The sequence below is a fragment of the Mesoplodon bidens genome (assembly GCF_964165515.1).
Source record: "Mesoplodon bidens genome assembly, chromosome: 12".
Lineage (NCBI taxonomy): Eukaryota > Metazoa > Chordata > Mammalia > Artiodactyla > Ziphiidae > Mesoplodon > Mesoplodon bidens.
This window is the reverse complement of record NC_138168.1, coordinates 65,634,394-65,778,572: the sequence shown is the minus strand read 5'-3', so window position 1 is coordinate 65,778,572 and position 144,179 is coordinate 65,634,394. Positions and strand designations below refer to the sequence as shown.

The following is a 144,179-nucleotide window of genomic DNA, read 5'->3' as shown; positions in this document are numbered from 1 at the left end:
GGTTTACATTTAATCATTGACACGTTTGTAGAGTACCTTTGTGTACAGTGTAAAAGATTAATCCAATTTAATATTTTTCTATATCCTACCCACTTTTCACAACACCATATATTGGAAAAGCCCATCTTTTCCACACTGAATTGAGAAGTAACCTTTATCGTGTAATAAATTCTTGAATATATTTGGTTCCAGTAGTATATGAAAAAAAATTAAAATCTCATAAACCAGTAGGATGTGTTCCAGCAATGCAGGAATCACTTAATATTAGACAATGTATTTATGTAACTTATTAGATTAGGAGATGTTCCACCCACCATGGTGATAAATGTCAATAGTAAGATCAAATTGACTGAGGAACCAGACAGAGACACCTCCTGATAAATCAAGAAAATTTAGTTATCTGGAAGCTACAGAAGGAAGTCATTGCAATCAGTATACACAGCAAAGAGGCCAGCAGCATTCTCCAATAACAGACAGAGGACACTGGCAGATGTACAATTGCAGATAGTAAGTCCAAAAGAGTTAGAGCCCCATGAGAACTCCTAGAAGTTCAACTGACACCCTCCATGTCCAGCCTCATATTCCTGTGGCTACAACAATTTTCCTGCAGACCAGAGTGGATATTTGTGAGGAACCATGTCATCAGCATCGGGTATATCATCAGTCTTGGTGGAACCTAATACATACTAGACTACCTGGCACAGTATAAGACAGTGTGCTTTATTCAGTATATTTATCCACCTCGGCCTCTTCAAGATACACATCCTATTCCAATTATTTTTCTAAACTTAGAGCTGCGGAAAAGAAAAAGCATCAGTTATAAATTTCTTTGGTAGTAATGTTAACAGCCCCTTAGCTGTAAGACCTAACCTATAAAGAGAAAACACATATAATTATCTCAACAGATGTAAAAAAGCAATTTGCTGGTAAAGAAAAACTCACAAGAATAGAAATCTTAATAAACTAGGACTTTACCAAGAACTTATAGCCAACATTCTTATGGTGAAATATTAGGAGAATTCTTTTTTTTTTTTTTTTTTTTTTCGGTACGCAGGCCTCTCACTGTTGTGGCCTCTCCCGTTGCGGCGCACAGGCTCCGGACGCGCAGGCTCAGCGGCCATGGCTCACGGGCCCAGCCGCTCCGCAGCATGTGGGATATTCCCAGACGGGGCACGAACCCGTGTCCTCTGCATCGGCAGGCGGACTCTCAACCACTGCGCCACCAGGGAAGCCCGAGAATTCTTACAAAGACAAGAATTTCTGCTAAACTACTACCATTTAGTATGTATTGAAGGCCCTTAAAAATACACCAAGAAAAAGAAATTGAATATATAAATATAAAAAGGGAAAAGGTAAAATTGCCACTTATGGGAAATATGATACCTATACAGGAAATTAAAAAAGAAGCAATAGATAAACTGTAATATCTAATATGAGTCCATTAAGGTGTCCAGATACAAAATTAAGATACAAAAATAGTATTCTATATAATAACAATAACTGATAAAATAATGTAAAAGGAAAAAAAGTCTTACAATATCAACAATAATAAAAAATTGTTAAGATAATAATAATAACAATAATAATAACAATAATAATAATAGATGAGTGAGATCCATATGAAGAATGCAATCAAACTTTTCTTAAGGTTGTCAAAGAAGACTTGAAAAAAATGGAGAGATAAGCCTTGTTCTTCAATGGGAAAACAATATTATAAAAAATCCCTTTAATTCTAAACCAATTAATTTGTAAGTTTAATGCAATCCCAAATACAATATTACCAGAATTTTAGATGAAGTTTAATTTTTAAATTTCTCTGGAAGATAATTCTAAAATTCAAAGAGAAAAATATGCAAAAATGTTTAATAAAAGATTAGGGGAAAATCACAGTCACTGGAACTTCTATTACTACATATGAAAACCTAAAGCTTTACTAATGAAAATAGTATGATATTAGTGTTAAAGTGGACATAAAGATCAATAGAGCAGAATAGCCCAGAAGTCAACTCTATTTGTATATAGATATTATGTGGTAATTTGAATCTAAAGGGGAAGGTTAATAAACATTATTGGAAAATTTAGCAAATGATTCGGAAAAAATAAGGCTAGACACCCTACCTCAATTCATATTCAAAAACATATTCAAATTTCAGATGGAAGAGGAGCTATACATAAACAAAAACTAGGAAGTAGAATTTAGATGATTTCCACCTTGCCTACTTAATAAATTAAAATGGGATATATTAAGAACTGGGCACATAATAGGCCCTCAATAAATAGAGACTCTTTACCTTCTTCTTCTTGTAATGCCCAGCACGTGGTAATATTGTCTATATAAATATGTTCAGAAAAGATGATACCCTTTGCTCATCACTTAAGTCATCTTTTACTGTCTCTAGCCTTCGGTCTAAGCAGGAGCATCTCCTTATGGTAGGTTCTCTAATACATTGGTTGCCTTGTAAAATATAGCTATCGCTTAGAGTCACAGCACATCATGGATCAAGAATGCTCCTTTAGGATCTAATTCCTCGGATATACTTTGATTTTTTGTGCATTCTCGTATAGCTAGAGTGCCCATGGCTAGCACACAAATGGTCTGCTCCATTTCCAAACAGCTTGAGTGTTTTCTGAGAAACAGAGATGAGTAAATGTTTGTTGTAGTTAAACCAATAGTCAGTCCCAGACTGCTCTCCTACTGGGACATTAAAATATTCAGAATGATTGTCTGTCTTATTCAGAGTAAAGATAAAATGGACTAACCATTGGGAGAAGATAGGCATAATAAAAATAAAGCATTCATTTGACTAAATGCTACAGGCTCTTTCCCATAGCCCACATAATTTTAGCAGTTTTGTGTCGTATTTTAAGTATATTTTTTTGATGATAAAGTTTCAATGCAAAGAGCTTTCAATGGCTAAGTCTTGAAATTTTTCACAATTCAGTCCGTATGCACCAACTCCCATAAACTAGTACACGTTCTGTATCAATGTGTGCTTATTTACTCCATATTTGCTTATTGTTGTTTGTAAATCTAATAGACATTTATTGAGAACATAAAAGGGGTTTTCTTTTCATATTTTTGGTATCTGACCCTCCAAAGCAAGGAGTGTTGCCTAAGGATGCTGAAGTTGTCAAAACCTAGTATATTCTCTATGGACACCTGCTCCCCTTAAATCAGCATAAAGCTACATCACATCAACATTTTTGGTGGTACGTTTCTTAATCACTATGTGGATGTTGTAAATATCTAATAGGATAAATCAAATACAATGCATGTTGATTATGAAGTGAAATTGGAAATCATACAATAAAGTAAATAAAATCAGTGAAATGATGGAAAACTTCTGATTTATAGACAAAGCTATTGACAAATGAGGACCTGGTAGAATTGGATCAATTAATAACCAAAGAAGAAATAATTGACAAGAATGATAACATAATAGGCATTTCAAAGAAACTTATTTGCATATCAATGTACTAAGAGAGCATTTTGGGAAATTAAAACTCTCGAATAATTTTCAATGACTCTTACTATGATCTTTTTGCAAATATGCCAGATTGTACACCTTGTTAGCCTGTATCTTTGTCAGAAAAATTACCTTAAAAAGAATCAACTCAATTCATTCTTTGTTCTAATAATTACTGCACAGCTACAATTTTAACATGTATACTGCTAAATAGAGATGAAATAGTTTTATAAGTTTGGGTTTTATTTGGGTTTTATTTTTCAAAATAGGATAACTAAATCTTTCATTTACTCTAGACAAAATGACATTTTATTTCCTATTTTATGTAGATTCACTTTAAATGAGCTTTTTCCAGGACAAATTATCCCGTGATAATGAAGACTTGCTATCTGGTAAACCATTAACTCTACCCTGGAAGAAACTATAAGGAACAAATTGAATAGGACAGGATCACTATGCTAAAGATGCATACAATTGGGTCAATATATATAACATTTCCTAGTTTTCTTATTCTTTCAGGTCATGCACACTATTTTTTTTAAAGAATCTTTTTTTAAAAAATTTATTTATTTTTGGCTGCGTTGGGTCTTTGTTGCTGCACGCAGACTTTCTCTAGTTGCGAGGAGCGGGGGCTACTCTTCGTTGTGGTGCGTGGGCTTCTTATTGCAGTGGCTTCTCTTGTTGTGGAGCATGGGCTCTAAGGGTGCAGGCTTCAGTAGTTGTGGCACCCGGGCTCAGTAGTTGTGGCTCGTGGGATCCAGAGCGCAGGTTCAGTAGTTGTGGTGCACGGGCTTAGTTGCTCCGCGACATGTGGGATCCTCCCGGACCAGGGCGCGAACCTGTGTCCCCTGCATTGGCAGGTGGATTCCCAACCACTGCGCCACCAGGGAAGTCCCCATGCACACTATTTTGAGGGGGGAATCAGTGATTTTTTCCCCCTAATCCCTTTTCCTTATTCCCAGTAAAACTAGTAGTTCCAAGATGGTGAAGACAATGATCAAAATGACTACAAATTCAAGGTGAATGTTCAGCCCTTTATTAAACAAATGCTGCTTAGGTTTTCTTGTTTGCATTTGTATAAAGATCTTATTTATTGTTCCTGCTATTTGATGGAAGGAAAATATTTTATAGCTATCTGAGATCCTTTACAAATAATGATATAAACTCAGAGGGAAGTTGGCTTTCATGAGGAAGTTTTATTATGTTTGAATATGAAGAGTGCATTTGAAGATTTTCCCCTCTATGTTTCTTTGCTGAGTTCCTGTTTTTACTTTAGAACTTGATGGGAGAAAGAAACAGAGGACTTTATTAAAGCATTAAAATAATTTAGCTTTTCATCCATAACAATGAAAATAAAAGGGAAAATTCTAAACGTCTATGATATAAATGAGTTGTTATTTATACACACAGCTTAGCCAGGGCAGTTTCAGAAATGATCTTCCTATATTAAATGATGATCAGTACCCTTTTAAAATGTATTGCTAACCAGGACTTTATTGATACTAGTAGAAATTCTACTCTCTACAAAGGTTGTCAAAGCAATATTTATTTTATTTCTCTCTCTACTTCTACCTCCACCTTAATATCTAAGAAAATAGAGGTAGATAGTTGTGTAGGTAAAGAATATTCATAATCTCTGTGTGCTATAACTGCAATTTCTAAATAAGAAATTATGCTTGCAGTCTTGCTCAAAGAATGACCTTGATCTTGATCTTCAATTAGGATCTCAATCTGAGGACTAGATATGCAGGACTGCTTTCTGTAGAGCAAAGTTTGCTAAAGTCAGTGAAACCAGATAGATTACAACCCAGGAAAAATGCACCAAGTGTGCAGTTTCTGAATGAGACTAAGAAAAATAAATTAAAAAAAAAAGAGAAGACGGGCTTCCCTGGTGGCGCAGTGGTTGAGAGTCCGCCTGCCGATGCAGGGGACACAGGTTCGTGCCCTGGCCTGGGAAGATCCCACATGCCACGGAGAGGCTGGGCCTGTGAGCCATGGCTGCTGAGCCTGCACGTCCGGAGCCTGTGCTCCGCAACGGGAGAGGCCACAACAGTGAGAGGCCTGCGTACCGCAAAAAAAAAAAATTAATTAATTAATTAATTAAAAAAATAAATAATAAATAAAAAAAGAGACGCTTCTATTGATTAAATATTTTTTCACGACAAGGCTGTGTCTTTGCACCTTTTAGTGGTGAAAGAAGATTCTAGGGAGGTTCAAAGGGAGCTTCACTGCTCCTTCTGTTAATTTGGTGACAAGTTGGGTCCTAAATTCAAAAGAATTGTTCTCTTTCCTGGCTTTTGAGGCTTGATATTCACTTCAATTGTGACTCCTTAGTTATTCTGGGCAGAGGGCAATCTTCTCTAAAGCCCACATTTTGCAGGCTACTTGGGGAGAGTGCTATCCCCCAAATAGCTCCCTCTGTGAATCCTAAACAATCAACAGCCAAGGTCTCCTTCTCTCTCACTGCTGTTGTCCTGGCTGTTCAAGTGCCACGTTGCTCCCTTCAACCTAAGTTTTGACAGGGAACCTGAGGTCCTCCAGTCCTGTTTCCAGACCCCAGCCATGGCAGCTGCCCAGCATCGTAGACACGGTGCTGCCACGAAGCTCTCTGGAGCATCTCTTTTCTCCTTTGCCAAAAGTGCAGCCCTCAGTGCCCATCTTTACTATGGACAAAACTGCCCTTTGTTACTGCCACAATGGATGATTTCCTTCGGTGACATAGAGAGGACTCTTCTGCTTTTCTGCCTTTACTAGAATGATAAAGAAAAGGAAAAAAATCTGTCTCAAGGGCACACACTTTAAACTTATCTGCTGTCTTCTCACAGATAGAACAGAGGACTGGAGTCAGTTTTTCCATCTCTCCCATTCTGTCCCATGGAAATCCGAACTTGCCAGGATGTGGATATTTAGCTTGCCAGGATGTGGATCTTCTGGCCCAGGTGCTTCTTGTTCTTTCTGATCTACTGCTTGTTCAGTTGGAAGGAACAACAGGAGGAGCCTCCATTCTCTCTCCTGATTCCCCACCATCATTTTCAACAATCACAGAAGACTAAAGGATAAATCAACTTACTCACTGTGGTGACCTGGGCCTCTGGTCTCAGCCTCCCAGGGTGCAAGCAAATCCCTTGTGTGATTTTTGGGCCAACTTGTACTTATGCTAATGTGCGTTTAATGTAATTACTGCTTCCACCCCCCTCCCCCATATTAACGTCGATTTTTGTAATCCATCAGTGTTTGTTGAATGTTTCTATGTGTCAGGAACTGTGGTGTGTTATATTGGCGCGCTTTATGGTAAATATTCAAAGAAAAGATAAGGAAAAGGAAAGAAAAGAAAAAGGGAAAAAAAGGAAAAGAAAAATGGAAAGCAGCAGTGATGAGGTTGGAAAACATCTTTGTCTTTCTCATTTTGCCTTATGTTCCTTCATACGTGCTCTCTCCCGGTTGCCACGCCTCGGCAGCAGCTTGTCCCAGATGGCAGGGGGGCCGGGGAGTAAGAGCTACTCAAGTCTGAAATGCTTCCTCAATGTATGGATGAATGGATGGGTGACCATGTGCTTACTTTACTATTTTTAGTGTTGTGTTTCTGAAGTTAGATTATAGGTAGCCAAGAACCTAGCTTTTTTTTCCCGCCCTCTCCGCACCGCCGTTACCACCCTCAGTCCTATTCCTTTCCCTAAAATTTGCTTTCCTTCTCAGGCTCAGGACAGTTCTTTCCATGGTGTGTTCTCTCTACCTCCAGTACAGTGATATAGTCTGTCTTATTCCCTCCTTGGCTGTGTCTATTCTCCAGGGACGATTCATTCTAAAGAGTGTTTTATGCTTTATGTTCAGCCTTCCTGTGCTCTTTAAGGTATGTCTTGTGTGTGTGTGTACACATATACATATGTGTGTATTTCTATACCTATTAACTTGATCAATAATTGGTATATTTAGTCCACTTACATTTAACATAATTATTTGTATATTTGGGTTTTTAGCTACCATCTATTTGTTATGTATGTTATATTCTCCCAAGAATCTAGCCAGCAACATTGGTCTCCTTGCTCTTTCCTGGACATGCTGTTATATGCTTATCTCAGAGTCTTTCTACTTATGCTTCCTGCTGCCTGGATCTCCCTTCTCCTAGATACCCACTAGGCTTTCTCCTTCACTTACTAAGATCGCTGCTCAGACATCACTTTACAGAGAGACTTTCCCCAGCCATCCTTTCTAAACTAGTTCCCCTTTCCTACTCCCACAACCAGTTTTATTTATTTTTTATAGCACTTACCATCTTTTGTTATATGGTTGTTTATGGGTCTGTGTCCCCAGTTCAAGTACAAACTTCATGAGCTTGGAGTTTGTTTATGGCCCATATTCTTAGCACTTAGAATGGTACCTGGGACAAAGTAGGCATTCAAACCAAAGAGACACCACCATCACTGCTCCTTCTTTGGATTGTACCATTTGAGTGTGCTCTGGCCAAATTCCAGCTGCCAATATCTGCATCTCCAAACTTGAGGATGCTTTCCAGAAACTAGGCCATTTCGTCCACCTATGCATCTGACTTGAGGATTTATAACTCCCTCCCCTCCACTGCCAAAGAGCCACCTTCAATTTATGATTTTCAACATTTGCTGCATAAATACTACAGCTCTCTTGTCCTTGAGTGGAGGGGGGTGGGAGTAAGGAGATGGGGGAAGTACTTCTGAGACTGAGGTCACTGTCTTTACAATACCCTGTTCAGCTACCATCCCTTCCCTTCCCAGTATCAATTCTCTGGTCCCCTACCAAGTTGCACCTCTCAAGTAAAGATTTTGCCTCAAATTCTCATCTCAGCATCTGTTTGGAGCAACCCAAACCAAGATAATAAATACTTGCTTTCGTTGAAGGAACTACTCAGTTCAGTGGATTCTGGATACATGTTTAGAAAAAAGGCTGAAGAGGAGACAAGGCAGCGTAGTTTCATGGAAGGTGGAAAGTTAGTTCAGCAACAAAGAGAAGGGGCTTCCACATCCGAGGGAGGAGACAAGATGGTTACAATATGAAAAAAATGAATATGAACTCTTGGCAGCAACTGAGAATCAGTATCTGGAATTGAGCCCTCAGAAATCTATAAGGCTGAACACAGAAACAGGGACACATAACACTGACTTCTCATGTGAAACCTGGGCAGTTGCACAGAACCCCATGCTCAGAATGACCCTGGACTTGGCTTAATGCTCTGCTGTTGCCGTCCTGAAATTCTTAACGTATCTTTTTTATCAAGGAGTCTTGCATTTTCATTTTGTACTGGGTCCCACAAATAATGTAGCCAACCCAAGACACGTCATCATTTCTCATTACAGTTGAGGAAAATGAATAGAATATCAAGGATTTGGAACAAAAGAAATAGATTATATAGAGCTAGATGGTAGGTCACTAAAAAATCCTTATGTTCTTCCTATAGTCTACTTCAATGAAGAGTGCTTGTTTCTTTTTCTTTTTATTTTAATTTTTATTTTATACATCTCTATTAGAGTATAACTGCTTTACAGTGTTGTGTTAGTTTCTGCTGTACAACAAAGTGAATCACTTATATGTATACATATACCCCCATATCCCCTCCCTCTTGAGCCTCGGTCCCACCCTCCCTATCCCATCCCTCTAGGTGGACATAAAGCACCGAGCTGATCTCCCTGTGCTATGTGGCTGCTTCCCACTAGCTATCTATTTTACATTTGGTAATGTATATATGTCAATGCTACTCTCTTACTTCGTCCCAGCTTGCCCTTCCCCCACTGTGTCCTCAAGCCCATTCTCTACATCTGCGTCTTTATTCCTGCCCTGCCACTAGGTTCATCAGTACCATTTTTCTAGACTCCATATATATGCGTTACAGTATGGTATTTTTTCTCTTTCTGCCTTACTTCAGAGTGCTTGTTTCTTATTTCAGATAGTTATACTTGTTTTAGTAGCAGAAATAAGTGATCTAGCAATATTTCATGACATTAATTACTTGGTATAAGTCATTAAGACACTTTTGGACAGATGTGATATGTATTCTTAGTTTATAGTTTGATTTGTTCAGAGAAAATAATACATTTGATACTAACTAGAAAAACTATGATGGAATACTTACAAAAAAGGCACACTTGTCATCTTCATTAACCTGTAATAGTCTGTTCTTGCGGCATGTGCCCTATTTGCTGCTGGTGCCTTTTTAATTAATCATTCATTTAACTTTCCAGTTCTGCCAGAATTTTTTATATTTCCAGTCTGACAACTGGCATGTAAGATGCTATTTTTAAAAATATACCATTTTGTTTGCAAGGCAGAATAGAGACACAGATGTAGAGAACAAACATATGGGCACCAAGGGGGGGAAGTGGGTGGGGGAACAGTGGTGGTGGGATGAATTGGGAGATTGGGATTGACATATATACACTAATATGTATAAAATAGATAACTGATAAAAACCTCCTGTATAAAAAATAAATAAATAAAATTAAATAAAAATTTAAAATATATACCATTTTGTTTATTTCCATTTAAAATAGTGGAGATTTTAAATGGTACATTTAAATACTAAAAATGTCTTTTGATATGAAAAAGAAAAAAAATTGAGAAAAAAACAATTATCCTTTATAGGAAATTTTGGTTTGTGGATTTTCAAGCAGGGTGGCAAGAAGTAATATATTGCAGCATTTTCCACTAACTAAAAACAGATGTCATGTGATGATGGGTGTTACATTTGCAGCTGACACCCACTTCAAAGAACAGGTGCCTCTAGATGTTTCAAAAAGAAAAAGCAGCTCTTGTACCAGTCTATAGCAGCCTTCAGGAAGTGATGAGTGGGAGCAATGGGAAGACTAGCTCAGCGGCAGCTCTGGGTCACTATGTCAGGAAGGTACATCAGGGCACTTGGGTTCTCATTGTACTTTCTCCTGAGTGAGCTTTCAAAGTCAGAAGCTAAATTGCTGGATGATAACATTTATTAAAAAGTAATGACCTTTGCACTTTTTTAAAAGTGCAAAATAATGAAGTTGAACTCTTACCTTACATTGTACACAAAAACTAGCTCAAAATAGATGAAAGACCTAAACGTAAGAGATAAAACTATAAAACTCTTAGAAGAGAATGAGGAAAAACTTCATGACATCGGCCTTGGCAATGATTCTTAGATAAGACACCAAAAACATAGGCTACAAAGGAAAAAATAAATAAATAGGACTTCATCAAAATTGAAAAGTTTTATCCATCAAAGGACACAACAGAGAGAAAAGGCAACCCACAAATTAGAGAAAGCATTTGCAAACTACATATCTGATAAGGGATTAATAACCAAAATATATAAAGAACTCCAACTCAACAGCAACAACAACAACAAAAACTCAAAAAAAATGGGCAAAGGACTTGAACGGATATTTCTCCAAAGAAGTTGTATAAATGGCCAATAAACACATGGAAAGGTAGTCAAAATAATGATCATTAGGGAAATGCAAGTCAAAACCACAAGGAGATCTCCCTTCATACCCACTGGGATGGCTGTTATCAAAAAAGCCAAAAAATAACATGTGTTGGCAAGGGACGGGACAAATTGGAATGGTTGTGTATTCTTGGTGGCAATGTAACATGGTGTAGCCAACTGTGGAAAACATTATGGCGGCTCCTCAAAAAATTATCATGTAATCCAGCAATTCTACTTCTGAGGATATGCTCAGAAGAATTGAAAACAGGGACTCTAACAGATATTTGTACACCAATGTTCATATATATATACATATGTACAGTGGAGTATTATATTCAGCCTTAAAAAGGAATGAAGCTGACATATGCTACACATGGATGAACTTTTTTAAAAAATTTGTTTATTTTTTATTTATTTGTTTTAGGCTGCCTTGGGTCTTCGTTGCTCCACATAGGCTTTCTCTAGTTGTGGCGAGGGCGGCTCCTCTTCATTGCGGTGTGTGGGCTTCTCATTACGGTGACTTCTCTTGTTGGGGAGTATGCGCTCTAGGTACACAGGCTTCAATAGTTGTGGCACACGGGCTCAGTAGTTGTGGCTCGCAGGCTCTAGAGCTCAGGCTCAGTAGTTGTGGCGCATGCTTCTCTGTGGCATGTGGGATCTTCCCGGACCAGGGCTTGAATCTGTGTCCCCTGCACTGGCAGGCAGATTCTTAACCACTGCGCCACCAGGTAAGTCCCCACATGGATGAACTTTAAAAATATTATGCTAATCGAAATAAGCCAGATATAAAAGGACAAATACTGTATGATTCCCCTTAAAGAAAGGACCTAGAATGGGCAAATTCATAGAGACAGAAAGGAAAACAGTGGTTACTATGGGCTGGAGGAGTGGGGAATGGGGAGTTATTGTTTAACGGGCACAAAGTTTCCATTTGGAATGATGAAAAAATTCTGGGGATGGATAATATTGATGGTTGCACAACATTGTGAATATACTTAATGCCACAAAGCTGTACACTTAAGCATGGTTAAAATGGTGAATTTTGTGTTGTGTATATTTTACCACACTTAAAAAAAAAAAGAAAAGAAACCATTTAAGCAGAAAAAGGTAATGACTTTATTAGGCTTTTAAAAAATGATAAGATAGGCATATGAATTTTAGGCAAAAGAGAAAAGTACCAAGTGTAAAGCAACGAGTCTCATAATTGCTTCACATCATGGTGAACATCATTTTAGACATGTCTCTGCATTTATTTAAGATGTTTGGGGCTTCCCTGGTGGCACAGTGGTTGAGAGTCCGCCTGCCGATGCAGGAGACACGGGTTCATACCCTGGTCCGGGAAGATCCCACATGCCGCGGAGCGGCTGGGCCCGTGAGCCATGGCCGCTGAGCCTGCGCGTCCGGAGCCTGTGCTCCGCAACGGGAGGGGCCACAACAGTGAGAGGCCCGCGTACAGCAAAAAAAAAAAAAAAAAAAAAGATGTTTGAATGAATGGATAAATGGATTGGCAGTTGTTTGGACTAAAATGTAGAACATAAATAAATAATTTAATAAGAATGATATCATACTATACACAGTACTTTTTTTTTTTTTTTTTTCGGTACATGGGCCTCTCACTGCTGTGGCCTCTCCCGTTGTGGAGCACAGGCTCCAGATGCGCAGGCTCAGCAGCCATGGCTCACGGGCCTAGCCGCTCCGCGGCATGTGGGATCTTCCCGGATCAGGGCACGAACCCACGTCCCCTGCATCGGCAGGCAGACTCTCAACCACTGCGCCACCAGGGAGGCCCTGCATACTACTTTTAAAATAGAAATGTTATATTTAATTTGACCTAAATATAACACAAGAAAAAAATGAAAATGAAACTGAAGGAATTATTGAAATTCAGAGAAATATTTCTCTTTACCACAATAAGACACACTGGTTAAGAAAAGAGGTTGGAATTTTTTTTTAAAGCTACATGTTTCAGTTTTGGATAATGTATAGATTGACTTCACGCAATGAAAGAAACGTGATCAGTACTCTTACACTTTCATCTCTGTTCCAATCTTGCAATTTTTTGTTGCTTATAATATTTTCACTTTGTTAGAATGTATAGTATTTATATACTATTCCAAAAAGATAGTCTCCAAAATTTTTTAGTCTTAATTTTGTTTAATTGGATTTAATGATCATCGGTCTTTTCTCCTACAGTCTCTTTTATTGAGTCTTTAGTTTTGATTCACCTCTAAGTTGGTTAGCTTTCATTGTTAAACATAAGTTTTTTCAAGAAGAGCTTTATTCCCTGAATGCTTTCACATTGAAGAATGCCTGTAGCTGTATATTTGAACGTAAAATTGGCAGGGAACAATATTCTTTTTTTTTTTTTTTTGCGGTACGTGGGCCTCTCACTGCTGTGGTCTCTCCCCTTGCGGAGCACAGGTTCCGGACACGCAGGCTCAGCGGCCATGGCTCACGGGCCCAGCCGCTCCGCGGCATGTGGGATCTTCCCGGACCGGGGCACGAACCCGTGTCCCCTGCATCGGCAGGCGGACTCTCAACCACTGCGCCACCAGGGAAGCCCAGGGAACAATATTCTTGAGTCATATTTTCTCTCCTTCAAAGCATTGTAAACATTGCTCTACTGTCTTATGGTATTGAACATTACTATGAAGATATGTGAGGCCTCACTGATACACCCCTACCCCCTCACCTGTAGATAACTTCATTTTTCTGTCTGCCTGGATTTCAGAAGAATTCCTTCTTTGACCGTGAAGCTCAACAACTTGACCAGTATATACCCAATGTTGGCAATCAATATCAATCTTTCCTAGTAGACAGTGTGTCCATTTGACCTGTTGAATCAGTTTTCCCTTCATTTCAGAAAAATTTTGTTGAATTACACCTTTCTTTCTTTCTCTTTCTTTCTTTCTATCACATCTTTAACTTTTTCACTAAGTTTGTTGAGATGCTATTTCAAGGACCAAATTTTCAATATGTTGGATAAATTATCTCTATCTTCTAATTACCTAATTATCTTTGTCCTCTATTTCCATAGTTTTTAAAATATCTTTATCTTTGGATTCACAATGGATATTTCAAGCTTTTTTTCATTGAATATCAGACAGTTCAGTGTTCATATGTGCATACATATATGCATATATACATTCAGATCCTTGTGACCTATAGATATTAAAATCTATAATAGTATAATTTTGTGTCTCAATTTTTTTCATTGCTCACTGAGAGCAGGGGTCAGCATGCTTTTTTTGGTAAAGGGTCAGAGAGTAAATATTTTAGGCTTTGCCAGCCATATTATGGTCTCTGTCATATATTTGTCTTTTGTTTTTGTGTTCTACAATCCTTTAAAAATGTAGAAGCCAATATTTAGTTGCAGTCACAGATCGTACAAAAAAAAGCTGTAGTGTGTGTACGCCTACTTTAGAATCACTTTATCATCTCATTCTGTTGTTTATCAGCTTGACTTTCTGTACTTTTTATTAAATCTATACACATATTAGATTATTTTATATAGAAAATACTATGGAGAAATCTGCTTCTGTTTCTTCATTTTTTTCTTTCGAACAAGGTTCTTCACCTAATTTTGCTGCTAAAATATTTTCCTCCCTCCCGCTCTCCCCACCTCTTTCTCCTTTCTCTCCTTTTACCGTTTTTCTCTCTTCCTCCCTCTTCTTCCCCCTCTTTCTTTTCTTTTCTTTTTTCCTTCCTCTCTTCCTTCTTTCCTTCCTTCCTTCCTTCCTCTCCCTCACTCCCTCCCTCCCTCTCTCCCTCCCTCTTTCTCTTCCTCCTTTCCTCTTTCTTTCTTTCTTTATCTCTCTTTCTTTCTTTCTTTCTTTCTTCTCTAGTGTGTTTGTCTAGTTGCTGTGATGTTTCTTTTCCTCTTATCCAGGTTTACTTAGACAGCTTAGTTCAAACACTCTGTCTTCTATAATAAAGTGTGGGTGTGTTCTCCCTAATTCTCTTCCCACTTATCTCTCAGACCTATTTGTTCTTTGCCTTCTGGGCTAATGTTTGAGGGTAGTTTTATTCTTTTATTTTTTTTTTTTGCGGTACGCGGGCCTCTCACTGTTGTGGCCTCTCCCGTTGCGGAGCACAGGCTCCGGACGCGCAGGTTCAGCGGCCATGGCTCACGGGCCTAGCGCTCTGCGGCACGTGGGATCTTCCCGGACCAGGGCACGAACCCGTGTCCCCTGCATCGGCAGGCGGACTCCCAACCACTGCGCCACCAGGGAAGCCCTATTCTTTCAATTTGCTTTTTCTGTAACCTAACAACAGAAAGGAAGGAAGAGAAAGAGAGTGACCTTAACTTGGGCTGGCACAGTCCATGCTGGGAAATCTTATTTTGCAGAGTCTTCCTGGGGTGTTACATGTCCTGTCCCATGGCCCACTCCAGTTAGCCAGAGGTATATCTCATCTATGGGCTTTGGCTTACCCCAAGATACCTCTGTACCTATAAGATGGTAAGTACTGCTAGCCTTCTGCTTCAGACAAGCTTCTAAGTTAATTTTAGGTGATTCTACTCTTGAAGAATTTCTCTTGACTTTTCCCACCACTAACAATAGGCTCCTTGAGCCTACTCTACAAAATGTTTAGCTCATCTTTTTTACTCCTTACTGATTATGTCTGGGGAAAGAATTGGAAACTATACAATGTCAAATTGTGCCCCATCAAAAATTTTTCCCTCCTATTCACCCCTTTTCTAATTTTATAGTCCAAGTTTATTTACTTTTCCTGGTATGCTTGGAAGGGAGATTCTGTGATCCTGCTTTATTCTACAATTTTTCCCCAGAAATCTTTAGGAAAAATATATCTCCAAAATAAAGATTCTTATATGATCTACACCAACATAATGCCAATCAGTGTTATTAATTTTGAAAGCTATGATATTTTAAATCAAATAAGTGTTATAATACTTAAATACTGGTGTGAAACTATAATAAAGTTATGATTATGATTGAATAGGTAGCATAATCTTGGGGAAATTTAAAAAAAAAGCATGGATCACAGGATTGGAAATGACCCATGAAGAACACATTTTGACTGTGTACTCTCTCTGGAGCATGGGGCTAATGGTGTGTAGAGCAATCTGCTGTAGAGAGACTGGATACATATAACACAGACACACATACAGAAACAAGAGTGTAACATGTGAACAAAGCGGCATTTCAAATCAATGGGGAAAAACAAAGTTATTCAATAAATGATATTATAAAAAATGGCTAATCATTTGAGGGAAAAATATAAATATATAGTATACATATATTTTTATGCAGGAGTCTCTAATGTATATGTGTATTCCTACCTCAAGTAATGTCCAAAAAAAGATGCCAGAGATACTGTGTTCTTAAATGTTAAAACCAAAAAAAAAAAAAAAGTTAAAACCCAAATCTTTAACTTCCAGAGAATAACTGTTGATATTTTTACAATCTCTGGGTAGAGTGAAAATTTCCAAGTTTGATGCCAAAGGTAACAGATTAAATTACATAAAAGTGAAAACCTTGAGTTTTTTTGATAACAACATCAAAGATTAAAAATCAAAAGGAAAGAGACTGATGAAAGTATTGCTACATATATAATAAAGGATTACTGCATAAAGAGTTCACAGAAATAAATAATAAAAATACCCAATATGAAAATGACAAAGAACATGAATAAGCATTTCACAAAAGAAGAATATAAAGGAGAGATAAATATATTTTTTAAGTTGGGTATTATTAGTAACCAGAGAAATACAGGGGTTTAAAAACCTAGCAAGGTATCATTTAAAGAAAAATAACAACAGATAGACAAAGATTGTTTTTAGTGATAATATTTGTTGTTGGCAAGTTTTATTCACTTCTGGAAGTACTTTGGTGAGAATTCAAAATATTTAAAATTTTGACAGGTGATTCCACTTCCAGGATTTTATCCTAATAATTGAACTATATCTGTGCATAGGAATCTTCATAGCAATAGTGCTTATAGTAGTGAAAAAATTGTAAACAACTGTATGTTCAGTTAACTAAATTATTGTGTATCCATGCAATAGAATCCCACATAGCCTTTTAAGGTGATGCTGTACAGGAATATTTAATGACATGAAAAAATATCTACTGTAGAAGTAAAATGCAAATTATAAACATTGCATACACTTCAGAACAGTTCCCTACCCCACCATACCACACACACACACACACACACACACACAGGCCTGTGCTTTTCTCAGAGATGGCATTTCTGGACATTTTTATTTTACTCTTCTTTTTTCCTTTGTACTTTCTAAATTTTCTACCATAAACTCTTATAAAGAGAAAAATGTTAAATTTTTTGATAGTAAGTGTCAGAAGTTTTTGCCAGTAAGTGTCTTCTGAGGGAACCGCCCTGATAACATTTTGTGGTTTTGATATTGTAACATCTGCTTTCTAGAGTGAATTTAATCCTGATGTAGTGTCAGTAGAACTCCTTAATCAGAAAGACCAAATTGCTTTGTTCTCCTGCAATGTCGCAAAATTATTTTCACAATCAGCCTTAAAACAGAACTTAAAAATGGTGTGCACTGAAACCATGGTGGTGGTGTTAGGTGAATGTAAAAGTTATTTAATTTGACCCTAATAACGATAGAGGAGAAGAATAACAAAAGTGTCTGGGCAGGCTGGATTAGAAATCTGAAGACCCAGCTTCTAGTTCCATTTGGTCCATCAGCTAAAAGAGTGCTTTGCAGCTAATGAGAAAAAGAATAATAATTACAGGCATTATTATTATTAACCTCTTGATTACTATATATTACTTTCTACAGCACTTTATTATATTATCACTAATTCTCACAAACTCTTTCTCAGGATATTAAGTATCCCAATTTTACTGCTGAAGAAACTGAGGTTTAGAAAGCTTGCTGACTGTTAGCTACCTTCCTAGCTTCAGAAAAAGGTGTGACAATATTTCCAGTTTGTTTCGTTCACTAAAGCCCTGATTGCCCCAATAAACACCTATTAAAGGCAGTAGCTTTAGTTTACTTTAGATGCAGTGGCTTACAAAGAAAGGCTCAGTAAATTATCCTGACCGAAAAACTTTCACTACTGTCATAATTCTATTCAACAAATACTTAATAAATGCTTCTAAATACAATGTACTGCATTCATTATGGCAGGAGCACATGATTGTTGAAAATGATCCTTGCTCTGTAGAAGTTTAAAATGCAGAGTGCTGGGTTTGGATCCCAGATCCTTCACTTACTAGCTATGTGGACCTTTGACTTCTCTGTGTCCCAGTTCTTTATCCATAAAGTGAGAATAATAATAATATCTACCTGAAACCTATTTAGGAGGATTAAAAGAGTTATATATAATGTGTTTAGAATAGTGTTTGGTACTTATTAAGGTGCTAATATGTATTTATTGTGGTAAATTTTATAATATTGATAGTGTTCATTGATAGAACTACTGGTCTACTTCTTTGAATTTGTAATTCCTTCAAACCACATCCACAGTTCTCTTGAGCAATGGCCCTGTGTGTGTGTATATATCTACGCATTGAACTAATTTATGCCTTTTTACTACGTGGTCCTCTGCTTGACTATAGTATCTGAAAAATAGAATCAGTAATATTACTAAATTCACCAGTCCATTGGCTAGGTTAAATAATACAAGATATTTGAAAAAAATTATATTCAAAATGTGTATTTATTATTGGTATGTATCAGTCAGTTGTCTTCTCAGCAGCTTTTTTTAAATACAGAGGTTTAAGAGAAGATAAAATTTCACTAAAAATCATAATTAGGGTCAAATCTAGAATGAACTCTCACAACAAGGTAGTTCCTAAGTGTTTGAGGTATTGCTTCTTTTAAATTTGTTCCAGACATGCCAGACATTGTGAATAGACGTTTTTCTAAAATTTCACAGGATTCTGTGAGTAGGTATCAGGTGTAAGTCTTGTTTTAATACTTAATAGGCTTGAACACTAGTCTTTTAATGAGTTTATGATATCATACAAAGTTCTGAGTATGCATCCTCGCCAAGGTTGGCAAGTACCAAGAATATAATATTCATACATTGATAAAGTCAGAAAAGACAGTCTTATTTCATAAATAATAAGAGAATTATTTGAACAAACATGAAGAAACAGGGGAGTAAGTGACTTGGTTAAGCACATGATTTAAATTAGTAGCAGTGCTGATTAGCTAAATAATGAAACGCTTGGCAAGGAACAGTTTTCTGTCCACTAAGTCAGATGAGACTGTTAAACTATATATACAGAAATGCACACTTTCTTTTTTAATCTGGTTTATTTTTCTATGACTTCATTGCAATTCAAAGAATAAGAAAGAACAAGGACTGACCACACTCAGGAGATGATCCGGTCTTTGGAAAATATGCTTTTGCTATTCTTTAGAGTATTTAAGGTTATTTCCTTATTCATGAATTATCATGCATTAAGAAAAAAAACTCAATTACTAAATAGAGAGTTCAACTGCGACCAATCTACCTATCAGATGAACTCACTCACTAACGAACAAATGGAGTAGTGAGAATATCTGAAGTGGTTAGTATCTCAGAAGATTCTCAGCCTCGGGCCAGGCCATTTTCACTTAAAATATAACCATAGTCATGCACATGTCAAAACTCATTTACTATGAAACTGATATTGGTTTTGAAATAGGTTAACACTTGTTTAAGTATAGCCAGTGAAATATCTCATAGACATTTCCCTACTGACCTCTCTGTCTTCCTTTGCTTATCTTGAAATGCTCACTGTTTGAAATACATTGAAATAACATCTTATAATATAGCTTTAAAAATTCTGCTTTATAGCTAACTTGCAATTTGAAAAATCTTTTTATTTTTTCAAAAAAATTCTCTAGAATAGAAGCTCAAAATACATCCTGTATTACAAAAGTATAACCAAGTCTCATGTTAGACTTGAAAGGCTCAGAGTATTTAATCTTATTTACATTAAACAATGCAATAAAAATCCAACAAATCCTCAAGTGTTTAAAAAATTGTTTTTGGAAATAAGAAGAGCTTAATTTAAGCAGTAAAGATAATTATCACGCTTAAAAAAGAATAAGTAGCAGTGAATCACCAAGGACCACTTTACTATGAGTCATAATGATACGTGATCAGAGTTTTTAGTGGGTAGACCTTTTTTTTTTTTTTAAAGAATACCCTTTGGTGGTTTTCTCCTGCCTCCGGATTTTTCATAATTTGACATTGCTTTCTGGGGTTGAGAGTTTTCATCTCTAGAAGATTCACTACACTATAAATACAGTGCTTGTGGTTCACATGGTACAACAGAGTTGATCATACAGATGAGTCCCCTTCAGTGTCACCTGCTCAGTTTTTTTCTCCACCCCACTCTGTCTCATGTGCAGACAAGTAAAATGTTCAGTTGATAAACAGGATGGTTTAAGGTGAGAGGTGAGAAGAGAAAAAGGATAATGTGAAGTTTTTTGAGGGTAGATATATTACATCTTTGTATTCGCTCCTTGTGACTAGCACGGTTACTCTGCCTGTAATAGGACATCAGTAAATATTTGTTGACAAAGAAAATGAATGGATAAATGAGTAATCATTGAGAATTGTTTGTAGCCTCTTTAAAAAATTTTTTTTATTTTTATTTTTTAAATTTTATTGAAGTATAGTTGATTTACAATGTTGTGTTTAATTTCTGCTGTACAGCAAAGTGACTCAGTTATACATATATATTCTTTTTCATATTCTTTTCCATTATGGTTTATCACAGGATATTGAATACAGTTCCCTGTGCTATACAGTAAGACCTTGCTGTTTATTCATCCTATATATAATAGTTTGCATTTTGTAGCCTCTTTTATTGTATTCGGGAAAGCAATTTGGATAAAACAAAATTGTGAATAAGAACATTGGAATAATAATGTATGTTAATAGTGCTTTATAGTACATGTAAAACACTGTCACATAATTTATCTCATTTGAACCTCACAAAACTCTTGTAAAGGAGGCAAGTGTTATTATAGGTGGAAAATATAAGGTTCAGGATCAAAAGATGACAGTGTTTTTCTTCAATATCTCACTAACAAAGCACCGACCTCCGGGAGTGTCTATCTTCTGGATAGCATATCATTAGTTGTGGTCATTGTGGTGAGCAACAAACCATCCCAAAGATTAGAGTTACACCAGTTTAGGGATGAAATAATTAGTCTAATGAGTAGCTTTATGTATATGTGGACAGAGTGACAGGGAATGGAATGGAGAAGCTTATAAATTAATATTATGCAGACAATAAACATCTAATGAGGGTTTACTATGTGCCAGGCACTTTGATAGGTCCCTTCTCATACATTTTCTCCATTTTACAAATGAGGAAATTGAGGTTTTTAGAGATTGAGTGACTTTCACGAGGCCACATGGCAAATACATGGCAGGGGTAGAATTTTAACATCCAGAAAGAGTGATAAAGGTTTCTGTCTTAAAGAGCTTGAAATTGGGTTGGAGGAAAAACCATGAGTTACATGCATCAACTGAATAAGTAGAGATACAGCGCAGAACAAACTCAGTTGTTCACATAGTGCATATGGCATGAGCTAGAAGGATGAAGTTCTTAGGAGAGGTGGAAAACTTGAGTTGACCCTTGATAGGTGGGCAGGATTTAGTTACCTGTAAGGGAAAGGTGTTTCAGACAAAGTGAAATGCATCAGTAAATTGTCAATACAGGGATGAACATAACAGAGTCAAGGGACAATAAAAAACCTGGGAGGAATTTCATGACCATTAACAGCTATCATCTTACATGATTTAGGGCATGATGCTGGATATGTCAGAAAATTCAGAGGCATCTGACATGTGATATGAGAGATCAGAGAGGGCAGTCAAGGCCTGGGTTAGTTAAGAAAGGCTTCATGGCAGAGCTGGATCTTCAGCTCAATTCTCGTAAAATCTTAGAATTTAGATATGCATAGAGGAGGAAAGAGAGACCAGGAGAATGCTCTCAGTAAAGACATGCTGGGTTTATGGTATGTTTTGGTGGAGAGCAACATTGCTATGGGCCTTGGAGTCCATGATAAAGGGTTTGTGCTTTTTCAGTCAAAATTTCAAACCATTGAAAGTTTACAATTGCCTGTCAAGAAAGACAGACAGAGATAAGACTTTGTTTTTGTAAAGCCGACTAAAGGAAAAAAGAAACAGCAGCTCGAGTTAGAACTATTAGGAGGACATTAAAATAATTAAGCATTCACATGTGGAATGGGCAGTGGAAAAGGAAAAAATAGATGGAAAGACCTCAGGACCTATTGGACATGAATTGAGGAGAAGGCAAAGAGGAAAATGAAGGAGTCTGGTCTGGTGACAAGAAGACTGAGAGCATCTTGGTCATCTGCATGCTATTCGGTAATATCCACTGTTCTTCACATTTATGATGTTATTTCACCCTTCACCCTTATGATGAACCTATGGAGTGGATATCATTTTTCCTGTCTACAAAAGAGGAAACTGAGAGGTTAAACCAGGGTCCCTAGGCCCCAGGCAAGTAATGCCTCTGAGCACAGGGAGTTGGCGGTCGAAAGCATGATCCCTATCTTCCATATTGTAGAGATTCTATTTGTTTACATTTCAACATTTTTGAAATTGGGATGCATCTTACAATGATATAGTCTTTGTCAATGGGGTGGCAGTTGTAATGTAGTTGTCCTTGCCTGAGCATGCATGAACTTGTCATAGCTGTTTATGGTCTGGTTGATTCAATTTAATTACATGCATGTTGATCCTACATGTATTGAGTTTAATTGTCATATAAGATGTCTTTTAAAAGAGTATACTATTATTTGGCATTGAAATTAAAAGTGACTGTTTACAAAAAAAAGGCATTTAAACAAGGCAGTGGGGCCTACCTTTGATATTTGCTGTATTAGTTTTCTACTACTTCCGTAACAAGTTTACACAAATTTAGTGGCCTAAAACAACAAATGTTTATTATCTTATGGTTCTATAGATCATAAGTCTGACACAGGTTTCACCAGGCTGAAATTAAGATGTTGGTTGTGCTGCATTCCTTTCTGGAGACTCTAGGGGAGAAACTGTTTCCAGCTTCCTGGGGCCGCTCCCATTCCTTGGCTCCTGGGCCTCTTCCTCCATCTTCAATGCCAGCCGCAGTGGGTTGATTCCCCAAATAACATCTCTCTAACCTTCTCTATTCACATCTCCCTCTGAGCCTGACCTTGGCTGGGAAATGTTCTCTGCTTTTAAAGACTCATGTGAGTAGGTTGGGTCTACCTACATAGGCTGGGATAATCTCCTCATCTCAAGATCCTTAACCTTAATCTTTTCACTTTTACTTCTTAATCTTTACCTCTGTAAAGTTCCCTTTGTTTCCATGTAATCTAACATAGTCATAGCTTCCAGGAATTAAGACTTGGATGTCCATGAAAATTATTATTCTGCTTACCACACTGGGGAAAGCAAAAATTTGTCTTTTGAGAAATGACCACAGCTCCATATTTCTTGCAAAGCAACAACAAATAATTTATAGCACCCCCAAAAGGAAGTTATCACAAAGCAGGTGCAACTATATTATGTTTTATTATTGGGATGTATGCAGGAGATTTTATCATGAGTCAAGCAATGCAACTAGGTGAAGGGGAAATTGTCCAGTCTGCCAGAATGGATATAAGATATTTCAATGCCGAGAGCATTTCCTGATAGAGATTTAAAATATCAGAAGGATAGGGGCTTCCCTGGTGGCGCAGGGGTTGAGAGTCTGCTTGCTAATGCAGGGGACACGGGTTCGAGCCCTGGTCTGGAAGGATCCCGCATGCCGCGGAGCGACTAGGCTCCTGAGCCACAATTACTGAGCCTGCCCATCTGGAGCCTGTGCTCCGCAACAAGAGAGGCCGCGATAGTGAGAGGCCCACGCACCACGATGAAGAGTGGCCCCTGCTTGCCACAACTAGAGAAAGCCCTCGCACAGAAACGAAGACCCAACACAGCAAAAATAAATAAATAAATAAATTTTTAAAAAAAAGGAATGATATTTAGAATATCAGAAGGATAATGATTTTCTAGACTGTGTAAAACCTGAGCCACGTGGGACTTCCCTGGTGGTCCAGTGGTAAAAGAATTCACCTTACAATGCAGGGGACTTGGGTTCGATCCCTGGTCAGGAAACTAAGATTCCACATGCCGTGGGGCAATTAAGCCCAAGCACCACACTAGTGAACTTGTGTGCCTCAACTAGAGAGCTTGAGTGCCACAAACTACAGAGCCCGCGCGCCCTGGAGCCTGCGCTGCACAACTAGAGAGAGAAAACTCCACACACCACAGTAAGAGAGAAGCCCACATACTGCAACGGAGAGCCCGTGTGACACAACGAAAGATCTTGCATGCCTCAGTGAAGATCCGGGGTGCCACACTAAGGCCTGATGCAGCCAAAAATAAATAAATAAATAAATAATCTTTTTTAAAAATTCAGCATTAAGAAAAAACATCTGAGCCACATAACTTCCCACTTTTTTAGTGTCTAACTTAGCTCAGCATTTTTTGCCCAGTTAAGTTCCAAATGTATATAAAACTGGCTTTGTTAGAACTATAAATTGTCCTCTCTTTGCTTCTTGACCTATTTCTATATAAGAGTGAAAGAACAAGACTAGCTTTATAAGTTGGAGTACATGTTATTCCTGGGCAAGAGTACGTTAGTGACAATTTCCAGTGTGGGTGGATTTGAGCTTCTGAAAGATGAATATTTTCCAGTTTGACTTTCTATCAACATCAAAGACTCTATTGTCATATCTGCCCCCATTTATGGCCTCAATCTTGTGCTTCTTATAAAATATCTTCTCAACCTTAAGATCTTTTACAGAGGTCTTGTTTCACATATTTGTTTATAGTTAATTAAATGGAGGCTTTCTGAGTACCTACCTGGGCCAAAACTGTGCTAGAGGCTTCAACATGTGTCAGCATATCACATTTAATCCTCAGAGTGTGTCCAGGAGGCATATAGCCCATTACTGGGAGCTGGGCCTTGTTTGTTTCCAACAGTGCTCCCCATGTTACCACTCACCAACATATAGCCTGGACTTGGCTCCATATGTTATTGTCGACAGTAATCATTCCTCCTCCAGTATCAAAGATTTGCGAAGGTGGAGGCTATTGAAAGCTCCAGAGGCTCTGGTAGATTTTAGAAATATTACAATACATAGGCAAGACAGCTGCTTTTAAGAAAATAATAGTTCTTTAGATAATTGGTTTCTACTACTTTTATTTAGCAAAAATCAGTGTTAATTTTCAGTCATATACGTGTGAGGGTTGCAGGTGGTTAAAACTAACAACCTTTTGGATCTAAAGCCCTAGCTCCTATAGATTTTCTCAACACACGTGATCGCTCAATAAATGTTAGCTTAAATACGTGACTTAAAAGTAAAATATTAAGCACTACCAAAACCTAAAGAGAAGTAGCTGGCTAGATAGCGCATAAATAAATAAGAAATGTGAAACAGACAACCTGTTTATGTAAATTTTCAATTCCCCTTTCAATACTTCCATCGATTGCTCCCATCTATTGAGGCCCATAGAACCTGTTTATAGAGTAAACATTATTTTCCTAGTATCAAATTAGCAACATTCTAAAATGAGAATCCGTGTTCCCAAGTCACTATTTCCCCAGAGTGCAAATGTGAATCTATGTCCCATCCCACAGCATCCTAACTATATTTTCAATCCTACGCAGATTAAAAAATTAACATGCCATTCCTAATGGCGTTGGCTTTTCCTGGTGAATCATTTGCATGTGACTGTATTTCATGAGCTCTCTAATTACATGCTACCAGAGGACAAAAGTTATTGTAGGTTGCTCTTTTGTCTATAGATATGATAAACCATAGCAACAATGCAATATTTAAGAATATCAAGAGTATCCCTGGGGCTTCCCTGGTGGTGCAGTGGTTGAGAGTCCGCCTGCTGATGCAGGGGACACGGGTTCATGCCCCGGTCCGGGAAGATCCCACATGCCGCGGAGCGGCTGGGCCCGTGAGCCATGGCCGCTGAGCCTGCGCGTCCGGAGCCTGTGCTCCATAATGGGAGAGGCCACAGCGGTGAGAGGCCCGCGTACCGCAAAAAAACCCAACAAACAAACAAACAAACAAACAAAAAAAGAGTATCCCTGGGTGTGAGGCAGCAGGAGGCTAGTGCTGGTTCAGACTGGCTCCTGAGAACTGATTGTGTACATTTCTTCCCAACTTAGCTTCAATGACTTCCTGATGGTCACCTGAAATTGGATACGGTAGGAGTCTTTCTACCATGGAAAATGGCAAACAACGCAAATCAGGTTCATTTGTTTGTGTGTTTATATATTTGTTTATTTATTGGGAACTGGCCTACCAGCTCACCACTGGTGTGGGTGATTTCTGTCTCCCAGAGAAAGAAATACACACTGTCTCAATCTTTACTCACTTTATCCCAGCTGACCCCACGCCAGGTCAGCTGAGCTATTACCTTAAGAGTATGCAAGACTGCAGGGAACAAAAAGATCCGCAATTGTTAACAAATTTATAGTGAGTGCCTGTTACACACTGTGGATATACATGGAGGTGACCAAAGTCAGGGACGGTCCCCTGCTCCCAAGGTACTTACAACTGGTGGAGGAGACTGATGTTAATCCAAGAAGAATATAAGTGTAAAACTCAGCTGTAGTAAGAGCTGTGAAGGAGAGATAAGTAATATTTCCAGCGTGTATAAAAGGAGGATTTGAACTCTTCAGGGAAGGAAGGAAAGTCCGTACTAAATGATGATTCCTTGAGATTTAAAGAAACAGCCGGATTTAAACAGACAAAGATGGGGAGGTGCAGTACAAAGAAGGTGCGCAATAAAGATAAATGGTAGGTAAATTGCCTGCTTGTGTACTGGAATCTCTGTTCAACCTTGATAGCAATTTCTCAGGAAACCTGGGTTTCTTTCGATTTCAAAAGCGTATCACTCTGAGACAACAGCTGGAGGTGTCTTTCTGACCCCTCTTTGGTCTCTTAAAAACTGGCTTTCAGGGACCGTTGACACCTGCTCACTGGATGCACTCCAGCTCTGTGTGAGATCAGATGATAGGAAAGCCATGGCCTTTAGGTACACACCAACCACACAGGTAGCTGTGGTTTGCCTAGTTACAAAAAATTTATTCTACTTTAGAAGCCCAGAAACTGCCAGCTTCTTGAATTGTTGTGACGCCGCCTGTCTTCCTGTCTGGCTGTTTGTTCCCATGTGCACTGTGACTCATGTTCTGTCTTGTCCCTTTGTCGTATGGTTTATAGGGTAAGATTCCCTCAAGGAAACACACACACACACACACACTATCATTATTAAAGTAGCGGAACTTAGGTTTGGAATGCAATTGTATGTGGAATGTCAGAATATTTTGCTGAAAGAAAGAAAACATAATCATAATATATATTTTTTGGTGGTGGAAGGGCTAGGAGGTGTGGAAGGTAGGCAGGACACAAGTATTATTTGGTGAGAGTCATTGGTAGATATGCCAACTGGGACCTGTGGGGGGAGATCTTAGTTGCCTCATGCGGGAAGGTACAAAGCTCACACAGTAGTCTAAGATTTGTGGGCTGGGAAGGGGAAGAAGATAGGTGTGCTCAACCATCAGGCACTGCATTAACTTAACCATCGCTGTCCTGACACTTAGCCCTCAACACTCCCAGCTCTTTCTTTCTCATTGAGTCTCATAAAAGGTTTAGAAAGTTCTGTCTTAATTCCTATATCCATGACATCACCACGGAACACAGTCTTTCCACATGATCATTATAAATACCCTGATCCAGCTCTTAACCACTGTCTATACCATGAGCAGAAAGAGCCCCTCCTACTACTAACAGCATCCATATATTGAGTGTATACTGAGTGCCAATTATTAGAGTTCACCTATCATGCTGTCATCCTCACAGCAATGCCATGGAGGAGGTATCATCTCCATTCCATAGATAAGGAAACTGAAGCGTAATGATATTAAATAGCATCACAAAATGCACTTACGCAGGGATTTGTGTCTATGTGTGGCTCTAAAGCCTACACTCTTTCTACTATGTTAAAACAGTATTTTTGTTTCTCTCTTTTTGTTTCCCATACTCTAGTCATTATGGGTAAGAATTTGGAATAAATTATTTAGTTGCTCTTTCTAAATCTCAGACTAATTTTTCCTAGTTTTAACAATGAAGTAACCATACTATTCAAGTGATGGGGTCCAGCGTAAATTTCCTTATCTTCTTTCAAATGCTGCTGAAGTTAAGTAAAAATAGGTGTTTTTTTTTTTAAACACATCTTTTAAATATAAAGATCTTTAAGGGTTTCTGAGAGCCTGGGGTGTTCAAGGGAAGGTTATCTGTGCTGAGTTCCTGCTGATGGAATATTTTAAACAGAGCCACTGATGTTGACTTACCGTGATTATCTTTGAGACTTTAAAGTCCAGAGTGTAGAACCACAACAGTAGTAACAGACACAAGGTGTGTAATATAGAAACACAAAGTTCAGAAACTTTGCCAAAATCATAATAAATTTAGAACCCAGCCAACCCAGAGTAAATTATTACATAAACAAAAAGAGAAAGTGCATTAAGAGAACTACCTCTGTGAAAGCAAAGTGAAAGCAGGTGAATTTGTCTCTCTACCGTATAATTGCATATGCAAAACACATTAAAACATCAGCCTGAATTAGGTGATCTTTATCAGGCCATCCTTAGAGTCAATCCGCAGCAGCATTTTTGTCTGTCTGTAGACGTGGATGTGCCAGGGATGTCAAATCAGCATGCTCCACTCCAGACACCTCTCTGCTGAGGGGCTCCCCTACAGGCCCCAAGGTAGTGTAAAGCAAATCTTCTGAAATTAAGCCCCAGCCCTAAGCTGACAGCTTAACTGGAGGTAATTTTACAGCCTACCTTATCTATTTGTAGGGGAAGAGGAGTCCCAGGTTTGACTCAAAGATGTATACCAACGTCACTGTTTTAAAAAAATGGGTTGTGGGCTTCCCTGGTGGTGCAGTGGTTAAGAATCCACCTGCCAATGCAGGGGACCCGGGTTCGAGCCCTGGTCCAGGTACATCCCACATGCCACGGAGCAACTAAGCCTGTGTGCCACAACTACTGAAGACTGCGCGCCTAGAGCCCGTGCTCCCCAACAAGAGAAGCCACCGCAATGAGAAGCCTGCGCACCACAACGAAGAGTAGTCCCTGCTCGCCACAACTAGAGAAAGGCTGCGCAGCAACAAAGACCCAACACAGCCAAAACTAAATTTAGTAAAATAAATAAATTTATTTTAAAAAATGGATTGTAATCATCATCCTCCACCTCCTATTTATCATGGATAATTTTTGCTTTGACAACCCAAAGTCTATCACATAGATTCTTCTTCTTTCTTAGGATTTTCTTGATGAAATATTTCCTACATATAATTTTTAGTAAACGGCAGCTCTAAGTTACAGTGATTTTACTGCTACTTATTTTGATGATTGCAGCATCTCCACCAAGTTTACAAGATTTTTCATTAATTTTGATTTTTTTTTTTTTTTTGGTCCATGCTTTAAATTTGCAGCATGAATTCAATTCTCAGCAGGTTGGTTAGAGTGAAGATTGAATTTCAGAAACTACTATCTGTCTGTCTGTCTATCTATCCATCCAGTTATTTATTCATTCATTTATTTTTGTCACTCTTCATAAAATTATGGTTTCCTATATTTGACTAATACTATAAACACTACTTCTAATTAGGATGTTTTCATGGCTATTACATCACAGTTAAAATGTATTGATTTTCAGTAAATATTTATTTGGCATCTTCCCTCTGAATAGATGAAGGGTTGAGCAACTGTAAATAAAACCTGCAAAAGATTGAAGGAAATATTCATTCTAAGCCATTATACTTATTGAAATTAGCTGGCTATGCTAATCAAATGAATGAAAATACTCAATAAAGTTATTACTGTACGGCTTCCCTGGCGGCGCAGTGGTTGAGAGTCCACCTGCCGATGCAGGGGACACGGGTTCGTGCCCCGGTCTGGGAAGATCCCATATGCCGCGGAGCGGCTGGGCCCATGAGCCATGGCCGCTGAGCCTGCACATCCGGAGCCTGTGCTCCGCAATGTGAGAGGCCACAACAGTGAGAGGCCCGCGTACCGCAAAAAAAAAAAAAAAAAAAAATTACTGTATATTTCCTTCAGAGCAGGAACCAAGCTAATATTTTTGTTGATTAGACTGGAGGGTTTCCTTAACTATTAGACCAATAGTTAGTTCCAAGAATTTTGAGCTCTTATAAGACTATGCTGTAGTCTGGGATTGCTGATGAGGTTATTTATCTCAAAAGAATGTACTTAGCATTATTTTTCAGTTTATTCTTATGTGAACTCTTTGGTTCATGGCAAAAGATGAGGAAATACAATATTTCTGAGAACTGAGTTTAACTGTAGAAATTCAGGGCACTACAGCAGAATAAGGACATTTTAGGCAAGGGGATGTTAGGTAAAGAAAAAAGTAAAAAGAGATTTTGTTGTAATTATCGTTCTTTAAGACACAGAAAAAGAAATAAATAATCAGCCTGTTTTCCCCAGTCCGTTCTGTGTGACCCTCTGTAAGCCCCTTTTGAAACATTTGTCACTGCTTCTGGCTTCCTCTCTTCATCAGATGTTTCAAATAATTTCTTCATAAGAGCACAAAGCGTATTCTCTGCAGTTAATGACTATGCAAAAGAGGCTTATTTTTGAGTTTATTTATGTCTTTGTATTTCACTTTCTCTGCTAAGTCGTCCAGATAGTAGTTGTTCCAAGAATCTGCTATAAATCAGTCCTCTCGTATGTCAAGCCTTGGGAAGATAACCATGGTCTGCTGTTGATGCTCTTGCATAAGATCTGACCATAACACCTCTTTACTTCTTTACTTTTACTTTTATTAGAAAAGTATTTGTGTTTTTCTTCAAAGAGCAATAAAATCTATAGAGCAATAAAAATCAGCACTTAATATGATACATAGTGATATAATGAATGATTTCAGATTGCATATGAACACTAAAAGTGTGCATGAAGGAGGTATGTGGAAATCATAGTCATCTCATCATTTGTCAGAATAAAGTTTTCCTTGGTTTGTTTGTTTTTCTTTTTAAGTAATTAATGATGGAGGAGTGATAAATACCAGAGTTTAAAAAAAAGTTAGTCATAGGGTAAATAAACATATTTCTGTATTTGAGTAACTTCTATTGAATAAGTTATGAATATCCACTGTCAATTGAATAAAAAATTGCAAATTCAGTATGCAATTGAAAAGGAATAAACACTTGTGGATACCTCTTCTCACAGCAAGACAATGCTTCATAAAGAATAAAAAAGATTTCACTGAATAGTATTAGATCTTTAAAATAGTTTTCAGCAAATACATAATGGGATGTGGAAATGAAATATTGTTGGTGTACTATACATTCCTTTGCTGAAACAGGTTTTTCCCATTAGTCTGAGAAACCCATTTAAGCTAGCTTAAAAAAAAAGGGTGGATATACCACTACATAACCACTCACCTATTGGTTATATCCACTTAATTTCCTGTCATTACAAATGAGAGCTGCAATCAACATCTTTGTATATATGTCCTTATACAGGTTATGAAATAGATTCCTGGCAGTAAGATTGCTGAGCTAAAAATATATGTATATTTTAATTTAAATTTTAATAGATGCTATCAAAATGCTTTCCAAAAAGCTGTTAATATTTGCTTTTTCAAATATCAGTTTCCGGTATCCCTACCAGTAGCAAGCATTAACATCAATAATTTAAAATTTTAGCCTTATAACAGGGTAAAATGAATCTATAAAAAATTACTAGAGCTAATAAGTGAGTTTATCAAGGTTGCAGAATACAAGATCAATATACAAAAATCAATTCTACAATAGCAGTAAACAAGTTGAAAACATACAGATTACAATAGCATAAAAAGCACGAAATACTTAGGGGTAAGTTTAACAATATATACTGAAAGGCCTGTACAATGAAAACTTACAAAACAATTTTCCTCAGATTGATCTATAGAACCAACACAATCCCAAGCAAAATATTTACTTGGTGGTAGCGGCCATATTTAAATCATTAAAAGTAATTTTTCATAACCAGATTACCAGAATGTTAAAACATAGTGCCCAATTTGCCCTAGGAGTTAGTAGCCAAAACAATTTTTGATACAGTATAATTAAACTGATTGTTCAAAATACCTAAACATTTCTCTTAAAAGTAGGGAAGTAGGGTGATCTTACATACTGGTTAACCAGAGACATTTCCTATTTATGCCTTTTGTCCTGACATAATTATTAATAATGTCCTGTGTTACTCTCAAAATTGCTTTGATTTCCATGATAAATTTTATGGTCATCTTGACAAATAAGAACTCAGTGTTTTAATTTTACCACATTAAGCCAAAGAGTTGAATGAAATTTGATAATAATCACCTGCCTTTATGTTAAATTGGTATAGTCTTGTGTTAAGATTTTAATTCCCTTGTTGTGTATATATACATACATATAAATAAATATTTGTTATTTCTTTAGTGGTTTCCTTGGCATTATTGTTAACATGTAAGTTTTAAGACCATCTATTTGTATTGAGTGACAATTTCAATAGTATGCAAACATTTTGCTCCAGTATTGCTCTGCTTCCTCCCTCTCCATTGTGTTAGTGTTGTCATACTAATTACATCTTTATAGATTATAAGCCCATCAATACAGTCATATGATTGTTGTTTATACAGTTGTCTTTTAAATCAAATAGGAGAAGAAAAGAATTACCAAAAAAAATGCATGTATGTAGTCTTTTATATTGACCTGTATATTTTTCATTACTGGTGTTTTTACTGCTTCATGTGGATTCAAATTATTATCTAGAGTTCTTTCATTTCAGTTTGAAGGCCTACGTTTAATATTTTTTGTATTTTGTTTATTTTTTAATGTCTTAATTTCCTCTTCATTTAAAAAATTTTTGTTTATTTATTTACTTATTTTGGCTGTGCTGGGTCTTAGTTGCAGCACATGGGATCTTTGTTGAGGCATGCAGGATCTTTTAGTAGTGGCACGCAGGCTCTTATTTGTGGCATGTGAACTCTTAGTTGCCGCATGCATGCAGGATCTAGTTTCCTGACCAGGGATTGAACCAGGCCCCGTGTATTGGGACCATGGAGTCATACCCACTGGACCACCAGGGAAGTTCCCCCTCTTCATTTCTGGCTGGGCATAAAATTCTTGGTTGACTATCTTTTTCTTTCAGTGTTTGAATATGTTATCACACTGCCTTCTGACCTTATTAGATTCTGATTAGAGGTCAGAATCTTATAGTTACTGAGGATCCTTTGTACATGTTGAGTCACATTTCTCTTGGTTTTCCAAGATTCTTTATCTTTGCTTTTCTACAGTTTGACAATGATTTGTCTAGGTCTTAATCTCTTTGAGTTTATCACATTTGGGATCTACTGAGTTTTTTGGATGTGCAGATTAATGTTTTTCATCAAATTTGGAAAGTTTTCAACAATTATTTGTTCAAATATTCCTCCTTCTTTCTCTGTCTCCTTTCCTTCTGGGGCTTCCACTATATTTATCTTGGTACAATTGACGTTGTCACACAGGTCTCTAAGTTTCTGTTTATTTTTTTTTCATTCTCTCAACTTCTCTGCTCTTTAGGCTGGATAATCTCAATCTGTTTATCTTCAAGTTCATTGATTCTTTCTTCTGTCAGTTCTAATTTGATATTGAGCCCTTCTTGTGAAATTTTTATTTCAGTTATTGTAATTATCAACTCCAGAACTTTTATTTGGTTTATATATTATAATTTCTACTTCTTTGTTGATATTCTTTATTTGATGAAACATCATTCTCATACTTTTCTGTAATTCTTTAGTATGGGTCCCTTTAGTTCTTTAAACATATATGTAATAGCAGATCTAAGTCTTTGTCTAGGCAATCCAAAATCTGTGTTTCTTCAGGACAGTTTTTATTTACTACCTTTTTCCTGTAATAGCCATACTTTCCTGTTTCTTTGTGTGTATTGTAATTTTTATGTTGAAAGTTGGACATTTAAAATAATATAACAAGGCCACTCTGGAAATCTAGAAATCCAAGGATTTGTTGTTTTTGCTATTGCTGTCTGTTTATTTAGTGACTTTCCAAACTAATTCTATAAGGTCTATATGTTTTGTTGGGTGTGGCCACTAAAGTCTCTGCTCAGGTAGCTTAGTGATCAGTTAGGAATTAGTCAGAGATTTCCTTAAATGCCTTTAACTAGTAAATCTTTTGACCTTTGCTGAGGGGCTGTGTGTGTGTGTCTGTGTGTGTGTGCGTGTGCATGTGTGTATGCCTATGGGTTGAGGTATACTTTCAACCTCAGGCAGAAAGTTTTTATTATGTAAAAAATGAATTACTTTTTATACTATACATCTTCTGTGTCTTAAGTTAAAAGCAATGTAAAAATTCCTAAAATATTTTTAAACAGCAAAAATCAGCACTGCTTCTTTCTAGTCTATACATTGCCTTTGTTTTCTAATTTAAAAAAATGACTTTCTTACTGTATTCAGACATCCCTAGAACCATGTGGCAATGCTTACAAACACCTTTTTTCTATAGCAAAATACTTGCTGTTCACAGAAATAAATGTGTCAGGCTTACAATAGACTTAGAGTGTAGATAATTGGGCAAGCAGAAGTCTTCAACAGATTGTCTGCTTAAATACCATTGTTAGTATAAAAAGTGTTACCACGATCCCAAAAATTCACTGTAATTCTGCAATATGCCCTCCAGCATATGGAATGGTGATGTTTCAGAATGTTTTAAAACGTTCTGTTGCATTTGATATCTTTTTGTGTATACCCTAAATCATGATTAGACATTTAATGTTCTTTAAATTAATAAAAAATCTGAAGAAGACACTATGAAAAGCATCTGTAAAGGCTTGCTTCATCTAATTTAAGATTAAAGGCTTCTAAAGGAAATTCATGGTTAGAATTTGGTGACACAGCTTCCATGTTCCTTTTCAAACATCTTAGCACACTACTTTTCATAGTAAAACATATGCTTAATGCACAGAAGCTGCTGACTTTTGGGGTTCTTTATATGAGAGACTAAGTGAGAGAAAGGCCCCCCAAAGTAAAGCATATCATAAATACAAGCATGATATTAAATTAGCCTAAATATTTGTGATTTGTGTTTCCCATGTTTCACATAATTAGTAATGTCTAATTTAATTGGCACATTTTAACTGCATCAAAATTTCACAGCAGGGATATGTATTATCAATGGGAACCTACAAAGGTTTCTGAATCTCATACAAGAGTTTGTGCTTTAAACTGAAAATATCAATAGCTATTTAATGAATGCCTCGCTGAGATATCAAAATGTTACTTCAAAAGCTGTTTGTACAGTAGAGAATAATGAGGGAAGAATCTGAGATTTGTGTAAGAACTTCTCTTCTGAGTTACATCTTTAACTCTGTTCCCTATTAGATACAGGCATTTTCTGATTTTCGGTATTGCAGTGGTACCACTGTGTGCTGAACACCACCATATGTAATTTAGCTCTTATCACGCCAGTGTGGCCCTGTGTTTTTGCCAGAAACTGGGGTGCAGGTCACTCATTCCCTGCAGTTTGTGATACACTTTGTCATGTGGAAGTCTAAGAGGTATCCCTAGTGCCTTGTGTTTTATGAAGACTTCATGGATATGATCTCTTAAGCCTGTTTACATTTTCTCTCTCTCTCCTTATAGGATTCCAAATTTGTCAAAGAGACCCAGCTGGGACTTGAATGCCATGCATACTCTTTATTCTCCAATCTCTCTCCATAGGCACTTGATCATTAAAATTTATTTCCACCTCCTTGAGCCAAAACAAAGAAATAGACAAAGAAGCAAACTAACAAATATATCAACTGATATAAATTAACTTCTCTCAGGCAAATCTCAAAAGCTCAGTAAAGATACTTAGATATCCCTGAATCACAATAGTGGACATAGTCTAGGCTCAAACTGCATTTTTTTCTTCTACATGTTGTACCAGCCAGGCAGCACCTCCAACTTCAGGGCTAAGTCCCAGTTCCATTAACCTCTTCCTCTGAGTTCCTGGGGTTTCAATACCAATACCAACAAGCCATGGCTCCTCCTCAGAGGCTCTGCTGGGTCCTTCCTCTAGGCTTCCAGGTTCTTTATACTGTTTTAAATCTTTTGGCAGCGCCACAAGACATGTGGGATCTTAGTTGCCGGAGCAGGGATTGAACCTGTGCCCCCTGCGTTGGAAGCACGGAGTCTTAACCACTGGACCACCAGGGATGTCCGAGGCTTCCAGATTCTGATAACTCCTCCTTTTTTCTTTTAGCCTTTGGGTGGCAGCTGCTCCCTGGGATTGCTTATCTGTTTTACCTCAGTGTCCCCCTTTCGCTTTTTCAGTTTTCTAATACGTATTTGATCTTTCATTTCATTAACTTGGTGTTGTTTTTGTTTTCCTGACTGGGCCCTGGTTGTACCAGTGTGGGACACCACGAGACTGACAGGAGATGAATCATTGCCTCTGCCAGGATGAGAGACCTTTGCTGAGACAACACCAATGAAACAGGAAGCCGACAGGAAGGGGCAAGTCCTTTCTTCAGCCCCAGGCTTTCTGCCTTCCTCTAACATCTTCTGTTAGTTGAGCCCAGCAGGGAGCCAGATGGCAAAGGAGGAATGTACTTTGCAGAGTCTCAGCCCCAGTAACACAAACCCAAGTATAAAGAGTGGGTTTGGGGCTGAAACCCTTTATAATCGGCTCACACAGTTTAGATCATTGCTCTTGAATATTAGTGACCTCAGCTGGACTTCTGACGGCGTTAGAAGTCAATGTATTATGTTAGGCACCAGGAAAAGGGGCATTCCACAGCATTAAAAAGACACTAATTTTTTTTTTTTTGGTCTTCAATACGTATACAGAGATGTACATTTTTATTTCATTACTAAGAATTTTCATTTAGCAAAAAAAAAGTGAATATGTGCGCATACTTTCCAAGATAATTTGATGGTTCTATAATCTAGAACTAGAAATCAGAAGGTAATAAAGATGGAGTTGTAGAGCTTAGTGTAACGTTCTGTTGAAAGACTTGAAAGTGCATATGTACTCTGAACAGCAGAAAGTTATAGTGCTGAAGTCACAGTACTATCATGCTTTAATCTTTTTTTTTAATAGAAGGATTTTTATTTCTTTTTTATTTTTGGCTGTTTTGGGTCTTCGTTGCTGCGTGCAGGCTTTCTCTAGTTGCGGCGAGCGGGGGCTACTCTTCGTTTTGGTGCACAGGCTTCTTATTGTGCTGGCTTCTTTTGCTGAGGAGCATGGACTCTAGGCATGCGGGCTTCAGTAGTTGTGGCACTCGGGCTCAGTAGTTGTGGTGCATGGGCTTAGTTGCTCCACGGCACATGGGATCTTCGTGGACCAGGGCTTGAACCCGTGTCCCCTGCATTGGCAGCCAGATTCTTAAACACTGAGCCACAACAGAAGCCCCTATCATGTTCTAATCTTTGCTTTAAAGAATATTTTTTTGTTTTACTCAACTTATTTGTTAAATTAATACTTTTTTTCTTTATAAATGTTGAACTGCATCTTTTCATTCATTTGTTCATTTAAAAGTATTTATTGAGCACTTACCATGAGCTTGGAAATGTGCAGGGTATTAAGGATATAGTAGCAAAAAAAAAATCAGGATATTTCCTGCTTTAAATGTCCAAAGATAGACATTAAGCAAGTGGTGTAATAAAATTGTTGGGTTTTATTATAAGGAAAAATTGTTAGTTTATAGCCCATGTACCTATGTCTATGGAGTTGGAGAAGGTCTTCCTTGTGTCCAAGGAGCAAGGTTTAAGTTGAAACCTTTAAAGAGGAATAAGAATTGAACAAGGGATGTAAAGTGGGATGGAATGAAGGAGGAATGTGGAGCAAGTGAGGAGTCAAGAGAAAGGGGAATGGAGAAAGAGGATTCCAGGTTGAGAAAAGTTCATATTCAATGACAATATTACTTTCTCTAGATTGGAGTCTCCTAGAGTTTTATATTTTCTTTTTCAGTTTGTATCTCTGGTTTCTAATGAAAGGCTTATCATATAGTAGATGTCCAATAAATGAATGAAAAATGTCTGAGTGAATGTGCTTTCCCTTTTCCCAATATTGAACCTCACTGATTTTTCTGGTGACCAAGATTCCAATGACTAGGCACTTACAGTTTCAGGTTTAGGCATGCTGGTTTTACGAAGCCCAGTTTAAAGTACAAAGTTCTCAACCCCTAAAAAGAAATAATACATTGACGCATATTCAGTCAATAGTAGAAAAATTTGAGACAATACTAGCATTTGAGGGTTCACAAAAGCACTAGAGGTTCAGGACCTCAAAGAGGAAATCAGATGTTGTCATGCTTTGGCTTTACCTAAAACACTCAAATGTAAAATATCATCATTATTTGCTCAGTTCTCTAAAATGGAATTTAAAAATCCTTGCATCTAATTCACTTAATAATTTTTATGTTTGCACTTTAAATGGACATAGGAATAGAAAGCTATTTATTTGTATGTGAATTTTTCTAATAAAATTCTTAAAGATGCTATTCTATAAAGATAAAAATAAAAATAACATGAGTTTTTCCACAGGTCTATATAATCAAATTTCTAATTAGACAAAAGAAATAGGGACTTCCCTGGTGGTCCAGTGGTAAAGAATCCACCTTCCAATGCAGGGGATGTGGGTTTGATTCCTGGTCGGAGGACTAAGATCCCACATGCCGCAACTGAGCCCATGTGCCACAATTACTGAGCTTGCGTGCTTCAACTAGAGAGACTGTGTGCCACAAACTACAGAGCCCATGTGCTCTGGAGCCTGTGTGTCACAACTAGAGAAGAGGAAAACTCGCACACCACAACTAGAGAGAGAAGCCTGTACGCTGCAACAAAAGATTCCACATGCTGTAATGAAGATCCCGTGTGCTGCAACTAAGACCCGACACAGGCAAAAAAAAAAAAGACTCAGTCAAAAAAGAAAATAAAAAGATAAAAGAAATAAGCACAAACACACAGTAACCAACCAAACAAAAAATATTAAAAAGTGACAAAAAACAAGTGCTTTAGTTAAATCCCTAAGTTCTTAACTAGAGGAAGGAAGAAATGAAGGAAGGAAGGAGAGAAGGAAGGGAGGGAGGGAGGAGGTGAGGAAGAGGGGCAAGGAAGGAAGGATAATTTTTATTCCTGCTACCTTATATCATAGTAAAATGGTAAAATGAAGTCAAATAGATGTGAAAAAGTCAGGTGAAGAGCAATTAATTATCCATTCACGAAGTAAGGATAGAGATCCTAATTTATTATAATTAAAAAAAATTTTAGGGACTTCCCTAGCTGTCCAGTGGTTAAGATTCCGTGCTTCCAAAGCAGTGGGCATAGGTTCAATCCCTGGTAGGGGAACTAAGATTCCACATGCCCTGTGGTGCAGCCAAAAAAAAAAGTTTTTTTAAAATCCCTGAGAATAGTACAGAAACCTGACCAATACGTCCAATAATAATACTCTTGTTTGACTATGTATGCATAGCTCTTGTTTCTGAGGTAGGGAGGGGCTGGCTGAAATAATTAGGAAAATGTGGCTTTTTAGGGCTGGACTTTGTGAACTTTTAAAAATGTTCCTATCTTGGATTTGTTTAATTAGATTTTAGAGGAACAGCTTTGAGACCGTGTACCACAGATTGGGACTTGAACCCGCGGTCTTTTAATTAGAATCACTCACCTGGTGACTAGACTTACTGAGGCTCAGGTTCTTTGTGTCTCAGCACAGAAGGAATTCATCGAGAGGCAAAGTGATAAGCAAGTAGATTTATTAATACAGGATGCTTGTGAGAGATGCAAGCGGGCAGGCGAGGAGGCTCTGCCCCGAGGATGAAGTGGGCTAAAATTTTATAATCAAAGGAAAGTGGGGGACGGGAAAAGACCGCCTTCTCTGAGTAGACGTCAGACTTACATCACTAGCTCCTCCTTCGTATTGGGCAGGAGAGTGTCTGACCCTATGACGTCAGACTGTCATAGCGCTTATTCAAATCAGTAGAAGAGTGGTAACATTTTTCTTTCACGTAATGACCTGGAGCATACCTCATGCTTTTATTTATGTCTTCATAGTTAAGCAAGCCTGCTTCGTTCCACAACGTTCCGATAGCTTTCTTGAGTGATCATCATCTTACAGTGGTCTCCCAAAGTTTCCTGGGTTTCCCTATCTATAATCACCTACTGGGATTTCTACAACTACCTGCATAACTATCCTATTCTATCCCTATCAGTTTCTCATTTGAAATTTGACATAGGTAAATTGCCCTATTAAAGTATTAATGAATATATAGAAAACCACCCTCATTTTCAGTTATTGGCTATTGGACTTGGCCAACGGTTGCTACAAATAAAATTAACTATAGTATATTTACAGCTAACTAAATAAAGACTCTGGGGCAAGAAAATAGGGGAAACTGGGAAATAGAGGGGAGATAGAGCACATTTTCTACAAGAGAGCTCTCCCGGACTTTGCTGGTGGTGCCGTGGTTAAGAATCCGCCTGCCAATGCAGGGGACACGCGTTCGAGCCCTGGTCCGGGAAGATCTCACATGCTGCGGAGCAGCTAAGCCTTGCACCACAACTACTGAGCTTGCGCTCTAAAGCCTGTGAGCCACAACTAGTGAGCCTGTGTGCGTGCCTAGAGCCCATGCTCTGCAACAAGAGAAGCCACCGCAATAAGAAGCCCGTGTACTGCAACGAAGAGCAGCCCCCGCTCGCCACAATTAGAGAAAGCCTGCGCACAGCAATGAAGACCCAACGCAGCCAAATTAATTAATTAATTTTAAAAAAAGAGAGCTCTTCCTCCTTACTAGTATGCAAAATGGACTACAATGTTTGAAGCAAAGAAGAATTATAGTCCCAATTTCAAGCATAACATTTGAGAATCAGTCAGGGCAATATGTTAAATCTCAATTTTAAAATAAAGATAATAGCCAAAGTAAATAAAACCTTTCTAAAGATTTACTAATTTCTCAGGCAAAATGACAGTTTGTCTCTTTGTACTCATGTAATAAAGTCTGAAAAAACTTATGAGACAATTTTTTGCCTGGAACTTAAATAAATGTTTCTTCTTTTCATCTTGTGGCTAATGTTTTCCTATTATCAAGACTTTGCATGCTTCTAACACCCACCCAGCCCCATCAAAAAATTTTTTTGGGGGGGGCGAGTTCTGAGTGACAAGTACATGGATACAACTGAATCATCCTTCTGCAGGCATGTTTTTGTTTTCAGATTGGTTTTCAAGTAAATTTATACATTTTAAAAGTGCAGCCCTTGAACAAGATTAGTCTTTGCAAGATATGACATTTATCCTAGCAATGGGTGATAGAATTTTACACTTTAGACATGTGAAGCAAACTAGATAGTAAGCTGACATATTGTTAAGTAGTTCCTTTATTTCTGGTTATCAGATTAATCTTTCATTAACCAAAATGAAGCTGAAAGAGTGTTATCATGAAAGTTTATTGGATTAGGGCCAAGTTTCCACCCTCCTATGATGCTAGGATTTTCCAAGTTAGGTCTTGCCTTAATGTAAAAGAGAACTCAGAAAGGCTGACAACTGAGAGGTGGAGTGAAGAAGCAAGCAGAAGTTGATATTTTCTTGGATTTCTATGGAGAACCATGCAAAATATAAGAAAAGTTGGAAGTTGCTTCCTATCATGTAATTTTAGGAAAGATGCCACCTTGCTATATAAAAATAATCATATTAAATTATATTCCTAACCATGATGTTCTGTAAACATATTGCTAACATAATAAAGACATATATTACTAAATAAAGATCCAAAATGTTATTGTTGGGAAAAATATTAACAACCTAAATTTAAAGCATCTTTTTTGAGGGATATAAAGAATCTGTGGATTTTTAGAAATCTGCGAATCACATTCTACCACATAGTATAATGGTGTGAACAACTCCAGACATGTTTTATTAGCTTTTAAGGAAGTGAAGCATGACTTCCCTCAAATAAGCAGCAGAGGGTTTAGGTAGAGAAAATGAAATTATTTGACTTGGAATTTGACCAGGATGTGGAGATATTAGCACACCTTCCTCTTGAAGTAGTGTGTAATCTTTAACAAATACAAGTGTGTAAATGGCTTAGATTTTACTTATTTTCCAGAAAATAATTCTCTTTGCTTTACGGATAAATAAAACCATTATGTGTAAGTTATGCAGGCCTTTTGGAAAGTTCTCTCCCTCACCTTCACACAAATTTCTCTCATCTCCTTTTCCATCCATTTCTCCCAACTTCTCACCTTCCTCCCTCCTTCCCCTCATGTAACTCTTTGGTATGTATTATGCAAAAATATATGGTCAAGGGTTTAGCTCACGTCCTGGGCTTTTCCCACCTAAACTGCTATATTTTCAAAGTCACTGAGTGCCTGACCTATCTTTGGCACTGGGTCTTAACAGTCATCAACTCCTCTAAAGCATCACATTGACTTTCTGATTCATTCCCGTTCTATTCTGGTTAATCTGTCAACTTATGGTTGCATTTTTGGTTCAAGGTCCCAACCATCATTCTGAAGTTAGAATGCTTTATTATGTCTGTCTAAATTTCTTTACTGATCTTGTCTTTTCCTATTCCATTCTCTTTTTTTTCTGCTAATTCCCCGTTTATACCTCTGTTACTTCCCCAATGCTTTTCTTTCAGTCTATTATTTGCTTAAAATAATTTCTTGCCTTAGCTTACTATTTGATTAAAAATTGAATCATAGGCCATAGATGCATGAGCTTTTGAAAGGACAACTAGTGCAATCTCTAGCCAAATGAAGAAATAATCCTAGAATTTTCTCAGTAGGATGTTCTCCATAATGGGAAATTAACTATCTCTTAAGACATTCCATTCCATTGCTGAAAAACTTTGTTTAAATTGTCCTCATAGTCAACTGAAATTTTGTCCTTGTAAAGCCCACCCTTCTAGGGCAACACAAAATCAATTGATTCCATTACCCATAGGGAAGTTCTTAATATATTTCATAATAGCAGTTGTAGCTTCCTTTGGTCTTCTCTTCTCTACACTAATTAGTTCCAAGCTATTCAATCATTTTTTTCTAGAGTGTGGTATTCATTTTCTTACATCAGCCCTGGGTCCAGGGCTGAGAAGAAGAAAGAGGGGCCAATATAAAGGCCAGCCAGTTTGGCTCTTCCTGTTGGACTTGTTGGCCAAATTGTGATTTAAAAAAAAAAATCCTAATTTCCAATATCATTTTCCTCTTAAACTTTTTATTGTTTTCTCTTTTTTTTCTCATTGACTGTCAGTGGTTATGACTTACCTATACTTACCAGCACATTAAAACAAATGTATGTACATTAATATGCTCTGAGTGTGGGAAAAGCATTGTCTCACTTTGTGCCAGGTCTAAAACGCCTGACTGGACTTCCCTGGTGGTGCAGTGGCTGGGAATCCACCTGCCAATGCAGGGGACATGGGTTCAAGCCCTGGCCCAGGAGGATCCCACATGCCATGGAGCAACTAAGCCCGTGTGCCACAACTACTGAGCCTGAGCTCTAGAGCCCACGAGCCACAACTACTGAGCCCATGTGCTACAACCACTGAAGCCCACGCACCTAGAGCCCATGCTCCGCAACAAGAGAAGCCACCGCAATGAGAAGCCTGTGCACCGCAACAAAGAGTAGCCTCCACTCGCCGCAACTAGAGAAAGCCCAAACAGCAACGAAGACCCAATGCAGCCAAAAATAAATAAATAAATAAATAAAATTAAAAATTAAATAAAATAAAATGCCTGCTAGGGAACAATTAATTCTTAAGCATTTTACTAAAGTTTTAAAAACGTTCTTATAGAGAATGTTGTGTTTTTATTGAAATTGATTAAGACTATTTTAGTGACATGGGTAGTGGTAACTTGCTTAATTTCTTGCTCTCTTTCTCTTTCACTACTCAAAAAATGACTTAAGGAATAAAAAGTCTTTGAGATAAGTTTGAATCAATTATCAGCATAATTAAAACGTAATAACATTGTAATAATATTTTTTAAAAAATCATAAATGACCCATATTAAATTACTTGGGAAGGGGGCATTTTATCAAACGTTTCTTTGTTTAGTTGTGGTTTTTAAAAAAAGTATAAACCTTTGAATAAAATATTTGTTCCTTAATACTTTTCAGGAAATGAATGTGTTGGGTAACATGTTAAAGAGTAGAGACTACAGAATTTCATAACATAAATTTTTAAATTAGAAAATCAAGTCCTTGTTACACTAGCCTTCCTGAGTTATCTTAGTATAAAATATCAATGGAATAGAATAAAAAGATCTTTTGTGATTATTCATGGAATACCTAGGAGGAAGTTTTCAGAATTGTGGCTAGTAACCAAAAAAAAAAAAAAAAAAAAAACCCACCACAATACCAAAACCTCACTTAAAACAGACTGTTTAAACTTTTATTCTTTGTCATACAAATGATCATAATCAATAGTGTTGAACATTAACTTTAACTATCGTTAATATTTTTATGAATTATCAGTCTGTAGGTATGTGAAGTCTTTATTAAAACATGGCAGTATTTATTGCTATCTCCCCTTGAAATATTTTTGGGTTGACAATTATTCTGGTTATCTGTTGCTACATATCAAATCACCCCAAAACGTATTGGTTTAAAACAACAAAGACAACATTTATTTTTGCTCATAAATCTGCAATATGAGTAGGATTGATGAGGACAGGCTCTCTCTATTCCACTCAGCATCAGCTGAGGCATCTAGAAGGCTGGAGACTGGGATCATCTGAAGCCTCATGGTTGTGGATGCTGGCTGTCATCTGGGACCTCAGCTAAGGCTGATGCTGAAACACTGACACATGGTCTTCCCATGTGGCTATTTGGTGTCTTTACAATACTAAGTGGCTAAGTTCCAAGAATGAGCATCCCAAGAGGATTAGGTGGAAGCTGCATCATCTCTTATGGCAGCGTAGAAGACGCATAACATTGCTTCCACTGTAGGCACTGGTCTACCCAGTTTTAAGTGGGGATATATAGCCCCCTATCTCTCAATGGAAGGGTGCCAGCATTACACGGTAAGGAAAATATGTTGGACGGAATATACTGGTGCAAACATTTTAGGAAAGTATAATCTACCACAATTGTGATGGGAAACCATTAAGAGTAATTGCTCAATGTTCTACTTGAAAAGGATTAATGTCTATGCAATTATTTATCTAAATGCAAACATGACTATAAACCTTCTAGTCATATCAATGTGATTATGTACATTTCAACCATAGTCAAAGAAACTCTTGCTTATGTAAATCATACCCCTAGAATCACAAATCAGTATAAGAAAACTAAGGAGAAAATGACTAATCATATTGAAAATTTTCCTGGTTCAAGTAAAAATTAGGAGCAAAGCTCCTAAATTACCTTTGGTCAAATTACATAAAAAGTTAATCAGTATCAAGTGGCCTCTTCTCAGTGTGATTTTTTTCAAAACTGCTAACAGATTTTATGGGATAGTGTGCAAAATCAGTTGTCTAATATATATGCAACATTGTTGTGTGACTGTCGCATACCCCAATTTGCCAAGATGACCAACACCTTCAGACTTACACACATATTGAGATGAGAAAGAAAAAAATGCTTCCCTTCTGCTTTTCCCATTTTCCAACTTGCCCCTCTTAAGAAATTCTAAGAACTATCCCAAGTGGCTTAAATGGGTTTGATTTAAATTATTTTACTCTTGTCTTCTCAGAGCTTTTCCAGATTTAGGTTCTTAGACAACCCATTGACACCATACCTCATCTTCTGCCTTTTCAAAGAAAACAGAGCATGACAAGGCAAGGAAGGGAAATTCCTCAAACAGTTCACTGTTCTAAATGACTTCTAATGAGACTCTATTTTACCTTTTCAAACCCTACATTTTATGTTTATGCTTTTTTCTCCTTTAAGTTTAATTTGCAAATTTTCTTTGCTTTGAATTTTCCCTTGGAACTTAAAAGTGCTTTGCCCTTTGATTTGTTTTTAATATTCTGTTGGTGCCTTGCAGCATTTTGTACCATGGATACACCTCTTTCTCATGGCTAAGGTGCCTTATACGTCCCTAAACTAAACATAACACAGGCAGCATTGAAAAAGCAAGAGAGTGGCATGGACATATACACACTACCAAATGTAAAATAGATATCTAGTGGGAAGCAGCCGCATAGCACAGGGAGATCAGCTTGGTGCTTTGTGACCATGTAGAGGGGTGGGATAGGGAGGGTGGGAGGGAGGGAGATGCAAGAGGGAAGAGATATGGGAACATATGTATATGTATAACTGATTCACTTTGTTATAAAGCAGAAACTAACACATCATTGTAAAGCAATTATACTCCAATAAAGATGTAAAAAAAAAAAAGAGGACACAAAGAAATGGACAGGCTGTAGATCCAAGAAGAAGTTATGTGTGCACTAGCAAGGTATTTCCAGCAAGCCTGAATTGAGACCAGAATGGACAAATAAGTATTTCATCTTCTCACTGAAGTATTTCCACCCAAATATCTTTCTTATCCAACGTTCTTCATATTTCCAGTCAGAACTAATACATTTCCCTTGCTCATGCTTTTTCAGACAATGCAACAATCAGACCACGTGATCCTTCTTTTCTTATTTGGTGTCTTCCCCACTGCTCTACATTATTCCTTGTCTAAGAAACTGTAGACTCTTAAGGTGCAACTGCTGATCGATGCTTGAAGGAGAGGAGTAAAATGGAGGAAGTTAGCCTGTTAATTCAGCTTATTTATCCTTGACTTTGCTTATCAAAGTAGATTCAGGTTTCGTGGGGTTTGTAGCTTATTCAGTTTTGGAGTTCTTCTTTAGGAAGAGAAACGTGAAATAATTATAAAATTATTTTGAAAAGTAGGTATGTATTTAGATTGAAAAAAAGAATCTCAAAAGGTTATAAATTTATTTTAAAAGCTGACAAATACCACCAATATCATAAAATCCTTAAAAACAACAATACATCTATGAATTGCCTATCACACTTCTATAATACTTTTTCCTATATCTCTATTTGCATATAATTTGATTACCTCTTCCCATGACAATAATTTTATAATATTTTCAGTAGAGAGAATAGAAAGATAATTCAATCTTTCTATTTGTATAAAATTTTCAACAAATATTTTAAAAAATCTATTATATGCTTGGCATCATGAAATACAAATATGAGTTTATAGTTTGGTGAGTTCAGATTTCTTGATGACTTACTTTAAATTATGATTTGTTGGCATTTTCAACATTCTTTCAACACGCGTCTTTCAAATGCATTTATGGTTCATGGTAGAATTCTACAGGTATAATTCAAAGCATCATTCTGTCATAAAGCAACAAAGTACACATATTAACCATCAAATATAAGTACAAAATAATTTCATATAAAATATGTTTTAGTACTAAGGGAATGATCACTGTGGAATAAACTTATATTAAAAAATGTTTTGAAGTTGTCTTGCTACAGCACAGAGCTGAGGAAACATTTGAAAATGATCAGCCCTGCCAAGGGGCAAGAAAGTACTAAACATTCTGATGGACCAAGAGGCTTGAAGTAAAGTTGTGAAGGCCTCATGGGGGCATTACCACTGGAGGTAGTGGTAAAGTTCAAGGGTGTCAGTGTGATGGATGTCAGCACCAAGGCACGAAACCAGACCAATCCCATCTCAGTGGGGACTGACATAACATTCAAAGACAAGATGGGCTTCGTCCACTGCAATGGAAGTCAATGGGGCCTAAGGAGAATTGTTGGAATGCTTTCTATATAACAGGAGATGTTTCAGGTAGTTTCTTGAATTAGGACATTTAAATCCTCACTGTCTTTTAAGGCTGTTCAGTTTTTATCCACCGTCTTACAGCATGGTAAATAAGGCATCAGAGGACAAGCAATTGACCCAAGATTGCATAGTTGGTAAATGGAAGAACAAGGCTTTTCACTCAGGTAGCTCTTAACCACTGTAGTAAGTTGCCACTGTGCTAGATATTTCTCCTTCTCTGCTGAGAATTTGCAGAAGCTTCTCACTGCACCCATGTTTCTCAGTTTCAAGGATGAAATTTTGATCTTCAAATTGACTAAATATTTATCTGAAAGAGATTTAATTTCACTGAGACTCTTCAAAAAAACCCAGCTTTATTGATATACAATTAACATATCATACATTTCACCCATTTAAAGTGTACAATTTTTAAAGTGTTTTTTATGTATATTTTCAGAGATGTGTAGCCATCACCACAGTCAATTTTAGAACAAGTCCATTACTCCCAAAAGAAACACTCTGCCCATTAGCAGTCACTCCCCATTTGCCCCTAACTTCCCTAGCCCTATGTAGTCATTAACCTATTTTCTTTCTTTACAAATTTGCCTTTTCTGGACATTTCTTGTAAATGCAGTCATGCAATATATGTTTTCTTACTGACTTCTTTCACTTAATGTAATGTTTTCAAGATTCATCCATGTTGTAGCATATTATCAGTATTTCATTCCTTTTTATTGTCAGATAATATTCTACTGTGTGGAATTACCACTTTAAAAAATAATCCATTCATCAGTTAATGGATATTTCATTTGATTCTGCCTTTTGACTATCAAGGATAATGTTGCAGTGAACATTTGTCTGCAACATTTTGTGTGAACATGTTTTGTTTCTTTTGGGTATATATAAACGAGACTTGTAATCTAGAAATTTCTACTCACAGCCTATATTTCCGTATTGTCCACTCTCTCTTTCTCATTCCTTGCAAAAAGTTTCTTTTCCCAGAATCCTATTGATATTGATGTCTCCAAAGTTATGAAATTCTTCTACCTTACAAACATTTATTTATGTTATAAATTTACTCAACAATCATTCAACGAAATGTATTTTATTTATTCCAGTTTTGTACTAGTCACTATATTGAATGCCGGAGATACAAAATAAGCTAAAGGATGTCCTGCTTTTAAGGAATTTATATCTAGCTGGGGAGATGAATAGATACAAACATAGACAATTAGAATATTATTAATATGTGTTATAACAGAGACAACCAGCGAGTACTTTGATTGTCCAGAGTAGGGGTGCTTATTATGTGAGAGTCAAGGAAGCCATCACAGAATGTGTGATGCTACTGGGGTTCTCCTGAGTAACATAAGAAGGCACAGAGATTGAAGGGCATTCTAGGCAGAAAGGGTAGCATCTGCAAATGTCCTGGGGCAGGAAGAGCATGAAACACTAAAAGCAAGAACTATGGTGTAGATTGACTCAGGTAGGGTGGAGGAGTGATGGCAGATGATGTGTGAAACCAGGCAGCAGTGAAATTACAAAGGATGCCAATGCCTTTCTAAGGATTTAAACTTATTTTGTAAGTAATGTGGCTCCATTGAAAGATTTTAAACTGGAGGATTAGTTATTTTTAGAACACTTAGAAAAACATGGACTTGAAAAAGTGAATCTTATAAAGAATTCCTGAACCATATTTACTATCATATTTTATGACAGAGTGCTTGACAGTTAGACAGCCCAGGATTGGTGATTGAAAGAACTTATCTGTGTAGGAAGGTTTTGCCCAGGCATTATTGTTTTGCTGGTATTCCCCAATGAGTGTAGTTCACATCTAAATGTAGAACACTTTGACTTCTATTTTGCTCTTGTAGGGAATCATTCTGCCTTATGAAGTTCAGAACCCCACCATTGCCTTTTCAAAGTTTTGATATGTTCTGCATTAAGCTCTATAATACCACACAGAAATTTTAAAATCACCCACTGAATTTCTTTGAAGATCTGTTTCAGCTTCCCTGAACACCTTCTTGTTTGTTTAGTTATGCTGTCAATGCTTCTATCAAACAAGGAATCCCTGGATGGCCTCAAGCCCTTTGGGGGCAAAGCTTTATCTTGATGTAGCACCTATTCACTGGATCTTGCCAGTTTTCACTCATCTATGTGCATGTTTAAAAAAACGAGAGAGAGAGGAAGAAAGAAAGAAAGAAAAAAATGAAAGAAAAAAGGAAAGAAAAGAAAAAAATGAATAATACACGAAGACAGAGGAAGTTCCATAGAGGAGGGTAAGAATATCATTAGGTGAGACAGAGGGTTACGTAACTAATTTAGAAGGTCAGTAGGAAAATTAAGTCACCTGTTTATAGTTTTACAGATACTTGGTAATAATAAAGATGAATAGATGTACATTATTAATGTATAATTATAATCACAGAACTGCAAAGGACCCCAAAAGGATCCTTTATTTACATATGTCATTTTCAATTCTGGACTATAGGCCATACTTTCCTAGGCATTTAATTAGAAAACTCTAGACTTTTCTCACACGCTGTGTCTACTGTCACAATTAAAATGATTCTCCCTCTCTTCCAACTCTTCCTTTCTTAATGAGTAAGAGCAATTCCTTTATTTCTTTTTAAGAAGTATGGAGTACAGAAGTCACCATAATGTATTTTCCAAAATTCCTATGAGTATTTAAGTAGCTGCCAAAGTAGTGTTGTTTCAGCAACAATAGAAAATTCTAAATTTCAGTCTAAATTGATTGGTTTAGAATAGAAAACAAAACAAACTGCACTCCGGGAAATATTGATATATTACCAAATGAATTCTAACCCAGATATATCAAAGTTCTTAGTTTTTATATATATGTTTAAAATTGGACACTTAGAGGGTATAAAGGAAACATTTGAAAACTGTATGGTATATATAGTCTCTTATTCTATGTCAAAGATAGGCTTGAATATACCAAGGATTTTCCCCCTATTTTTCTTTTTATTTAGTTTTTTATAGAGGTATAACTTATGTACTGAAAGGTGCAGATATCTTAAATATACAGCACAATAAAATTTTACATATGTATAAAACCTCCCTTGCTGTTTTTCAGTGCTGTGTATTTTCCTACTAAATGGATATGCCACATTTCATTAATCTAGTCTACTGTTGAAAATCATTTGGTTTGTTTACATTTTGGGGCTATTATGAATAAAATTGATGTAAACAAGCACTGATTTTTGTGGTGTCTGTACTTAGATGTGGCATTTCTGGGTCACAAGGCATACAAATGTTTAGTATTTGGCAATGCTGACGAAAGTTTTCAAAGTGGTTTTACCAATTTGCACATGCACTAGCTATGAGACTTCCAACTGCTCCACATCCTCACCAACCCTTACTATTGTCAGTGCTTTTAATTTTAGTCATTCTGGTAGGGGTACACCCATTATGATTTTATTTACATTTTTTTTGATGATGGGTGACGTTGAGGATGCTCAATGCCCATTACAGATATTATTTTTTTGTGAAGTGCCTCTTTGGGACTTCTACTCATTTTTAAATTGTTGGGGTTTTGGGGGGGTGCATAGGTTTCTTTGTATATTATAGATATGAGTTCTTTGTGAGATATATTTGCTGCAAGTATTTTCTCCTAGGCTGCAACTTGCCTTTTTACTTTCTGAATGTTGTCTTTTGATGAACAGAAGTTCTTAATTTTAATAAAGTTCACTTTATGAATCTTTTCTTTTATGGTTAGTGCTTTCTGTGCCCTGATTAAAAATCTTTGCCCCCCTTCATGCTCTAAAGATATTCTCTTATGTTTGGTTTTTTTTTCTACAGTTGTGGTGAAACAACTTATTGACAAGACTATCCTCTTCCTTTCTAAACTGCAGTGGTATCTCAGTTGTAAATTGGATGATCACACATGTGATTTCTTTCTTCACAGTGTTTCAATAGTATATTTGTCTATCCTTTTGTCAGTATCACACTGTTGTACTTACTGTAGCATTAAAGCAAGTCTTAGTGATAGTGTAAGTCCTCCAACTTGATTCTTTTCTGAGATTGTCTTGGCTATTCTAGGATCTTTGCAGCTCCATTTTTATTACAGAATCTGTCTATTTCCATCAAGAAACTTGTAGGATTTGACTAGGATAATATCAAATATAGATTAACTTGGGAGGAATTGACATGTCTTCCATTTAACATAATAATAGTGACTCTTCCAATCCATGGACATTGTATATTTCTCCATTTAATGTTATTTTCTTTATTTTTCTCAGCAATGTTTTCTAGTTTCAGTATAGGGCTTACCCATTTTTCCTATATTCATCCTAGGTATTTGATATTTTTTATGCTAATATAGCTAATTTATTTTTAATTTTTATTTCCCTACTGTTTGTTCTTATTATATATAAGTGCAGTTTTGTGGGTATTGATGGTACTAAACAACTTATTAATTTTAATAGTTTAATTATATATATTTACCTTGATATTAAAAATATATTATTCACAATAGAATAAAAATATTATGGAACAATTAGAATTAAACCTTCAAAAGTTGTGCAAACAAGTCACTGAAAACTAGAAAGCGTTATTGAAAGTAATTAGACATATGATGTGCATGTGTTGAAAGACTGCATGTTTAAAATGTCAATTTTTCCCAAATTGATCTATAGATTCAACAAAATATTAGAGTCCCAGCCAGAATATTTGTAGTAATTGATAACCTCATTTTAAAATTCATATGGAAATGCCAGGGACCTAAAATAGCTAAGAGAATTTTGAAAAAGAAGATGAAATTTGGAGGATTAACAATACCTGATTTTAACATTTTTGAAGCTACAATAATCATGACAGCATGGTATTGGTGTCAAGCTAGATCAAAAGATCAGTAGGTCAGTGGAACATAATGGAGAGTCCAGAAATAGACCACACATATATGAACAACAGATTTCTGATAATATGCAGATGTAATGCAGTGGAGAAAGGACCTTCTTTTCAACAATGGTGCTGGAACGATTGAAAATAGATATAAAAAAATCTTTGATCCAAATCTTACATTATATACAAAAATCAACTGAAAACAGATCATAAATCTAAATGTAGAACCTAACACTATAACACTTATTTAAAAATAGAAGAAAATTTTTGTAACCTTGGGTTAAGCAAAGGTTTCTTATGTATGAAATCAATAGCACAATCCATTATTAAAAAAATTGATAAATTGAACTTCATCAAAACTAACTTCTCCTATTTGAAAGACACTATTAAGAGAATGAAAAGGCCAGTTACAAATTGAACGAGGTATGTCCAAATTATATATCAAAGAAATTGTATCCAGAATATAAAAAGAACTCTGCAAAGTAAAATTAAAATTGACATTAAAAATTGAAAAAAGATTCAAACAGACACTTTATCAAAGAGGATACAGAAATGTCAAACACACATAACATCTTTAGACCATACCAATTGCTGGCAAGGTTGTGAAGAAAATGGAACTATGTTGCTGGTAGGAATGTAAAATATTGCAACCACTTCGGAAAACAGTTTGGCAGTTTCTCAAAAAACTAAAGATAAAATCATATTGATAATCCAACCATTCTGCTCCTAGGTATTGACCCAGGATAAATAAGTTTATGTCCATACAAAGAGCTGTACATGATTCAAGCACCTACATGGATGAATCTCAAAATTACTATGCTGAGTGAATGAAGCCAGAGAAGAAAAAATACATATTATATGACTTCCTCTATATAAAATTTTATAAAATACAATCTATATCTATAGTGACAGAAAGGTGATCAGTTTTTGCCTAAGGCCAGGGTGAGGAGGCAGCAAGGTGCAGGAGGGAGAGATAATAAAGATACTTGAGGGAATTTTGTAAATCTGGATAAGTTCATTATCTCGGTTGGGTTGATGGTTTTGCTGGTGAATATATATGTCAAAGCTCATCAAATTGTATACTTTAAATATGTGCAGTTTATTCCTTGTCAATGATTCTTCAATAAAGGTGTTAAAAACTTTATAAGGTAGCTATGCTACTTTCACTTATAATTTTTTTTAAAAATTGATATGAAAACGAATTAGTTGTATAGTTGTTTGTGGTATTTGTTAAATATCTCATAGCAAGATATATCTATTATATATTTTATCTATCTTCTCAAATTCATTAATTTATTTAGCAAACATTCAAAGTGCCAGACATTAGGGTGCTAGAGAAATAAACATAAAGCTTTCCAATTAGCGGGGTAGAGAACTAGAATTTACTGAGTACTTAAGGAGTTCAGAGCATGTCACCCTAAAATATGCTTTGGTATATTGATTATTTTGAATTGAAGTAACTTGAGAAACATCAAGAAGGGCTCTCAGGCCTATACCTTTCCACCTAAAAGCAGGTCATAAAATTTCCTATGAGAAAACTGTCCTTCCTATACCAGAAGACAGATAAGATACCATCCTTATCAACAGAAACTAGGAATTGACGCTGAAATGGGTTTGTACAAACTTACTGAAACATCCCTTATCTTCCACTAGTTTTGCTGCCCCTCCCTTGCCCCCAGAATACTTTTCCTAGTCACAATTTAAAACCCATAGCCCAAACCTTTGTCTTGTCTGTGTGAAATCCTTCTACAAGGATAATTATTCACAACTCTGTACGTTACATACTATTACTATCTCCATTTTACGGACGAAGAAACAGGCTACAACATAAACATTACCTAAAAGTGCAAAGTAAACACTTAAGCCATATAAAATTAGCAACTATTTTTCTGTAAAATTTTGTCTTGGAGTTACATTGAACAGCAATGATAGTTAAAAACAAACATTTGGTGGTTAGACACATTCAAACACATGTGTAAGTTACCATTCAAGCCACTTACAAATATGAGTTGAATTTGTATCATTATTTTTTTCCATTATGGATAATAAAAAGCTAAGTAAGCTTTTATTTCTAGAATTTCATGTATCACCGCTTCAAAAATATAAAACTAAAACTAAAGTGTAGTTTCTTCAGTAAAATAAGGAGGTTGATTTTTTACATAGCATCATTCACTTTGTGACCTAAGAAATGACGCTTAATAATAGGTTATAGATTTATTCATTAACAACATTCATCACCATTTAAGGCCAGTATCTAAGAAGCTATATTTAGTAATCTTAGCATGTTACTGTGTTGAATGAATGTTCACTGAATCCTCTATGATCTGATGATAATCATTACATGGCTAAGGGCAGACAGGTGTTTACTAGAGGTATTAATGCAGGATGGAGCACATACATGAAACCACGAATTGCATACACAAATGCATGGTGACCTATTGTAGCCAGGTTCTCAATGAAAATATACCCGTTTATGAAGAGTCTTTTTTTCGCCTTAAAACTTGGACTAATTCTTATACCAAACGTATACAAGTTTGTTAATGCCTATTAGCGCGTAAGTAGGCCGCAAAGATGAAAGCTGGATAAAACAAGGTTCGTGCTCTTATTGAGCACACAGTCAGCTTTTTCACTAGATTATCAGAAACCAAATTTGGAAAATAATCTGGAACGCCGGCGTAGGTCAAGGATACCGACTCGAAATATTAAGTCCAAATTAACAAATTATAAGCGGTGTAATTCGTCTCCTTCGAAAGCCCCGTCAGTCAATTTATCTGTAGGCGCGGCCTTGCCGAAACGCGCCCCTCCCGTGAGCATGAGTGCGCATGCGTCCTCAGAGAGGCGAATGACCCTGAGAGGTTGCCGTACTCAGATAAGACGTTGTGCGTGCGCAGGCGCTCAGCGCTGAGGCCTGCCGGAAGCCAAGATGGCGTATAGGTGTTCGCCAGGCCGCAGCTGGCGTCTTGTCAGTATCTGAGCTGGTAGTTTGTAAGCGGCTGTGGCGAACGCCCTCTCCTCCGTCATGGCCAGGCATCGGAATGTCCGAGGCTATAACTACGATGAAGGTAGGTGGCAGGTTATGCCGGGACGTCATTTTCATAGTTCCAGCCGGGATCGCAGCCGGTTGGCACTCACTTCCATATGTCAGTTTCTCGTCACTGGTGCCAGGCTGGCGTTCAGAGGAGGCTCATTTGGAGAAAATTACAGGACGCCTGAGCTCCACCGAATGGCGTTGTTTTAAGTAGTGATTTTTTCGTTCTGGGATTGGTTTTATTTAGGGTAGGGGAGATGCTGCAGGGCCTCATATGGGAAGGACTTTTGAAAAGGTTGGGATCCGGTGATAGTTACCCACGTAAGCATTATTACCTCTCCCATTGTTTTCCCCCAGGTCGGCTACACACTTTCCTACTTCGAGCTTCTCTCCCCGACCCTCCTTTCAAACAGGCCCATGAAACTTTCTTATTTGTAAAACAAGGATTGACTTAATGCTTACATTCAGCTGTTCTGCTGTAACTGTTAGATTTACAGGGTAAATCTTGTGTGTTTGTTCCTACACACTGATGTTAAGTATTGCCTGTGGACCACTGTTACCTGAGAAATGACTTTAGCCTGGGAGATATTTTTGCAAATATCCTGTAAAAGACACGAATAGGTCTAATTACTACTTATGCATTTCTTTAATAGATATTTATCATGTCCTCAGTCAACATTGAGTGCTTGGAGTACTGTTTGAGCTTTGGGGACCAACAGCAAGATGTTTGAGGGAGTTTAAAGAGGGAGATACACAAGTAACAGATGATTGTGAAGTGCTGTGGGAGCTACTTCAGTGAGAACAGCTGTTCAGAATGAGTCGGAGGGCTTTAAGTAGAACTCGTATGTGAAGGAAGGCATCCTGAAGGAGGGGTGTTTGGCTTGAGCGAGTGAGTGCTAAGTATCTTCTCACCTTAGCCACCCCACATCAGGTTTTCAGATTTCTTTGGAACAGTTGATGACATCATAACCAAGCTGTTCCTATAGCATCGGAGGTCCATCCCCTTTTCTTGCTTGTGAAAGTTCTACTTATTTTAAGTGTCCAGTTTTTCTCTCTTCTCAGTTAAGCTTTCCCTTCTCTCAGATAATAATTTAAAAATTCTCAAAAGTAATATAACTTCATTACAGGGAATTTTTTTTCATTACAGAGATTTTTGTGCTCCAAAATCTATTGGTTCCTCTCCTTAACTCTCATTGTGTTCTTCTCTGTAATATGGGTAGTACTTTACAAGACTGCCTCACCTACTAATTAATAAAAGTCCCAGGAAGGCAAAGCCCATACTTTATTTTTATATTTTCTCCATTAGCCAGTACAATGCTTTATGTGCAGTAAATACTCCAAAATATTGTTGAGGAAAAGAACCACTTTACAAAAATCCCAGGAAAGAATTCTCTTTATCTTCTGATACTGTAACACTTTTAGGGTTCATTTCAGTACTGAAAAACTGACCCAGTGTAAAAAGATTCTTGTTGTCTTTAATATCCAAATATATTTTTTTGTGAATGGCTTCTCATTTATTTGCTAATAATTTTTTATTAAGTCGGGATTGTGATCTAATAATTTATTGAATGTGTAAAAATTTACACATTTTCATCCAATAGTAGCATTTATGTAATTTTTCTTTGCCATAAATATTTGGTCTCAGCCTTTGAACATGCTGTTCCTGCTGCTGCTACATGAATACCCTCAGAAATTAGCTAACTATCCTTTGGAATTGGTTTAAAATGTGACATTCCTGGGGATCTTTCTCTAGCCACCCCACTCCCAATTCTGTTTTTGTTGTTCCTATGTGTGTTCCTAGATCATTCTGTATTCTTATGTCTCAAACACTCGTAATATCGTTTTGTAATTGCTCGTTTTCTCCTGTGTCTTCCCTTGTTAGATTTTAGGTTTGTAGAGATCTGGGAATGTGCCTGCCACTCAGTCTTGTACCCCAAATGTCTCTGATCGCCCCTGGCATAGTGTTAGTATTTGTTGAATGAATAAATACACTTATGTAAACATGTTTATGTGCTTTGTGGGTTTTTATAGATTGATTCATTAATTTATAATAAAACAAGTATTAATTTATGCCAAGCATGTGTCAAGTAGTTGTCTAGACAGTCTTGCCCTGAAGGAGCTTATAGTCCATGGAGTGAACCAGGTATGGTGCTTTGAAGACATTCAGTTAGAGGAGTGTGCTAGAGAATAAAAGTGGCAGGCAGGGCTTGCTGCTTTACCCGGAGTGGTCAGGGAACACTTCTGAAATAGATGACATTTGAGCTGGAACCTTAACTAGGAGAAGGAAACAGCCATAGGAAAATCTGGGCAAAGAGCATATTGTAGTCAGTTTGAAAAAAGGCCAATTAGCTAGAGCAGAGGGGAGTTTAGGATAAGCTGGGTTTTGTGCATTACCTAGCTTTACATGAAGAAAAACTGCCTTCATGGTCTGATTGTATACCCTGCGCTAGTCAGTTGTATGGAAAATAAATGTTTTGGTTAGAGCAGGCATCTGGTGAAAAAATGGATGGAAGGCTTATTGCAGATTTTTGTTAATACTGGAAGGACAATTCAAGTACATGGTGTATGGGATTATTCTTTGATCACACGAAGTGAAAACTTGGAAAAACTTCTTCAAACTCAATTAGCTTAAAAATCTAAAAACATGTATGTCTTTATAAATATAGAAAGTCGGTAAATACCTACTTTGGGTGGAATTTTTAGAATTTTTTTGAAAAGTGGACATTCTAAGTTCCTTTAATTTAGATGAACAATTAATTTAATTTAATTTATTTTGGAGAGAATTCAGATGTTTCCTCATTAATAACTAAGAATATAAAAAGAACTTGTAAGTGAATTTATCTCTTGTATTTTTATTTTAGATTTTGAAGATGATGATCTCTATGGCCAGTCTGTAGAGGATGATTATTGTATTTCACCATCAACAGGTGAATTTTTAAAAATAATTTGATTTTCATTATTTGGGTATTTAAAAATGTTAAGTAAATGTTATTGTCATTCTAGGACAGGCATGTTCCAGGAGACTGTAATATTATGTACCATTTAGAAAAATAATTGTATGTGAACTTTAAAGGTATATAAAATAATTTCTTTACTTACAAATGGAATTTAAAATTTTGATTCCATCATTTGACTTTAAACAATTTGAAGAAAACTCTGAAAACTATGGATTTCTAATATTCTTTGCAGCATGCAATTAATCTGAATTGACTAAAATGGTAATTTAGTCAATAATGAAAATCTAAAACTTCTGAAGGCAGACAGCAATTAATTTTATATTCCCAGGAAAATCTTGAATATTAGAAACACTGAAGTGTTATGCATAGACTTCCCTTCATAGAGTACTTTATCTACTGTAAATAAACCAAATACATGTAATTCATACTTCTGATGGAACTGCAAAGTGATTTAGAGTTCAGATTCCTGTAGGATTCCACGTAAGAGCTGCATCTTCTGTCTCATTTGCTGAAAATTTTCTTCTTTGTGACCATATAACAAAAACATTTCCTATGTTCTTTACAGCAGAGACAGTGTCTTTATATATATATATGTGTGTATATATATATATATATTTTTAATGTCTTTATTGGAGTATAATTGCTTTACAGTGGTGTGTTAGTTTCTGCTTTACAACATAGTGAATCAGCTAGACATATACATATATCCCTATATTTCCTCCCTCTTGTGTGTCTCCCTCCCACTCTCCCTATCCCACCCCTCTAGTTGGGCGCAAAGCACCGAGTTCATCTCCCTGTGTTATGCGGCTGCTTCCCACTAGCTATCTGTTTTACATTTGGTAGTGTATATATGTCCATGCCACTCTCTGACTTCGCCCCAGCTTACCCTTCTCCCTCACCATGTCCTCAAGTCCATTCTCTATGTCTGCATCTTTATTCCTGTCCTGCCCCTAGGTTCTTCAGAACCATTTTTTTTTTAGATGCCATATATATGTGTTAGCATACGGTATTTGTTTTTCTCTTTCTGACTTACTTCACTCTGTATGACAGACTCTGGGTCCATCCACCTCACTACAAATAACTCAGTTTCATTTCTTTTTATGGCTGAGTAATATTCCATTGTATATATGTGCCACATCTTCTTTATCCATTCATCTGTTGATGGACAGTTAGGTTGCTTCCATGTCCTGGGGATTGTAAATAGTGCTGCAATGAACGTTGTGGTACATGAGAGACAGTGTCTTTGATCCAGACCTTTTTCTCACTACTTTCCCTAACAATGCGTTTGTTTTCAAATTTTAGCCTACTCTATAAACAGTTGGTTAAAATGCCTTGATAAATTTTACTATGCCATAAAAATGGGTACAATTACATATAGTTATGTACAGCATAAATATAATTCATAAAACTCATTTTCCACAAGTTGAAAGGTTTAATATAGTAATTAAAATTTCTATCAGTGTGCCTTGTCTTTAATAACTTATCATCTCCTGAGCTGTTTTGTGAACCTGCTTTATGCCTCCTCTTAGTCTCTGAAGACCAAGTATGTCCCTTCTGACTTTTTAGAATTTCTTTTTCTTTATAAAGGCATAGGTGCTCTAGAAGTTGTCATAGCACCTCTACTCTTCCTGTCATCTTTTTTCCTGTTACTTATTACTCTGTAATGCATCTAGCTCTTTATGTGTACTTTAATCATTTAGCCTAACTAAAAAGAGCCTTTCTTCTCTTCTTTAATGTTACACTGTTATCAGTCACGATTTTATTAGGAGATAGAAATTGCACCAGTTGTTTTGCCAGAGAGATTCTAATGTAAAAAGTTGTTAACTAGGTATTAGAGACAAAAAATGCAAACCAAAATATCAAGGAGGTAGTAACTTTAGGAAGCATTTATCATCTCTATTTCCTAGGGGAACCAATGGACAAGGTTGAAGTCAACCTTTAGAGCCTGGTGGGGGGCTCCTTTGAGCTGGGACCTAGATGTGTAGCAAGAGGGTTCTGCTTTGTTGCTTTGCCATTGAAGTTCAGAGGAGGGACTGTAGAGCTGGGACTGAGACCTGAGGAGGGGCTGCTCTGTGGCTGGTGTCTCTGAAGGAACACTGTGAAGCTGGGCTTCAGCCTTTTGAAGAGGGAATTCTAGTGGGCTGTCTGGTCATGGTTGAAGCTGGTTCTGGGAGTTTTGGAAAAACTGCAAACTGATATAAATTGCAGTTACTGGAACAAATGATTTCTGCAAGATGAAGTGTTGCTGGGGTGATGGTGACCAGATAAGAAACAAAAAGGAAAGGAGCATGTGTGTTCCTCTTCCAGCCTTCCAGTGTCCCTTTAGCATCTCCCTGTTGGCTCATCCTAAAAGGGAGCCAGCTGTCATAGAAGAAATGTGCTTTGCAGACTTCAACCCCAGTGTCACAGAGCAGAGTAAAGAGACTGGGTTAGAAGCTGAGAGGCGGCTTAATCAGCATTCCTTTAAAGCTTCTTATTCAGTGATTCAAAAAGACCATATTTTGTGGGGATTAGGGATAAAAGAAATTTCAGTTTTTCCAAGGAACCTCCCAGGCATTTGTCATTTGCAGTGTGTTAAAAAAAACTCTATGGGTTAACCTTTTGGGGTGCCTTACAGTTCATTATTATCAGTTGACTATGTGACAAAGTAATGTCTGGTAGCACTAACTAGTATTACAAGTGAACTAAAGATCATGGCATGTTCATGAAACTGAGAAGGTGATGTGGGTGCGATAATTAGATTTGAGTTTTTTAAAAAAATCTCATATAATAGAGACTGGATTGAAGGTGGTACATAAGTGGTTGTAGATAGAGTAGTTAGGAGACTATTCTACTAATCTAGAGGAGATGAGGATATTTCAGGACTGTGTTCTCAAAATGTGGTCCATGTATCGTTTGCATTACTTGAGGATTTGTTCGAAAAGTAATTCTGGGCCCCACCCCATAGTCAGAAACTCTGAGGGTGGGACACAGCTACTGCTTTGAGAACCATTTGTTTAGGACAGGGGTGACAGCAGGGGATTTGCAGATAGATTCAAGAGATAATTGCAGGAGCTAAGGTCTACTTGGAAGTTGGTTGACTATGGCTTGCACAAGGAAACCTTCATAGGGAGAGGAACTACTGAAAGACATCTTAATATTGCAGATTAATGCATTCATTTATCTAGGCTTGTCTAAATAAATCATGCTTAACCTTGAGTAATGAGCTAACACTACCCAGGGTCAGGCATTCTGAAGGTGTTTTTCTGAGATTTGCTTTTATGGCCTACCTTTCTTGAGGTCATAGTTTATCCCTTGTCTCTCACAGCCCTTGATATGTGTCTTGTCTGTGGTCCATATTCAGGACAGCCTGACTCTTTGAGAGTTACCTTTGTATACTCCAGGAAGTCAACCGACTTCATCAAAGCAGGAGATAGTTAAATGGTTCTGACTTTCTTCTGTGACAAACTGGTATTTTTAACAAAACCATGTAGTTTTGGATTTTTAAATTTTCCAGAACATCTATAAAGTAGTAGTAATATCAGATCAGACACTTTTCCTCTTTAGTGGTATATTTTTCCAAGCAATTTTAAATTAAAAAATGAATAGTTTTAGAAGGATACTTTCTGTTCTTAAAGAAGCAGCTAATGTCATTGAAGAGATGATTGAATTCATGGTCTAATGAATTCTGGTAATTGAATGACTATCAATTAATAGGAGTTTCTCTAAATTTTATTATGTATTTTTTAAACTCTACTAAACACAGTTTTGTCGATGGAAAGGTGATTTCTAAATGTTATAGCTTTTTTTTTTCTTTAGAAAGATTGACTTTGATGCTGAATATTGAACATACATTAGGGAGCTGGAGCCTATAAATAAAACTTTGAACAGTTATAAATCTTGTTTCAAGTAATATAATTAGAAGTGGTAAAAGATAAACTGAAGCATATTAACATTTTTAAGAGTTTATTTGAGCAGATATCAGTTTGAATCAGGTAGCTCCAAACTGGAAGTGGTTAGGAGCACTCCACCAGCAGGAGCTGGGGCAAGGTTTTTATAGAGAATACATGAAGCAAAGCAAGGGAATTATTTGGCTGGCTACAGCTTAATGCATTACATTATTTGGGGGAGAGTAGTTGGTTTTCTGTGATTGGTTGTTCTTAATCCTGAGGCCTTTGCAGGAATTGACTCTGGATTGGTTTTCCCTTTGCAACCAAGGCATTAGAGCCACTTCAGTCTCATGGCTTCCTTGTATGATTAATTTAACAGTAGTTAACCGTATTCAGTCCATTCCATGTTAATTTATTGAGCATCAATTAACATGTAAGGAAGCTTGTTTAAAAGTTCCCTTCAAATGACAGTATGGTGGGTAAAGAAGTAGTCCTGCCTGAAGGAGTCTGGAAAGGCTTCTGGAAGGAGGTGGGATTGGGACTGGTAAATTTGGGAGTAAGAATGGCATCCTAGAGAGGAAACAACAGTGCTTGAGCAGTGGCCTCTAAGTGAGGCGTGTTTGGGAAGACTCACATGATTAGTGCAGTTGCAGCACAAAGAGGGCTCAGAAAGGAAATAGCCAAATTGTGGAAGACGGTTTTTAATTTTAGGTGTGTAGTTTTAGCTTATTGAAGATTTTTGAGTTAAGGGGGTCATGTTTAGGAAAGTAACTGATGACAGTATACAAAGTGGACTACATCTGGGACAGATGAAAGGGGAGACTTGTAGGCTCTTTCCTACCTTCCCTGATGAATACCAATCAGCTGGGAGTAATTGTAAAAATAGAGATTCCCTGCCCCATTCCAACACCACTTAACCAGAATCTCCAGGGGAAGAAGCCTAGAAAGCTGTATCTTTAATGAGTGCCTCACATGATTTTTATTTTAAGATGTTTAGGAAGCAATATTAGGCAATTGCAGGAGTTAGGTTTTGAATTCTCTGAATTTTTATGTTTATCAAAATGCTTTAAATTGTAAAAGTCACTATGGGTGTCCAATTTTTCAGAAAGCATTTCTGTCAAAGTTTGTGATTAAATTTTTAGAAAAGAAGAGCATTTTTTTTTTTTTTTTTGCTGTACGCTGGCCTCTCACTGCTGTGGCCTCTCCCGTTGCGGAGCACAGGCTCCGGACACACAGGCTCCGCGGCCATGGCTCGCGGGCCCAGCCGCTCCTGCGGCATGTGGGATCTTCCGGGATAGGGGCACGAACCCGTGTCCCCTGCATCGGCAGGCGGACTCTCAACCACTGCGCCACCAGGGAAGCCCCAAGAAGAGCATTTTATATTTATCCTTTTCTCTCCATTGCTTTTCTCTCACTCTTTTTTTAAATCATATTTGTTGCCTTTTGGCTCTCATTTCAACTTCCGAGATCTGGATGCTTCTTTTTTCCCCAGCAGCTACTTTCCCTGGGGAATTTTCCTACCCACCATCCCTCTGCACTCCCGGGCAAATCCAACCATCATTTACTTCTAAAACAATGGCCACAGTTTCTGAGTTGGATTTGTGTGTGGGAGGGGGTAGGAAAAGCCCCCAGGAAGAAGAATACCTCCTTGGGGGTAGAGTAGAAGCCTGGATTTTGATAACTTCCTTTTTCCCTGTCAATATTTCCTAAGTGAAAATTGTTCACGGACGTATCTGATTTCTTCTCTCACTTAATTTTTGATTTGTCTTAGGTTTTTCCTCACAGTTCAGAGCTATGAGAGAAAGTTGGGGAAAGTATATTTGTTACTTTTAGGCTAAACTGAATAGTTAATTACAGCCACGAAAGTAGTTTGAAAATCATCAGGCACAAAATGACCTGGTTTACATTTTTTAACGCTACCACATTTTATTGTATCTAAAATGCCATGGATTGTAAGACATATTGTTATTTTACGTACCACTTAAAAAAATCAGCTGTCAGTCTAAGTATTACATAATACTAAGATGCCATTTGATTGTAAGACATCCCTCATTCTGAGATTTTTAACATATGAAAAAAATGGTCGTCTTAGAAAATCTGTGGAACAGGATATTTTTCTTGCTGTTTAACCATGTTTCCTTTATAAATGGCAGTATTGTATTTTACTTGCACAAGAGGGAGGGAAAATAGTGATATATATATATATAGCATAGTATGTACATTTTTGAAAAACCTTGTGGTCTTTAAAATTGTATACTAAAAAATAGCAAAACCTCTGGGAAAAAATAGGATCATGACAGACCACTCAGCCCGTAAAGTATCAATACTAATAAAACCAATAATCATCTAATAAAAATGCTTGCACACTTGGAAAGTGACATTAACTTCCTAATAAAGATATATTTCAATATATATGGGACTTTACATTTAACAAAAAGGTGAAAGCTTGATAGAGGTGTAAGGAAGAGTTGAAACTAATGACTAATGTTGCAAAGGCAAAATACTCACAGGTCTTAGAGAGCCAAGCGGTAAGCATGCACAAAACAGGACACATGGCCAAATGGAGCCAAGAGGAAGAATGTGGGGCTATCTGGCATTAAAGTACAATTCCAATTACAGTATAATGTTCTATGGTTGGTGTTACTGAACTTTGTATTTGCATTGGAAAGTGCTGGGGGGAAAATCTCATAAACCAAAGCAACTTGAATGTTACCGTCATCATTCCCCTGTTGACCATTTGGTATAAACTAGTTTGTGTTAAGGAAACATGCGTTATAGCAGAATAGATTGAATTCTCTCAACTGCTCTTTATTTCTCTTATTCTGTTCTCCTTGTTCAGGTTGTCTTCCACCTCTTCTTCAGTTTTTCTGACGTTCTTGCCTTCTTTATTGTAACTGCTCTAGTCTTCAGTGATTACTTAATCTTCTGTGCTTCTGTAGCACTTGTCATCTGTACTACTCATTTGGCTTTTAAGATATGTCATTACCTTTTCTTTTTTTGCCTTTCCTGCTAATCTGTAAGGCCATCATTGATTTATACTATAAATAAATAGCACTTACGCCATGACCTTCTGAGTATAGGTGTTACCCTTAAGTCATAGTATTTTCTATTGTCTATATATGTGTTATCTATACATTTTGAATGCAGTTAGAGATTCCCTTTCATGGATAGTGCCTTCCTGAAAACATGCACAAAAGTCAAATGTGGGAACTGTGAGCAATAGACATACATGTTATGTGCACTTCCAGAAAGCTAAATAATATAAAATCCTTGATAACACCTTGCCTTTAGAATACTGTATTGATGTTTTTATCCTTCTTAAACTTATTCTTTAATTTTATTCCTTGGCAATTGAACACATTCTCCAGGACTTGAGTTCAGTGGGCATCCAGTTGACGTGGAAGAGTGAACACTTAGGGCATTCATGAATATTCTCTCCTTTGCTCACACGTATTTCATGTATGATACTCAAGCATCTGTTGGCACTTAGATATTTTGTCTTTCTACCTATTAATGAAAAATATAATGCCCAGTTATATATTGAGTAATGACACTGCCAATACTGCAGAGTAGCACAGACTTCTGTCTGAAAGTCAGAGTTAGGTATATGACACTAATATACAGTCTCAGTGTATGATTGAAGTATAAACTGTTTGAAAGTTAAGGCCTATGGGGACTTCCTGGGTGGTCCAGTGGTTAAGACTTCGCCTTCCAATGCAGGGGGATGTAGGTTCGATTCCTGGTTGGGGAGCTAAGATCCCCACATGCGCTGTGGCCAAAAAACCAAAACATAAAACAGAAGCAATGTTGTAACAGATTCACTAAAGACTTTAAAAATGGTCCACATCAAAAAAAAAAATCTTTAAAGAAAAAAAAAGTTAAGGCCTATGATTTTGGTCAACTCTTGGGTTCAGGCAAAATTAGTAGTTCTTGGAAAGTGAAAATCTAGTCTGTTTTTGGTATTTTCTTAATTATGCAAATGAACAAATTTGATATGAGGTTTAAAGTATTTGTATCAAAGAAACAATTTCAGGGAAGATGGAGTAGTAGGCAAGGATGAGATATTAGGAAAGGTAATTTTTGAAAACTGTGGAGAAAGTAAGCTCAGTGTTTATGAGATAGAAGGAAAGAAGGGAGACAATTATAAGAGTCTAGTGAATGGTTAGTAAGGACATTTGAGCAGAATTTGGGTGTGATATGTTTTGTCTTTTTTTTGTTTTCATCCATTATTATAAATGTGGGCAAATGACTGTAGGTGGTAGGTCAGAATCTTTGATTTTTATTTTAACTGTTGTTAAAGAAAAAAGTTAATGGGAAATGGCTATAGTACAGCATTCTTTAATCATTGTATATTTTAGCTGCTCAGTTTATTTACTCACGACGTGACAAACCTTCAGTTGTTGAACCTGTAGAAGAATATGATTATGAAGATTTGAAAGAATCCTCCAGTTCTCTTTTGAACCATCAGCTAAGTGGAATTGATCAAGGTATAGTAAAAAGTAGTCTATCTATGTTTCTTATCTGAAAATGATTAATAATCAGTTTACCGGAAATTATCAATTTTATTGTTCATAATAATGATCATGGGTAGTAATGGTATGAACTACCATTATATCTTATATCTTCAAGGAAAATTTACATTTTATTATATTTTGTGAGGACTAGATGGTTAACTGTATGGTTGAAAAATTGTGTGGCTGTTATGTAATAACTGGAATTTTTGATTGAAATCTCCTTAGGACAGAAACTTCAATGATTTGTTTTCTTTTAGCAATATTTATTGTTTCATAAGCTCTATGTAGAGCTTATGGTTAGATTACAGAAGCTCATTTCCTTGCAAAATGTTAGGTTCCAAAAGTCTGGTTTTTATTAAAAAAAAAAATTTAAGTCTGAAGTAATACTATACAGTGTCCTGATTGGTCACAGTCATGTAAATTAAGTTTCAAGGTAGAACTCGTAAATGGTAATGGCATTGGTTCTGAGTTTGCTTCTTTTTAGTTCTCGTAAACATTTTAACAAAGATATTTTATATTTTGGTTTTTGCCTTTTATAAATAAATTTCAAATATGACATTGTTTCAAACATACTACTCAAGCTATAGATTGATGAACAATGTAGTAGACCTAAAATCACCAGGTATAACAGTAATGCCATCCGTTGGTAGTGAGCAGGGCTGAGCTGATTTGCTCTTTCTGTGGAGTGTGGCTTTGTTCTAGAAATGTTTTTAAATTGAAAATTTATAACAATTTAAAAACAGGAAAGGGGGAGTATATGAATCTGATAGCTGATCTTTGAATAAATTGGTAAAATATATGTCAGCTGCTACCCAAATCAAGAAAAATGGAGAAAGCACAAATATACAAAATTAGAAAGTGGGAAGGGAAACAACAGAGAATAAAAAAATTCATCAACTCGGCAAATACATTTGTCAATCTGGATAAAAGTTTGTAGAGGAGCTGCTGTATAAATTCCTTGATAGTTTCGATTATATTTTTAAAGAATGTGTTATAGTTGTCATTGTGGGGAGAGAGGGTAGGAATAAAGTTGAAGTCTTATACTTTCTCTGCTGTGCCTCAGAATGATTAAGGAGGTATGAAATTCAGAGTTATGTTTGAGAATGAAAGTTAATCATTCCCACCTGACATATGTGAGTAATTGCATGATAACAATAATAATGATTGTAGCTAACCTCTACTAACTGCTTTCCGGGTATTGTTCTAAGTGCTGTTCAGGTAATTGCATATTTAGTCTTCATTAACAACCTTATGAGGTAGGCCAGGTATTGTCTTCATTTTACAGGGGAAGAAAATGAGACACAAAGTTACTTGGCTGAAGTTGCACCAGCTAGTAAGTGGCATTAAGATATGAACCAAGACAGCCTGACTCTTTATGTCTACTCTTTGTGTATGTATAGACAACAGTTGCTATAATTAATTAGAAGAGGCCCTGATGCTAGCTATATACTAAGTATTCTGTTCCAGTTTTAGTAATTCATGTATTTATGAAATAGGTATAATTTTTCAAGTTTAGCTTATTAGCCTATACTTAATTTTGGTCTCAAGCAAAGCAGAATTACCCAAATATTTGAGAATTTATTTTTAATAATTAAAAAAGGGAGCAATGGAAAAAGTATTAAACACTTCTGTTTTTTAAAAGAAAGGATATTGGGGCTTCCCTGGTGGCGCAGTTGTTGAGAGTCCGCCTGCCTATGCAGGGGACATGGGTTCGTGCCCCGGTCTGGGAAGATCCCACATGCTGTGGAGCGGCTGGGCCTGTGAGCCATGGCCGCTGAGCCTGCGCGTCCGGAGTCTGTGCTCTGCAATGGGAGAGACCACAACAGTGAGAGGCCCGCGTACTGCAAAAAAAAATAATAATAAATAAAAATAAATAAAGGATATTGCTAGTAGATTCCTTGTTCAGTATGTAAGCATGTAAAAATGTAATGTACAGTGCATTCTGTGAACTGGTTTCCCTGGATTAAGGAGTCTGAAAACTTGAGTTATGTTTTGATTACTGCTAAACTTAGTAGTGCCATGATTTTCAGTCCTCTTCTCTTTATGACTTAGAATTTGATATATCTAAGTCATAGAGTTACTGTGAGGATTACAAAGGATATATATACATGTGTGTATATGTATAATGCATATATATGTATTAATATTTTGAAAATTGTCAACTGCTATACAAATATAAATTAATATATTCATGCATTTTTATTTGGTGGCCCTTAGGTACCAGGTACTATTTTAGGATCTAGGGATATAAAGCCTTTGCTCTCATGGAATTTATGTCATTATTGAATGTTATTAGTAATTACTTTTTATAATAACATAGTCATCAGAAAATAAAAATCCTTAAAGATTTTAGACATCCAGATTCAAATTTTTGTGTTTAAAATGAATGTCCAGGCACTTCCCTGGCAGTCCAGTGGCTGGAAATCTATGCTTCCACGGTAGGGGGGCGCAGGTTTGATCCCTGGTTGGGGAACTAAGATCCCACGTGCTGTGTGGTGTGGCCAAAAAAAAAAAAAAAAGAAATGTCCATTCTTTCCTTAATCTATTGGATTTCCTAATATTTGTGGCATTTTTATGCCAAGTTATCTTGCCCATTTTTAAAGCATTGTTAAGGATGATTTTAGTTGGCTGAGTAGAACTGAAGTTAGTCTGAAATAGAAAGTACTTAATAATAGTTAAGGTAGTAATGCAAGAAATTTAAGAAATATACTTAGTGATTAACTGGGTTCACTAACTAGTTAGAAATATTTTCATAATTAACCCTCCCTTTCTACACACGTAAAAAATCATCAGTATAGACCTCATCATCCTCATTGACTGAAATAGATTTTAGTGTATACAATTTACGCTTTTTTCAAGGATTAGTCAATATTACTTTGGAGACATTTATTGTAGTGATTTCTTAATTATTGAAATTGTTCCTCTGGTAAGGGAAGCTAGGTATATTGTGGATAAAAATATAATCACTGTAATTTTTGCCAAGGAAAAATGAGTTGAACATCCTACTATAGTTTCAAATCCTTTTTTCAGTTTTGAAGATTGAGGGTTCTTTCATGACACCACTTAGTATAGCTTTTAATTATTGTTGTCTGTTCTAGCTCGTCTTTTTTCATGCCTTGATCACATGAGGGAGGTACTTGGAGATGCTGTGCCAGATGACATATTGATTGAAGCAGTTCTGAAGAACAAGTTTGATGTGCAAAAGGCTTTGTCAGTGGTTCTGGAGCAAGATAAAATGCAGAATTTGAAGGTCAAGAGTGAGGGAGCAATATCTACAGGAAAGATAGCAAAAGGTATGCTTTTACTTGTTCTCTTTTAGTTTTACAGTTAATGCTTTGAAAGAGGCTTTGATTTGATTGAGCTGTTAAGAGAAATGGGCAGAAAATTTTGCATGTTACAATAATTCTTAATTATTATCAATTGATTTTCCAGTTGGTGAATTTTTAAGCTCAATGACTGCTTTCCCTTCACTCTGTTAAAGCCTGTTTTTTTTATTTCCCTGCTTGTTCTTGTACCTAACAGAATATAAGGGAAATAAAATTAGATAACAGCAAGACAGAACACTTTCTGCTTTTTATTATTGGTTTTTTTTTTAACTTTAATGGGTCAGGAGATAGAAATTAATAGCCAGACAATGTCAAAAAAATCCCTTTATGGTTATAACATTTTATGAGTATAATTTACTTTTATATAAATATCCTAAGTATTATAATTCTACCACTCTTTCATTTCATAGCCAGATCTTTAATTTTAAGTTTTAGTATTTGGGGTTAAATTTAGAACTTAGTCCACAAGAGAAGGGAACCAATTATATTAATTGGTATGATGCCTGTCAGTAGGAGCATGGTGATTTGTTAACTGGGTTGATATTTCTCATAACCTAAAGACTAGACTTTTGCCATAGCGAAATTGTATACAGTCTGTTACTATGAAATAAGGGTCATTTTTATGTAAATTAAAAGTTTTTTTATTTTGGTGGGGGGTGGGATGCACTTCTAACTGTCCAGTAATATGAGAATGAGTCTGTAATGTGTCATCTATATTAATAGTTTATCCCAGATCACAGTAGAAATTATAGGGTATTACTTGTTTGCATGTTTTTAATACATTAAAAATACAGAAGATGAACCTAGTTCTTTCCATTGGTTTTTTAAATGTTTTGAATTTGAGACAATCCTGACTAAAATTTAAGTATCTTAAAACCTCACATATATAAAATTTGTGAAAATTAGAACATTGACTAACTTGGTAATTACCTTTGTATATATCAGTGAACAAAGTATGAAGGTCACTTAAGATGGTTAAAGGAAGGTAAAATCCTTTTTTTTTTTTTTAGAATGTTCGCTTTTTATTAAATAATGATCAGGTGTCACTTTATTCATGCCATAATCAAAAGAAACATTTAGTAATTAAATGCCTCATTTCATGTTTCCTTTTGGTTGCTGTGACTGTCTTCTGCATATGTGAACCTATTCATCTGAAAATTAATGGCTCTTGTAAGGTAAGGAGTCTTATTATCTTCCTCTGAAGTTTCAGCTGATAATGTTCAAAGCTCTTGTCTTCAATCTGCAAACCATTTGGATTGCAGTAGCAAACCCTTTGATTTTTCTGGCCCAGTAGCAAAGTATGGATTATATCATAATTCTTCGGTTGTACCAAGTCACTATTTACTCCATAAAAAAAAGAAACTTGACAGACCTAAAAGTGAAAAGAAACTAGAATCATGTAAGTTAACAAAAGAGCTGTCGCTAGCTGACCTAATTGATGATATGCCAAGAGATTCTTGTAAAAGTCAGCCATCAGTCAGATTATCATCCACAGATAGTCTGGAGAGTCTACTTTCAAAGAGTCTAGATGCTGATTTGTTAAGACCTCATGCATCTGAATGTATTTCCAAAGATGATTCTGCGTTCAAAGGAATACCAGATTTAAAATCCTTGATGATAAAGAGCACAACACCTAATAACGCTTTATTTATTCAAAATAATTCAGTACCTGATTTGCAAAACATTCCAGTACAAAACAGTTTAGGAAGTTTAAATAATCCTTTGCTCTTAACTAGCTCATTGGAAAATATGGCTGTTGGTAATTTAAATGCTAGTAAAATGACTGAAGTTGGAAGTGTTTCTTCAGTTGAACAAAGTACCAAGAATTGCATATTAAAAAATGACAACTTGCAGTTTTCCCAATGTGAAAGTCCATCCTTAGCTGAACTGTTTCAGGAGCACAAAGAGAACAATCCAAGCCAATGCTTTACTTTATCTGATCTTTGTAACCAACCATCTGCCAGTTTCACAGATCTAAGTTTGGGATCCTTTCCCTTGTCACAACTAGCAAATCGGTATCAGTCTTCGACTGGAATATCAGAATTAACAGGATCTCTGTCATCTTTGGCATTTTGTAAAGCTTCTCCAACAAGAGACCTTGAGAATTTGTCACTTTCTGATTTGATTGCAGAAACAATTGATATAGACAACTCTCAGATTAAGAAAGATTCCTGTATGCTCAGTTTATGTGAAATGAGGTCACCTGGAATAGATTCTAATATCGATCTTAGTGTCCTCATAAAAGCCCCAGATTTTGTTCCAAAACCTGTAGTAGACCAATCTGTTGCTCCAATACCAGGAACTAAAGTTCTAAGTTCAAAATTAGGGAAAAGTTCCAATTCTTCTGAGGATAATAAGAAAAACAGTAAAGGCTCTCTGACTAGGAAACCACCTTTTTCTGTCTCTTGGACCAAGGCCCTTGCTGCCAGACCTTCAGCTTTTGCTGCAACACTGTGTCTTCGTTACCCATTGAAAAGCTGCAAGCGACGCACCCTTAACCTCTATAAGACTTTTCTTTATAGTAGACAAGTTCGAGACGTAAAGGACAAAGAAATAAGTCCTCTTATAACAATAACACCATTTGACTTCAAATCAGCATCTCCTGATGACACTGTGAAAGCTAATCAAAAGAAAGCTTTTACTAGAGAATAGTAACAAAAGGAAAACTTAATAACTATTGTAGAGCTTTTTCTTTTAAATTAGTCTTTATAGGATTACTTTATATTATGGGATTTAAGTTGTGATTTTTGTATTAAAATTGTCTTAAGTCAGTTGATAACGTCAGTTGATATGTACTTTTGCACTGAAATATTTTTTTTATACTCTGTCTTCTTTTAGTGATAATTGGCTTTAAGTTGATAGCCTACAATGGGTGTATGTTTACAAAGTGCTTATGGAAACTTGATATTGTGAAATCAAACCGCAGCTATTTTTGTTTAAAGCATTCAGCTTTATAAGTTTTTACAATGAGACATTTTCTTTTATAAAATAATTTTGTGCTTTGTTCTTAAATGAAAATGCCACCACTTGGGATTATTAGGCTTAGTGATGAAGATTTTTCTTATTTGTGGCATAGCATAGCTGAGACCGTATTATATTTTAAAATATTAGTGAAATCATTCCCAGTTTCATTATTTTTCTGCAGGTGAGTACTAAAACTTTTCTATTAGAAAATCTTAAAATTTCTGACTTTTAATAATACTGTGGAGGTTGTTGAAATACATTTTTCATGATAATGAAATGAAAATCCTTTTAAGGGACCATGTACATATTAAAGATGGATTAATACATAAATTATTTTTATACATTTTCAAAACCATTTGTGCTAAATGAACGCTTTAAAATAAATATATATAAAGTCTTTTCAAGTATGGTTGCATGTTCTTTGAATAGATAATCTTATCAGTTCTTTCACTTTTTTTTTTTACTATAAGTAATGAAATGTGGAGTTTTCCTCTTTGCTACTGACAGCTTTATGTGCTATAATGACAAAATTTCAGCAATGGCAGGCCACATAAGAGCTCTTCTAGTCAGTAGAACAAGTACGTAATTCATCCCTTAAAGCAGTCATCCTCAACTAGCAGTCAGAATCACTGGGGGAGTGTTTTTCAAAACACAGGTACTGTGGTTTCACTCCAGATATGGTGAAATCAGTCTCTGAGTGATGACACTTGGGAAGGTGTATTTTCAAAATGGTCCCCAGTTGATTATGATGGGTTACTTCTACTTGAGAACCGCTGCCTTAAAGAAATCAGTAGAATGAAAGAAATTACTAATGCTAAGGATAACGCTGGCCAACTTGAATTTTTAATTTGTATTTTCCAGTAATTAGGAATACTGAGGAATATTGCTAATTAGGAATTTAGGGTCTTTTGCCTAAGAAGATGCTCTTTTTATATTATTAGTTATTTCTTGCAGGAAAAAATATATAAAATGTTATTTCTTAATGAGAATAAAATAGCTATATTTTCCCAGTAAAGAAATATTTTTCTCTCACAGCTACTTTACTGTGCATTTGATAATTTTTTTTGTTTCTTGTTTATTTTCAGAATGACATTCCAATCTTTTTAGTTGTGTATGATGTTTTTATATCCAGTGTTTTGGTGGGAAAACTTAAGCCAGCCTGTGTCTTCATTGTTCTTGACCAAACACTTTCTTGTGATGTCTTCAGTTTTTGTTTTTAATTGCAGATTTCAGTGCATATCATACTGATGCTTAGATAATATAAATCACAAGTTATATTTCATGCTTGATTTTAAAGTTTGAATTACTCCAACTGCTGATTTTGTTTTTCTAGTCTTGAACCTTAATCAAACATTTTAGTAATTTTGAACTATTAGTCTATGACTCATCAACTAGGTTTATATAGTGTAGGCAGTCTCCAGTTTAGAAGTGAATTGTATTCTAAGTGTTTGTTTGGAACTGACAATAATTCCTGATAGATTAAATGCTACACAAGTGGTCCCTTTGCTCATGAATCCACAAATACTTGTTTAATCCATATTGAAGTTGAACAGTGTTACTGTTATATTACCTTCTTTTATAACAAACTAATTTTCAAGTGGAAATATACTTTTTAAGCCATATAGCAGATCTTATAGAGTGAACTAGATCTCCCTTTGTTGGCTGATCAGGATTGTAACTACTATTTATGAGATTTTTTTTTTTTAGGGGAAAAAGTTTCTGTATTACAGGATGATAGGGAAGGTAACAATTTTTAAATGTCTCCCTATTTCCATTTTCACGGCTACTGGTCTGTCAGGCATGTATCTGACATGCTCTTGTCCTGTTGACTGAGATCTCTGAGATTCAGAGACTGGAACCAAGAAGACCCACTGTCCCTTCTACCCTTGGCCATTGGCCCTTGGTAGACAAGTGCCTGCTTGTTCACGGATACATTCCTAGTGACAGCAATTGTTTGCACTAAGTGCATATTCTGCACCAGCTGCTGTTTATTGACTGACTGCTGTCTTGGTAGCTCAGGTATGCTAAGTTTTTTTGGTTTATTTTCCGGTTCAAATACCAGTTTTGAAGTGCAAAGCCATTTTTACTTGCATTATGATTAAGAGCATTGATAGTTTAGGAATAGAAATAATGTAATTATCTTCTAAATGATATAAAATACAAAAGACATCTAAAATGACCATTTTTCCTTTTCACTTTTTTTGGTTTTTAAAAGAGCTGGTGTGTTCATAGATGTTTTTCCCTCTTGCATTCTAAAGTCTTTAGTTGACTTTTTTGGTTATGGTTCTTCTTACCATTAATTGCCAAGAACCAGGGTTTCACTTCTGTACAGAATATTTTGCTTAACTTTTCTTTCTTAATTGTTATATCTTTTTCCTATTTCCTAGTTACTGAACTGGTATTCTAGCCTCTTTTCCTCCCTTTAGCTTTGAATCTTTCTTTCTTAAACTTTTCTTTCACCTTTTTTTTCTCATGTAAATAGTAATAACCATTTCCAGTGTGTTATATTTAATTTTTAGTAGTCAGTGGGAGGTCATAGAACTAATTGTCCTACCAAGGATAAAACTAGTCCAGTGCTTTTCTATATGTGGACCATTGCAAATAAACAAGTACACAGTTTATATATTGAGGAAGAACTATGTATCAAGTTTCTGTTTTGTGTTCACACAAGTGTATATTTACTTGTAAAATCAGTTTTGTAGTAACCTAGAAATTGTTTTCTATTACTTTTATAAACAAAGGTAATGCTGACTAGACGAGGGGATTCATATGAATTTCTTTAGTAGTTTTCTTTTATAATTATATAAGGCTCAGTGTATGCAGTTGTATATTGTAATTTTAATTTCTAGGGTATAAAATACTTGTTACATTTTGAGAGTATATATACATTTTTGTAAAAGCTACATTGAAATAAATTATAATTCAGAGGTTTTCTAAAATCAGATGTGAAAACATCACAATTTATCCATTAGGATTTTTTATATAGGCTTAATATTTCAGAGTGGAATTTTAATAATTTATGATGAAGGTTTCTGTAAACAAATTGAAAAACAAGCTACATGGTTGTGAAGACTTTCTTTGAAGATATTTGTCATTTAGAATTCTTGTTTTCCAAAAGGTAGAATTTTATGTTTTTACTTTTTAGGACTCACATAGAAACATTATTAAAGTATAGAATATTGGTGACATGGGTAATATTGCAAAGGTGGCAGTGGAAAGTAAAAGAATCGATAAAACTACACATTTCTGATGTTGACATGCCTGGTTTATATGACTTAAAGGAAAGTGTCATTTTAGTTATAGGACATGTCCTGAGATGAACAAAGATCTGATTCTCAAATGGGAGGGGAAAATGGGTACTTAAACACATAATTATATTTGTTACAGTGTGTGTAGCATGCATGACATTACACTCTCCAAAGCTGACATCTTTGTCTTCCTGATCCAAGCTGCCACCTCCTCCTCTGCTTCCTGTCTTTATAAGCAATATCACCATCTTCCAGTTGCTTAAGCCAGAAACCTAAAGTTAGCATCATCCTTGATTTCTCTCCCTCATTTACTTCTTATAGCTGATTACCAGTCCTATTATTTCTGCTTTACGAGTAAGTAAATATATGTGAGTAGATATATAGTTGATTGTTGTTATTTGTGGTAGTTATGTTTTATAAAGTCATAAATTAGTGAACGAAATATGGGAACATTGACTTGGTGAATACTGAACCATTGCTCCTACAAGAAACACAGGGTTAGGTTCCTGTGATCCTCTGGTCACAACATTTTTGTCAGCCAATCAATACATAACCTTATTTTATGTATGTTTAAAGACACTTTATTTAATATATATTATTTATATATTAGTGATTAATTGACATTGAACTCACAGCCAGTAGCACTATAACTTAATGCCTAAACAAAGTGTTATCTAACATGAATCTTTTATTTGTAAGGCATATTGCAGCTGCCTTGTGCTTAGGAACACTAAACAGTGCTTCAGACTACTCTTGGGGACCATTTTAAACAGCAAAATTACCAACTAACAGCTCAATGTGAAAAACATGGCAATAAAGAGGTCATGAAAAGGGCACTTGCTTATAGTATGAGAGCTGAAACAAGAAGGCAGAATGTCACCTTGTTTGACCTCAGCTGGGAACGTGCCTGCTGGGCTACTCAAATTTTGTCCTGCTCTGCACTTGTCCACAAGAGACTGCAAAATTGTCGAAAGTAATTATTTTTAGTGAGCAGTTGAATTCATGAATATGGAATCCTAAAATGAGGATTGATTGTACATTTTTTGACCCACTACTCTTTGGTCTTATTGCTACTTTTTCTCTTAAAGGCTATTACCTTTGGGCAGAATTACTAAAATATTTAACTGGCTTCTTTACTTCTCAGTTAATTTGCTCCAAAACAATTTCTGCAATACAGCCAGAGTAACTTTTCTAAAATGTAGCTCTAATTTTCTGTTCCCCTATATAAACCCTTTATTTTATAAAACCTTTTATCAACTGGTTTCGCTTTGTGTAACCCACTACCAAATCCACCCAAGAACACCTACCTGAGTTTCCTTTGCTTCTACAGTACTTTGCCCTTCCCCCTCCATTTCTCCTCCTGGCAATTAGCTCTTGAGGTTGTAGTTTATATTCACTTTACTCCTAATCCTGAGATAGGGGAACCTTCATATGTACCCATAATTCACTGTATTCCTTTTTATTACCACCCCATATAAAATCATAACCCCACACACACACATATAGTTCCTTTCCTTTGTAACCCTGCTTTATTGTTCCTCACAACCCTTACATCATCTGACATTGTGTGTGTGTACACAGTTTTTATCTGTCTCCCTACTGCTCCCCAGTCTCCCCCCACCCTCCCACGCAATTTCTACGAATGTAGAGTTTTTATGTGTTTATTGCTATATTCCCAGCTTAGAATACGTCTGGCACATAAATGTAGGAAAGGATTTAAAGTAAAAAGTAAGTCCCACTCTTAAATAGTGTCCCACATCTTGTTCCCTAGAGGAAGCTGTAAAACAAATCTGAAAAAAAGCCTCTTTTATATTCTTCTAGAAACTATTTGCATGTTACACATATCAAATGTATATATATCATTACATAAATGGGAAGATACTAAACACTTCAGTGTCTATATCACTTAGCAAAGTATACTGCAGATCTTTCCTTACCAGTGTATAGAGATCAATCTCACTCTTTTTAAAAGCTGTGTAGAATTCCATAATATGTTTGTACATTAAACAGCCCCTGTTGATAAACATTTTAACTTGCTATCACTAAATGATCCCAAAATGAACATCCTATGTTTCTAGAAATTGAATTTCTATGCCAATAAATATATACTTTAAAATTTTTGATAAATACTGCCTAATCGTCCTTAATAGCGGCTGTGCTAATTTCCTTCCCACAAGTTTACGAGTATTTTTGTTCAGATGCTCACAGATAGGATTATTACTCTTTTTGGTGTTATTTTCCTGATAATTGGAAAATTTTTTTTCCTTTATTTATATGTCTTTAATGAGTGAGGCTGGCTGCTTTCTCACATATTTAAATCTATTTGTATTTCTCCTCCTTAGAACTACCTATTCCTAATCCTCACCCATTTTTCTGCTAGCTATCTTTCATAATGACTTATAGGAATATATATGTGTATGTGTGTATTTAATACATTCAATTTTTATATTTAAATTCTAAGAAAATTCTTTTGTTATATGCATGGCATATACTTTTTCTTACTTTCAGTTTGTCATCTTTTAGATCATTATTTATAAGACAAATTGTTGATTTTATTATATTCAAATTTACTAATCTTTTATGGGCCTTTGTTTGAAAGTTCTACTTTACTACAAGATAATTTAAAAAAATTATTTGTTTCTTATATGTTTGACAGTTTCTCTCTCTTTTTTAATTTATTTTTTTAAACATTTGCGTGTTTAGTCTAGCTGCTATTAGGGGATAAGGTAGAAATAGAGTTTTCCTGCCAAAGCCTTTTCTTTTTTGATGGCTGGATTTGTCATAGTTACCTTTTGTTGTATTACACATCCTTTTTCTTTTTTAACCTGCTTAGAAATGCCATCTTTGCAATATGCTAAATTCTTCTCTCTCCATCTGTCTTGTCTGTTTTGGGACTCTGTACTATTCCATTTCTTTGTCTTGTTCTATGCCAGTATCAAATTTTTAATTACTGTAGCTTCTTATAACTATTAGTTTTTAAATATTTTATAGGCTGTCTTATTTTTTTTCTCTTTTTTTCATAGTTTTCCTGAATTACCTCACGTGGCTGTTTTTCCCACATGAGCTTTAGAAACAACTTATCAAATTACTGAAAAAAATCTAGTTCTAATTTTTATTGGGCTGTTTAATGTTATCAAAAGATTTTTGGAGAAAAATATAAACCATTTTCATAGATGTAAAAGGCTTTAGCATTACACTATTAGACAGTAAACATTACATTATTTACATAGGTTTTCTAGTATTGGTCTACACTGGAACATTCCTAATTGGTTATGGTGGATTATTCTTTTAATGGGATGGATTTTATTTGAAAATATTTTATTTAAAATTGTTCTATCCATAAAATTAATGTACAGTTGTGTGTGTGTGGGGGGGGGGTCAGGTTTTGGTTTCTCGTGGTTTTATAGAGAGCTTAGAAAGTTTTCCTGTATCCTTAAATAATGTGAAGAGCATTGAAATTATTTGTTTTATGATAGGAATTATCTTTCTCAGTATTCTAAGGTCAGTTTTGGAAGCTTTTCTGAGAAAACTTTTCTGAAAAATTTTCTGAGAAAACTATCCATTTCATCCAGGTTGACAAATGTATTTGTTTAGCATTGTAACAAACATTGTCTTACTATTATTTTAGATTCTTCTATACTATGGTTAAATCTCCATTTTTATTTTAAATATTGTTTTCTTTCCTCTACTTTCCCCCTCTGCCCGCTTTTTTTCCTCTTGAGTTTTACCTTGTAATTTAATTTTCTTCCTGAAAGATGGGCTCCTAAATTGGTAATTAGTTCTACTGGTTTTAATTCATTAGTTTGTGAGTTTATGACCTAATCTCTTCTATTTTTTATTTTCTACCTTTCTGAGTAGAACATTTAATGTAAATACATTAAAATTTTTTACCTTAAAAATTAATATTAATTTTTGAAATTTCAAACACAGATGATAATATAACAAACACTCATGAACCCACCATTTAGTTTCAACAGAAGGTAACATTTGCTGCACATACTTCTGATCTCTCTCTCTCTCTGTTCTAAGAAATAAATTGTTAGAATCCAAGTTCTACCCTCTCCTTGTTCCTCCCCACTCCCTTGAAGTTGATATGCGTTGTTCCTATTTTCTCTTGCTTAACTTTTGTCTCTGTAGTTATTGTTTTTCTTCTGAGTACTGTGTTTGCTGTGGCATATGGGTTCTTTTAGAGTTACTGTTATTTTCTGGATAATCCACAATTTAATTTTGATTTCCTTTTTAAGCCAAGAACCTAATTATTCTTTTATTTTTTAAAATTTTTATTGGGGTATCATTGTTTTGGAATGTTGTGTTTCTACTGTACAGCGAAGCAGAGTTCCCTGTGCTATACAGCAGGTTCTCATTAATTATCTATTTTATACATATTAGTGTATATATGTCAATCCCAATCTCCCAATTCATCCCACCACCCCCTCCCCCACCCCCGCTTTCCCCCCTGGTATCCATACGTTTGTTCTCTACATCTGTGTCTCTATTTCTGCCTTGCAAACTGGTTCATCTGTACCATTTTTCTAGATTCCGCATATGTGCGTTAATATACGACATTTGTTTTTCTCTTTCTGACTTACTTCACTCTGTATGATAGTCTCTAGGTCCATCCACGTCTCTACAAATGATCCAATTTCGTTCCCTTTTATGGCTGAGTAATATTCCATTGTATATATGTACCATATCTTCTTTATCCATTTGTCTGTTGATGGACATTTAGGTTGCTTACTGTATTTGCTGTAGCATATGGGTTCTTTTAGAGTTAACTGTTATTTTCTGGATAATCCACAATTTAATTTTGATTTTCTTTTTAAGCCAAGAATCTTTTTTTTTTTTTTTAAATCCCTAGTTGTGGTGGGATTTTTGTTTGCTATTTTTGTCATGATTACTGGTTTCATTGTGCTGTTATCAGAGAATGTGGTCTGTATCTTTTACTCTTTGAAATTTATTGAGTTTTTCTTTGTGGTCCAATGTAGTTTTATAATGATTTCATAGGCCTCTGTCAAGTATACGAATTCTGTCTTAAGAAACCAAGATATGATATATTTCTGTTACTTTTCAAATTTTTGTAGAGTTCAGTATTCTTACTTAAATTCTGTTTCCTTGATTGGTTATAGGCAGAGAGGTAAGTTAAAATATATCTTATTGCATAAACATTTCACCCTGTACATTTTGATATAAGATACCTGATCTTTCCGTGGATTATGAAATTTTCATTAATATAAAGGTCCTGGTTTGTTTGTTTTATGCCTTTTGCCTTAAATTCAGCTTGTTTAACATTAATATCATGTTTGCTGCTTTCTCTAAGTTTTATTTGTCCATTCTTCTGCTTTCAGTGTTTTGAGTCACTTTGGTTTAGTTGCGTTTTCTGTATTTATGTGTAATTTGGTTTGTCAGAGACAGATAGTTTTTTCCCACTTATGGCATTGATAGGATAGATGTAATACCTCCTGTCACTTAAAAAGTATGTTGTTGGGCTTCCCTGGTGGCACAGTGGTTGAGAGTCTGCCTGCCGATGCAGAGGACATGGGTTTGTGCCCCGGTCCGGGAAGATCCCACATGCCATGGAGCGGCTGGGCCCGTGAGCCATGGCCGCTGAGCCTGCGCGTCCAGAGCCTGTGCTCCGCAACGGGAGAGGCCACAACAGCGAGAGGCCCACGTACCGCAAAAAAAAAAAAAAAAAAAAAATGTTGTTGTCTTTTATATTTATGTATTTTAATATATGGTCTGTGTTTGTTTTGACTTTGTATATACCCTTTGATAACCTGGAAATATTGTAGTTTATCCTTTTGTTTGTTTGTTTGTTTTTTAATTTCTTTTTTTTTTTGGCTGTGTTGGGTCTTCATTGCCGCACGCAGGATTTCTCTAGTTGTGGCGAGCCGGGGCTACTCTTCATTGCGGTGTGCGGGCTTAGTTGCTCCATGGCCTGTGGGATCTTCCTGGACCAGGACTTGAACCAGTGTCCCCTGCATTGGCAGGCAGATTCTTAACCACTGTGCTACCAGGGAAGTCCCTATCTTTATAATATAATAACATGTTACCATTTAAAAATGTTCCCAACTTTAAACAGTATGTATGTGTTGATCTCTCATGAAAGATGAAGAAATTAACACACTTATACTTCACCTCCTCTTTATTTCTCATAATTTTTGTTGATATTTTAAGTTCTTAGGGAAAGTATATACCTTTACACCTTTTATAATATATTTAAACTCTTATTAACTGAATTAACTTTAAACAGTTTTTTAATGAATCCTGGCTTTAAAAGTTGAGCTCATCAGTTATACTTTTTCATACTTGACCTCTTCTCTCCCTTTATCTCCTAATAGTTTTAGTCATTTTATACGTAGTGCCAAGATTTATAGCATTTTCTTAGATTCTGTACTCAAAATTTCCTTAGTTTTAAACCAACCATAGTTATCTTAAAATTGATTGGTTTCTTATGATTAGGCCTCTGTTTATCTCTTGTTCGACTTTGACATCTTTTCCACCTCTCACCTTCCCCTACCCCCAAAATATACACATTTGAAATATTTCCCAAATCACTGAGTGTGTGAAAATGATTCTGTGACCTGTATCTGCATTATAAATAATAGTTCTTGGTTCCTCTTTCTTTCCTGGAAGGCTTTGCAGACATTGCTGTATCATTTTCTATTATTATATGTTGCTAGCTAGCCCATTCCACTGCTTCTAGTGTGGCTTTTTTTATTTCCCTAAGTAGTTTTTTTTTTTTTAATCTGTATTTCTTGTGAGCTCTGCTGGCTTACTTTTCAACTTTTTCTTCTGTTGTTTTTATCATCTTTTCTTTTATCATGTGTGTGTAGTATGTTTTTTGGGAAAAGTGGGATAGAAACATCTTCACTTTGTCTCTTTAACTGGATATATCTTTCCAGCAGCACTTGATTAGATTAAATGCCCCTATCAACTGTGAAACTAGATTAATTTGAGAGGCTTGTGAATAATTTCTTTCTGGGTGTGTGATATGACAGACCTTGTTCCAAAGGTTTAGATGCTTAGGTATAATAATTCTACTGTCCATATCAACATGACTTTAAAATGACATACCACTGAACAGTCTAGGAGAAAGTTTCTTTTACTATACTTACTTGGAAAATTTTTCAATATTTTTAGAATTTTGATTGAGAACTTAGTATCTGTATGAAAATTAACCTTTTATCTTATAATAAGTTGGAACTCTTTAATTTCTAAAATGATGTATTAAATGTTTATGTGTCTCCTTGGATAATGTTTTAGTTCATTTTATTAACATATATAATATTGAAAGTAACCATTATAGCAAATACAAATAACCTTAGAATGGGTTATCATATAACTTTGTTATACATTCATATGGGTGAACTGCTAAAAGAGTGTATATTTAGGGGGTAAAATCATGGGACAGTCTGTTTTCTGTTGGTATTTTCCTTGCCACCTTAAACCTACCAAGGGCAGTGGGATTCATTGCCAAAACTGTAAAACTAAGTAACATAGACTCTTGGGGTTTTTTCCACAAAAAATCCAGCAGTTGAGATACACATAGTATTATTGTTTGAAAGGAAAATTCTGGGCAGAAAAATCTTACTATTTATGGTTTAAAATTTTATGATTAGAAGAGAAACTTAGAAGAGAAATAGTTTTCGACAAAATGGATATTACTGTGTGAAATGAGGTTTAACTCTTTTGATTGCTGTTGAGTCTTTTTCTAATGTTGGGTTTATTTTGATTCTTTTAGAAAAATAGTTGATCTAAATAAAAGTAAACATTAAAGAAAAAATAGTTGGTTCACAAATATGGAAAAGGAATCATGCGTAATTTAACATTTTGGGGACTTCCGTGGTTGTCCAGTGGTTAAGACTGCGCTTCCACTGCAGGGGGCATGGGTTTGATTCCTGGGGGTTCGATCCCTGGTCACGGAACTAAGATCTCACATGCTGCTCGGTGTGACCAAAAAAAAATAATAATAATAACGTTTTATATGGTTCTTAAAGTTGATATTTCCATTTCCCTCACAAATAAAGTAGCCAATAAATGTTTATATTAATCATATCATTAAGAAAATTCATTGTTTAAAAGCGTTGGAGGCTCTGGAGAAATATACTTTAATACTGGACAATTCACATACTATTTTTTAAAATTAATTAATTAATTTATTTTTGGCTGCATTGAGTCTTCATTGCTGCACACTAGCTTTCTCTAGTTGTGGCGAGTGGGGACTACTGTTAGTTGCGCTGCGCGGGCTTCTCATTGTGGTGGCTTCTCTTGTTGTGGAGCACAGGCTCTGGGCGTGCGGGCTTCAGTAGTTGTGACATGCGGGCTCAGTAGTTGTGGTGCAGGGGCTCCAGAGCACAGGCTCAGTAGAAAAGGAATAGTTGAAAAGCCTGTGGTGCGCGGGCTTCTCATTGTGGTGGCTTCTCTTGTTGTGGAGAAAGGGCTTAGTTGCTCCACGGTGTGGGGGACCTTCCCGGACCAGGGCTTGAACCCGTGTCCCTTGCATTGGCAGGCAGATTCTTAACCACTGTGCCACCAGGGAAGTCCTCAGGTACTATTTTTGCTAAGATTTGTCTTGAGTAGTATTGGTTTACTCATACTGTTTAGAAACCTATTATGCATCATTTTCCTTTCCCTTTGAATTTCATCATTTTTCCTTCAAACGAAGTTTTTTCATTTACAAAAAATAAAGCCTAATTTTACATAATGAGGATATAGTTATTTGCTAGCATTGTTTTGCTAGTTTTGTAGTATTAATGGTCTATTAAACAAACGTCATACAGTTTATCTGCATAGTACTATTTGAATATCTGTAAAGTATTATTTGTAACTATACTCAGCTGATGATTATCATATTCTTGCATCTCAATGGCAGATTGTTCCCTAGAGAAGGTACAAGAAATTAAAGATAAAGCAGAGTTGTAAACACTTGGAACAAGGTCATTTTTTTTTAGCTTGATTATTGTGCTGTATTTGTCTCTTCAACATTACCTGAGTAACTAAATAGGAGTGATAGTGATGTTAGATCTTTAAGAAGAGATGTAACCTCTTTTTTCTCCCTTCTCCGGTCAAATATATTATGAGATTTTTATCCTTATCCTGGAAATAAAGACTATGATTAATTTGAAAAGTCTGCGTTACAAAGAAAAATGATTACTATAGGATGTTATGAACACTTCTGAATCTATTATGTATAAACTTTTCAGTAATGTACTTAAAATATATTATTTTGCTTTAATACTTTTTAATATAGAGTTTAAAATAGCTATATTTAACTGCAGTTTTTCCGATGTCCCCTTTTAAATATATTTTTCCTTGAAAAATATTTTCATTAATTTTTCTGTCACTGAGTAATTTTATTAAAGCAGTTAGAAGAATTTTATACTTGTACAGAAAACTTCAGAATTGGCTTTCTGCTTTAAAATTCTGTGGGCTTTTGAAAGGAAGTGGTTTATTTCAGTGAAAAAAAAGTAGTTCAGAATGTTCTCAGTTATGTCTTAAGATTCTCTTTGTGTATACACCTACACTGGAAAAACTGAAGCATTAATTGCTTAATTTAAAAATAATTTGCTTTAGACTCTCAAAACAGCTTATCTTCTTCGAATAGCTAGTACCATATAAGAATTGCATGAATGTTAAATGCAGTTTTCTTTTAATCCTAATTACCTTGCTTTTTTTAAAACCATAGAAATTATAATCAGATTACATATATTTGTATATACTTTCTTGTTTCATTCCCAGGCAATTATATATACTTCTTAATATTTTTTTGAGTGCTTGGCATGTGCTAAAGAATTGCTAAGTATTCAGCAAGGGGTTAGGATTAGAATGGGAGCCGATAAATACAATTCAGTTTAGCCAACATTTACTGCATGTTCGCTTTTTATCAGAAAAATGTGGTAGCCATTGAGGACATAGATTTAAGCCCCAGACTCTTTCTTAGAACTTTATAGGAGCCCCTCAGGGGCTAAGTCTGGTTTAATAGAAGCACCAAATATAGCCAGGATGTTTTCCCTCTGAACAAGTTGCCTGTTTCTTTTTATTGGCTATGTGTAAAAGTATTCTGTTCTGGGAGCTGCTACTTCTCAAGGGAAGATAGGGAAGTGAATTAATACATTGAATGTAAACTTTGTGTCAGGCTTTGTGTATATTTTATTTGCTTATTATGAGAATTTGTGAGGTAGGTGGAAGAAACTGAGGCTCATATGAAATAAATAATTTGTTATTTCGCACAGCTATTAGAGGCACATTGTAGCTCAAACTGAGTTCTTTTGAACTTGAACACCCCTTTTAAAAATTTTTTTAAATTTAATTTTTTTAATTGAAGTATAGTTGATTTACAATATTGTGTTAGTTTATCACCCTTTTCATTGTTATATATTACTTGCAACAAGTTTTTATACTATAATAACTCAATCTTATTTTGTATTTGTCGGTAAGTATCTTACGGATAAAATTAAATCCCTTGTTAGGAAAACCAGCTTTATCATTAGTTAGGTACTTAAAAATTGCTTTCAACTATTTTTTCTGCTGGTATTACTTACAGACTTTGGCATTCCTATATAGAGAATTGATGTCACTTTCTAAATCCTTGCAAATTAGTGGTCCTAAGAAATGAAGTCCTTTTCTAGTTCATTTAATCTTAAATCACTATGTTGTCTTCTATTCCTTACTTAAGCAAACAATTCTGTTTGATTTAAAATTCTGAAGAATTTAATTTTTTAATAGTTGCTAGCTTGGTGCCATCTTTAAGCACATGCTTAAATAATAAATAACAGTGTTTATCGAGTAAAGCTAGAAAGTCCAAATGAGCCAATGGATACCTAATCCCATTATTCAGAATTCAGAACTGTTAGCATTTTGATGCACTTAAGCAATAATAGTAGGCAATATTAATGAACACTTACTACACACCAAATATTGTACTAAACTCTTTATATCTGCTATTTTATTTAATGTTAACAATAATCACAGAGGGATTTTTATTTTTTATTCTAATGTCACCAGGAGGCTCTGAGGCTGAAAAATGGCTAAACACCTTGCCCAAGGCCACAAAACTAGTAAATGGTGGAGCCAACATTCAGAATAAGATGCTTCTGAAGTTCTATCTTTTATAATTTGTGTATGTGTTTCTACATATAGAGAATATTAGTTTTTTTTTTTAATGGAGCCACTCCACTTTTTAACCCATTTAACTTAATCATATGCTGCAGACTTAGAAGCTTTTTTTAACTTTGTTAAATTTTATTTTTAATTGTGGTAAAATACAGATAGCATAAAATTTACTGGGTTAACCATTTTTAAGCATATAGTTCAGTAGTGTTAAGTATATTCACATTGTTATGCAACCAATCTCCAGAACTTTTTCATCCTGTAAAACTGAAACTCAATACTCATTCAACAGCTATCCATTTTCCCCTTTCTTAGTCCCTAGCGACCACTCACAGACTTTTTGGTATGCCAATAATTTAGGCTTCATAGTATTGTTATTTTATCTAACCAAATACCTATTATAGGAACTTAAGTTTTTCAGTGTATTTTTACCAAAAATTCTTCAGTAAACATTTTTGTACTTTTTGTGCATTTTTTTTCAATTATTTTATAAAAGATTTTTCTAGAGTAGTATTGCTGGATAAAAAGGTACAGGCAGTTTTAATGCTTTTAGTACACATTGTGAAGTTACCTTTGGGAAGACTGTACTAATTTACTTCTTGTATTTAACTGTGAATCATAATAGCATTGATAGCATTAGTTTATAAAGGATAATTATATTCCATGAAAGGACTTTATATTCATATTGATGTTTTCATTCATTAACAGAGTAGCTAAGAGTCAGAGATCGAGTATGCCTTTTGGGTGGGGGAGCTTGTTGTGATGACAGTCACCTTTGTGTCCCTGAAAATTGTATCCATGGTGCATTGTGCATGCTGTTAAAGGTTGGCAGTGTTAAAATACCATTTATTCATGAGAAAGCAGTACCTAACTTATAAGTCTCTGTAAGTAAAATAACCCATGTAATGCCATTGGCACAGTGTCTGGCACATAGAGAATGCTCAACAAGTGATAGCTGAACTTAGTTCAAAGAAATAAAATGTTCTTTTACTACCATCTAAGGAACAAGTGACATAAAAAGTGATTATATTAAAGTCTAATGCATTGAGGGGCTTATCTTACTTCCACTCACTTTTTTTTTTTAAGTCATTCATGATGTTTTTATGTAAGCCCTTTTGAGGGGATTACCTATCTTCTCAGCCATTTTTAACAGCCTGATATAGACTCTTCCATGTATTTCTTTATTTTCACATAATATATAAAAATAGACACATATACACAGAGGGATTTTTCATTACTATTGTAAAAAAAAAAGGATGTACTATAATTTTCATTTTCCTTATAATACAGTGTCAACTGGAGTATTTTCCAATGTATTCTTTTTGGTAATTACATAATATTCCGTGGTATGGCTGTGCTACAATTTATTCAAGATTTCCCATATTGAAGGATATTCATTTTATTTCCAATTTTTGCTTCTATGAACTATTCTGTTTATAGAACATCTGTGTACATATCCTTAAAAACTAGGGCTTTAGATTCTACCAGATAGATCCCCTGTGGTGGGATTGCTATTTTAAAGGTATACTGTTTGCTTTAAATAGATATGGCCTTTGCTTTATGAGAGGTGTTATGTTTCATTTTGGACAATCTGACAGGTAAGAAATTAATGTCTCATTGCTGCTTTAATTTTCATTTCCATGACCATTAACAAAGTTGAGTATGTTTTCATATATTCACTTGCCATTTGAATTTGTTTTGTGAATTGCTAATTATATCCTTTGCCCATTTTTTAATTGGGTTGTCTTTTTCTTATTAATTGAAGTCTTGGTATCATAGATATTAATCTTTTATTAGTATATGCATTGTAAATAATTTTCCCAATCTTTTCATTTTCTTTATTTATGGTATCTTTCCAGAAAAATTTAAAATTTGAATGCCATTATATCTGTCTTTATTAACTTACCAGGTTGCAGTCTTGGATTAAAAAAAAAACAACCTTAACCTCTAGGTTATAAATATTCTCAGTTTTCTTTTGAGAGAAATATTATGTGAGTTTTTTACATTTAAGACATTTAATTCCTCTAAAATTTATTTCTGTGTAAAGTGTAAAAAGTGGTCGAACTTTATTTTCTTTCAGAGTTTCATTAGAATTTAAAAGATGCATCAACTTTATGCTCTGACCAGTGGCATGTGGTATAGTAGAAAAGGATGATAGCTCTCAGATGATTGTTTTGTAATCTAGCTCTTTCATTTGCTATCTGTAAATGTACTGGATTTCTCTGAGACTTGGTTTTTTTCTTTAAAATGGCAAAAATATTATCTATCTCAAAGCATTATGATTTATCCTTAACCCAGCTTGTACCATATATTAAAACAATATTAGTTTCCCTTTCCTTCCCTTTACTAATTGCTTTAAAGTTCATTGCATTTGTTATTATGGAGTTATTTCTGGATATTGGATAATATTGGATATTACCAAGTTTTCTTAAGTTATTTAGGAATGACTCTTTGCCCCAGTTATGAATTCAAGATGAAGTGTGGAGATGGCTGTGACCTACTGTATATCTTTTTTTTTAATTCTTTTTTTTTTTTTAATTGAAGTATAGTTGATTTACAATGTGTTGGTTTCAGGTGTATGGCAAAGAGATTCAGTTATATGTATCTGTTCCTTTTCAGATTCTTTTCTCTTATAGATTATTATAAGATATTGAGTATAGTTCCCTGTGCTATACAGTAGGTCCTTGTTGGTTATCTATTTTATATATAGTAGTATCTATTTTATATATAGTAGTGTGTATATGTTAATCCCAGACTCCTAATTTATCCCTCCCCCTTCCCCCTTTGTGTAGATCTTTTTAAAACTTAAATTTGTTTAGGATTATTCAAATACAGCAGCCTCTCCCTTTTTACAATCATGTTCTTGAAAATCTCAAAGATAGAATTTAGGAAAGAAATTGAAGACAAAGTTGAAATAAGGATTAAGTTGAATCTGTATAGGCCCATGTATGTGTGCACATGCGTGTATTTTACAGTCACTAAAATAAAATGGTGTAAATGACACCTAAATAATGAGAATATTAATGAAAATTCATGTCTTTAATTTGATTATTAATGCCAGTTTAATTATCATTTATCATCTCTTGCTAGTTGGACTCCTTTCTTGAAATTTTCAGCAAGGTTTTCCTTATTTCAGCTCATATGCATACTATGAGCCTTTTATTTCTACTGTGCCTTTTCCTCTACCTAAATGTTTAGTGTTTTTCTGATTTTATGACTAGAAGTCGTCGATTCTCACTGCTAGTTTCCACAGTAATTTGGAAGAGCACAGCTGCTTGTGTAGACTGTTTGGATTTACATTCTAGTGGAACCACCTATCTGTTAGCTGTGTGCCCTTAGCAAATTACTTAACACCCTGTGTCACAGTTTTCTCATTTGCAAAATCAGGATAAAAATAATTCTTATTTTTTAGGGTAGTTTTGATGTAAATAAAGTCTTAAATGAAGCCATTATAGCATTTCTTGGCAGACAGTAGGAGCTCATTATATTTAGATTATTCTGTGTTGTTGAGGAGGCATTTCTCAAATATACATTCTTAGCTTTGCCCGTAATAACATCATGCCGAAGCTTAAGACATGAAGGATTAACAGGACTTGTTAGGGAGATGCTTAAGGATAGATAATTCCAGCGATGGTGATATAGATGAGATCTCTCAGGGAGAGTTTAGAATAAGTTAAAACAGAAGGCCTAGGGAAGAATGGTGAGGAACACTGCTACATTTGACTAGTTTTTTAAAAAACGGTTTTGGTATATACAGTTTCATTCTGTAAAATAAAAAGGCTTTGTTTTATAGGCTGTCCTATTTCTGGTCTAACAAAATTTTTATTACAGCAATATTTAAAAATGAAATATAGATGGCTTTTTTAAAGGAAAGTTATTAGTAACATAGTATTGCCTGTATTTCTTAACTCTTGAAGTAGCAAGAACTCTTATTGGTCCTAATATAATTTAAATTAATTACATGGATTATAAAATTTTGTGGATACTACTTCAAGGCATATAATCCAGCCCAATATAAGGTTGAACTCTATTCATCAAAAGTTTTTTAATTTTTAAGATTGCCGGCTCAATGATATTTATAGAAAATTGAAATCTGATCCCAGTGAATACTTTGTTAGGATACAACATCTTTGTCTTCTGTGTCATAGGAGATGGATACTGCATAATGGATTTGATGAGGCAGTTTATGCTATATGAAGGATGTTTTAAAATGAAAACATAATTCATACTAAAGAAATCACAGTGTGGTTATAATATTGAAGGAAGTGGTTTATTCTCTGTAGCCTAGTTGGTGTGCTTTCTGAATGTACATCTGGTAACTAGAATTTAAACATGTAGTCAGATTCAGTGAAATGATTTTCTATTTGAAATAGTTTTTCATTGAAAATTTAACACTCATTTCTTTGAAATTTTGAAAATCTTTTTTTGGTGTGTATCCCCATATTGAAACATTTATAGGAGCTATAATGACTGATGGCAAAAAGTATATTTACCTGGAAAACCTCAGTTTAAAAAAAAAAGAACCTTAAATGTTTTTTAAACTCAAGGTGTTTTGATTTGAATGATTTTAAGTTGTAAACTTGTCTTCTATCTTAACCATATAAATACAAAAAGAATTTCTTCCTTTTGAAGTCTTTCAAATCACCTATTAACTTACTGTTTTCCTAAACATCAAAGTAATATATTTTTAATGTAGAAAAAGGGGAGGGCTTCCCTGGTGGCGCAGTGGTTGAGAGTCCGCCTGCCGATGCAGGGGACACGAGTTTGTGCCCCGGTCCGGGAAGATCCCACATGCCGCAGAGCGCCTGGGCCCGTGAGCCATGGTTGCTGAGCCTGTGCGTCCAGAGCCTGTGCTCCGCAACGGGAGAAGCCACAACAGTTAGAGGCCCGCGTACTGCAAAAAAAAAAAGAAAAAAGAAAAAGGGGAAACAACACTCATGATTTTCTTTCTTTTTTTCTTTTTTTGTCATTTATTTATTTATTAATTTATTTGCTGCGTTGGGTCTTCAGTGCTGCGTGCGGGCTTTCTCTAGTTGCGGTGAGCGGGGGCTACTCTTCATTGTGGTGCACGGGCTTCTCACTGCGGTGGCTTCTCTTGTTGTAGAGCACAGGCTCTAGGCGCACGGGCTTCAGTAGTTGTGGCACACGGGCTCAGTAGTTGTGGCTTGCAGGCTCTAGAGCGCAGGCTTAGTAGTTGTGGCGCACGGGCTTAGTTGCTTCGCGGCATGTGAGATCTTCCCAGACGAGGGCTTAAACCCATGTCCCTGCATTGGCAGGTGGATTCGTAACCACTGCACCACCAGGGAAGTCCCACTCATGATTTTCTTACCCAAAAATCTTGTGTTTTGCCACATTTCCTTTCAGTTTTTTTCCTATGCATTTTTATTCTTTATGTTATTAAGGTTTGTAATACAGTTATACATACAATTTTGTATCCTGTGTTTTCCCTTTTTTCCTTTTCTAACTGCAGCACACATTTTTAAACGTGAAGTCAATTTTTACATCCCAGTTTGATCCACAGACTACTTTAAAAATATTGATTAAAAAATTATAAAAGGCATTTTAAATTTAAAACAAAAACTACTGTTCTGAACTAGTGTTTTCACATCTTTATAGGTCCTATTCAAATTTGAAATTACTTAATGCCATCAGGTAAACAAGCTTATTTTTTTAAATGTCCCTTGTAGTCCTCTCATGTTTAGTTATGGATTTTATATGAAACAAACCAAAAAACAAACCTTGGTTGTTTTTAATTGGATTTAAGAATGTTATTTCCTAGAGAACAGTTTTCATTAACTAATACCCTATTTGATGTGGCTAATAGTATTAAAATGTTCAAACATTTTACAGTTGATGTCATTTAGAGATTTAATGATATATATGTGGGGGAGAGTTTCTCACTGAATAGGCTAAGTAGTTATTTTTTAAAAATAGGAGTATGAGGGCAGGAACCTCAAAAGGTCATCTGAACTAATTTCCTGACTTGAGACAGACCTTCAAACATCTTTTTAGTTATGAACCTCAAACCAGGCAACAAGATATAATTTGCAAAGAATGTTAAACTGGACAAATTGTTTAACTTACATGAACCTCACTTCTTCATCTATAAAATTAGTTTTATGCCAGATAAGTCATTCTCAATATTTTTTTCTGTCCCAGGACACCTGAGATATACCACTTTCCTGTCAGCATCAGATCTGTCAGTGACAATGATTTTCAGAGGGGGCGGGGGCAAGGCTGTGCTTGTTTTCTTGATCTACCTTCTCCTCCCAAGCTGAGAATCCCTGGCTCAGAGAATATATTACTTTTTTCCATATATAAGATTATGTAATCTTAGTAAATGTGAGTGTCTAGTATGTACTAGGCCACTGGACTGGATCTTGTGGAAAAAAATTTAAAAATACACTTGGAGCTCAGAGGTTAGTTGGAAAGGTAAGGCACATACTTATATTGATATTTTACAATACAGATGAAAACAGTATATGCTCCATGAAGATATACAATAAAGGTTTTTTATTTCAAGTCACATCATTTTGGTCTGGACTTATCATTTTCAAGAATTTGGGATTATCACGTGTGACCTAAAATTGATAGTATTATGCTATAATGTATGCTTTAGACCCTAAATGTCACATTCCCCACCTAAAATGAGCATAAGCAAAAGGTTAAGAAGATAGTATCTAGATGTTTGTTATTAGAGGAAGACTAGCCTACCCTTGTAATTTCCCACTGGAAATTAAAATTGTACTAAATAGAAACTTCTTTGTTAAGCTGAGAGTGATTTAACTGCTAGGCTCTAACTATATTCTTAGGAGATTTTGAAATGCAAACGTTAAATGAAGTCAGCATTACTGATTTTAACATTATTATCAGAAGTATCTGAGTAGATACTAAAAATCAGAAAATCATGATTTGGACAAAGCATTAACATTTTATAGAGGTACTTGACTGAGCAAGTTTCGTATACTTTTAACTTCAAAATAAACCTGGTTTGGTTATCTTGGGAAATCCACTTCCGTGAGGTCCTGAGGAAGTGCAACCAGAAACACGGTAGAAAGGAGAGGGTGCCTTGGAAACAGTCTGGAGAAAAAGACTCCATTTATCAGGCACGTGATCTTTAGAAATCTACTTAAATTTTCTTCTGTAAAATGGTGGACTGCACCAAATGACCTTTAATAATACAACCTGCAAATTTGCATGATTGCATGAACCTCAATTCCATGTAAGGACTGTACAAGGAATGTGAATGCTTATTTTCTGCCTGCCTCTGTTAGTGAGCATTCCTTCATTGGACATTTGCTACCTTCTCACCTTTCATTTTCTGTAAGTTATTTCATCCATTTCCAGGTCTCAGGTTACTTCTTGTGTTTTAATGGTGCCCTCATTTCTTCTGTTCTGCAGACTCAATTATCCAGGTTTCTATCCAATTTCTATTTGTCTTGAAAGAATCTCAGATCCAATGTGTTGTGTATTCATATCTAATTTAGAGTCCTAGGGATTTAGATCTCTATTTTTTTGCCTCCCTAACATTTAATTCATCACCATATTCCGTTGCTATATTGTCTCTCATGCTTGTCCCCTCTTATTTATTTCCTATGCTCTGGTACTTGCTCAGCTGTAGTCATAGCACTTGTGGTCTCATGCAAAATTCTCTTAATTTCTGTTTATATTTTCTTTCAGTCTTGTCATTCTACATGTCCATCACATCTAGAATGAAAGCTACCTGAAAACAGAGAGTATTAGTCATCTTGTGTCCCCTGTGCCAAGTAAATGTTATAATTTAACTTGAAAAACTCTATAAAGACCCAAGATAGTGTCTAAGCAGTGTTTAAAAAAACACAAAATATTTGGTGGCAATCTCCATCTATTTAGGAGGAAGCAGTTCCTCTATGGACTGCTCTAATTTTGCACTTGAATAAAAGACTATCCAAGAGAAGCAATATCCTGACCAGCAGACTTCTCTTAGTTCTCTGGAATGTATTCTCTATTGGGTAATGACATAGGCATCCACTTTTCCTTGCTAGAAAGTTTGGGAACTGTTCTTTCTCTCACTTTCCTACATACATTCAGGCAGCAAACGTTCCTAATTTTACCTTGTAGTATCTTTTAAATAACCCTTTCTCCATCTCCATCGTTCTTATCTTAGGTCAGTTCATAGAGTTTCTTACGCATATCAGTACAACAATCTTCTATGTGCTTTCTCTCAGTCTTGTCTCCACAATTCATTTTAAAGCACAATATGGTATGTCATACCAATGCTTAAATTCTTTTAGTGGCTCTTATGTTTCAAAATCAAGTTAAGTACCTAAATGTTATATGTGGCCCTAAATGAGTTGCCAGTTTTTCTGTCCTTAAGTCTCACACAATTAATCTTTCCCTATATCCCAGCCATGCCGATCTGCTGTCAGTTTTATGCATTGTGTCACGTTCCCTGAGCCCCCTTTCCTTATTTTTCCCTCCAAGATGCATTAGGAATCTTTTGAAGGAAACCTTGCCTAATTCTTCCAGTATGGTGGGTTAGTACCTTTCCTATGCACTGTCACTGTACCTGCATTATAGCAGTTCACACTGTAATAATGTTTGTGTGGTATCTCTATTAGACTTAAGGTTTCTTGAGGATAGGAATCATGTCTTATTCTTTGATCTGTCTATTCCAATACCTAGCACAGTGTCATACAGCTGGCATTTCCCTCCTCCCCATCATGAATTAATATGTGATTGTCAGAGAGTAATTTGTGTCTATAGATTCAATGTGGTGTGAATCATTCAGTACTTAATATATGCCAGGCATTACTCTAAACACTTTACATGTGTTAACTCATTAAATTCACTTAACATACCTATTAGGTAGGTTCTAATATTGTTATCATTTTACAGATGAGGAAACTAGGCACTGAGGGAAGTGAAGTGACTTACTTGAAGTCACATAACTAAAGTGGCAGGGCCTGTATTCAACCCAGGCTATCTGGCAGCAGAGTCTATGTCTTACCTACTTTACCAGACTCTCAAGTGAGAGTTGAATTGGAGGATTTTGACATGGAGTGGTTATTGGGTGTATAATATGTATTTAATTCTTTTGTTAATAACTATTTAGAGCAGTATTCATCTGGAGGTGATTTTGCCCCACAAAGGACATTTGGCTCTGTCTGTAGACATTTTGGGGATGCTGTTAAGCATCCTGCAATACCTGGGACACCCCTTTGCCTCCATCAGAGAAATATCCTGCCCAGAATGTCAGTAGTCCTGAGGTTGAGAAATCCTGCTTTAGAAAATCTGAGAAGTGCAGGATAGATTTTACCATGTTTTTTTTTTTCCCCGTAAGAGATGACATGTTCAAAGACATCACATTTATAATTCCCTTTAGTTTTCACCTTCATTCCTTTAGGAATTTATTAGAGCATTGAAAGAGCTATTAGGAAATGATTTTGTTTATTCAATTCAGCATTCAGCAAACATGTATAAATGATGTGCCATGTATCACGTACTTTGGTTGCGGAAATAGAAAACTCCAGAAGATTCAGTCCTTGCTGTCAAGAAGCCCAGAACCTAACAAGGGGTTACTTAAAAGACAAAACTGTTTAGAGCATTACTTTCAGCCTTACTAGAGCATTCTGAATATAAAGTTGTCATTGAATGATTGATTGGATGAACTTTGTACCTTTGTTTCAAAACATGAAATAAGAAAAAATCAAGAGCATCTCTGAAGAATAGTATAGAAATAAGTTTTTAATGTTTTGAAATGTTTTAATATATATGCTTCTCACTTAAAGGTTTTTAATTATAAAAATTATACATAGTCATTGTAACATAGAAGTATGTAAATTTTGATATGAAAAGTCACTTCCTCTCTTTCCTAATATCACTCTCTAGAAGTAATAACTTTTTTTTTAAACTTTTTATTTTATTTTGGAGTAAAGCTGATTAACAATGTTGTGATAGTTTCAGGTGCACAGCAAAGAGACTCAGCGATACATATACATGTATCCATTCTCCCTCAAACTCTCCTCCCATCCAGGCTGCCACATAACATTCAGCAGAGTTCCCTGTGCTGTACAGTAGGTCCTTGTTGGTTATCCATTTTAAATATAGCAGTGTGTACATGTCAGTCCCAAACTCCCTAACTATCCCTTCTCCCCACCCTTCCCCGCTGGTAAGCATAAGTTTGTTCTCTAAGTCTGTGAGTCTCTGTTTCTGTTTTGTAAGTAAGTTCATTTGTATCATTTCTTTTTAGATTCCGCATATAAGGGATGTCATACGATATTTCTCTTTCTCTGTCTGTAGAAGTAATCTCTTTTAAAAGTTCACTTACATTCTTGTAGACTTTTTAATGCCAATAACATAATAATATAGCATCTTTGCTGTATAATATTGCAATTGCTTTTCCCATTTAATGTGTTATTTTCTTTTCATGCATGTAGGTTTACTATTTTATCTGAAGCAAATTATTTCATTGTTTGGATACATCATAATTTGTTTAACCATTCCCTTATTGAGGTACATCTACAGTTTTTTCACCATTACAGACAGCATCACGGTAAACAATGTTGTTCATATATTGTTGCACAGTAGCATTAGTATTTCTGTAGAATGCATTCCCAGAAATATAGTGTATATAGTAAAGATTTTTATTTTATCAAATTTCTCCCTGACAAAGGTTGTACCAGGCTGTACTCTTGCCAACGGTGTCAGATAGTGCGCTTTTCCCCATTTCTCTTTGCAGTGCTGGATGCTAATAAAAAAAAGTAGACATCCTTCTACTTATTCCTCTGCGCCGTTTATCCATTTGTCCCCCCTCTTCCACCATCTGCTCTTTTCAGTCCTCCCCTCGCTCCTCCTGCTTATCCCTCCCCACTCCCCCCACCCCCGTTTCCTCTGCCACACCTTTCTTTGACTTGTGTATTTTGAACTGGTCTATTTATTGGTTTGTAGGAGCTCTTTTTATACACACACACACACACACACACACACACACATATTAACCCCTTGTATGTATTTCCTCACATACTTTTATGTTTGCTTGTGGTATCTTTAATCAGGGAAAATTTTTTTAAATTTTATGTAAAATTTGTCAGTCTTCCTCACCTGAAAATTAAATATATTTTATATTATTCTTCATGTCTTTAATCAACAAGGAATTTATATATGAAACACCATAAACGTATGATAGAGTCTTTTTCTCAAATGGATAGCCAGTATTCCCAATGCAATATTGAATATAACCCATTCTCTTCCCACTGATTTGAAACATCTCTTTGCATATGTTGAATTCCTACTTAAAACTGTGTAACCTATATATTCCTATAAGAACATTCAGTTCTTATTTTTATGTATAGCAAACATAAATATATTACTATTAATTGGTTCATTTACAGATGCTCTATTCTAATTCATCAAGCTATTTTTGTGCCATTACCACATTTTAACTTACTTCAGCTTTATGATATTTGATATCTTGGTAGTTCTAGTCCCCTGTCATTATCCTTAACTTAAAAATTTTATTGGTCATTCTCTCACATTTACTTTTCCAGATGAACATCAGCTTAGAATGTTCTCCTCTTTTTTTGTATGTACACTTGAAACTTAACTTGTATGACACTTAAGTGAATTAAAAAAACCACTGGGTTCAAGCCAAGGTGAGGTATACTTTTTGTGTTACTGTTTATCTGTGACTAGGTGCATGTTTATTCTAGCACTTTTTGATCCTATAAATGCCTAAAATCATTTAAAAAATAAAGGCGGTTAATGGGTGCAACAACATCCAGTCAAACTAAAGATACTTACAGTAAATATGTATTGACCACAAACTTCAGTAATTATTTTTGATTTATGAGTTTTCTGGCAAGGATATTCTATGAACAATGATGAGATAATTCCATAGAATAAAGTCTCTTTTGTTGTTGTTGAGAATATTTTAAAATAGTTGGTGTGCTTTTACAAGTATAATATTTATTACAAAATCTTTGTCAGGTAGATGGTATTGGTGGTGATATCCTTATTTTGCACATGGGATAAACTCGGTCTCTGGAGTATTTGATGACTAGGTCAAGGCTCAAGTTCATGAATGTTTTAGTGGCAGAGCCTTAGAATTCTAGCCATGCTGATTAGAACTGATTACTGTAGGGTGGAAGATATCCGTAGAGTTTAAAGCACCCTAGGACTGAAGAGTGGGGGATGCCTCATTAATAGCTAGGGAGAAGTTAGGGAATTATAGACTGATGAGACATGGCAGCATATTTTATGGAGAAATCATTACATATAAGTTTCTATGGTTTTTCTCTTACCTCTTCTTAATTTAGCCTTTCCCATTTCTAAATAGTCTCAGTTATTATCTTCCCTAATTTAGAATATTTAATATTATTTTACTTTCTACTTATTGAATGAGAAAATAGTCCTTGAAAATAAATCTATAAAAGATCTTTTTTGTTTTAAAGAGTTCTTTCCTTCAAAGCTTCAGTTATATAGTCTTTAAAAATTTATTGATCACTGCCCAGTCTTTTTCAGAATATTTGCCCCATTAACCCTTACAAATGACTTTTCCATGTTATTTTCTCCTCCTTTTTGTTTACTTTTCAGGGTCAGATCAAATCTTATTTCATTTGTTAAGTTGTTCCTAATTACTCAGGTGCATACTTAGAATACTGTTGCTTATTCTTTCTACAACTTAATCTCCACAGTGTTTATAATTGTCTCAGAATAGTGTGTAAACTCTTTGAGGGACTTCCCTGGTGGTCCAGTGGTTAAGACTTTACCTTCCAATGCTGGGGGTGCGAGTTTGATCCCTGGTCAGGGAGCTAAGATCCCACATGCCTCGGGGCCAAAAAAACAAAACATAAAACAGAAGCAATATTGTAACAAATTCAATAAAGACTTAAAGAAAAAATGGTCCACATCAAAGAAAAAAATGTGATTCATATCTTTTTTTTTAATCTAGCTCTGTCACTGCCCAAGGCTGCATAATCTTTGGCAAATCAACTGTTTTGAACTTTAGTTTCTCTAAAGTAAAGTAGGAATAGTTATACCCGTTCTGCGTGGTTGCTGTGAAGGTAAAAAAAGAGCATATAAGAACCTCCTGGCAGGAAAGCGTACAAGAGTGCCCATAGGAAGTGCCAGGTGGGCTTTCTAGAACCCAGCGCTCTAAACACTAGGAGGTGGCTGGTATTTTATTTATTTATTTATTTGTTCATTCATTCACTTATTTATTTATTTATGGCTGTGTTGGGTCTTCGTTGCTGCACGCAGGCTTTCTCTAGTTGCCGCGAGCGGGGGCTGCTCTTCGTTGCGGTGCGCGGGCTTCTTATTGCAGTGGCTTCTCTTGTGGAGCATGGGCTCTAAGGGCGCAGGCTTCAGTAGTTGCGGCACCCAGGCTCAGTAGTTGTGGCTCGTGGGCTCTAGAGCGCAGGCTCAGTAGTTGTGGTGCACAGGCTTAGTTGCTCCGTGGCATGTGGGATCTTCCTGGACCAGAGATAGAACCTGTGTCCCCTGCATTGACAGGCAGATTCTTAACCCCTGCACCACCAGGGAAGTCCAAGGTGGCTGATAATAAGTGCAGGAAGTAGGTAGAGAGTAAACTGAGGTTATTGCCTTAAGAAGAGAACTAAGATACCTTGCAAAAACAATAGAGATCAACTCATGGTTTCAAAACTTAAACCCTTAGGGGTTGCTCATTAAACTCTGTTTCTTGAATGCTTGTTGTGAGCAGAGCACTGTGCTGTGTGCTTTGTACTATGTGGACAGGTGTATGAGGCACTTCTTACCCTCAAAGAGCTGGTAGTCTAATATTGATTGTGTTGTAAAGACCAAAGGAAGTAGTCAAAAGAGGGTAAATCTTGTGGATATGTAAGCAGGAAGTTTCATTAAATTCAGCAAGTCTATGACAATCGTGTGGTGCTAGGGAAATTTGGCTTTGAATCCTTTACAAAGGAATATACATTGAAAAATGTCTTCAGGAAAGGGACCTAGATAATTTCATGTTCAAGAGACAGAGCCAAGTAGATTTTGCTGCTTAGATCTTAGCCCCAGGAAGGAAACAGTAGAATTCTGGAGGAAGTAGCCCAGCAAGGGGTAACCACTAGGGACAGAAGAAGCGTTGCTTTAGAGACAACTGGAGTATGAGAAAGGAGAAGTGGACAGGTAGGTGAGCTGATTAATTAAGTACATGCCCTGCTGCTAAGGTGAAGTCACTTCTTTGTTCCTTGGTTTTGTTGTTGTTGTTTTTTGTCTACAAAACAAGCAGATTGGACTTGATTAACTGGGTAACTGTTATTTTCATCCAAATGAAAAATCTAAAAGATGATCAATTCTTCATCCTACTAGAGACTGAACACTGATCACTAATATATTAATCACTAATATATGAATCTTCAGAACATGTTTCTTTCTGGTGACCATGATTTGGTGGGTGGTTTTTACATGACTTGGGGGAGGACATTGGTACTTTTCTTTAGAATGGCACATTTTAACCTCCTAGTAGGCGATTTGATTTAAAGGACATCTTAATGGTTTGGGAGTCACAGACACATACATCCACAGAACTAGAAACCATTTGATTTACTTCATTATGTAGATGAGAAAACTGAAGCTAGTGAAATTAAATGAACTGTTTAAGCTGTAAGGTAGGTAACAGTTAATTAGTAACAGAGCAGGAATCAGAATCCAAGCTCCTTATTTCCATCCAGTACTCATTCCATGCTGCCATTGTTTTGGGACTTTCAGTGCTCAATTTCTTGAGGTTGTTATACAGAAAATGAATTTGTTATTTGGTTGGGGAAGATGAGGGAATACAGTAAACATTTTACACTTTTATGTGATGGATATATGTACCTCTTACTGATCCATGACTGATTATTTTAGTTATTAGTTCATTTCTGACCTGTCAGTAGATTTTGCCTGTCATCAGCATGATGTTAGTTATGAGGGGGACTGTGTAATGCGGTTGGATAAGTCAAAGTATGTCACATTGCTGTTAATAACAGCTTAATGGAAAATTTACTAAATGTATGTTTTCATTGACTATGGAGAATGTCAAATTGAATTAACATATTTCCAAAATAGCCTGAATCAAGGTTATCTCTCAAGTGGAGGCTTCTAGGATTGGAATTATTGAACCCCTTGAAATAGCATGCAAAATTTTGTGTGTGGTGTATTTTTCTGCCAAGAGTGTCCCATTGTTTTCATTAGCTATTTCAAAGGGGTATCTGACCTAAATAAAAAGGTTTATGAACCATTGCTTTAATGGGTGATATTCAGATCTGTAGTACTTTTTCCTCTAAAAAACACTTTCCTTTACATAACCAAATTCTTGAAGTACTACATCTTAGGTTTGAGGTTTGATATCCTCTAGATAGGATCACCAGAAATGAAAAATAATATATTTACTGCATCCCCAGAAATATTACAGGTTCATATTGTGACTTTTCTCTGCTTAAAGACCCACCTACTTTTAAAAAAAAGTCAACATTAACAGTATTTCAATGTACTAAATGTATAAGTGAGTCAAGGGATTTTTTTATACACAAAACAGAAGGTATTAAAATTAATCTTAATAGGAAGTGGGGATTAGCCCTGTATAGCCTGGACTGAGACGTTTTTATGCTTTATGGGTTTTTTTCCCTGTATTGACAGAGGCCAAAGTCTGCCATGCCTCTATCAGTCAGGGTGTTCTCCCCACCTACACACAACACTGCCCCGCCCCCTCCTCCCCATCACCATCACCATCACCATCACCATCACGCTCTCAGTTTCCTCCTTCCTTATTACTCACCTCTCACTCTTTTTTACCTTTGCTAGAACTTTGGAACTGCTTTTATCATGGAAATCAAACCCTTCCACAATTCTCAATCTGTTTTCCTAGTGTTTTTTTCTACTTCCTTGCCTTACTTCATGTATATCCTCTCAAACCCCAGGGTCTGGAATGTCAACTTTATTTTTTCTGCCTTTTCCAACAATTATTCCTTCACCCCCACTCCTTCCTTTTTTCCCCTTCAGTCTCTGCTCCTTTGAAGTTTCTGTCTTTTGCCCGAACCAGCCTTTTATTACTCTTCACTGCTCTCATCTCCTGAACAATCTCATGGTTACTTTTCCTTATTCATTAAGACTTTGGCAGCTGGCTGACAGTGTTCTTCTACACCCTAAGCTCTTCGTGATCATAGCTTGTGCATCAATGTGGAGAAACAAGTCCAGCGGCCTGGACTTGCAGTTCCTTGACCACCTCATTTCCAGTGACCTTCCCCTCTCGTCAGCAATTCACTGTAACTCCCTCTTCCAAAATCATGAAACCACTTGTCCCATTCTGACAACAGCCACCTAGTTGTACTTCTTACATTGTTACCTTTTCTTGACCTTTGGACCCCTCAACTTTCTTTCGGTACATCAGTACTCTTCCTTTGTCATTTTATTTGTTTAATTCAGCTTAGAGCTCATTATTTACCATTTCAATAACTTTCCCCCCTTTTGTGGCCAGTACCTTCAACCACCTTGTTACTCTGCCCTTTTTTTTTGTACCTGTTGGGTAGAAACTTCACTCTGAATGAAGCAGCCAGTGTCTTTTCTGTGCCTGTTCCTGAATGGCTGAACCTTGCTGGAAAAAGCCGCATGGATAGGCAGATGGATTCCACTGCAGATTCGTTATCGTAGATCTTAAATAGGCCCTCAATACTATTCAACGATTCCCCTATTTTTGTGTGTATTCAACTCATTCTTTGTGCAAAGATTATTGAAAACTTTATTTGCTTCACCAGTCTTTTTACTTTTCTTATTCACCCTCAGTCTCACCAGGTAACTTGTTGCTATGTTATGGAGAGAATAGAAGCTAACTGTCAGGGGTTTTCATCTTCTAGCTTCTCAACATTGTATGAGAATGTTGAGATCTGGCTTCTGTTACAGTAAAAGTGCCTTTCTCCTATTTTAGTTCAATTTCTACCTGTGCTTTATGTCCCATCCCTCTCTACATTCTCAGAAATTCTAAAATATCTGACATGATCTTTTTTCTTCCTGATATTTTCAGCCAGCCCTTTCAGTTTTATGTCCTCCGTCAGACGATGCCATGTTTCCCTCTTGCTACCATTCTACCACATTCCTCCCTTTCCAACCAGATTTTTTTGAGAGAGTCATTAGTCCATATGTACAATTGCTTATCTAAAGCCCTTGGGACCAGATTTGACTCAGAAATCAGATTTTTTGGATGGAGAAAAGCATTAACATCTCTGGTATGATAACCCCAGTGGACTTTGGGGCAGCACCCTTTAATCATCACATTGTTATTTCTGCACTGAAATGTATGGCTTTCCACTTGAAGTGGGATAAATAAGGGCTACGAAAAGCTTCACTTTAGTCCAGGTCAGGTTTTGCTTCCGAATGAGTTAAAACAAAAAAACCTTAATTTTTCAGAGCTTTTGGATTTTGAAATTACGCATAAGAGATAGTGGACGTGTACTTGCTGCCTGTTTTCTCACCTTCATTTTTTTAACCCATTCTGGCTTTTCCTTCCTCCACTTCTCTCAGATGGTTCTTGCTAACTCTACCAATGACCTTTATCTAAAGGAATCGTGTCACTAGTGAATGTTTTCAGTCGTCTCACTTGACTGAACAGCAACTTCAGACTCTGGTGATGCCACTTCCCTTAGCTTCCTGGGCACCATCCTCCCCGGCCCTCCTCTGTCACCTTTTTGCAGGCTCATTGTCCTCTTTCTTGCTGTCCTCTATCTTGTGATTAAAGGTTGAATTTCTTCCAAGGCTTTGTCCTGAGACCACTCCTTTTCTTACTCAGTATTCTCTCCCTTGGTGATCTCACTTATGTCAGTGCCTTCAACAACTAATTGTGTGCTGATGAATCATAAATATATGCTCCAGCCCAGACTTCTCCTTTGAGTTTGACCCTTTGTTTTATCTTCTCCTCTCTTTCCCTTCCCCCCAGTTTCTTACATCATTTTGTTGGCTTCCAATTGTGTTAGAAAGAACATTAGGATCTTTGCTGTGGCTTAAAGATCCTGCATTGCCTGGCCATTGCCACCCTCTTCAGCTCCATTTAACTATGTTCCCTCTCCCCTCTGCTTTTACTCCCTCTGAAGGCCATGCTGCCTCCTACAGCAGGGCCCTCATACAGCTACTCTCTGTTTGGAATGCTCTTCCTTTCTGGGTAGTTTATTCCTACTTATTTTTTGTGTCTTCACTTAACTCTCATTTTCCTATGGAAGCACTCTAATTCATGTGCCCTGTCACCAAATCTGATAGTACCATATACAGATTATAACACTTATAACAGTTGTAATTTTACTTTTATTTTTTGTGATCAGTTTTCTCCACTAGACTGTAAGCTCTCTCAGTATAAGGATTATGTCTGCTTTTGTTCACCACTATATTTCCAGTGTAGTGCTTGGCATATAGTAAGCAAATAGCAAACATTTTGAATGAATTATGTACATTAATTTATCTTTTCTAATTTTTAAAAGTAATTTCTGTGTATATATTTACCAATGTAGCAATGCAGTTTCCATAGTTTTATGTGGACCCAATCCTGATGGTGCTCTTACTGAAAATAATAAAGATACATTCTGAAGAATTTCATGAATTACATATATATTTTTTTAAAGGATCAAATGCATAAAAGTCTTACTTTGATCTAGCTCGTAATTTATCCTCCTTCATGTTCTTAATTTACTTTTTCTATATTGACTTCTTCCCCCATATTCTATGGAGATATCAAATATCTTACTAAGTCTAGTATTGTGAGCAAGTAAAATATATGCAGTATCTAGCACAATTCAGCAGACTCTCAACTTGCTCATCAGTTTATAGGTATCACGATTAAAAATAGTTTAGCCATCTGCTAACTGACCGGACAATTTTAGTATTGTGAAAGGGTGTGGTAGGAGAGGGGGATACAGGGTCTAGGTATAATGTCAGAATGAGGCTCAATGCAGAAACCACCTTGTGACCTCTTAATACTGAAACTTAAGAGTCAGTTCAAAATTAGGAAGAGATTTGGTGGAGGTTAAGCACAGCAGAGTCCTGACAATGGGGGATTTCCCAGAATAGGGTGACAGAAGAATTTCTTTCAGCATTTTAAAATTTCGCTGAATATTTTTTAGAGAAAAAATACATATAAAGATGTGATTCTGTGAAAATTACCATAATATGTATTTAATATGTAATAAATGTTTCTAGGAATCAATTTGAATTAACTAGCCTTTTATATTTTACTCTTTCATTAGGAAAATCAATAGATTCCCAGTCATCTCGAAGTGAATCTGAAATTGTGCCAAAAGTTACTAAAATGACTGTATCTGGAAAGAAGCAAACTATGGGATTTGAAGTGCCTGGGTAAGGTTTTTTAACCCCTCCCCCCTTTTTTGAAATTAGTATTGTCTCCTTGTTAGACTGTAAGAAAGAGAATCTATTTCAATTTTGCATAATATAATCATTGAAGTATAATGGGTCCTCAGTATGGCATAGTACAAAGAAAAGAGGATGAGAAATTAAGCTTGATTCTAGACTTACCTATATATATTAACCTACCTCACTGTCAGTTTCCTTATACAGATTAAATATAGCTACTTTAACGTTAAAAACCTATGATTTTGTGAAATCTAGCATTGTGAGGTAGGGAATCCTTTGCCACTAGATGGCATAAGTAAGCAGTGTTTGGGAATTAAATGTAGTTGGTGAATCAAGGAATCATTAATTAAATTTTTTTTACTATTATCTTTAAACTCTTAGATTTTCATACTGAATAAAATGGATCAGTATAACAAAGACAAAATATAAAATAAAACTTATCTAAAATTGCAAATATCTAGTGAGAAATGATAATAAGTCATACTTTAGTAGCACTCATTTATTCTTTCTTTTCACAGTCTTTAGGATTCTCTCAGGAGTTTTTATAGACAAGGGAAGTGGGTTGCTTGAGACATAACAGCACAGTTTAAAGACATTAACTTTACTTTTTTTTTTTTTTTTTTTTGGCCGCACCGTGCAGCATGTGGGATCTTAGTTCCCCTAAAGACATTAACTTTAAACTTCTTTAAAAGTTTTCAGGTTTTTCAATCATTTCCTAAATCTATTATTTATAAATTATATATATTTTGTCTATCAGACACGAAACACTATTATCAAATATAAACAATAGAGGATTCCCGCCCCCCCAGTTTCAGGAAATACAAACTCAGCAGCCATTTTTTTCTCCCTTACAACATTCTTTTATGTAAATTAATAGAAGTATCCATAAGTCTTGGTTGGGAAGAATGTTAATGATTACCTAGTTCATTTTTTAATTTTATTTTATAGAAGCAAGACTTTATTCATTAGATTTCAAATTTAGTGAGGGAAAGAAGTCCATATCTAGGACATAGTAGGCATTCAGTATATGTTAGTTAAATGGATGAATGAAAAAGTTAATTTTTAATTTGAGTAACTTTAGCCCGTTAAAATAATTCTGAATCCTGATTCAGTAACAAAAAGCTCAATGTATGTCTTTTCTCTCTGAATGAAGGTTGGTTTGTAAGAATCATAAGTACCTTTTTTATTCTCATGTCTTGAGTGCCATTTAATCCTATTATGGAATTATTTTCATTGAGAGAGAAAAAGTAAATAGAATACACAATTCCTTGTTCTAAGGATTTTATAATCTTATGCAGAAGGTTTCAGAGGCTTAGAAAGCAACATGCAGATGAGCATAGTACAAAGAAAAGGGAATGAGAAAATAGGCTTGATTCTAGACTTGTCTATGTATATTAATCTATCTGTATATTAGAAGTAAATGCATAGTTATCTATGTGAATATTTATAAAAATAATGGGTAATAAATGATCAAGAAAAAAATAAATAGTAAATATAAGTAAATAATTCTTAGAAACCCACCTCTATGCTTTACAAGTATAATGCAAGCCTTTCAGAGTCTTACAAGACTATATGCTTCATGAGGACAGGGACCATTAATGTTCGTCATCATATTCCTTTCATAGAACAGTTATTTAAATATTTATTGATCAGAGTCCTTGGAGAAATACATTTTATTTTAAAAATAAACCTGGAAATAGTATAAAGGTAAACAGCAGCCTGTGAGCCAATATTTTGATGTGGCCCTGTGGGAGAAGTCATCAGAATGTGAAAGGTCTGCAAGTACAAATGGAGATACTCAGAATGCATATTGTTGCTCAAGGACCAAGCTATATTTACTTCAAATACTTTTATAGGATTTTGGGGGGATATTTATAATAGGGATAATACTTAGGCTGTTTTGATTTGGTCTCAAGAAAGCACAGAGAAACATAATTAAACACTTTTGAGTCAAGATTTCAGCATCATAGATTTCTACATAGTGTGATTCCCAGTGGCAGCTTATAAAAAAAGGATAATGCATTTCTTAGAAGAAACTGAAACAGCAAACTTTTTCTTCACTAATAGTAAAGGTAGTAAATATCTCTCTAGAAAGTGCAGTAAGTAAAAATCGTTAGAACCTTGCATAGAGAACAAATAACTCTGTGCTTAACCTCTTCAATCTAAATTATTAGCTTTCCAGTATCATTTAAATAACTCACAAAGAAAGATTAAGCCTCTAGATTCATGTAGAAATATTCCCACTCTTGGAAAGATGGTTTAAAAAAAAAAACAGACTGGTCACTTTAAAATAGTAGATAAGGTTACAAAATTATATCAGAAAGCACCTGAAAAAATATTCAACCAACCTATACTTTCTTTTGTACCAGTCAGTAATTATAATCCTGAACCCAGAATGGTCATTTTTAGACCTCATCTTTGAGATTTTTCAAAATCTTAAAACATTAACTTTTACTACATATTATGCAGAAGTTTCTACTAAGTACAGACTTTCATCGATGCTTTTCTAATTACTTTGACCCTTTTCTCTAACATTGTACAGTTTAGTGAACTAATTTGCAGTTTGCCTAAAATTTACTTGAAGGGAATGTTATTATGAAAGTGAAAGAAAAGCAAACCTTTCATGTTACTAAATTGTAAATGAAATAATCGAGTCAGGCCATGTTTTGTGATGCTCTTCCTATCCTGAGCAGTGCTGCCTGGATTGGTGGGTGAGCTGAGTTTCAGGCCTCAACCCACGGTGTCAGCCATAGCTGTTCTGCTTTATCTGTTTTCCATGTTGGAGTTAGCGTGAGCTTTCCTTTGAAGAAAAGCCTCTGTCACTGAAAACAGAAAGATTTGCAGCCAGAGATTGTGATTTCTCTCAGGTCTGATCAGAACCAGATTCTGTGACGTGACTAGTCATTCTGGTTGAATACTTTCATTGTAATTTGTAGGGGTTTTTTTTTACTCCCCTAAATGCAGAGTTGTCATGTTTTTGTTTTAGAGAACTAGCTGTGGTCATTCAAATAAATGTTTGCAAATTATAGTTTAAATTTGATTTACTTAACTTAGTCGGTTGGACTCTTTTAAAAAAAAGAATGGGAACATTTTCCACATACTTATATTTTTTCCCTGTAGTTTGAGATGAAGCTAATCTGTTTAAGCAGTGTTAAAAGGTGAACACCAAAGTTGGTTAGTGGAGATTCGCAAAACCAAAATAAAATGGGAATGAATATGAGGCTTTTAATGAAGTTGCAAATATAACGAATGTGATTCTTTCCTGAGGCATAGGAGGAAGGGTCAGTGTGGAGCATGTAAAAACACCCTGAAGGGGAACAATGAATCTGTTTTTGTTATTGTGGGCAAGAAGAAAATATTGACAGATTTACTGTTCGTACACATTTCCATTACGCTGCAATCCTTAAGTTATTTTTGTAAACTGCTTTCTGTATGTAATTCTTCTCTGCCAGATCCACATTGTCACATATAATTGGTTTCATTCTTAATAACTTGCAATTTAACCTGTTCTTTGTCCTAACTCTGTGTCATTGAAGGAAAGGTAAGACACATCATAGTCTTGTTGATTAGATTACATCCTTTATAGCTATCCATGGCATAGCACTGGTATAGTTTCTATGGAGGATAGTCCAAGAACTATTGAAGAACTAAGATCAGTGTTTACTTTTGGAGGCATTGTCATTGTCAAGGAGGAAATAAGTTAAGCTAGATGGTATTGCTTCTACTTTACATATCTGAGCTCCTCAATAGATTGTAAGCTTTTGGGATCAGTTGATAACTTTTTCATTTCTTTATCTTTCCTTCTCAACATCAGTGCTAGTATATGTTAATATAGTTTTTAGTGAATCAAGTGTTTGTTGAATTAATGAATTAAAGCTCTTTTGCGAAAAGTAATAAGAAAATGTACACATTTAGCGATATATCCCTTAAGGATAGTGTTTGAGCAAAAAAAATTGTAAGTCTCTGTCCGGTTGGAGAAATGAGTTAGGGATAAAACTGATAAAGCTATTTTTTTAGTACTGATTTATCTCCAGGAGCACAGTGCCAATTTTTACAAAATATCTCCTTTATGCCATCTGTTTCGATAGGATTGTATGGCTAAGCTATGGGCTAACACATTGAATTTCAGTTATTCTATGGGATATTTTCTTCTTATCTTAGTTTTTGGTCGTCTGTTTTTCTCCTGGGATCTTCCATGTATGTATTTGTGTGGTTTGGGTCTAGCTACTTATCATTTCCACCTTAACAGACTCTAGCCACTTAGTGAAGATCATTTTTTGGTCTGCAAGTGTAAGGAATATGAAGAGACAACTTCTCTGCCTTTCTGACATTATAGGATGTCAGTCGAATTGTTTTAAGCACTTTATTCCTATCTATGCTTTCTGTAGAGTAACTGCTGAAGAAAATGGTCATATTTTTCACACACCTCAAAAAGGACATTCTAGTGAAGATACCAGCCTTGTTTCTTCTGATGTACTTGAGACCGCTTCTAAATCAGCTCTTCCATCCCACACCATTCAAGCATCAGAAGAGCAGAGTTCAACACCAACAGCAGTGAAAAAGTCTAGCAAGCTGAGGCAACAAATAGATATCAAAGCGGAGCTGGAAAAGCGGCAAGGAGGGAAGCAACTCCTCAACCTAGTGGTCATTGGTAATGCCCTTTGTTCCTCCGGATTGTCAGTCAACTGCTCAAGCCCAACTTGCTAGTGGCAGCATGGAAACTCGTTCCCCTCCTTATTTCTGTGTGGGTGTAAATAGACATGAAGCAAGGAGGCATTGCATCATAATGTCAAGTTTCCAAGGTCACTCTGGGTGAAATAATGCCAAGTCACTAAAGAGGTCATTAGACTTGGTTGTGGCATTTTCATTTTGTGAACATTTGAAAATTGCCTGTCTTGTTGACAATCTTAATTTCCAGAAATCAAGGAAATTTTCCCCCCTTTAAAGAGACATGATTTTCCCCTCTATTTAGACGTCTTAACTCTTATTTGATAAAAATTGGTATTTATTACTCTAAACACTGACATGAACTATTGAATTACATATTCACACAACGCCTCAATGTGAACAACATCTAGAAAATGTACCTAATATTAATCCTCAATCAATTTTCCGTAGGTCATGTTGATGCTGGGAAAAGTACTCTGATGGGCCATTTGCTTTATCTTCTGGGTAATGTAAACAAAAGAACTATGCATAAGTATGAACAAGAGTCTAAAAAGGCTGGCAAAGCTTCGTTTGCATATGCATGGGTCTTGGATGAGACTGGCGAAGAAAGGGAAAGGTAGTCACTATATTTCAAAATTTTCATTCTGAAATGGTATATAGTCTTTTAAATAAGTATGTAATATGTGTTGAATATGCATGAAACAAAGCATGAAATATTTTAGAGACCATTTTTAGAAAAAAGTTTTCAGTTATCAGGGAAATGTTTTTATTGTAGTTTTCATTGTAGTCTACATACATTTTTTACTCTTCCAAATTCTATGAAAATGGTTTAAAAAATGTTTATTAAAAGTTAAAAAAAAAAGAGAGAAAAAGGCAGTAAAAACCCTTAGCTAATTATTCTGTGGGAGAAGTTTCGGTTGTCACTTCCCTGAGTATATGTCAAATTGTCTTGATTTTGAATTATGAGTATTATGAGTAAGACTCTTAATTTAAAATTAATATATATAATGTTAATATACATAAGATTATTATATCAGGTTATAAAGGAAAGGTAACTTTTTGTAGTAAACTGTCTTCTATCTAGAATCAAAATGACCAGTAAATTCAAATTACCAGGCTTAATTCATCTTTATACTTTCTGTACTATGCTTTTATGAGACAGAGTCAACAAACAAGTAATTAAACCTGTCTCCTACCAGGTAGATCTAATCCATTCGATTACTCCTGTATGTGTTACTGTGTTCAATGCTAACTTTGGTGAGATTTTAGGAGAATATAGATATTCATATACTTCTGGCCAAAGTATTTCTCTTGAAGTCTTTTTGGATATTTCATGTTAGAACTGGTAGGGATGGGGAAGCCAATGGCACCTTTGTCAGGAAAGAAAGAGGACACTTATAATTAAGTGAAATGGCAAATATACCTACTGTCTCAAAATAATAGACTGAAGCCCTCTGAAAGTCCTGAATCAACAAAGAAGTTACTCTGTTCTCTGATGTCTTCATTCTGAATATGATTAGAGAACATATTTGGATTTTCATACTTTTTAAAAGTATGTATGTTTATTTTCTTGGAGTATTGATATAAGATAATTCTCAATAAAGCAGGTCACAATATTCCTTAGCTCTTCTGGTAAATAGAATTTTATATCATAGTGGTTTGAGTTTTGTTTTGTTTTTCTCTTGTAGGTGTCTTTCTTATTCTTCATAGTATCACAAGCTTGTTTTACAACCTAGTAAGAAAAAATAGGTGGACAGTTACACATTTTTGGAAAACAAATATTGGAAAACAGAATTTTGTATGATGTCAGTATTAGAAGACTAAATTTCCACCTATCAGCTTATTAAGCAGATGATTGATATATGGCTTTTTAGTTTTCTTTGTACCATCTATTAAGTAGGTAAAGAGATTGAGGACAGTATAATTAAGTTAGAATGGCTTTGTTTGAATTTACTTCATGTGTGAGTTGAGCAGGCAAGTAAGCTAATAATCTGTCTCTTTCCTAGAATAATTAATAATTTTAGTGTTTTTTTTTAATAATAAATCTGCTAGTTGGCTGTCATATGTTTGCTGCTGGTAGTTTTCTATTGCTCAGCATGCTACAATTTTTAGAATATTCCTTTATTCTGTGGGTAGCAGAAGCTTCCATATACATAATGGGAGTTTTAATTCACCACTATATATTCCTTAGTAGCATTTCAAAAATACAGTGAATTGCTTATCCCACCATGTTAAGTATTTATAAATCCTCTGTTCTGCTCAGGTGTTGGACAGAAATTAGTAGCCTAAGTGACATTTTCATATCCTCTCAGTTACAAATGCAGAGCAGAGCTGGGTCAAAAGAGTATGGTTAAAGCAGTCCAGGGAGGAGCTCAGACTTAGTCTTGGTTCATCACTATTCTCAGGCAGTTATTTGGGGATTATTAAAGAGAATTAAGTATCATTTTTGCAAACTCAAATGGCCCATGGTTTCGGATTAAACTAGAATAACTTGACTAAGGAGACCCACAGTTACCTGACTGCTAGGGTGGACACATAATTTACCATTATAATTGTTGGGACACTTTAGCAGTAGAAGGGAGTGCTCATTCCTTACTATGGACTATCCTGGGCAAACCAGGATGAATAATTACCTAGTTTATTGCCCACATGATTTCCCTTTTTAAATTCATAAAGTCTAGAAAGGCTTGCTACTTTTGTAGACCCTCCTGGGCTTTCTTATATCTGAATCTATGTTTTTGTGGCTAAGAAGAGGCACTGTGTTGGACTCCAAGAGGATGACATGGGATGCAAAACCACTACTGTCCCTGTCTCTCAACTGTTAAAAAATTGTGCATCTCCTTTGATATTTCCTGTTTGCTAAATGTGTAACATACTGACCAACCTTACAAATGAAAGTTTTATAAGTTTATTTCTATAATTAGTGAAGCATAAATGTAAGAAAATGAGGAAAGGTACATTCTGATAGTGGTCATTCTTCATTTTTATCTTTTCTTATGTGCAATATTTATTGTTTCCCACTCCAGATATGTCCCTATATATCTTTTTTTGTTCACAATCTGTATGGCTTCTTACTGAAAAAAAAAAAAAAAAAGGAAATGGGAAGCATCAATCATTTTGATTAAGCTCTTGTTGTATCCAAACCTTGTTTTAAAGCCATATCAGTGTAATTCTGTTACAGCAGAATTTCCAGATAGCCTACTTATTCAAAATAATAGACTATATAATAGAATTCCCATTATTACTCTCTAGACTGTCATTTCACCTATATTATTAAATAATTTAATCCATAACACTGATTATTTCTATAGTGCATTCTAACCATTTTATGTTTTCTTTAAGGGGAGTAACAATGGATGTTGGTATGACAAAGTTTGAGACCAAAACCAAAGTTATTATATTAATGGATGCTCCAGGCCATAAGGATTTCATTCCAAATATGATTACAGGAGCAGCCCAGGTACCAGATATTTTCTTAACCAAAGTACACTGATTATACATAAAATTTCCTGATGCTGAGGTTATAATGCTAGGATTATAACTTTTAAAATATTAAAATTTTAACTTTTTAAAAAATTTGAAAAAAAAATAGAGAAATGTATTTTTCATAATCTCTCTTGGTACTTTATAAAACCTTTTCTAATTTATTACAAAGAAGCAAATGTATAAAAGCTATGAATTTCTTTGTAGTAAAAATAATGGTAAGGGCTCAATGAGGCATAGCTTTATAATTCATTTATTACTAAGTTGGAGTGAATATTTCAACATCTGCCTTTTTACTATATTTGTATTCAAGTCGTATATCTTTTTAAAGAGTTAATTTATGCAGAAATAGTGAAGCTTGGGAGTCTTCCCCCTGTGGTTTATTTGCTTTCTTAAGATTAAAAAGCCATTGCAATTTGTAAGCTTACATGATTCTTAATGAGGATACTGAAAAAACCAAAGATAATAACTTTAAATAATTAAAACAATGCAAATAGCACTACATATATAGGACATTGATTTCTTCTATAATAGATGACTATTGGAAAATATGGAGAGTTCAAAAGTTTGTGTCACTTGGCAAAAGTGTTCAGTGATTGACCATTTTCTGAGTTCTTCCACCCATTTAAAGGGAATGTTTATCAACAAGTGTTATGAGCATGTCAACCTAAAAAGGATGTTATATGAATAAATTAGAATATATTTGAAGATAAATAAGGAAATATTTGATTCTATTTAAGGAAGTTGACATATAGTTTCAGAATATTAATTTACAGTCCATGGACTGAATGAGATAAGGAAGATTGAAAAGTAATAATTATCACATTGATTGAGTACTGAATACAGGCCAGACTCTACTAGGTATTTTGCATGCATTTAGTTTAATCTAAGCCTTGTAACAATTCTGTGAAATACATATTAGCCCCATTTTAAATTGATATACTTCTCACTGCATTTACTAAAGGAGATATTTTTCTCTTTGTTTCCTTATGTGTATGTGTGTGTATGTGTATGTATGTGTATGTGTGTATGTATGTATGTGTATGTGTGTATGTATGTGTGTGTATGTGTGTGTCTGTATGTATGTTTTCATTCAGTGAAAACTTACTGAATGCCTGCTATGTGCCAAGCACAATGGTAGGCAGTGTGGAGATATGATGGACTATAAAGCACATTTTGATAGTTTAATGGGAGAGGCAAACACCAGAACACACAATGACACTGAAATGTTTTTTAATCCTAGAATCTTAGAGTCCAGAGTAATTGTAAAGAACATTTATTCCAAACTCCTGATGGAGTTAGGGTAGGAAAGGATTTTAGAGATTATTTAATTGAATTCCATTATAAGACAAATGAAGAAATAGGCTCAAAGATATTAAGTAACGTACCCAGTGTATGAGGTACTGTGGTAGGCTTTTCTGGATACAGAGATGCATATAGTACAAGTAGCCTCTCCTCAAGGAAATCACAGTGTAGAAAGGTAAGACATGTAACAATGAAAGGCTAACACAGATGTACTACAAGAAGAATATACACAGTATACATGATAGATGAGGAGAGATCGCTTTTTACCACTTAAAAGGCTTCCTTGAATATGTATAGGCATTTGAGCTCCCAAAGACAAGCTGTTGCTTAGAAAGAATAGAGAAATTGCCCAGTAATTTTTTTTGAGATGTTAATAGGAAAGAGGATCAGGAAGAATACTTACTGACTTAGGTATCTTAATACCAGTTCAATGACATTCAATTTTTAATCTAAAAAAGTAAATATAATTTGACAGTTATTAGCAAAACCTGATGAGAAGGAGATTTACAGTCATTGAGCCTAGGATTTGGAAGATCAGGGCTTTAAGTAAACTACATTTATCCCCCAGTGTTTCTGTGAGGTGGGATAGCTGTCTATTTGCCTGAGGTGTGAGACCTGCTAGTGACTACACATGAGTGAAAGAGCCAGTTTTCAAATTGATTGCTTTAGTTTGTGCTCTTAACTAAGAATCCTTGATCAAAAGAACTGGATCTCATTGAAGAAATTAGGAGTTTAACATTAGAAGTCATGAAGGATTGGGTATGAATGATGCACTTAAGAGTAGATATAAAGCAGAAGGAATATTTGGGTAAGAATTAAAGGAAAAAGAATAGAAATAAGAGTGTAAATTGCCCCCACCAAAGTATGTACATGATACTTATGATTTAAATTATAAAGTTCTGTTGTATTCCGAACAAAGTATCTGATAAATTCTTTACTTACATTATGACCATTTCATTTCCCATTATGGTGTGGATTATATGATGACATGTGAAAATCTTTAAAAACTGATAGCAGAAACATGAAGTGTCATTGAGGAAACAACAAAGAGAAAAGCTGTTCTGGACTCTGTTCTGATCAAAAGGCCAGAGCACTTGATGTGAATCGAATATAAGAGGACCCTTAAGAAAAAGTGATTGTCTTGTAACAGTCTGAGATAGGTGAAGAGGGGAGTGCCAAATTTAGCCATTATATCCTGAATTACAGAAAAGCAGATTTCTATAAGAACAGGTATGCATACAAGGCAAAAACTGTGAAAGGGGTAAATGAAAGATGGAGCGTTCATTTAAGAAATGTCCTGATGATGCACTGACAGAAATCATTGATGAGAATGAGAATGGAGGAACATCTATGGTTGCACAAACTGTTTTCTGCAAATTTTCAAGTACTGCATTCATATGGTGCAAGTGGAGTCACATAAAGAAGCATCAACAACACAAAGGAATAGTGGGAACCTATGCTATTTTTTGAAAATTCATTTATTGACAACTTTTTATCATTATAAACAGTACTCTGACAAATTTCTTTGTAGATCCATAATTACTTCTCTAGGATAAATTCCTAGATACAGAGTTGATGGGAAACAAAATAAACATAATTTTAAGGCTATTGATACTTACTGTGAAAATGCCCTCCAGGGGGCTTCCCTGGTGGCGCAGTAGTTTTGAGTCCGCCTGCTGATGCAGGGGACACAGGTTCCTGCCGTGGTCCGGGAAGATACCACATGCCACGGAGCGGCTGGGCCCGTGAGCCATGGCCGCTGAGCCTGTGCATCCGGAGCCTGTGCTCCGCAACGGGAGAGGCCACAACAGTGAGAGGCCCGCATACCGCAAAAAAAAAAAAAAAAAAAGCCCTCCAGGAAGGTGGTGGACTTACTGTTCCCCAGGCAATGTATATGAATGCCCGTCTCCCTGCACCCTTGCCTGTGTAATAATTTTGTCTTTTAAATCTTTGACATTGCGATTTGTAAAATTGGAGAAGGGAGGAATATGTTGATGTGGGTTTTTTTTGTTTTTTTGCGGTACGTGGGCCTCTCATTGTTGTGGCCTCTCCCGTTGCGGAGCACAGGCTCCGGACGCGCAGGCTCAGCGGCCATGGCTCATGGGCCCAGCCGCTCCGCGGCATGTGGGATCCTCCTGGACCGGGGCACGAACCCGTGTCCCCTGCATAGGCAGACGGACTCTCAATCACTGCGCCACCAGGGAAGTCCTGTTGATGTGTTTTTAATGTCCTTTTTTTTTGGTTTCTAATAAATTTGAATTTTCTTAATGTTTATTGACCATTTATATTTCTTCTTTAGCAAGTTGCTTGTATCCTTTAACTAGTTTTATATGGAGCTGTACTTTTTCTTCTTCTTTGATAAAGACTTGATATTAAGATTATAACTTTTACCTTAAATGTTATAAATATTTGTCCCTGTTTAAGTATGTTTTAATTTTATGTTTTTCCTCCTTTGCGTGGTTATCATAATTATTATGTAATCAAATATGGGAATTTTTTATTCATGTCATTATTTTTTTGTCACATGCTAGTACTTTCTTCTATTTAAAATTTTAATCCATCTGTGTAATTCCTTTGATTTGCTTTGTATTTGGTGTCAGGTTAGAGTCTGCCTTTAAAATCTCACCAACACAATTAATTTAATAATCTGTCCTTTGAATTAAAATGGCTGTGACATTATTTCTAGTTTTGATTGTTTTTTTTTCCTTTTTTAGGCAGATGTAGCAGTTTTAGTTGTAGATGCCAGCAGGGGAGAGTTTGAAGCTGGATTTGAGACTGGGGGACAAACACGAGAACATGGCCTCTTGGTTCGTTCTCTGGGAGTGACCCAGCTTGCAGTTGCAGTCAATAAAATGGATCAGGTATTTAAAGGCTTCTTGAGAATTCGTTTTCGATGGTAGTTAGGATGATGTTCTGCCATATTGGTGACCTCAGGTGTGACTAGTATACATTTTCTTAGTCCAGTTGTCATATTTAAAAAAATAAATTCATGATGCTAATATTAAATAAATGAGGTATTAGTAATTTTTAAGCAAGAAGATAAATTCTCACTTTCAGAATTAATTTATAAATCTTAAAGTCATTTTAAGTTATAAAAATGCATATTTATTTTAGTATAAAGAAAACCTGAAATAACCTATATTTCTAACTCCCCTGCCCAGTTTTTAACTTTTCATTTTGTACTTCCATCCATTTTATTTTTACACGTAAAAATCTTTTTTTTAATAATATTGGGTTCTAGTCTGTTTCATTATCTACTTTTTAAAAAAATTGACAATATTCTTGTTCATGTTTCCAAGTAATTAATAATTTTTATGCAAAGAGGCAAAGAGGCAGGTTTTATAGCTTTATTCTAGTGTATTTTAAAGATACACTAACATTTATTCAGACAATCCCCTACTTTTGAATATTTCCAGTTTTGTGTATGTGTGTGTGTGTGTTTAGAAATAGTCTATTCGGGCTTCCCTGGTGGTGCAGTGGTTGAGAGTCCGCCTGCCGATGCAGGGGACACGGGTTCGTGCCCCGGTCTGGGAAGATCCCACATGCCGCGGAGCAGCTGGGCCCGTGAGCCATGGCCACTGAGCCTGCGCGTCCGGAGCCTGTGCTCCGCAACGGGAGATGCCACAACACTGAGAGGCCCGTGTACCACAAAAAAAAAAAAAAAAGAAATAGTCTATTCTATGGAAATTCTGGGCCTAAGGATATATATATATATTTTTTTTAAGACTTGCTGTACATGATGAAAATACCTTTGAGAAAAGTTCTAGTTATTTACTTCTGTATGGTGTGTGCACTTCCCCAAATTCTTATCAACACTGCTGTTATTAAAAGATTGTATTCCAATTTGATATATAAAACATGATTTTTCTTCTTTAAACTTACTCTTCTATGAATGGTCATAATATTTAAAAATACTTTGTATATTATCATTTGTATTTTTTCTTTTGGAATTTATATAGTTTGCTCATTTTTGAAGCTTTAAAAAATCAATTTGTAAGCTTAATTTAAAGATATTACTATTTCCTTTTGATTTCTTTCATTATGCTTAGGTATTTTCTTACCCTGAGATCAAATTCATATTCACCTAAGTTTTTCTACATAGCTCTTTTATAGTATCATTATTACATATACCTTTTATTTTTTCCCAGTATTTTAGTATGTAAATTTTCAGACATAAAGAAAAGTTGAAAGGATTTTACAGTAACACCCATATTATACCTGCTACATAATATTCTACCACTTGCTTTATCTCATTTTTGTCTATCTACCCCTGTATCCATCCATTAATCTATCTTATTTTGACATGAATTTCCATGTAAGTTACAAGTTACAGACATTGTTACATTTACTCCTAAATACTATAGCATGGGAATGGTTATCTAGAGTTCATATTACATATACATATACTAAGATGTCTGTTTGACTTGCGGGGGGGTGTCAGTAATTTTATTTTATTTCAGCAGTTGGTCCAGGCACAATTCAATAAGTTATTCGCTTTTTCTCCCCACATTTGAAGTCACTTTTAGCATATCCAAAAAATTCTATAAACATTGGAGTTTGTTTCCAGCCTTTCTGTCGTAAGAAAATTTACTTTTAGATCATATTAATAGTAAGATCTGACATTGTGAGCTTTAATTTTAATAGATTTCATATTTAATAGATTTTATAATTATATTTTATAGTCTTGACTTTATATTTTATTGCAAAAATTTAAATTTTTATATATAGCATGGTCTGAAGCATAGTTTTAAAAATAAATTGGATCTTTATCAGGTTAATTGGCAACAAGAAAGGTTTCAAGAGATTACTGGAAAACTTGGGCACTTTCTTAAGCAAGCAGGTTTTAAGGTAAGATAATTTTAAATTTATTTGGGTACTTTCCTTAAGTCTCATCGTACTGATATGAGAGAAAAAACTACTTTGCTATTCTTGTTCAGTATTTTAATTCTTTTTGTTTTTATTTCTCCCTGGTATTATGTATATCTTACATTCTTTGGATTACTTCATTTTATTTGTTTGTTTGTTTGTTTGACTGACCGTTTATTGCCATGCCACGCGTGGCATGCAGGATCTTAGTTCTCCAACCAGGGATCCCTGCAGTTGGAGTGCAGAGCCCTAATCGCTGGACTCCTGGGAATTCCCTGGATTACTTCATTTTAGAAAATTGCATACAATTTATAAATTGGCTTGGATCTAGTATAAGTAGAAGACTTTTTCTCCACCTATTAAATTAGATGTATAGGTTTAGTGAGGTCACAGAGGAATGTGGAAACTAGTAGAGAGAAATTTCTCCAGCAAAAATGTGAAATATGCCTATGTTACTAGGTAAAAATGCTTGAGTGTTTTGGAAACACTCAATGCTTAATGCTTGTGAGTTTCCCTCCCACAAAATCAAGAAAGTTGAAAACTGTTGTATCAGATAACTTCAGGGCAGTAGTTCTCTGATTTCTATTACTTTTTAAAAAGTACAGCATTGCTTTTGCAAACTTGGTACAGTTATGCTAATAGTGAACCTTTTAACTTTTTAAAAACAATGTTGTATTGAGTTTCATATGTTCAATCTTTTTTATAGGAAAGTGATGTAGCTTTTATCCCTACAAGTGGTCTCAGTGGTGATAATCTAATCACAAGATCTCAGTCAAGTGAACTTACAAAATGGTACAAAGGACTATGTTTATTAGAACAAATTGGTAAGGATACTGCCATATTAATTTTAATGCATTATGAACTTGATATTAATTATTATTTAGAGTTCTTTATGGGGGACCGTGATATGTGTGAAAAAGCATAGGATTTGTAGTCAGAGGAGCTAGGTCACCAATTTTGAAATTATATGCAATATTTAAACTGATGCTAAATTTTTCTTGTTTAATTAATGCCTGCTCTATCTACCTCACAGACTGTTGTGACATTAATGAGAAAACACATGTGAAAACATTTTATAAACTAGAGTATTATATGAATCACAGTCAATTTGCTGTTAGTATTTATTAAAAAATTATTTTCTGAGAGACATGGGAGTATAGTGGAGTCATTGGACATGAGTCAAAAATTACTTGAAAATTAAACCTTGCCATTTTTCCATTTTTTTCCAGATTCCTTCAAGCCTCCTCGAAGATCCGTTGACAAGCCTTTTAGATTATGTGTATCTGATGTTTTCAAAGGTAAGTGCTACCTCTATTGGCCTTCTTCAGTATGGTCCCTGCCTTTCCATTCTCTCCTGACCTCTTTTGTTGGACAAAATTATTATGTTGTCTTCAGATTCTTCCTTCTTTATGCCAGTGGTATACAATTCTAGTTACTTAACACCCCTGCCCAGAAGAATCTTCAGTTTACTTACCATTTCCCCATCTCATACTCACCTTCCAAGTATAAAAAAACCCTGATCCTTTATCTGTCTAGCCTCATAGTTTTTTTCTCCCATTAGATTCCTTTAGTTTCTGAATCCTTCAGCTGAACTGGATCATTCAGTATTTCCTAATCACATAGGGTTTTTATTGCCACTATGTCTACCCATGTTGTGCTCTTCTCTCTCTTTACTTGTCCATTTCCTACCCATATATAGCAGTCTGGGTCAGGAAATAGATACCACACATATGTAAAATGGGAAGTTTAATATAAAGGATTATTAATATATTAAAAAGAATGACTGTAAGATACAAGGGCACTATATGGTACCCCAGGGCTGAGGAAGAGAACCCAAGGAAGGACAAACTCAGAAGAGGTGTTGGAGGAGGTGTTGTATTAAATACCTAAGAATACATCCAGTTTAAGGTGTACAAGGCCCTACCCAGAAAAATATAAAATGGAAAGGGAATTAAAGGTCTTAATAAATAAAAGGATGTAACTTATTATTCCACTATATAACTTATATATTGGAATAATCAGTATGGTAAAGATGTCAGCTGCTCCCCAGGTCTCCATTATCACAGAGCAGGAAGTAGAGAGTAGATCTGGAACGGAGCAGCAATAAAGTGATAATTCTGGGGTGATAATTGAGGTCACCCACACACATACCCTAAGGTGTCGCTCTGTTCTCTGTATCCTCTGTCACTGCATTTTTCATGCAGTTTTGTAATTGTTGCTGTGCTGTTTATTTCACTTAGATTGTGAACTCCTTGAGGGCAAGTACTATCACTTCTATATCCATATTTGCAAGACCTAGCTCAGGGCCTGGCACATAACACACACTTAATAAATGTTGTTTAATAAATGAATAAATGAAGGTGCTTCGCAAAAATCATTCAATGAAATTGAAATTTATTATTATCATTTTCCAGCATTCTAGTAGAAGAGGAGGTACGGTAATTCTTTTCAAAATGCCTATTAACTATTTAAAATATAAGAGGTGCTTCATTTTCTTTTTGATTAATAGGGTTTGCTGACTCTACTTGTTTACCTCTTCTCTCTTCAGGCAGCTTCCTGGCTTCTGCCTGCATTGCTTGCCTCAATCTCAGTTCCCACTGAGGTTATCAAATGACCTCTTGGTTGCCAACGTCAGTGCACATTGTTCAGTTCTATCTTACTTCCATCTTACTTGAATTTGGCAATACTTCTGAGGCTCGTAGCCACATCCACCTTGAAACTTTTCCCCCTTGGTTTCTGTGACCGACTTTCTCCTGCTCTTCTGTTCCTTTCACCTCTCTGTATCTTCTCTGTGGGCTCCTCTTTCTCTGTCCCTTGACTCGTGTTCTGTCACTTCAGTCCTCTTCTTATTCTACATGCTCCCTTTGGACCGACATCCATGATTTCATCTATCTCCTGCGTCTTGATGCCTCACAAATCTCCAACCCAGACCTGTTCTCACTCTGCAGATACATCTGCTAACTGCTGCTGGGCATCTCCACAGGGCGTGTGCTCCCAGGGTACCATTCTCATGGGTTTGGTGTGATTGGTGCCCCCTTGAATGCCTCTTCTCCATCTGTATGTCTTGCAGATACTTCAAATTCACCAAGGCTAAAATGGATCTTGTTCTTTAATTTCCTATCTCACAGTTAATGCACATCTCAGATTTTTCTGTTTTTGCCATTATCCCCCACTTACCTTATCACCCTAAATCTGTCATACCTTATTCTCAAATTCTTGAGTTTCTTCCCTTTCTGTAGTCCATGTATGCATTTCAGTCAACCTCCCCATCTCTCTGACACAGAAACACCATCATGTCACTTTTCCATTCACAATTCTTTTCTGGTTTCCCATTACTTAACTGAGGATGAAATTCAAGCCCTAAGTGTGATTTATGAGGCCCCGTTATTATTTGTCCCATGTCTATCTCTTTTGCCTCCTGTCTTGCCCTTTCCCTCATTATTCCAAATGGTCCCCATATAAGTTCCATATAAATGACGCATGGGCCTTAGCACGTCCCACATTTGGTTATGACTGTGCCTTTGCACATGCACACAAACTATCTGGTAAACTCCTGTTCCTTCTTCTAAGTGCCTCGCTAAAGTGTAGTCGTTCCCCATCATCATGGATTCTTTGATGAACCTTGTTTTTTTTCCATTGCACATTATAAATAACATTCGTCTCAGGACAGTGTAATTGTTTTTGCTTTTCTCTTCACTAGTGTAAACTCCTTGTAGGTAGGGGCTTATATTTTCATCTTTTATTCCCAGAGTTTAGCACTGTGCCTGGTACTTAGAAAGTATTCAATAAATTTCATTTCAATAAAATTGAAAAAGGAATGAATTCCTACTTTTTCTAACATAAATATTTTTATTTATAAGAAAATCAAGAGTAGAATGTGGTGTGTCATATTTAGTAGATATATTAAAAATTCTGAAATGATCATTGCTTAATGTTCATTGAACTAGTTTTATATAACTACTAGGGAACTTAGTATAGCTAGCAGTATTAAACATAGATGATATTGTTATGTGAACCATTATAAAATTTTGGCATGTTCTGCAGATCAAGGATCTGGATTTTGTGTAACTGGTAAAATTGAAGCTGGTTATATCCAAACTGGTGACCGACTACTAGCGATGCCTCCTAATGAAACTTGTACTGCAAAAGGTATTCCTCTGCAAGATTCTTTTGTTAAATAACCCTTAAGTTGAGACAGCAGATTTTTAAAAGTAGTTTAGTTATTAACTCCAGAGTAACTAACCTCTTACTGAAATTGTAACTGACTGTCAAAATGATACTAACTGTTGAAGTTAAAAATGTGAAAACATTAAACGATTTTTTTCTGTTGTGACTGTGTGTGTATAAATGTACATATAACATTCTAACTGTGGTAGCATTTTTTTTTTTTTGACGTTGATTCTAGAAGCCTGGCTAGGATTGAACCAGATGTATAGACACCTGTCAGATACATTTAAAATAGTATTCAGTAGCAAAAATTAAGTCTGGCATCCTGGCACTAAATAGTCAATGACAAAGCAGAGTGCTATAGTCTGTTGTTTTGAAATGTGTATTTCAGAATTACTATAAGTTAACAACCTAGATCATGTTTATACCAAAAGAAATTTTTTACAGGAAGACTTAAGAAAATAAGATGCAAATGGAGAGAATCCTAATGTTGAAAAGAGAAATTGAGCTAGTTTTAAGTGCCGCAATTATTGCTTTTGCATGTATATGACCTTTCATAATAGCTTATAACTGTTTCTATCTTCTGATCATTTGACCTTACATGTATACATGTTCTTCTTTTTTGAATTCTGCTTAAAAGTTTATAATTCTGCACTTACCTTATTCTAGCTTCCAACTAAACTTCTGACTTCAACATAAAACTGAAGATCTGTTTTATACTATAAAGTAAACTTGCAAACAAAAGGTCTGTGGAAAATGATTCTTTTTAAAAAAGTGTATATTATTTTTATCAAACAAAATTTTCTTGATCTCTAAGCAAGTAGAAAGAAAAAGGTTAAATGGAAATAACTTTGGCTTTCATTCCCTTCTTCATCTTTAAATTTAGGTTAAATTTTCTCTGCTGTTGTTTCTTAAAGTGATCAAGAGCTGCAATACTATTGAAATACGAATTTCTTTATATGTTAAAGACCTTTTTGAGAATAAGAAATTTTTTTTAATATAATCAGACATGAATTAAAACCATGATCCTAAACCATGGTCATAGACCTTACAGATTGGCTCCTTTGTGAGCTCCAAAATCATAATTTGGTCACCTCTGAAAGTTCTGTGTTCTTTCCCTCTTTCTTTCCTGTCCCTACCCTACCAGAAAAACTCCAGCCACTTACCTTTAACCCAGTGGTTCTTAAAGGGAAGCCATATGAGAAGCACTGCTTCACTCCTTGAGAGCCACCCTTCTAACCCAACTTGGAGATTCTCAGTCCTCAATTTCTAACCCTAATGCTTTTGGTTGATTTACTTGATGGTTTAATGCATGCTTCCATCTGAACACTTTAGGTGCTTCTGTGGCTCACTAACCAGTAGTGTCCTAAAAAAGGGAACTGACTAAATCTGCTACCAACAAGTGGAAATTCTAAATTACATTTTCACTTGATTAACATATAAGTTCATAGGATGTTAAAAAAGAACTTCTTTCTCCAATGAAGAAAGTGCTTAAGAAGATAAATATCACATGTAGGACAGTGTAACATGTTTGGGGGAAGGAAGTCAGATTATATATTATCTTCAGAAAATTTTATATTGTTAATTAAACTTCTAGTATGAAAGCTCTTAAATCCTAAGCTAAAGGCAATCTCTAGTCTATGTAAGTAGCTAGCTCCTGACTTCAATTCCGCATTTCATACCAAAACTCAGATATGGTCATTTTAAATTTACATGTAAAAACTAAATTTAATTAGTTGGAAATTTGACAAACATTTTTAAATATCATAATTGTTAACGTTTTTAGAGTCAGGAACCTCTTTGATACCTTCATGAAAGTATGGCCCCTCTTCTCAGATTAACTCAGATGTGCACCTACATGAAACTTTGAATAAAACTTTAGGTTGTCTCAGAGCCCTTAAAGTTCTCCTTGAACTCCCAAAGAGTCTCAAAGAAACTCACTTAAGAGTATGCTACATGGAAAAAATAAGTATTTTCAGGAAGAGATGGGTGAATTGTAATTTACTAAAAACATGTCAATCAAGAACTGTTCCCCAGTTGTTGGTCTACATACTGTCTTCATCATAAGACTCAAGTTCCTATAGAAAGGAACTTGCCCCACAGAATCAGAAAATATGAGAAACCTTTTAAAAGCCTTTATTCAAATACCTGAGTTTTATTGCCCTTTGCAATTATACTCTAGGATTTTCCCTAGGTAATAAAGGTAGCAATAGCTGGGATCATTTTTAAATTAAATTTTCTTACACTATTAATCTCCTCCTTTTCATAAAACTATTTAGCATTGTGCCTCTGTCTCTCTGGGAAGCAGTTCTTTTTTTTTTTTTTTTTTTTGTGGTATGCGGGCCTCTCACTGTTGTGGCCTCTCCCGCTGCGGAGCACAGGCTCCGGACGCGCCCGCTCAGCGGCCATGGCTCACAGGCCCATCCGCTCCGTGGCATGTGGGATCCTCCCAGACCGGGGCATGAACCCGTGTCCCCTGCATCAGCAGGCGGACTCTCAACCACTGCGCCACCAGGGAAGCCCCGGAAGCAGTTCTTTTGAGTCAGGAATAATGAAGGGGCTTGCCGAGGGTACCATCTGACTGAGTACCGATGCCCTGTGGGTTACTCAGAGATTGTTTACGTGGTTGTCTAATTAGAGCGAAGCTTAAATACTACTAGACATCTTCCCCAGTCTCATCTATTATGTCTTGAAAATAACTGGGACTGTACTATTATGCCTATATCCATTAATATAAGAGAAATATTAGAATGGGGCCTATTTAATGAATATACGAGTCGTGTACATGAGTTTAAAAAATCTTGCTTAAATAAGTAGAAATCAGCCTTTTATGGACAAATACAAGTCACTTTATGTTTAGGGTGGTGGTCCAGAGGAGTCAAGTCTAGACGAAGTGTGTTTTCCTCAATGCTTACAGTTAACACTTCTCAATCTCAATCCATTCATATTGAAAATGATGAGTAGTGACTGATGAGGCACAAATCAGCCAAACTCCCTTGGTTGTTATGGTTTGATATTGAGGTGTTTCACTGTATGCTTTGGTTCTTACTCATTTCCAGGAATCACTCTGCATGATGAACCTGTCGACTGGGCAGCAGCGGGCGATCATGTTAGTCTTACGTTGGTTGGGATGGATGTCATCAAAATCAAGTGAGTGAGAAAATGAGTTTAAGCGACCATTGTTTTGGATGTAGGACCTCAAAACGCGTAAATTTGCAATTCACCAGCTCAAATGAGAGAATGAGTGTTAATTCTGAATCTCATTTGGCCAAAAATAGGCACTTGTGGAAGTGTAAGAATGATAAGCAGAACCTACTAAAATTTAAATTAATATGCGTCAACGTGTGTACCTGACATGTTCTTTGAGGGAAAACTGTAATGTATGAAAATGACATAAGGTTAATAATGGTGTAAAGCCATGCTTTAACCCAAAAGGGACTATTTAGAAAAAGTCCCTAATTTACTGGATTGTTTTACCTTGTTAATGGTTTTAAAGGTTTCCTATTGGATGTGTATTTAATTATCCCCCCAACTACCTGCTCTCCTTTTTTGTTTTTGTTTTGTTGTTGTTACAGTGTTGGCTGCATATTTTGTGGCCCCAAAGAACCCATTAAGGTTTGCACTCGTTTCAGAGCCCGAATCCTCATCTTTAATATTGAAATTCCTATCACTAAAGGATTTCCTGTAAGTTTCAAAATGTTTGTTACTGTTTTTATAAATTCAATATAACTTTATCCTAAAAAGTAGTAACTCTCTTTATAAGTGATGATGCTATTGTTATTTTCAACTAACATTTGTATTACTCTCATTCAGAAAAACATGAAATTGGAATTTGAAAATCATCTTTATTTTGATCCTTAAGTCTGGGGATGTTTTTTTCAAAAAGGCATTGAGAAGAAATTTCATAATCAATAGGATACAAACTGATGATAATAAAAAAATCATTTAGGGAAAATGGTAGATACTTTTTTGCTGAGTTCCAAATGTTACTTCTTAGATTGGGTCTTTCTGTTTTTTTTTTTTTTATAATAAGCTTATTTGTAGTTTTTCTGATTATAAAAGTAATACATTGTTATGGAAAATTTTGGAAAACACACAAAAAATAAAAATGATAAGAAAATTCTGTGACTTCCCTGGGACGCAGCAGTTAAGAATCCGCCTGCCAATGCAGGGGACACGGGTTCGAGCCCTGGTCCAGGAAGATCCCACATGCCACAGAGCAACTAAGTCTGTGCGCCACAACTACTGAGCCTGCGCTCTAGAGCCCTCGAGCCACAACTGCTGAAGCCCGTGCACCCAAGAGCCCGTGCTCCGCAACAAGAGAGGCCACCACAATGAGAAGCCTGTGCACTGCAACGAAGAGTAGCCCCCATTCTCCACAAGTAGAGAAAGCACACGCACACCAAAAGACCCAACACAGCCAAAAATAAATAAATAAATGAATTTAAAAAATCATATTTAACATCTTATTAAAAAAATCTTCTATAATTGTGGAACCTATAATTATCTATTCTTTACATTTCAGAGTATTTTTTTGTGTACATTGGTATCTATGGGTATATTTTGGGGATGCTTGACCTAGGTAAACTTTAATTACGCTGAAGCTGTGAGGTTGGTTTGCAGGTTATCATTGACTAGCACCATTTGAACATACACATTTATGGGAAGAGGGGGATTTTATACTATACTGTTACTTATCCAGAAAAGATACTACTGTGAATAGCACGAATTCCTTGTTTTATGTGTAAATTTTTTTTCAGCTATTTGGGGCCATACTCTGTTTATAGTTTGGAACCTTGCTTTTGCCATTTAACTAATGGACATTTTCCCCATTAGACTTATTTTTCTTTTCTTGATCAGCTTATTATATAGTACAGGTTCTGCATGAGAATCAAAAATGTTTCTCGGTGGAATTAAATGGCTTGCCTTTAAAAATATAAACAGATCATTTTCTCCATTTGATGCATCTTTGAAATAAAAGTAAGGCAGTAATAGTAATAGACCTTTAAACTTTATTTAAATTAGTGATAGTATTTTAAAGACTGGGAATAAATTTATTTAGCTCATTTAAATTTATTTTATACCTCTGCACCTTTATTTGAGATAATCATGTGCTTTGCTTATAATTCTTTATAATTATTTCTATGTAAACTTGATCCTATAAAATTATATTTATAAAATAGTGTTTAAGTATTTTAGTTTTATAATTATATTCCATTTCTCCCATATGCTAAAAAAGGGGAGGGGCAAAAGCTTCTGTCCAAAGAAACAATTATTGTTGCAAATACTTCTTTTAAGTTTTAAAATTCATGTGTTGATAAGCAAGAAATTGCTATGAACGAATGGCACTCATTCTTAGAAAGCAGTATGTCCAATGGAGAGAAACTGAAGAGGTTGGTTACTGTGTTTTTACTCATGCGGCAATAATTTTTGCCAATGGAGAGGTGGAGAGGTCAGGAGGTTGGTAGTTACTTTGAATAGTAATACCGTCTTCCTGTGTACTGTAGTTTCTTTTATGAATTAAAAGTTTTTCAGTGCTGCTTTATGAGATTCTACTTGCTTATGTTGATTCACGAATACCAGGATGAAATTTGTTTCAGAAAAAAACGATCACGTTTTGTCATTTAGTCCACTCTCTGTGGGAAGAAACTTTCACAATTTTAAAAAATTTAACCAAGGAGAGGCTTCCTAAGCAATTAAATTTCACTATTTAGGGACTAGTTCCTTAATACATAAATATTTTTGTTTCCCTTAGTTTATATGGTAAACTGTCTATATATTTAAGAAGAAAAAAAAAGAAGAATGGGTTAGACTTTAACTAAATTCATGTTTTGATTTTGATTTATTGTGATAAACTATTTGTAACAGAAAATTTACCATTTTACCCATTTTTAAGTGTACAGTTCAGTGGCCTTAAGTACATTCACCTTGTGCAACCATCACCACCTCCCACCTCCAGAACTTTTTCCTTATCCCAAACTCTGTACCCATTAAACAATAACTCCCCCTATCACGCTTTCCCCCTATCCTCTGGTAACCACAGTTCTACTTTGTTTCTCTATGAATTTGCCTATTCTGCGTCCCTCATATAAGTGAATCATGCAATATTTGTCCTTTTGTGTCTGACTTATATAAACTTAACATAATGTTTTTGAGGTTCATCCATGTTATAACATGTATCAGAATTTCATTTCTTTTTAAAACCGAATAATATTCCATTGTAAGTATTTACCACATTTTATTTATCCATTCATCCGTTGATGGATGTTTGGGTTGTTTCTGTCTTTCGGCAGATGTAAATGATGCTTCTGTGAACACTGGCATACAAGTATCTGTTTGAACCCCTGCTTTCAATTCTTCCGGGTATATATCTCAGAGTAGAATTGCTTGATTGTATGGAAATTCTGTGTTTAACTTTTGAGGAACCACTAAACTGTTTTCCACAGCAGCTGCACCATTTTTACATTCCCACCAGCAGTACGCAAGGGTTCGAATTTCTCCTCTTCCTTGTTATTTTCCTTTCTTGTGTGTGTGGGTGTTGGGGGGGTGATTTTTGTTTGTTTGTTTGTTTATAATAGGCATACTGATGAGTGTGAAGGGGTGTATCATTGTGGTTTGTTTTTTTTTTTTTTTTTGCGGTACGCGGGCCTCTCACTGTTGTGGCCTCTCCCGTTGCGGAGCACAGGCTCCGGACGCGCAGGCTCAGCGGCCATGGCTCACGGGCCCAGCCGCTCTGCGGCATGTGGGATCTTCCCGGACCGGGGCACAAACCCGTGTCCCCTGCATCGGCAGGCGGACACTCAACCACTGCGCCACCAGGGAAGCCCCATCATTGTGGTTTTGATTTGCATTTCCCTAAGGACTAGTGATGTTGAGCATCTTTTCATTTCTTTATGTATTTTGGGTTTTAATTCCTTATCAGTGTATGATTTGCAAATATCTTCTTCCATGCTGTGGGTTGTCTTTTTACTCTTAAGTGTCCTTTGATGTACAAAAGATTTACATTTTGATGAAGTCCAGTTTATCTACATTTTCTTTTGTTGCCTTTACTTTCGGTGTCATATCCAAGAAGTCATTGCCAGATTCAACATTAAGAAGATTTCCCACTCTGTTTTCTTCTAAGAGTTTCATAGTTTTAGTCCTTTTGTTTAGGTCTTTGATCCATTTTGAGTTAATTTTTGTATATGGTGTAAGATTCTTTTGCATGTAGATATCTAATTTTCCCAGCACCGTTTGTTGAAAAGACTGTTCTCTCCCTATTGAGTGGTCTTGGCACCCTTATTGCTGCTTAACCTATTTGATGTTCATTTCCTTACATATAAAACGTGAACAGTAATAGTTAATATATAAGGCCATCAGTTAACTTCATTCAGGTTTACCATGTGTTAGGCACCACTTTAAAATAACATTATCTGGTTTTCCTCATTTAGTGACGAGAGACCTGATGCTGGGGATATTGGGGGGAAAACGGTAATTACAGGATTTGCCCCAGATCACACAACTAGAATGTGTAAAGTTAGGATTTGAACTCAGGTCTGCCTGACTTCAAAGCCTGTCTAAACTCCCATATAATATTTTACTCTCATTATCCAGCAATGAATACAGTTCATTACTGCTGAATATCATGCGATTCCCCTTCCCTCATTTTTATGGTGAAACAATTAACATTTGTTGAACATCTGCGGTACCAGACACGGTCTCTGCTGTTTAGTTCTCATCATAATCCTGTAAGGAAGGTTATGTAATTTACTCAAGTTTACACAGGTGGTGGAGGAGAAATTGGAACTGCTTCCCATGACCTTTTCCCCTAGTGAGTTAAGGGACAACCTGATTGGAGTGGTGGGACTTAGGGGAAGCAGCTGGAGATCCTGCAACTCCAGGCAGTAGTGCTGAGGCTAACGTGATTCAGTGTGAGTGCCAGAGATGCTGCAGCAAACGGCTTTGTAGTGTTACAATTTTTTGTTTTAGGTGCTGTTACACTACCAAACCGTCAGTGAACCTGCTGTTGTTAAACGACTGATTAGCGTCTTGAACAAAAGCACTGGTGAAGTCACAAAGAAAAAGCCTAAGTAAGTGTTTTAATGCATAAATAATAAACACAATTTAAGCACATTCCTTACAGATTAATTCATTTGTATAATATTTCTCTTTGTGATAAGTGAAGTCTGTTTTTACTTGTTCCAGAAATCATTCTTTTAAAGGACTAGATGAAAACACAAAAATATTTAAGCTCCTGTTTAGGTAGGAATGCTAGATATAATTTCAGTTATATATGATGGTGATGGGTGTGAATTGTAAATAGAAATGTAAATATAAGTTTATATGTAAGTATCAAGCCCTAGATACTGATGATGTAAAAATGAAGGCATTTAAAAAAATCAGTCCTACATTTTTGAAGATGAATTTGATTTATGCCTAGCCACTTGTCCCAAATTCCAGTTGATTGTGCGTCTTAACTTTCTTGTCACCCCCTCATGGGAATCATGCCCTATGCTAAGAATACCTCAGGAAGAGAGTGAACTAAACACTTTTTTCCCACCTGGAAAGTACTTTTGTTTTCTGCGTGAAGTCCACCTGGTGCCTAGGCTGAGGTGGTCACCACATGTTGGTCCCCTCTGCTTACCATTAACATCTAGGTCTAGGTGTGGACAGTTCCCCCTTGGCTGGGATAGGCACGGGATTTTTCAGAGGAGGTGCTTCCTGAGAATCTTGAGTTTCTTACTCTAATTCAACTAAAGGTTGACCACAGTTTGGTTTGGCTGCTTCACCTTTGGGGTTTTCCTCACTTCAGCCCTATGGGGAATCCCACCCAAAATCCCCTTTTTTTTCAGTCCTGGGGTGTTCCTCCTCATTTGCACCTGTGTAAGAGGCCAAGGTGGTTAGAGGGTTAATTTAGGATTGGCTGCACGTAGAAGAAAGAATCGTCACACTGTTCTAAACCCATGCCTGTTTCTCCATTAGTTAGAAAAAAGAGGCTACTTCACCTCTCTTTTAAAGATAGTTCTTTATTTTTAACCTGAGTCTTTAGCTTCTAGCATGAGTGTCTGCCATAATGTACTGAGAAGTGTGATAGAACTAATGGCTGATGTTTCTTGAGGACCACTATTTTCTAGGCTCTGTCATAAGTGCTTTCACATGGTTTCCATTCTCAGCAACCATATGAAGCAGGTACTATTATGTTTCCCATGTTTCAAATGAGGAAGCTGAGGCTTAGAGAGATTGTATAACATGTTTGAGATCACAAAGCTAGCAAGTGGCAGGCCCAGGATTCTAATCTAGTTAGCTGGGTCACATAAATTCTTTTGGCAGATACACTGCCGGGCGTGGGGTGGATGGATGGTGGGGGGTGGCCGCGTGGCGCGGGGGGATCGGCTCGGTGCTTTGTGGCCACCTGGAGGGGTGGGATGGGGAGGGTGGGAGGGAGGGAGACGCAGGAGGGAGGGGATGTGGGAACAGATGTATATGTATGACTGGTTCACTTTGTTGTAAAACAGAGACTAATATAAAAAAAAAGTAGGTTTGTGGTTATGTTTATAGAAAGATTCCTTGTCCTTTAGAGATACATATTGCAGTATTTTCAGATGAAAAAAAATGTTTTCCTTAAAAAAAAAAAATTCTTTTGGCAGGAGCCAGGCTCTGACTTGGAAAATTCTTAATCTGACATTGGCTCATCAGATGTAATCCTGAATTTTACCCTCCCTGCTCCTGCTGCAGATTCTAGCTCAATGATGCTAATTCTAGGTTTTAATATATTCTCATGCTAGTTTTTCCTGTCACCGTATTTGTAGCTTTGTCCTTTTATTTTGCACCAACACCATTTGGCCTTTCCCCTTTGTTTCCATTCCTGGCACATTGTAGACTCGATTGCTTTTTATGGGATGGAATCAAACTTTCTAGAACCAAACTTAATGCAAACTATGAGTATATTAGATGTTCTCCTTCCTAAGGAATGGGACCTTAAGCTGAAATTGCCCAAAACCAATATTTAGAATTTTGGGAATACTTTTTTTTAGAACCCTTGGCTTATTCTATCTGTCTGTCCCTGAATTAATCTTTCAGAAGGGGAGTTTATGAATGCTGTTCTCTATCCTTCTAGAACACATCAAAATTGAATTAGAGAACATTTCAGAATGTCCCCTTTGGGTTCTCCCTCTTTCAGTAAGTCTGGTGGGGCCCGTGCACAAGGATTCTTGGTTGTTTTGCTTATTTGTGTGAAGCTGTTTGCAATCAGGCCTGTGCCTCATCTCCCTTCATTTCCTATAAACATCATACTGTGGAAGAATCTTACATGATTTTATCCTGAACGTCTGTTAAAGAACCACTCTTCCTATGTGAGAAAAGAGAGAGGAGGAAGGGAGAGAGAGATCTAGGGTAGTGTGTTGGCACTAGGAGATTATCCTCTTTAAAGATAACTTTTTAACACATAGTCTACCAATTAGGATTTTACTATGGAAGACATAGGACATTGCATTCCTTTCTTAAAATGCAACCGCATCACTTTCTTTCATTTCATGAGGGAATGAAAGGGAAGACTTTGGTGGAGGGCTCTTGAGTATTTTAGATTATAGTGTCCTTCAAAGGATAGAGTTCAATTTGGAGGATTGTTTAAAAAATACACACACACACACACACACACACACACACTCATGCACACACGAACTAGCTAATATGTCTTAAATCTAGAATTACTCCTCTCATTTCTTTCAACTAACCCCCCCCAAATTCAAAGGCATATATTTTCATTTTAAGAAAATCCCTTTTTACTTTTTAAGTTTTTGAAAAACTAAGTTGATGTGTAGTTGGAATGTGAAATATTTTTCAGGTTTTAATTACATTTCTTTACCTTTATTAGATTTCCATTTTATTTTTCGTGATAGATTGTTGACCAAAGGCCAGAATGCATTGGTGGAGCTACAGACACAAAGACCAGTGGCTCTTGAGCTGTACAAAGACTTTAAAGAGCTGGGGAGATTCATGCTGCGCTACAGTGGTTCTACCATAGCTGCTGGTGTAGTCACCGAGGTATTTTAAAGTGACTGATTATGTGTCCGTGGTTATTATGTCTTTTTCTACTTTCTTGTTAAAATTTTACTTATTTATTTTATTTTTTGGCTGCGTTGGGTCTTTGTTTCTGCGCACGGGCTTTCTCTAGTTGTGGCGAGCGGGGGCTACTCTTCGTTGCGGTGCGCGGGCTTCTCATCGCAGTGGCTTCTCTTGTTGCGGAGCACAGGCTGTATGTGCATGGGCTTCAGTAGTTGTGGCTCGCGGACTCGAGTGCAGGCTCAGTAGTTGTGGCACACGGGCTTAGTTGCTCCGCGGCATGTGCGATCTTCCTGGACCAGGGATCGAACCCGTGTCCCCTGCATTGGTAGGCGGATTCTTAACCACTGTGCCACCAGGGAGGCCCTCTTTTTCTACTTTTTAAGAATGATTACTGAGATTTTATGGCTTAACGGGAGTGCAGTTATATTAGAACAACATTTTAAAATTTTATTAAAGATTAAAAGAATGTTGGGAAGAAAATGTTTCATCTTAGATCTTCTCATAACGAGACTTCCAAACTGTCTTCTCCACCAGTAATATTGCTCAAAATTAAAGGAAATCCATTGAAAAATACATCTGTATGCAGTCCAGATCATCTGTATGCAGTCCAAATCATGAGAATAGACTTATTATAAGAGTCAAATGAATTGGGGGTAGTGGTTTTGTTTAACAAAGTGCCCTCATTACATTTTCTTTTTTTAGTAACTGGTTCTCAGTTCATTCCTTCAGAAAGTTCAGTTAATATATCAGTAATGTTTCTGAAACATTAATATATAATGTAAGGTACAGTTGAGTTTTGGAGAAAATAGCCAGAAATGAACCAGAATTTCAGTGATTTAAATTTTCTTCCACACTATCATGATTAATATAGATCTTATGAATACATGCATGCCTTATTTGATTGCACTTCACAGATACTGCGTTCTACAAAATGAAGGTTTGTGGCAACCTTGCATTGAGCAAGTCTCTAGGCACCATTTTCCCAACAGCATTTGCTCACTTCATGTCTCTGTTTCACACTTTGGTAATTCTTGCAGTATTTCAGACTTTTACATTATTATTATATCTGTTATGGCGATCTGTGATCAGTAATCTTTGATGTTACTCCTACAAAAAGGTTATGACTCACTGAAGGCTCAGATGATGGTTAGCCTTTTTTAGCAATAAAGTATTTTTAAGTTAAGGTATGTACACTGTTTTCTTAGACATAATGCTATTGCACTCTTAATAGACTATAGTATAGTGTAAACATAACTTTTCTATCCACTGGAAAACCAAAAAATTCCTATGACTTGCTTTATTGCGATTCTCACTTTATCGAGGTGGCCTGGAACGGAACCCACAATATCTCCGAGGTATGCATGTATTTTTAAAAGGGGCTTCATTACTTCATATGCTTGTTTTCTGCATAAAAATTACTCAGTTCATTTAACTGGATGGATACTTTGGACATAGGGCTTTAGGTTGCATCAAAATTCAGTTATACGTGTACCATGTAAAAGGCTCTGGAGTTAAACTTAAGTCTAAGTCTGAGTTACTGCTCCACTAATTCCTAGCTGCAGAAGAACAACATTTGTCCTGTAATTTATCCATCTGTGAAAATGGAGTAATAGAATCTACCTTCTGGAGTTGTGAAATGAAATGGTCTGCATAAAGCACTTGGCACAGTGATTGCATTTAGAAAGCATTCAGTAAATGTTACCTAATATCAGCAGCAGCAGCATCACATTTAACTATCAAAACATTCTTTATAAAAGAGCATTCTAAAAATAAGATGCAGTCTCTTGTGGAAAATAATGGAGAGATTATAGAAAATCTCAAATAACAAGACTAGGGAAGGAAAAAAGTTGCAGGAAAAACAAAAAAGTTTCACCTGATGTAATGATTACTCCACTGCCATTTTTTCCTTTTGTTGTTGTTGTTCATATAATGTGATTGGTTAAATTATAGCAAATGCTTTTTTTTTTTCTTTTACAGATAAAAGGCTGATGGGTCAGAATTTCTACTATGTTTCTAAACACAATGAGATAGTTAACCTCCGTGTTTTGAAAGAATCCAGTTATTCAGTTAAAGCAACAATGTGCAATTGATATTTTTTTAAATGAGAGAGAAAATTCAAGCTATAATCAGCTGCAAAGAAGTATCATTCACCACTCCTACAAAAATTTTAAGTTGCCAACTGGCAAAGAAAGGCAAATATTGCACTTTCATTTAAAAAAATAGCTTTTCCTTTGAAATGTTACTAATGGATTTACCTTGCTTAGACTTACGGAAGTTATCAGAAATATGTGTTAGAAGACATTGAATCATCATGACGTGAACTCTACTTCCAGCCAAATCACAAAACCTTTACAGTTTTCTCTTTTCATTTCAACTTACAACACACATTTTTAAGGAAGAATAACTAAAATGGGTTATTGAGGTAGTTAATATTTGACCTGAGCAGTTTTTTAGTTAACTGTAGGAAAAGATTTGTTGAAGGTTAATAAAGGTATTTTGTGTTGAGCAGTGAGTGTTCTTCCTTCAACAAACAACCATTTAGAACTGCTTAGTTTGCAGTTATTGGAAATTGTTCCTTTGGTAACCAAGGTATTATTTAAGGTGTAAAGCCAGCTAATAAAATGCCTTAGTGTGAGCATAACAACAAAATGTGTTGTGTTTCTTCGATGTTTATGAGATTCTAAGTAGGACCTGGGTTTTATGGGATCTTTTTCACCTGAGGGTTTCCCCACTCTTTCACGTGAGTTCTTGCTTTTTATCCTAATAGCAGATCAAATTTAATCTCATCCATTTCTAACCGTAACTTAATTTCATTTTTCCCATTCTCACTTTTATAATTACATGTATGATGACTTTATCTCATATTCCTTGTAGACTGTAAGTCCCCTATGAGTAAGAGTCATGTTTTTCTTTAAAGTTTCAAGGAACTCCAAGGTATATTTAGTTAACAGGTATTTGTTGAGCTCCCTCCTGGGTACGTACCATTGCTTTCGAGTGGATTTTGTCCTCAGCTGAGGCTGGGACTGTGTTCTCATGGACCATATGATACAATTTTTTTTTAAATTTATTTATTTATTTATTTATTTTTGGCTGTGTTGGGTCTTCGTTTCTGTGCGAGGGCTTTCTCTAGTTGCGGCAAGTGGGGGCCACTCTTCATCGCGGTGCGCGGGCCTCTCACTATTGCGGCCTCTCTTGTTGCGGAGCAGGGGCTCCAGATGCGCAGGCTCTGTAGTTGTGGCTCACGCGCCCAGTTGCTCCGCGGCATGTGGTATCTTCCCAGACCAGGGCTCAAACCTGTGTCCCCTGCAATGGCAGGCAGATTCTCAACCACTGCGCCACCAGGGAAGCCCTGATACAGTTTTTTTATATTGGGAAATGGTGTGATTTATATATTGATGGCTTACCATATTCAACCGCATTTCTTCTTAATTGAAGAATAACATCCATATGGTAAAGTGTACAGAACATGAATGTGCTGCTTGGTGGACGATCACAAGGTGAACACATTTCTTTACTAAAAAGTATATGTGTAGCTGTTATTTGAGAGTAAACTTGCTAAGGCAAAAAAGTGTTTTATTTATATTAGTCAGAAATTTAACAGGTACAACTGACAGAAACCTAATTTAAAGGGACTTAAGCAAAAAAGAAAGACCTGCAGTAGCCCTGACTTTCAGCTGGTCTTGCTCGAGTCACAGTGTCAGGCAAGGACTAATCTGTACTCTGCCTTCTCCAGTGTTGGTTTTGCCCTCAGACTCCATACGGAACCCCCTGCGATTCCACACATAGATCCTCAGACCCTCCATCAAGGGCAAGGACAGGCTAAAAGAACATGTCTTTTCCAGAAGTCCTAGAAACATCTCACCATGGACTATAACTGAGTTTAATTTCTTTCCTTGGGGCATCCTTTAGTTGTGATGTGAATATCACCCAAAGTGCATAGCTGAGAATTATGGAAGGGTTGGAAGGAAATTCAGGATGCTATGAAGAAGGGGAAATGGATTAGGGGTGGGGGGAGGGGGGTGGGATGCAAAAACAAGAAACATCCACTCTGTATAGCATACAAGGTCATGATAGCATTAAGAATTTTAAATACAAATTTAGCGTAAAACAAATAGTAGCAGCAGTAGTAAAAATGCGTTTATTTCTTCCTTCCTAAATTGTGATAGAGTGATCTTTTTATTTACATTATGTTTACAATTGATTGTTGTTGAGGGGTGGTAATATTAAGAGAACCCACTGTGGGAGGTTGGGGTTAAGTGACAGGGTGTCCGGCGAGCACGCCCAAGCTTGGGTTTGGTCTGAAATCCTCCCCCTGACACTTACCATACTAAATAGTACATCCATTTTGGGTCACTGTGCTTCAGGTACTTCTTGTCTCTGCTTCTTCCTATTTATGGTCACGCTGTTTCTTTACACAAGTGGCTTTGTCCTCTTATGGTGACTCTTCATGGGTCTCCACTGGATCAATTGCCTCTATGGTAACATGCCTTCAAAAAATTTCAGGTCCATGTTTGGACTTGTTAATGTTTTTCCACACGTTCGTTATTTATGACAATATTTGAATTTTAGAAACTCAAATATTGGTTTAGAAAACAATTTCTGGACATAGTTTTTTTTCTCCCATAAATATGCAGATCAGTAATAATTTTAACTATTGTTAAAATGTAATCATTCCCTCTAGAAAATCTGGAAAATACAGAAAAGTAAAGAATAAAACTCACCCATAGTAATATTGCCTAAATATCAATATTACTGCCGCTAACATATTGGTGTATTTCTTTTCTGTCTCTAGGGCATATTTTTTCTTGGAGTTGTGATCATTAGTCAAGCTCTTTTCATTTTATAATGTAATCAAGATTTTTTGATAGAAATATTAGTAGCTTTTTAAAAATGATGTAAAAATATAAAATTAGAAACCTAGATATATTGGAATTAGGATTATACAGCTAATTTTTAAAAACGCTTCTAGATAAGAAGGCTCAATAAAAACTCCTGGGTCATTATTTTCCAACTTCCCTCTAAAATAGTCACAGAAATATGTAAATAGGAAAACATTCCTTCCTTCAACCCTAATGCGAGTCTGCCATATCCATGCACAGAGGGAGCTCTGGAGCGCCCGTCGTCATGGGGCTGACAGTTCAGCCAGGCACCGTTCTCAGCACTACAAACTACAAATGAGAATTAACAGTGTGAAGGCATTCAGGAGGAATGCACCCTAAAGACAACATTAGAAGGGGGCTAGGTGAGGAGGGGGGACCATTAATACTGAAGTAAGATTGTAATACTTCTATAAAAGAGTCTCTTGAGTTAAACTAATTCAACCCGTAAGCCACAATCTCCTACCAATTCAGAATTAGTGGAGGCAGGGGGCGCAGGTTTTGCCTGGGCAAAATCATCCAACAGGGCAGCTTTTAGCCTTCAAAGTAGCAGCATCAAGATCCCACCAACAGTAAAAACCATTCTTTAGAACCTACCCACCTCCAGTAAGAAGAAGCACGTCAGTGAGAATCTTAACAGTGGGGCACAAGCCAGCAGAACCCCACATTGACGTGAGGTATGGGTACAAGTGCCAAGATGAGGAAAGCCCAGCAATAACCCTAGTTGAAGACACCTAAAGTCCTTCTTAGCTTTAGAATCTTGCCAGCAGAGCAAAAGTAGAACGGATCAAGTGATTTACAACCTGGTTCTTTGAAAATGCCAAAGATATTCAAGGTTTTTAAAAGGAAAAAAATATATGAACACACTAGGGGTGAGATGAACCATGTAACTATGTGATAATGATTCATTAGAACACTGTGGAACACTGGGTTCTGCTCCTGTGTACCAGCTCATTGCTGTTTTCTCAGGGAACCCCCGGCCTCTGACTAGTGTAAAGAAAATGGGTTACTATGTGCTTCAGTGGGACCTTGTCTCTCTCCTTGGAATATTTTCGTGGGTGCAATTTTATATTGACTTGTATGATTAATTTATGTTCTCCTTCTGCTGAAATGTAAGTCCCAAGAGGGAAGAGACCTCTTCTGTTTTGCTTCTGATTCTTTTTCAGCAGTTGGTGTAGTCCTTCACACATGCAATTGTTAGTGAAAGAATTAACACTGGTGGTGGCATTATGGAGGATTTTCATTTCTTTACATCTGTATTGTCAGAAAATTATAAGCTTTTATTTCTATAAAAAATTATAATGCTGTGTGTGAAGGGGCTGTTTTTTTTGGGGGGGGGGCTGTTTTTTAAAGTGAAGGAAAGGGAAAACTTGTTAGAAGCAAACTTTAAAACTGCTTCTGTCTGTCCTCTTGTCTGGTGAACCTCAGCTCTAATTTGGAGTCTTTCTTGAGCTGGGGTGACCCTCTTGATCCTGGAAGATTCAAATGTGCCTGCATTTCAGAAAGGGAACCAGCAATCAACTGGCTGCTAGGGATTCTCCTAGCTCTCAGGTGGACTATGAGATGGTGGGAGTAATTGACACATTAGTACTTTCCAATACTGGGCTTGGGTATATTTCTTTTTATTTAAAGATGGTTAAGAAATAAGAGGCTTGTGGCAAAATCGGTAGTACCTGAGCACATGCAGGCAAAAAGCTTTCTTTCAGGTGTATTGCAGGAAACAAAAGTTTTCTTTCAATAACTGCTGCATGGTGTCTGTGAGATGTAAGGGGGATATTGCTGAGCTGAGAAAAGAATCAGAACAGATTAGAAGAGACTACATGGAAGCCTAAATCATAATAGCAAAATTTAAACATTCAGTGAAGCCTGTAAAATAGATAACAATTGCAGAAGAGTTGATGATATAGAGGTTGTCCTTGGAAACCACTCCTAGAATGCAGATAGGTGAAAATGATGAACAGGAAGACCCCAAGATTGCACCATATTTTATGTAAAACATCACAAGGGAATTTCAACGAGATTAAGCCAATCTTGGAAACAAAACAAAACCCCCAAAAATCATCTTCAAAGAAACAAAAAATTATCTTTAGTCTTTTCTGCAGCACTAAATTCCAAAAGACAAAGGGACACTGGAACTAAATATATAAAACTGAAAGTTAGAGGGACTCTAACTCACAAATTCATCACTCATATGACATCATTTATAGGCAGGGTAAGAGTCTCAAAAGATGTCCTTCTGGGAGAGGGTGAAGGAATTGGGGAGGCAGGATTTAAAATGTCCAGATCATGAAGAGGTGGTTGAACACTTTAAGATTGGGGACATCATGGTAGAAAATTCTTTAGCAAGCATATGTTGATGCCCATCGTTTGTTGATGTCATCAGTCTAAGACCACCAGGACACCACCGTAGTCAAAATTATTTTTTTTGATGCTTTTTGCAGGCAGACCGCCACGGAGTCTAGGTGCTTCTCATAAGAAGGTGTGAGGAATTGAGCACATGTAGGTAATGAGGAGGGAGGGCTCAGGTGAGCAGGGGTTTCTTCTGGACTGGGCACTGTCAGAAAGTGGGAGTAATTCTGCAGTTGGGTATCAATTTTCATATAGGAGGTAGGAGAAATGGAACGCAGTAGAGCAGCAGCAGTCATGCATATTGACCACAAGAGGGCGATGTTAAGTCATTTTCATGGTTTGCACGGTGCCTTTTGGTCTGTGCTCAGGTGTGAGGACAGTATCTCACTGCATCAGGAGCACAGAATAACCTTGTCTGATGTCAGATTTAGGAATTGTCAGTGTTCAGTAGGAGAACACCATGGCCCAGCTGTGAGTGCCAGGCCAGCTTTTAGCTTTTCGAAGATCCCTTTTCTCTCTCACGTTGAAACCACTTAAATAT

At 36.0% G+C, this 144,179-nt stretch overlaps 1 protein-coding gene across 5 annotated transcripts; it reads left to right on the top strand.

The window, feature by feature from the left end:
• Positions 1–55,403: 55,403 nt before the first annotated feature.
• HBS1L (HBS1 like translational GTPase) lies at positions 55,404–138,917 on the top strand. 5 transcript variants are annotated; one of them, XM_081250813.1, is made up of 18 exons: positions 55,424–55,595; positions 58,423–58,488; positions 66,746–66,874; positions 70,000–70,194; positions 106,769–106,865; positions 111,269–111,531; positions 111,999–112,164; positions 114,891–115,008; positions 119,051–119,197; positions 121,110–121,184; positions 121,909–122,026; positions 122,432–122,500; positions 125,247–125,351; positions 128,429–128,519; positions 128,945–129,053; positions 133,338–133,438; positions 136,247–136,391; positions 138,390–138,917. In XM_081250813.1, exons 1-18 carry the CDS (start codon positions 55,553–55,555, stop codon positions 138,399–138,401), a joined length of 2,049 nt encoding a protein of 682 aa, XP_081106939.1. In that variant the 5' UTR covers positions 55,424–55,552; the 3' UTR covers positions 138,402–138,917. The 5 variants fall into 5 exon arrangements, with proteins under 5 accessions (XP_081106940.1, XP_081106939.1, XP_081106938.1 ...); XM_081250812.1 differs by having other exon boundaries at positions 55,425–55,595; positions 106,757–106,865; XM_081250816.1 differs by lacking the exons at positions 55,424–55,595; positions 58,423–58,488; positions 66,746–66,874; positions 70,000–70,194 and adding an exon at positions 71,379–71,402 and having other exon boundaries at positions 106,757–106,865.
• Positions 138,918–144,179: the final 5,262 nt, after the last annotated feature.

Bases quoted from the DNA above. Each gene is read 5' to 3' on its own strand.
- HBS1L (XM_081250812.1), top strand. From the start codon at position 55,553: ATGGCCAGGCATCGGAATGTCCGAGGCTATAACTACGATGAAG. The intron at 121,185-121,908 runs GTAAGATAATTT...TCTTTTTTATAG, and splicing joins TTAAGCAAGCAGGTTTTAAG to GAAAGTGATGTAGCTTTTAT. The intron at 122,027-122,431 runs GTAAGGATACTG...ATTTTTTTCCAG, and splicing joins ATGTTTATTAGAACAAATTG to ATTCCTTCAAGCCTCCTCGA.